General features: G+C 44.2%; 3 protein-coding genes, 1 long non-coding RNA gene and 1 pseudogene across 6 annotated transcripts; 2 read left to right on the top strand and 3 right to left on the bottom strand.

Annotated features, from left to right (window-relative positions):
• Window positions 1-6,164: 6,164 nt before the first annotated feature.
• Window positions 6,165-15,908, top strand: ASB6 (ankyrin repeat and SOCS box containing 6). Its single transcript, XM_056540985.1, has 7 exons — window positions 6,165-6,488; window positions 6,951-7,095; window positions 8,099-8,268; window positions 9,333-9,439; window positions 11,652-11,760; window positions 11,898-11,984; window positions 15,102-15,908. Exons 2-7 carry the CDS (start codon window positions 6,974-6,976, stop codon window positions 15,776-15,778), a joined length of 1,272 nt encoding a protein of 423 aa, XP_056396960.1. The 5' UTR covers window positions 6,165-6,488; window positions 6,951-6,973; the 3' UTR covers window positions 15,779-15,908.
• Window positions 15,909-24,781: 8,873 nt separating this feature from the next.
• Window positions 24,782-45,630, bottom strand: NTMT1 (N-terminal Xaa-Pro-Lys N-methyltransferase 1). 3 transcript variants are annotated; one of them, XM_056539791.1, is made up of 5 exons: window positions 45,500-45,575; window positions 38,744-38,915; window positions 36,449-36,621; window positions 30,439-30,691; window positions 24,782-28,153 (listed from the first exon to the last, which is right to left on the bottom strand). In XM_056539791.1, exons 3-5 carry the CDS (start codon window positions 36,608-36,610, stop codon window positions 27,897-27,899), a joined length of 672 nt encoding a protein of 223 aa, XP_056395766.1. In that variant the 5' UTR covers window positions 36,611-36,621; window positions 38,744-38,915; window positions 45,500-45,575; the 3' UTR covers window positions 24,782-27,896. The 3 variants fall into 3 exon arrangements, with proteins under 3 accessions (XP_056395766.1, XP_056395764.1, XP_056395763.1); XM_056539789.1 differs by lacking the exon at window positions 38,744-38,915 and having other exon boundaries at window positions 45,500-45,630; XM_056539788.1 differs by lacking the exon at window positions 38,744-38,915 and having other exon boundaries at window positions 45,504-45,579.
• A 142-nt stretch (window positions 45,631-45,772) lies between these two features.
• On the top strand, window positions 45,773-134,214 carry LOC130291884 (uncharacterized). The gene is made up of 12 exons (XM_056541317.1): window positions 45,773-45,813; window positions 55,256-56,143; window positions 61,772-62,390; window positions 63,739-63,805; window positions 72,853-72,975; window positions 73,440-74,062; window positions 76,496-76,624; window positions 77,798-77,960; window positions 81,814-81,979; window positions 85,294-85,394; window positions 86,038-86,186; window positions 130,801-134,214. Exons 2-12 carry the CDS (start codon window positions 55,319-55,321, stop codon window positions 130,992-130,994), a joined length of 3,159 nt encoding a protein of 1,052 aa, XP_056397292.1. The 5' UTR covers window positions 45,773-45,813; window positions 55,256-55,318; the 3' UTR covers window positions 130,995-134,214.
• LOC130292160 (U2 spliceosomal RNA) lies at window positions 47,286-47,377 on the bottom strand (annotated as a pseudogene).
• On the bottom strand, window positions 92,340-93,106 carry LOC130291488 (uncharacterized). The gene is made up of 3 exons (XR_008847949.1): window positions 92,970-93,106; window positions 92,678-92,818; window positions 92,340-92,457 (listed from the first exon to the last, which is right to left on the bottom strand). It is a non-coding gene; the product is annotated as an uncharacterized LOC130291488 (long non-coding RNA).
• Window positions 134,215-144,179: the final 9,965 nt, after the last annotated feature.

Below are 144,179 nucleotides of genomic sequence, written 5' to 3'. Positions count from 1 at the left end.
ATCTATCTATCTATCTATCTATCTATCTCATATCTATCTATCTCATATCTATCTATCTCATATCTATCTATCTATCTATCTATCTCTCTATCTATCTCATATCTATCTATCTATCTATCTCATATCTATCTATCTCATATCTATCCATCTATATCTATCTATCTCATATCTATCTATCTATCTCTCTCATATCTATCTATCTATCTCATATCTATCTATCTATCTCTCTCATATCTATCTATCTATCTCATATCTATCTATCTATCTATCTATCTCATATCTATCTATCCATCTCATATCTATCCATCTCATATCTATCTATCTATCTATCTATCTCATATCTATCTATCTATCTCATATATCTATCTCATATCTATCCATCTCATATCTATCTATCTATCTCATATCTATCTATCTCATATCTATCTATCCATCTCATATCAATCTATCACCTAATATTCTTGGTCTATACAGAAGTGATAATGGGTCTATGACATTTTTCATTTTGAATATTTTCGTTTCCTATTCGCGAATATCGTCACTACCTATCTACCTAATTTTAGTGATGATATTCGTGAATATTCGCTCTCCGGTCTAATACAGTAAATAGTATAGGAACCTTCTTTAGACCACAAGCTGGAGGCAGGGAGTGAGGAGATCACTGTGATGTGTTCTGTGGGGGGAAAAAAAATTACGAATATTTGTAATTGCAAATATATAGCGCTATATTCGCCATATTCGCGAATATGCGAAATTCGCAATAAATATTCAAATTGTGAATATTTGCGCTCAGCACTACTTGTTATGGCCGCCTATATCTCTTCTCTACTATTATCTGATCGCTATCAGGGTTCGGCATCTTTATTGGGTAATTTGTCAGGAAGATAACAGGCCGGCGTCCATGTTGCTTTTATTAGCACCGTCCTTCCAGCATGTGCTGCACAGCGTCCGTCCCCACCAGATGGGAGTTATTACACTAAACGCTGTATTAAGCGCGGCCCTGTTGGTGGTGCAGTTTATTGCTGGAGGATTGGATTCCGGCCAATACACAATTTTATTTTATTTTTGCTTCCATAAAGTTTCATTGGAGCAGAATATTTTTTTATTTGGAATAAGTAACGCTATTAATATTTTTGTGTTTTCCTGTTCCCCGACCCATTTACATTATGAGCAGGGCCCTTGTTTCGCCTCTGCCCGCAATAGAGTGCCCCCTCGCTCGCTCGCCGGAGGTGGTCGTTTTATGAAGGCAACATTTATGAAAATGTAATTTAAAGTAAAGCTTCACCCCCGGAGCCGCATAAACCCATATGTTTAAGGGGGATTCAGAGAATATGTAAAGCGTTACTGGTCTACATGGAAGAAACTATTCCAAGGAGACTCAAGATGCCCCCCATGTACTGTGTCAGCAGATTGCCCCCATTAACAGTGTAAAGATTTCATTGGCTGGCAAGGGCGGCGTATTATGTTGGGCCCCTGCATGGCACCCAGTACCCAGACCAGTGTACCCAACCCGGGGGTGCCTCCAGCTGTTGCAAAACTACAACTCCTAGCATGCCCGGACAGCCGTTGGCTGTCCGGGCATGCTGGGAGTTGTAGTTTTGCAACAGCTGGAGGAAACCATGGTTGGGAAGCACTGACACAGACACATGCCCCGCCAGCAGTATAAACACATAAGCAGCTATATCCCCTTACTCTCTTTTTTAGGAGACGTGGGTGCTCTGCCAATCAGATATAGTGGGTACATATGTAGTAAACCTTTCTCTTTAATACACACTGAATGGCTACTTTATTAAAGGGGGACTCCCGTGGAAAACTTTTTTTTTTTTTTTTTTTTAAATCAACGGGTGCCAGAAAGTTAAACAGATTTGTAAATTGCTTCTATTAAAAAAATCTTAGTCCTTCCAGTACTTTTTAGGGGCTGTATACTACAGAGGAAATGCTTTACTTTTTAGATTTCTCTTATGTCACGACCACAGCGCTCTCTGCTGACCTCTGCTGTCCATTTTAGGAACTGTCCAGAGCAGCATATGTTTGCTGTGGTGATTTTCTCCTGCTCTGGACAGTTCCTAAAATGGACAGCAGAGGTCAGCAGAGAGCACTGTGTTTGTGACATAAGAGAAATCTAAAAAGTGAAGCATTTCCTCTGTAGTATATAGCCACTAAAAGGTACTGGAAGGATTCATATTTTTTTAATAGAAGTGATTTACAAATCTGTTTAACTTCATGGCACCAGTTGATTTAAAAAAATAAAAAGTTTGCCACGGGAGTACCCCTTTAAAGACCCCCATCTAGTAGCATATTGAACCTCCTTTGCTCTTAAAGTGTACCTGTCGCTTTAAAAAAAAAAAAAAACTCGCTTTTGTCCTCATAAATTTGATCGGTCGGGGCCTGAGTGTTCAGACCCCGACCAATTGTTAGGGTGCATTCACACCACGTTTTTGCAATACAGTTCCTATATCAGGTTTTTGATGAAAAATGGATTCCTCAAAACCGGACTAAACTGTATCAACACGTGTGTACAAATTTTAACCCATATACGGTTTGAAAAATAATGTCCGGCTGCATCCGTTTTTTAAGAAAAAAAACATATAAGTTTTTAACTTTTCACTCCATTTTGAATAAAGTTTCACTTGTTTGATTGAAATTCCAAGAAAAAAAAACGTGCAAAGTCAAAAACTGTATGGTGAAAACCGGATGGAACTGTATGCATATACGGTTCTGTACGGTTCCCATTGACTTCCATGTTAAAAAAAAAAAAAACGTATACGGTTTAATACAGTTTTTCACTCAGACCAAAAAGCGTGGTAGACTACAGTTTTGGGTATGGGCAAAAAAACAGACAAAACCGTATAAGACGCAAAACGGACTAAACCGGATGATGCATTTGACATATGGTTTACAATGTTAAGTCAATGCATACGGTTTTCTATATGGTTCCGTACGGTTTTTAACTTGAAACCGTATACGGTAATTGTAGCGCAAAAACGTGGTGTGCATGGACCCTTAGAATGAGTGGAAAGAAAAGTGCAGCTGACCAAGAAAATCCTATAGACTGTGAGGAGAAAGAGACTACATTTTTTTTTCGAGGATAGCGCCTTGTGTAATTCTGTGGGTCCAAGTGTCTGTCTGTGAGGGTCTATGATGGGACTCTCACCTGGATAAAGCCTTGAGGTTATCCGTATCACCCCTGTAGTTGGGGTACTCTAGGAGACTTGCAAGCCGTCTGGGGTCCGACCAGTGCCAACTGCGTGGGACCGGTAGAAGAATATGCAGAGAAGAGAGGATAAAAAGGACTGTCTCCACTTGGCGCTGTCTCCAATGATGAATAAAAGATGAGGAGCTTCCTCTTTCTTCAATAAAAACATGTAAAACAAAATAAAATAACGGATTACATCAAAGCAAGATGCGTTTCAGGTGTTGTACCACACTTCCTCAGTTGCAGATGAATGGTGTTTGATGGGCATAGTGGCCCTCCTTATAGTCCTATGCTAGGGACTATAAAGAGGGCCCCTATGCCCATCATACACCATTCATCTGCAACTAAGGAAGGGTGGTACAGCACCCGAAATGTGTCTTGCTTTGATGTAATCCGTTATTTTATTTTGTTTTACACGTTTTTATTGAAGAAAGAGGAAGTTCCTCATCTTTTGTTCATCGTTGGAGACAGCGCCTAGTGGAGACAGTCCTTTTTATCCTCTCTTCTCTGCATAATCCTATAGACTTACATTGTATGTTTGTCTCGCTTAGCGCGCTCTTCTCCCAGATGGTTCTAGCTATCGGTTGTGGTGTGAACACTCAGACCCTGACTGATCACAATTGGGACTGGACACTGTCAAATTTGTTACTAAATGACAGCAACTAATTACCTAACCCCAAGGCCGTAGCCTGGGGTGCAATACACCTCTGAATAGTACCCCCTAAATCATAACTTTTATTGTATATCCAATTAAAATAAAATAATGTAAACCCAGTGAAATAAATGTTAAAAAAAGGGATGTCAGGTAGGTTAGTGCTTGTGAGATCTGAGCATCATTGCTCCACTGTAAAGGGTTCTGCAGTAACCCTGTGCGCCTACTCTAACATCAACTAAAAACACTATCTAGTGTTTTTAGTTGATGTTAGAGTAGGCGCACAGGGTTACTGCAGAACCCTTTACAGTGGAGCAATGATGCTCAGATCTCACAAGCACTAACCTACCTGACATCCCTTTTTTTAACATTTATTTCACTGGGTTTACATTATTTTATTTTAATTGGATATACAATAAAAGTTATGTTTTAGGGGGTACTATTCAGAGGTGTATTGCACCTCAGGCTACGGCCTTTGGGTTAGGTAATTAGTTGTGTTTCTTGGCCTCTATAGTCCCCTTTTGGTCTAATTGGATTTTTGTTTAAATGACAGCAACGCTTTCAATGGCCGCTGTCACTATAGGGTCGGGCCATCGGTGGATCGGCAGCATAATATATGCAGCAGATCTGTTACGTGTGTACCCTACCCTTACAAACTATGTTACTAGTGCCCATTTAAAGTGTTACTGACATTTAGTAACACCTGACATGTCGGGATACAATGTGCAGCGCGGTATGTGGAGTAAAATCAGGAGCTCTTTATTCACGGATCAATGGATACATACAGGAGCAATACACCAACGCGTTTCGGATCAAGCCGGATCCTTAATCATGCCATGATTAAGGATACAGCTTGATCTGAAATGCGTTGGCATATTGCTCCTGTATGTATCCATTGATTCGTGAATAAAGAGCTCCTGATTTTACTCCACATACCGCGCTGGACATTGTTTCCTGTTTGTATCCTTGCTGCTTGGTCCGGGAGCGCTGCTGGTCAGTCCGAGCGCAGGTAGTTGGAGTGAGCAGTGGTGAGCTGTCGCCTACTTGCCCTTACACCTGACATGTCGTCCAGTCCCGATTGTGAGTTATAGCTGGGTGAAGCGTGTGGCAGTGCGCTTCACTGCCAGCTCGCCAGCGTATAATGGAGTGCATAAGTCAGCCTGCCCGGGAGTGAAGCGCACTGCCCAGCTATAATTTACGATCAGTCCTGAGACTCGATTCGGTCTAAACTTTTGACATATCTGGACAATAGTCAAAAGTTGTACTAAATGACAGCAATGCTTTAAGAGCCGCAGCAATTTCCCATTACATAGTGACTAACCACAAGGCGCTGCTATTGTTTTGCAGGAATATTGGCTCACGCGGACGCGCAGATCTCGCTGTTGTGGCACATTAGACTGAGGTCCTGACATGAACAACTCTAAAACAGAGGTCCCCAAACTGGTCCACAAGACCCACCAGTAGTCCAGGATTTTAATTTCCCCCCATTTTATTCCAATGGAGTAACTGAAAAAATCTGGAATGTTGGTGGCCTTGAGGACTGGGATGGGGACCACTGATCTATAGGATTAGGATCTGGGGACTGTGAAGACCTGGGGATCTAGGAAAACTCGTCATGTTCCTGGAGCGGATCCATAACTCCAGTATATGATCTGTGAGCATTGTCCTTCAGCCATTCCTTCACACTATTCTCTGTATCCTGCTGTGTGACTAAACCCCAAGTAGGCCGGGACATCTTGGCCTAGTCTAGTGCCCATGGCCATGCCTCACACCAAGTCTCACTCAGTTTTCCTATTCTAGGACATGTTCACATGTAGCTAGAGATCATTGTACTATGGGATTGTTTCGATGCAATGCTAAAAGTAGCAAGCCTGGGGTAAAAAAGTAGCAAAACTCAGAAAAATAAAATAAAATCACAGTTTTTGTAAAAAAAAACAAAACGCATTTGTCACCTCACATGCTGGAAGAAAAGGCGTTTTTCTCCTCTTCTAATTAACCGGTAGCTCTGCACTGACCCCTGCAGGAGTACCTGGTGTATAACACCTCTCATCTCGGATCTCGTCACTGACATCTGGTGGTCACGTTTGGTTATTGCAGCAGCCCGCCCCGCTGCGATGATTCGGTGTATAATACCTCTAATCTCTGATCTCGCCACTGACATCTGCTGGTCACAGTAAATTATTGCAACTACCCGCTTTAATACGAGGATCCTTTGCATTATATCTCTGCTCTCTGATCTCACCACTGACATCTGGTGGTTACAGTTGATTATTGCAGCTGCCCGTCCTGTAACGAGGATTCGGTGTATTACGCCTTTCCTCTCTGATCTCGCCACTGACATCTGGTGGTCACAGTTTATTATTGCAGCTGCCCGTCCTTTAACGAGGATCCAGTGTATTCCGCCTTTTCCTCTCTAATCTCGCCACTGACATCTGGTGGTCACAGTTTATTATTGCAGCTGCCCGCCCCGTAAACGAGGATCCATTGTATTACGTCTTTCCTCTCTGATCTCGCCACTGACATCTGGTGGCCACTGTTGGTTATTGCAGCTGTCCTCCCCGCTACGCCTCCATTCCCGGGACATGTTTTTTTGTCGCAATATCCGCTTCCGCTTTACATTCTAGGCGCAGAGGGCTGCAGGTGAGAGTTGTAGTCTTATCTGTATGATGGCTGTAAAACAAAGGATTTTTTTTAAATTGATATTTAAAAAAAAAAATTCCATAATAGTTCGGGCTCTAAGGGGTTAATAAGCAAAACGGCACAAAAATGCTCCGGCTTTATGCAGGGGGGGGGGGGTTGTTTTTTTTAGGGTTTGATGTCATGCAATGACGTCATCACCACAGCTGGTTAGTTTGTATCTGTATTTTATACAAGTTGCATGTGGATATTGCGCAAATTCCAGCATTGTATGTCTTCTGTGTGAACAGGGATCTATACCTGCTGCTGTTGCAAAACTACATCTCCCAGCATGCCCTGGTGTCGCCATGTTCCCCACCTCTTCCCCTCTAGTTGCGGAGCGCTGTGTTGTGGTCGCCATATGGTATTTGCCACATTTCCTCCACTTCAGTCTTCATTTGTTGTTGTTTTGATTCTTCCCATCAGGTTGCGGCCATTTTTTTCCCAGCATGCCTTTCCTCCACGGCTTTCGGAGGATAATATTTGAATACCAACCTCTGGTAGATGAGATCCTGGGAGCGGTGGGCATCCATGACCCGGAGCAGACGGAGGTGCCGCAGACCGATGGAAGGTAAGAAGTAACCACTGCGCAAATATGACAAGGCCTCTGCTTGCTGTCAGTGAATAGGGGCATTCAGCAGACGCTGACAGGAAACTTGTACAGAAAATGCTGGCCCCCAAAGCAGCGTTTCTAAACCAAGGTGCCTTCAGCTGTTGCAAAACTACAACTCCCAGCATGCCCAGACAGCCAACGGCTGTCCGGGCATGCTGGGAGTTGTAGTTTTGCAACAGCTGGAGGCACTCTGGTTGGGAAATGCTGCAGTAGATGTTGATAGTTATTCGGTCCAAATGCGTTGAGATCCAGTGAATAGAATGCATGGAATCCACGTGAAAAACCATTCTATGGGAACATGGCTTTTTTTTTTTACTACTCACAGCTGGGGGTTTGTCACAGTAGTATCCAGTCTCGTCAATCCTCTGTGAGTTAAAGGGGTATTCCAGGAAAAACCTTTTTTTTTTATTTATTTATTTATTATTTTTTTTTATATATATCAACTGGCTCCATAAAGTCAAACAGATTTGTAAATTACTTCTATTAAAAAAATCTTAATCCTTTCAATAATTATCAGCTGCTGAAGTTGAGTTGTTGTTTTCTGTCTGGCAACAGTGCTCTCTGCTGACATCTCTGACACCTCTCGGGAACTGCACGGAGTAGAAGAGGTTTGCTATGGGGATTTGCTTCTAAACTGGGCGGTTCCCGAGACAGGTGTCATCAGAGAGCACTTAGACAGAAAAGAACAACTCAACTTCAGCAGCTCATAAGTACTGAAAAAAAGATTTTTTTTAATAGAAGTAATTTACAAATCTGTTTAACTTTCTGGAGCCAGTCGATATATATAAACATTATTTTCCTGGAATACCCCTTTAATGTTGCAATAGTAAGTACTAGGAGAAGCCTTAAAATCTGTATGACAAGGAGCTTTTCAATGATTAGATGTTGTTCAGGATACATGGGGGGGGGGGGGACACATATTTCCGGCGCACCTCACACTTCCTGTCCTGCTTTTTCGCAGCTTCCTGGCCGCCGACAAGTTCCTCGCTTTAAATGAACTGCTGGAGAGACATTCCCAGTCTGCGTTTTACCGGGAGGGAATAAGTTACTCACTTCTAAAGGTGGCGGAGCTGGGGCTGGTCCCTGCCGCTGAAATCCTCCTCCAGTACGGGGCCGACCTCAGCTTTGAGGGTAAATATATTTGTATACTTCCTTTTATATTAGGATTTTATTTTTATTATTCCAATTATTTCCTATATCTGTATAGGAAAGCTTGGCAGAATCTGACCTATAAGGGATGCCACCCAGCTTTCTCAGACATCTGAGTGGTAAATGCTGACTATGCAGCCCCTTATAGGGGTATTTCTGTTTTATGAAGTTACCAGGATAGGGGATAAGAATATGATTGGTGGGGGTCCTACTGTCGCAACCCCCCCCCCCCCCCACCCACCCCCCCCATGATCACGAGAACAAAACTGTCCCCAGAATGACTGGTGTGTGGGCAGTGTTCCCATTATTCTCTGAGGGGGCGCCATTTTGGGGGGCAATTTAGTTCCAGTTCTCGTTATCGGTGGGGATCTCAGCAGTCGGACCCCCACCCATCAGCTTATCCCATAACCAGGTGTTTCCCAATCAGTATGCCTCCAGCTGTTGCAAAACTACAACACCCAGCATGCCCAGACAGCCTTCGGCTGTCTGGGCATGCTGGGAGTTGTAGTTTCACAACAGCTGGAGGCACACTGGTTGGGAAACACTGCTCTAGCCTGTGGATAGGGGGCAACTTCATGAGATGGGGATACCACTATAACTTAAAGGGGTATTCCAGGAAAAAACTTTTTTCTTTAAATCAACCCGCTCCAGAAAGTTAAACAAATTTGTAAAATTACTTCTATTAAAAAATCTTAATCCTTTCAGTACTTATCAGCTGCTGAAGTTGAGTTGTTGTTTTCTGTCTGGCAACAGTGCTCTCTGCTGACATCTCTGCTTGTCTCGGGAACTGCACAGAGTAGAAGAGGTTTGCTATGGGGATTTGCTTCTAAACTGGGCGGTTCCCGAGAAAGGTGTCAGCAGAGAGCACTTAGACAGAAAAGAACAACTCAACTTCAGAAGCTCATAAGTACTGAAAGGATGAAGATTTTTTAATAGAAGTAATTTACAAATCTGTTTAACTTTCCGGAGCCAGTTGATATATGTAAAAAGTTTTTTCCTGGATAACCCCTTTAAATACCGTTTTCCTGATGGTAATGTCTTCCCAGATCCTGTGACATACTACACACCTCTCCATATCGCAGTCCTCCGGAACCAGCCCGACATGGTGGAGCTGCTGGTGCAGAGTGGAGCGGATATTAACAAGAGGGACCGGGTGAGACCCACACCCTACTATTAACCCATTGGTTATACGTGTCTGATGTGTAAAGATGCCCATACACCTTTAATAGCTGACAGCTGTCTCCCCTGTTCATCCCATACACATGGACATTCAGCTCAGCTAAGCATGCATGTGTTCCAAATGGGGAAAGGGGGCTAAGCCACTTTTCAATTGTGTTAAGGGGGACCTTAAAGGGGGTACTCCGGTGGAAAACTATTTTATTTTTTATTATTTAAATCAACTGGTGCCAGAAAGTTAAACAGATTTGTAAATTACTTCTATTTATAAATCTTAAAGGGGTATTCCAGGAAAAAAAAAATTCTTTCTATCAACTGGCTCCAGGAAGTTAAACAAATTTGTAAATTATGAATTTGGTTAGAAGAAAAACAGACATGGTCGCACATCTACAATCTTGTATAATGATCTAATTGCTTCTCAGCACAATATCAAAAACTAACAGGTTGTTATTATACATTTTTGATCAAAAAGTACAAGCCCACTCGCCACGTCAAGGCCACCTATGTAGAGTGGGTCCCTAACGTCCCTAGCATAAAATGGCGCAGCATCGAGCGGCTACCACCACCGCCGCGACACCAGTGCTCATGGGGGGGGGGGGGGGGGAAACGACCCACTGGCAGAGCGGCCCCAATGCCACTCAAACCCGTCTATGGGTCGCACCTCCCCACAGACAGTGCACCATGTCTGTTTTCTACTTGAGTACACAAATTTGTAAATTACTTATATTAAAAATCTTAATCCGTTCAATAATTATCAGCTGCTGAAGTTGAGTTGTTGTTTTCAGTCTGGCAACCGTGCTCTCTGCTGACATCTCTGCTTGTCTCGGGAACTGCACAGAGTAGAAGAGGTTTGCTATGGGGATTTGCTTCTAAACTGGGCAGTTCCCGAGACACGTGTCATCAGAGAGCACTTAGACAGAAAAGAACAACTCAACTTCAGAAGCTCATAAGTACTGAAAGGATGAAGATTTTTTTAATAGCAGTAATTTATAAATCTGTTTAACTTTCCGGAGCCAGTTGATATATATAAAAAAAAAAAAAAAAAAAAAAGATTTTTTCCTTGATAACCCCTTTAATCCTTCCAGTACTTAACAGCTGCTGTATACTACAGAGGAAGTTCTTTTCATTTTGAATTTCTTTGCTGTCTGACCACAGTGCTCTCTGCTGACACCTCTGTCCATGTCAGGAACTGTCCAGAGTAGGAGCAAATCCCCATAGCAAACCTCTCCTGCTCTGGACAGTTCCTGACATGGACAGAGGTGTCAGCAGAGAGCACTGTGGTCAGACAGAAAAGAAATTCAAGAAGAAAAGAACTTCCTCTGTAGTATACAGCAGCTGATAAGTACTGGAAGGATTAAGATTTTTAAATAGAAGTAATTTACAAATCTGTTTAACTTTCTGTCACCAGGTGATTTAAAATAAATTGTTTTCCACCAGAGTACCCCTTTAACACTGACCTGTCAGCAAGAAAGCATGGCTGTAAATAAGCCCGTGGCTAAGTAGAGTTAGTCATCAGGATTCTGTGCATAACTTTTTTTTCTTTTTCTTCTATCTCCATAGCCTTTTTGTTAATATGAGACTCAACTTTTTGCAAATGAGACTCAAGTGCCCAGGGGGTGTTTCCCAGCATGGCAAGAGCCAAAGGTAGCACAAATAGCGTAAGTGGATGCAAGTGGGCCAGTGATAAAGAGGGCATGGGCTGGACTTATCTGGGCTCCTGCTGTGCTGGGGGAACACCCTCTAGGCACTTGAGCCTAATTTGCATAATAAGGCTTTTATAGGAGCCTAAAAAAAATTCTGATCTCAGAGCTTTCGACTGGTTAACCCCCCCCACACACACCATTTGCGTAATGGGGCCCTGGATCTCCCCTGCATGGAGCGGTGGGGTCGGTACGCCCTTCATGCAATGTTTATGGGAGCGCCGAAGTACAAGGCTCCAACTGACGATGCATGGAGCGCGTGCCGACCCCACCGCTCAAAGCAGGGGAGAGCCAGGACCCTGTTCTAGAGATCTCAGGGCGGTCGGATCCCCCGCGATCAGACACCTATCCCTTCCTGTGGATACGTTTTTTTTTTTTGTTTGTTTTTTTAAAGTAACGGAGTACCCCTTTAATAACCAAATGTAGGTCTTATTCTTTCTGCTCGCTCTTTGTTCCTCGTACTCACGTTTATTATTTTGTACGGCCCAGATTCATGAAAGTAGTCCTCTGGACCTGGCATGTGAGGAGCTGGAGCGGCTGCCATGTTTGCAGCGACTTCTTGAACTCGGAGCGGATGTGAATGCAGCCGACAAAAATGGTCAGTGACCGGCGCAGGTAGAGTAGAGGCGACGTGGTGGGGACCTACTCAGGATGCCTCACTATTTAGTGTCTCCGTTTCCAAAAAGTGACGATTCCTTTAAAAGTGGCCTAATACTAATGCCTTGATCTTGGCAGGTAAGACGGCGCTGCTACATGCGCTGGCCAGTAGTGATGGCGTCCAGATTCACAACACTGAAAACATCCGCTTGTTGTTAGAAGGAGGTAAGTGACTCTCAAAATCTGCAAAGGGTCAAGAGATGACATTGGAGGGAGCCTTTAAAGGGGTACTCCGGTGAAAAACAAATTTTTTTTCCATATCAACTGGCTCTAGAAAGTTAAACAGTTTGACCACAGTGCTCCCTGGTCCAAGAAACCCAAATCTGTGCTTATCTGTGAACCCCAGTTTAAAGGGGTACTCCGGTGAAAAACTATTTTTTTTTTTTTTTTTTTTTTAAATCAACTGGTGCCCAGACATTAAACAGATTTATAAATTACTTCTTCTATTTAAAAATCTTAATCCTTCCAGTACTTATCAGCTGCTGAATGCTCCACAGGAATTTCTTTTCTGTCTGACCACAGTGCTCTATGCTGACACCTCTTGTCCATTTTAGGAACTTTCCAGAGTAGAAGCAAACCCCCATAGCAAATGTCTCCTGTTCTGGACAGTTCCTGAGACACAGAGGTGTCAGCAAAGAGCACTGTGGTCAGACTGGAAAGAACAACTCAACTTCAGCAGCTGAGAAATACTGGTAAGATTAAGATTTTTTTTTAAATAGAAGTCATTTACAAATCTGTTTAACTTTCTGGAGCCAGTTGATATGAAAAAAAATATATATTTTTTTTTCATGGAATACCCCTTTAAGCTAGGACACCTATTAAGTCCCAGAATTAAGAAGGTGGTATCCCTAACCTGGTGTTTCCCAAACAGTGTGTCTCCAGCTGTTGCAAAACTACAACTCTCAGCATGCCCAGACAGCCGAAGGCTGTCTGGGCATGCTGGGAGTTGTAGTTCTGCAACAGCTGGAGAAACACTGTTTTGGAAACTCTACCCCAACCCCTGTTTTAGGTGGTTTTTGTGTAAAACCTGGTTCCATTTATGGAAATTAAAGGTATCATGAAAAATTATGCTTGCTGTCTGTGAATGGAAATAATACTGATTTATATCCAGAGGCTATAACCCCTGTCCTGTCCTGATCATGTGCAGCACCTGTGAGAAAGCGTTAATGCACGAGCCATGCACCTGCTAATAAGGACAGGTCTGGATGCAAGCAAGTGTGTTTTTATTCACTGACAGCTGTCTGAAAATCTAGAAAACTGTAATGAGTTGATTCGCAACCTATATTTGAAAGTTACGGGAATCGGCACTTGTGTAAGCGGCATATAATCAGCACAGGGGGCTTTAGCCTCTGGATATAATTAATATAATTTCCATTCACTGACAGCAAGCATGATTTTAATGATTCAAGGAATACCTTTTTAACTTCCATAAATGTATGGGCAGTTTTTACACAGGAACTGACGCTTATCGACTAAATATATTAAAAAGTTACGGAATTGGCATGCGCAGTTGCCTGCTCAGCTAAAATTTGTCTTGCCTTAGCCACAGATTGGCTGAGTGGTCAACTGCGCATGCCGATCCTGGAATACTCTGTGTCAACACCAACATAAGGAAGTGCTGTGCAGGGCTGAACTCCGTGACGGCGGCGGTGGGGAAGCACAGTTGGATAGAAAAAAGTCGGAACACCACTTTAAGGGTAAGGTCACACGTAGCGCTACTGATCACCCCTAGAGTCAGCCTCTTACTTTGTCCATGTGTCCTGGTTTGTCTGCTCGTAGCAGCAACACGCCACTAAGAGCAGACAGACTGAGCTGTGAGTCGCATGGCGCGCGCGATTTGCAGCTCAGTCTGTCTGCTTGTAGTGGCGTGTTGCTCCTACGAGCAGACAAATCAGGTACACATGGGCAAAGAAGTAGTCTGACTCCAAAGAATGTCAGTAGTGCTACGTGTGACCTTACCCTTAAAGTGGTCCGATTTTTTGTTATCCTACTGAGCTCCCCCACCACCGCCGTCATGGAGTCCAGTCCTGCACTTCCTTATGTTGGTGTTGACACAGAGTATTCCAGGATCGGCATGCGCAGTTTCCCGCTCAGCCAATCTGTGGCTAAGGCAAGACAAATACACTGCGGATGCACTATGTGTGACTTTACCCTAAAGGAGTACTGTGGTGTAGGACAATTTATCCCCCCCCCCCCCGGCAATCTCCTGCTCGGCGATCCGGCTCTCTCACCATGAAAGAAGCTGTTTTTACCACAGCACGAAACAGAGGCCAACACGCCCCCTCCATGCATCTCTATGGGAGAGCCAAAGATAAAGCGTTCGTGTATCTCTGTCTCTCCCATAGAGATTCATGAAGGGGGCGTGTCAGCCACAGCTTTGTGTGGGGGCCGACAGTCTCCTTCCACAGACCGTAGTCCACTCCGTGCTCAAGGGGAGCTGGATTCCAGACCAGAGATCGCGAGGGTCTTACTACTGGGATAGGGGATAATTTGTCCCATGCCACAGCACTCTTTTAAAGAGTATCTATCATGATCTAAACTCTTCTTATACCCCCCATCTGTTCCTGACTCTCATTGATGCTATCCCTGTGTTTCTTTTCATTCAAAACCCTCTCTTTCTACCTGATCTATTGTCTTCTTGGCTGCTCATTCAGCTGTCCTAGTGTGAGGGAGGAAGGGGGTGTGGCCCAGCATAGAGGCTATGGGGGAGATTTATCAAAACCTGTGCAAAGGAAAAGTTGCCAATAGCAACCAATCAGATCGCTTCTTTCATTTTGCAGAGGCCTTGTTAAAAATGAAAGAAGCGATCTGATTGCTATGGGCAACTTTTCCTCTGGACAGGTTTTGATAAATCCCCCCCCCCCATATGAACACAGCAGCCAGCATCTCTGAATCTTCTCTGTTTACAACTGCATGCAGGGAGCAGTGCTGAGCTTGTCTGTGTCCTGGCTGCAGTCTGAGATTTAAGACTCCAGAATGAGTCTGAAATCTATAAAAAGGGCTTGCATCCAGGACTGGTAGGGAGACCCCTAGTGGTCATTTTTTTAAAGTGGAAAATTAAATAGAAAGAAGCATATTTTTGAATAACATGCAATTGGAAACTTATTCTGCATACATTAATCTATAATATATCAAAAGATTTTTTTTGATGAAAGGTACCCCTAAAGTTATGTGAAATGACAAAATGTGGACGGGAGTCTTCTTACAGGGAGTGATTGTGATAATTGAAGCATATGTACGGTATTGTGTTGGCCACCACTTACCTCCACTTGTGTCATGTAGGTGCGGACGTAAAGGCCACGACCAAGGACTGCGACACCGTATTTTCCAGCATTATCTTCCTATTGGGAGAGACGGTTGGATCTGATAAAGAGGAGGCGAGGCTGATCAACCGCTTCTGCTTCCGGGTCAGTCAGCTATTGATGGCCCACGGTGCCGACCCCAGCGAGTGCCCGTCCCACGAGTCCCTCACCCACACGTGCCTCAAGAGCTTCAAGCTCCACTTTCCGCTCCTGCGTTTCCTCCTGGAATCCGGCGCCTCGTACAATTGTTCCCAGCACGGCGCCTCCTGCTGGTCCGGCTTCCACATAGTCTTTGACAGGCTATGCACTTACCTGGGCAGCTGCGAGGACTGCGATTCTGTGGACCTGCTGAACAAAGCCGAGAGCGTCCTGGAACTGATGGTTGCCCAGTCTCAGAGGATTTCCCTGCCCAGGAACTTTGACCTAAACACCTCGAGCTGTAGCGTCCATGCAGACAAAGTGCAAGCCCTACACCAGTCCCTGAAACAGCTGGAGCAGGCGGCCCCCACCCTAAAGCATTTGTGCAGGGTCTTCATCCGCCAGAGGCTTAGGCCTTGGCCTGTGGATGTCAAAGTGAAATCGTTGCCCCTTCCAGACCGGCTGAAACTGTACCTTCTTATCCACCCCGCCGCCGCCTCCTGCGAGGACGATCTATAACGGAGGAGACTTTGTCCGGCGTCTTTGAATTCTGCAGCGCAGAGGTTCTCACCCCCTCCCATGGATGTTTCTCATGCATTCATGATCTTATAGGGCAGTGTTTCCCAACCAGGGTGCCTCCAGATGTTGCAAAACTACAACTCCCAGCATGCCTGGACAGCCTTCGGCTGTCCAGGCATGCTGGGAGTTGTAGTTTTGCAACACCTGGAGGCACCCTGGTTGGGAAACACTTATCTGGTGTAGTTATCAATGACCAATCTGTCTTGTCAGGGTATTGACCCATATTCGGGAATTTAATTTCTGCATGAATCCCGCTCCTATCATTCAGACCTGATGGGGGAAACATGATATTTATTCTAATAAACAGAGTTATGGTTGTGCAGGAAAGCAAGGAGCGGATTCTCCATTGTCATTGGTTGTAGGGCTGGTAATAATCAGAGTTAAATATAAGGTGGGGCATAAATATCCCATAATCCATCTCCTGTTTGTTTATTAAAATATCAGGAAAGTTACTATTTCTACTTGTGGAGATCAAGCAAAATGTAGGTGACTTAAAGGGGTTATCCAGGAAAAAAAAAAAAAATTTTTTTTTTTCCAGAAAGTTAAACAGATTTGTAAATTACTTCTATTAAAAAAAAATCTTAATCCTTTCAGTACTTATGAGCTGCTGAAGTTGAGTTCTTTTCTGTCTAAGTGCTCTCTGATGACACCTGTCTCGGGAACTGTCCAAAGTAGAAGCAAATCCCCATATCAAGCCACTTCTACTCTGTGCAGTTCCCGAGACAAGCAGAGATGTCAGCGGAGAGCACTGTTGCCAGACAGAAAAGAACAACTCAACTTCAGCAGCTGATTATTGGAAGGATTAAGATTTTTTTAATAGAAGTAATTTACAAGTCTGTTTAACTTTCTGGAGCCAGTTGATATAAAAAAAAAAAAAAAAAAATCCCTTTTAAAGGGGTACTTTTTCATATCAATTGGTGCCAGAAAGTTAAACTTCTATTAAAAAAATCTTAAGTACTGGAAGGATTATCAGCTGCTGTATGCTCCAGAGGGAGTTGAGTTCTTATTAGTCTGACCACAGTGCTCTCTGCTGCCACCTCTGTCTATGTCAGGAACTGTCCAGAGCTGGATAGGTTTTCTATGGGGATTTGCTCTTACTCTGGACAGTTCCTGACACAGACAGAGTTGGCACTGTGGTTAGACTGGAAAGAACTACACAACTTCCTCTCCAGTATACAGCAGCTGATAAATCCTGGAAGGATTAAGATTTTTATATAGAAGTAATTTATAAATCTGTTCAACTTTCTGGAGCCATTTGATATGAAAAAAATTGTTTTCCACCCGAGTACCCCTTTAAAGGCAATAGTCTACGATTAGAGATGAGCGAACTTACAGTAAATTCGATTCATCACGAACTTCTCGGCTCGGCAGTTGATAGCTTTTCCTGCATAAATTAGTTCAGCTTTCAGGTTCTCCCGTGGGCTGGAAAAGGTGGACACAGTCCTAGGAGACTCTTTCCTAGGACTGTATCCACCTTTTCCAGCCCACCGGAAAGCTGAACTAATTTATGCAGGAAAAGTCAGCAACCACCGAGCTGAGAAGTTTGTGACGAATCGAATTTACTGTAAGTTCGCTCATCTCTATCTACGATATATGGCTTTTGGCTGTCCTGGTCCTGCTATTCCTAGTCTTGGACGCAACTTTAGGCAATGCATCCTGGGAAAAATATGCAAAACGAAAGTCTTTCTAGTGCTATCTATAGGTGACTACCCTGTAAGTCATGATTGTAATTAAAGGGATATTCCATTGATAAATTGTTATCCCTCATCCACAGGGTTGTGACTTAACAGTGTGGGGGTTGGCAGTCGCTATTCTGACGTTCTAGTAATCGGTGGAGGTCTTAGCAGGCAGAATCTCGTCATTCACAACTTTTGACATGTCGCTTTAAGGAGCCTTGAAACGTTGGTTTGGGAGTAAATCCTAATGGTCATCTGTAAACAATAGTGTTTAGGGCAGTGTTTCCCAACTAGGGTGCCTCCAGCTGTTGCAAAACTACAACTCCCAGCATGCCCGGACAGCCAAAGGCTGTCCGGGGATGCTGGGAGTTGTAGTTTTGCAACATCTAAGGACACCCTGGTTGGTCTGGGGGGGGTCTGTCTGAGGTTTGGTTGGTAACCCGATTTACACTGACTGCCCACTTTATAAGGTACAGTTTGCTAGCACTGGGTGGGACCCCCTTTTGCCTTCATTCTTGGTGGCATGCTTTCTACAAGGTGCAGACTTTTTGATTGCTTCTTATAGCTTTTTATTTTTTTGGGGAATTTTTTTTTTTACATATAAGCCATTGACCGTACAGTTTAAATAATGTTATTTTTATAGTTCGGACATTTACGCACGTGCCGAAACCACATATGTTTATTTTTGTTTACATATGTCTTGTTTTTTTATGGGAAAAGGGGTGTGACAAACTTATTAGGGAATACATTTATTGACTTTTTATTTTTTTACACTATTTTTAAGTCCCCATAGGGGACTATTACATGCAATCTTCAATGCTATGCCATAGCATAGCATTGATCAGTGTTTTTTGTGCTCGATTGCCCTTATGTTTTCACCGAAAAGTCCTCTAAGGTGACTAATTTTATTATTTTTTTTTACACCTTAAATAAGTTTAAGACACACATTAAAGGGGTTCTCCACCATAAGGTAATTTTAGTACGTTCCTGGCAGACAGTAATGGACATGCTTAGGAAGGCTCTGCGCTTGTCTTGAGGCTAAATGGCTATGTTGTGAGACTACCATAACACTGTGCCTAGCTTTTTGTGAACTGGTATTTCCTGTTTGAGTTTCTTCTTTTGCCTACAAATTCCATTTTCCTCCCACCCATTGAAACATAAATGAGCTGCATCCATTCAAAAGACCTGTGGTTTTCAATCAGGGTGCCTCCAGCTGTTGCATTACTTGCAGATCGATCCCTCCACCCATTGAAGCAGACAGGCTCCCTGTCATCAGCTGACTAGTGATGTCAGGTCTCGGCCGCATTGCAACCTGGGAAAAATCTGAGACAACAGTCATTTTGTATGCTGGTAAAAATAAATATTGGGGTGAAAATCACATAAGAATTGTGAGAAAACCGTCACACACAGGTACAGACACTATATTATGAACTACACTAACTTTACAGCCCCTGTAGTATAGTCAAATAAAAAAAAATCCTGGAATGCCCCTTTAACCCCTTCCATATTAAAACCCCTTTTCCTATATAAAAAAATGTCAACATAATAAAAAGAAACATAACCAAATAGAAAGGAAGACGGCATTCCAGTATTGGTGTCCAAACGTGGGTAGTAGTTTATTGATACCAATACATACAGAAACATTGGGATTAATAAACTACTACCCACGTTTGGACACCAATACTGGAGTACCATCTTCCTTTCTATTTGGATTTATCTGCCTTGGTCAAGCCCTGGGACTGGCACCCAATTTCCTCACGCTTCCAAACGATTAAAATATAACATTATATCCTGTACGGTAAATTACGTAAATGTAAAAAAACAAAAAAAAAAAACACACACAGAATTGCATTTTTTTTATAGCACTTTACCATCACCCCCCCCCCCCCAAAAAAAAAAAAAAAAAGGTAAAAAGTGATTAAAAAGTCAGATCAATACCAAAATGGTACCAACACAAACAGATTACAATGCGAGAAATGAGCCAGCATACAACCTGGTAGACGAAAAATGAAAGTTACAGGGGTCAAAAATTTTGAATTAACCCCTTAAGGACGCAGGAATTTTCGGTTTTTCCTCATCACCTTCTAGAAATCTTAATGCTTTCAATTTTGCACCTACAGTGCCATATGAGGGCTTATTTTTTTGAGCCACCAATTGTACTTTTTAATGACATCAATCATTTCACCACAAAAGTTACAGCGAAACCAGAAAAAAAAATATTTGTGGGGCAAAATAAAAAAAAAACACCATTTTGTAACTATTGGGGGTTCTGATTCTATGCAGTAAAAATGACACCATATCTTTATTCTGTAGGTCCATCCGGTTACAAGGATACCTAGTTTATATAGGATTTATTTTATTTTACTACTTAAAAAAAAAATTATAACTACAGGCACCAAAATTAGTATGTGTCAAATTGTCATCTTCTCACCCCTATAACTTTATTTTTCCTTATACCGGGAGGTATGAGGGCCTTTTTTTTGTGCCATGATCTGAAGTTTTAATCTGTACCATTTTTGTTTTGATGGGACTCTTTGATCGCTTTTTATAAAAAAATTTTTTAGGGGATACAGAGTGACAAAATACGCAATTTTGGACTTTAGAATTTTTTTTTAGAGATGAGCAAAGTTACAGTGATTCGATTCGTCACAAACTTCTCGGCGGTTGCTGACTTTATTCTGCATAAGAGTTCAGCTTTCAGGTGCTCCGGTGGGCTGGAAAAGGTGGATACATTCCTAGGAAAGAGTCTCCAGCCACCGGAGCACCTGAAAGCTGAACTCATTTATGCAGAATAAAGTCATAAACTGCCAAGCCGAGAAGTTTGTGAGGAATCGAATCACTGTAACTTTGCTCCTCTCTATTGTACGCCATTGACTGTGCGGTTTAACTAACATTATATTTTTATAGTTCCGACATTTACGCACGTGGCGATACCACGTTATTTTATTAGGGAAGGGGTTAAATAACATTTATTAATTTACTTTTTTTTTTGCAATGTAATAGCCCCCATAGGGGAATATAACATGCAATACCTTGATAGCAGACACTGATCAATGCTATGCCATATCATTGCATCGATCAGTGTTATCGGTGCTCTGCTGCTCCAGCCTTGATCTCAGGCATGGAACAGCAGAGCGATGATCAGATGGCGGGAGACCAGGTAGGAAGCCTCCCGCTGTCCTCTCAGCTGTTCGGGAGGCCGTGATTTCACTGTGACTGTCCCCAACAGCCCACTGAGCTAACCGGCAACGCTTTTCTCCCATTTTAGACGCCGAGGTCAACTTTGATCACAGGGTCTAAAGGGTTAATACCGGACATCAGCCCAATCGGCGATGTCCGATATTAGCCACGGGTCCTGGCTGCTGATAGCAACTGGGACCTGCCGGGTATAAAGTGTGCTCGGGACATTAGATTTTTTTATTTTTTTAACCTTTTAAAGTTTAGATTTTTTTTTTTATTAGTAAATGTGACAAACTACAAATTTAGTATTGCTGTAATCACGCCGACCTAAAGTATTAAAATAACGTTAGTTCGACCAGAAGGAAAATGGTGTAAAAAAGAGCCAACAGATTTGCAAAATTATCTTTCTGTCACCCCAGAAGTAAGGTGGGGCGTGTCAAAGGGCGGAGTCGAGGGGGAGGCAAAATTAGCTTTTGCCTAGGGTGGCAAAAATCCTTGCACCAGCCCTGACCCTCGATCCACTGATATGACCTGGCTAAACCAGGCTACATCATTGGATCGGCAGCAGGTAAGGGGACCCTCCTCCACCATTTTAGCTCACCGAATCCCAGCGATCACATCGCAGGGGTTTGAGCTCCACTGAGCTACCGATAACTTTCATTTTCTCTTAAAGGGGTACTCCGGTGAAAAACTTTTTTTTTTTTTTAAATCAACTGGTGCCAGAAAGTTAAACAGATTTGTAAATTACTTCTATTAAAAAATCTTAATCTTTCCTGTACTTATTAGCTGCTGAATACTACAGTGGAATCACAAGCACAGTGCTCTCTGCTGACATCTCTGTGCATTTTAGGAACTGCCAACGTAAAAGGAAATCCCCATAGCAAACATATGCTGTTCTGGACAGTTCCTTAAATGGACAGAGATGTCAGCAGAGAGCACTGTGGTCATGATGTCAGCAGACAGCTCTGTTTCAAAAAGAAAATAATTTCCACTGTAGTATTCAGCAGCTGATAAGTACAGGAAGGATTAAGATTTTTTTAATAGAAGTAATTTACAAATCTGTTTAACTTTCTGGCACCAGTTGCTTTAAAAAAAAAAAAAAAAAAAATGGTTTTTCACCGGAGTACCCCTTTAAGATGCTGTAATCAGGGATAAATGTCATAAGAAGTGTCTGGCTATTGATAGTAGCTGTCACTCACTGCTCTGATGCGATCACAGCTCCTGCGCTTTCTTCAAACCCACTGAAGGCATTTGGGCGTACAGGTATGCCCTTAAAGGGGTACTCCTGTGCCCCAGCCTTATGAACATCCGGATCATAAGGCTTAGAGCAGTAGACGCGACGTCACGGCCATGCCCCCTCCAGTGATGTCTGTGGAAGGATAGACATCAATGGAGGGGGTGTGGCTGTGACATCATGACCGCTGCTCCAAACCTTCTGAACCGGATGTTCAGAAGGCTGGGGCATGGGAGTACCCCTTTAATTCTAAAGGACCAGGACACAAGGAAATACCTGTATGCCTGATATTCTGAATGGATTAACCCTTCTAACCTATCCTTTTCATAGAAATCATGGCTTATACAAAAAAAAAAAAAACACTAGGGGTCCCCATTAGAAATGAGCGAACTTACAGTAAATTCGATTCGTCACGAACTTCTCAGCTCGGCAGTTAATGATTTTTCAGCTTTCCGGTGCTCCGGTGGGCTGGAAAAGGTGGATACAGTCCTAGGAGACTCTTTCCTAGGAATGTATCCACCTTTTCCGGAGCACCTGAAAGCTGAACTAATTTATGCAGGATAAGTCATCAACTGCCGAGAAGTTCGTGACGAATCGAATTTACTGTAAGTTCGCTCATCTCTAGTCCCAATACCACCCTGAACATAATCCTATCTGGCTGCAGCAACATCTTTGTCCCAGCTTAAAGGGGTACTCCCGTGGAAAACTTTTTTTTTTTTTTTTAAATCAACTGGTGCCAGAAAGTTAAACAGATTTGTGAATTACTTATATTAAAAAAATCTAAATCCTTCTAGTACTTATTAGCTGCTGAATACTACAGAGGAAATGGTTTTCTTTTTGGAAAACAGAGCTCTCTGCTGACATCTCTGTCCATTTTAAGAACTTTCCAGAGTAGGAGAAAATCCCCATAAAAAACATATGCTGCTCTGGACAGTTCCTAAAATGGACAGAGATGTCAGCGGAGAGCACTGTGGTCATGATGTCAGCAGAGAGCTCTGTGTTCCAAAAAGAAAACCATTTCCTCTGTAGTATTCAGCAGCTAATAAGTACTGGAAGGATTAAGAATTTCTAACAAGTAATTTACAAATCTGTTTAACTTTCTGGCACCAGTTGATTTAAAAAAATTTAAATTAAAATTTCCACAGGAGCACCCCTTAAGGACTCAGCCCATTTGGACCTTAAGGACTCAGACAATTTTATTTTTACGCTTTCATTTTTTCCTCCTCGCCTTCAGAAAATCATAACTTTTATATTTTCATCCACAGACTAGTATGAGGGCTTGTTTTTTGCGCGACCAGTTGTCCGTTGTAATGCCATCACTCACTTTACCATAAAATGTATGGCGCAACCAAAAAAATACTATTTGTGTGGGGAAATTTAAAAGAAATCCGCAATTTTACAAATTTTGGAAGGTTTTGTTTTCACGCCGTACAATTTATGGTAAAAATGACGTGTGTTTTTTATTCTCTGGGTCAATACGATTAAAATGATACCCATGATTATACACTTTTCTATTACTGTTGCGCTTAAAAAAAAATCGCAAACTTTTTAACCATATTAGTATGTTTAAAATCCCCCTAATTTGAAGACCTATAACTTTTTCATTTTTCCGTATAAGCGGTGGTATGAGGGCTCATTTTTTGCGCCGTGATCTGTACTTTTTATGAATACCATATTTGCTTATACAAAACTTTCATAACATTTTTATTTTTTTGGGGGAATAAAATGTTATAAAAAAGCAGCTATTTTGGACTTTTTTTTTTTTTTACGTTCACGCCGTTCACCGTATCATTTACATTTTATTTTAATAGTACGGATATTTACGCACGCGGCGATACCAAATATGTATATAAAATATTTTTTTTTTACACTTTTTGGGGGTAAAATAGGGAAAATGGGCCAATTTACGTTTTTCTTGGGGGAGGTTTTTTTTTAAATTTTTTACTTAATTTTTTAACTTTTATTTTTACACTCTTATAGTCCCCATAGGGGACTATTTATAGCAACCATTCGATTGCTAATCCTGTTCAGTGCTATGTATAGGACACAGCACTGATCAGCATTATCGGTCATCTTCTGCTCTGGACTGCGGGAAGGCAGATCAGAACAGAAGACTCCTGGAAGACAGCGGAGCCAGGTGAGGGGACCTCCATCTGCCGTGCAGGATGATCGGATCGCCGCCGCGGCAGCGCTGCGGGCGATCCGATCATCCTGTTAAGTGATCGATGCTGCAGATGCCGTGATCTGTATTGATCACGGCATCTGAGGGGTTAATGGCGGACATCCGCGGGATCGCGGGTGTCCGCCATTACCAGCGTGTCCCTGGCTGCGATCCACAGCCGGGACCTGCCGCGCATGATGCCTGCATAGCTCCGATGCCCGCGGTTATGCTCAGGACGTAAATGTACGTCCTGGTGCGTTAAGTACCACATCACCAGGACGTACATTTATGTCCTGCGTCGTTAAGGGGTTAAGCACAGGCAGGAACAAAGTCCAGGAAGTGAGGGCGGGACTAGCACTCCTCTGTGCTCACTCCTGTCCTGTCAGACTTCTGTCTGAAAACTTAGAGAAGAGAGGGTTACAGAGCAGCCTGCAGTGATTGGACGAAGAGACCCAGCACAGCAATCTTAGGGAGGAAGTGAATGCAAGGTGAGTGAGGGCGGGCTCGGTGCTTTCTGAGCAGATGTCAAAATGAGTGAGCAGCAGAACAGAGGGATTTGGGAGCTAAATACAGAAGCTAGACACACATAAGAGACATGTAAAGCATCTGCATGACCTAGTGAGTAACATTCTGTATAGAAGTATTTTTTTTCTATGATAGAACAGGTACGCTTTAATTACACTTAAAAGTAAAATTCAGACTAAAATGATTTTCCTCCATTCTGAGCACTTTTATTAATGCAGCTGGGTAAGAAACAAGGAAACAAACACACGAAGATTTTAAATTCATTGACTAGTACCTTACTGGGTTCTTGTCATTAAAAATTTTTTTTTTTTTCACATATTGCAGGGAAATGTCAAACGTTTTGATCAGTCGGGGTCTCTGTGTCGAGAAACTGATCATTGGAACGAATGGGGCGAAGCACACTATTAGGTGCTTCACAACGATCTCCATAGACCAGTGGTCTCCAAACTGTGGACCTCCAGATGTTGCAAACTACAACTCCCAGCATGCCCGGACAGCCGACGGCTGTCCGGGCATGCTGGGAGTTGTAGTTTTACAACATCTAAAAGGTCCACGGTTTGGATACCACTGCCATGGATGGAAATTGCTTCAAGCTGGGGAGAGAAGCGCATAGCCGCATGCTTCTCCCCATTCGTTTTATTCAGCACTATGACGTGATAAGTTTTTTTTTCTTAAAATGACAGGGACACTTTAAAGTGATGGGCAACACTAATATTAATGTAGACTTGTGATGAATATTTGAAGGGACCGCACACTTCTTCAATGGTTTGTACGTTTGTCATTGTTTCCCAACCAGGGTGCCTCCAGCTGTCACAAAACTACAACTCCCACCATGCCAGGACAGCCGTTGGCTGTCCGGGCATGCTGGGAGTTGTAGTTTTGAAACAGCTGGAGGCACAGTGGTTGTCCAACTACACTGCTAAAAAAAAATAATAATAAAGGGAACACTTAAACAGCACAATGTAACTCCAAGTCAATGACACTTCAGTGAAATCACACTGTCCACTCAGGAAGCAACACTGATTGACAATCAACTTCACATGCTGTTGTGCAAATGGAACAGACAACAGGTGGAAATTATTGGCAATTAGCAAGACACCCCCAATAAAGGAGTGGTTCTGCAGGTGGTGACCACAGACCACTTCTCAGTTCCTATGCTTCGTGGCTGATGTTTTGGTTACTTTTGAATGCTGGCGGTGCTTTCACTCTAGTGGTAGCATGAGACGGGGTCTACAACCCACACAAGTGGCTCAGGTAGTGCAGCTCATCCAGGATGGCACATCAATGCGAGCTGTGGCAAGAAGGTTTGCTGTGTCTGTCAGCGTAGTGTCCAGAACATGGAGGCGCTACCAGGAGACAGGCCAGTACATCAGGAGACGTGGAGGAGGGCAACAACCCAGTAGAATGACCGCTACCTCTGCCTTTGTGCAAGGAGGAGCACTGCCAGAGCCCTGCAAAGTGACCTCCAGCAGGCCACAAATGTGCATATGTGTCCACTCAAATGGTCAGAAACCGCCTCCATGAGGGTGATCCGAGGTTTGGCATTTGCCAGAGAACACCAATATTGGCAAATTCACCACTGGTGCCCTGTGCTCTTCACAGATGAAAGCAGGTTCACACTGAGCACGTGACAGAGTCTGGAGACGCCGTGGGGAACGTTCTGCTGCCTACAACATCCTCCAGCATGACCGGTTTGGCAGTGGGTCAGTAATGGTGTGGGGTTGCATTTCTTTGGGGGCTGCACAACCCTCCAAGTGCTTGCAAGAGGTAGCCTGACTGCAATTAGGTACAGAGATGAGATCCTTAGACCCTGTGGCCCTGGGTTCCTCCTAATGCAAGACCTCATGGGGCTGGAGTGTGCCAGCAGTTTCTGCAAGAGGAAGGCATTGATGCTATGGACTGGCCCGACCATTCCCCAGACCTGAATCCGATTGAGCACATCTGGGACATCATATCTCGCTCCATTCACCAATGCCACATTGCACCACAGACTTTCCAGGAGTTGGCGGATGCTTTAGTCCAGGTCTGGGAGGACATCCCTCAGGAGACCATCCGCCACCTCATCAGGAGCATGCCCAGGCGTTGTAGGGAGGTCATACGGGCACGTGGAGGCCACACACACTACTGAGCCTCATTGTGACTTGTTTTAAGGACATTACATAAAGTTGGATCAGCCTGTAGTGTGGTTTTCCATTTTGATTTTGAGTGTGACTCCATATCCAGACCTCCATGGGTTGATAAATTTGATTTCCATTGATAATTTTTGTGTGATTTTGTTGTCAGCACATTCAACTATGTAAAGACGAAAGTATTTCCTACGATTAGTTCATCCAGATCTAGGATGTGTTATCTAAGTGTTCCCGTTATTTTTTTGAGCAGTGTACATGATATTGACCAAAGAAGTTGAGTGCATGTGCTCAGCGTCACGTCCAGAGGTTGTCTTTGGGAAAAAGACGTAAGAATGCTGTCAGCCAAAGACTGTCCAGGCATGCTGGGAGTTGTACTTTTGAAACAGCTGGAGGCAGTCAGATTGGGAAACACAGTCATAAGTCATGATGCAGTCATTCTATACACTGTGTTCCTCTTAACCATGTGCTACATGAAAGAGTAAAAAAAAAAAAAAAGTTGATCTAAAAAAAACAACAACACATTCCTCCCCCCAATATGGCTGCCTTTACAGCGCCAACAGTTGCCATCCAGCTTTCCAAGACACCTGAATGGCCAACATGAACAGGATAAGAAAAACACGGCCACTATCTCCCTTAAACAGCGCCACATCTGTCTGTAGGTCATTTCCGGTATTGCAGATCTGCTTCATTGAAGTAAATAGGGCTGGGCAGCAATACTAGACACAACCTGTGGACAGGTGAATCGTTCTTTTGGAAGACAGTCATGTTTTTCTAAGCACTAATATGGGAGAGGGGGATGCAGCATTGTATAACTGGACAGGATAGCCATTCAGGTGTTTAGGAAAGCTGGATGACAAACACTTAGGGAGCTTTAATAGCAGACACATTCTAATACACACCCTGGTCACTTGCACCACCCTATCCTGGTTAGACGGTTGCCATTTTATGGGCAAACCTTGCTGTATTCTCTTGATACTTGTGAAGTTGGCCTCCACTGCTGCGGATGGGTGATGGGCACCCCATACAGTCCTCATTTCTGTTAGCAGAGTCCCAGCGTACTGATAAAGCAGCATGCTAACAAGATCTGACTTTTTGGCAAAGCAGAACAGTGGAGAGGTCTCATTTGAAGGAACAGCGCCATCTGTGGTGGACGCTATCTCATGGCGATGGAATAAACATGGTAGATTTCCTCTGGAAAATTCTCCTGCCTCTCCTGGGCCAGCACAGCCAGGCCGGCCTGTCTGATGAGACAACGTACCAGGTCCATGTCCCTGCAGACGCTGCTGTCCACCTCATCCATGATGGTTCCTTCCTGGGTCATGTTGTCCTTGATGACGATCAGGCCATTCGGTCTCAAGCCGGCTTTACATCTCTTAAGGAAATCCACTAAGTGACTGTCGGTCAAATGTCCTGCCATAAGAGAGAGGGACATACTAAGAATGGAATAATGGGAGGCAGACTAGTCCCTAGGGATGTGCCTCATGACAACCACAGAAATACTGTGGTTGTTAGGGAGTTGTACCCTAGCAACCAGACCATTCAGGTAACACTATGCCACATTGTGCTGGGGTATTCCGGCCAAAGACATCTCATCCCCTATCCAAAGGATAGAAGATAAGATGTCTGATGGCAAGGGTCCCAGGGGCGGGCCCCCCGCGATCGCCTTGCAGTACCCGCATTCTGTGCGGGGTGCTGCTCCAGTCTCGGAAACCTCTGTGTTTCCGGGTATGGAGAAGTGACGCCACGCCACGTCCCCTCCATTTATGGTGTCCCCTCCCATAGACATAAATGGAGGGGGCGTGGCGTCATGAGGGGACCCCCTGCGATCAGACATCTTATCCCCTATCCTTTGGATAGAGGATAAGATGTCTTTGGCTTTAATACCCCTTAAAGGTGTATTCCGGCGCTAAGACATCTTATCCCCTATCCAAAGGATAGGGGATAAGATGCCTGATCGCGGGGGTCCCGCCAATGGGGACCCCCGTGATCTTCCACGCCGCACCCTGTTAGAATCAGTCCCCGGAGCGTGCCATAGGCTTGCATTGAGGGGGCAGAGCGTGACGTCACACGGGGACGGAACATAGTGACGTCACGTTCTGCCCCCTCAATGCAAGCCTATGGCACACTCCGGGGACTGATTCTAACGGGGTGCGGCGTGGAAGATCACGGGGGTCCGCGGCGGCGGGACTCCCGTGATCAGGCATCTTATCCCCTATCCTTTGGATAGGGGATAAGATGTCTTAGCGCCGGATTACACCTTTGAGGACACAGTCAATTTATATTTTAACGTTTTTGGTTTTTCCTCCTCGCCTTCTAAGAGCCATAAGTTGTTTTTTTGCACAATCAACTGCATTTTTGTAATGACCCCTTTCATTTTACCATAAAATGTTTGGCGTAACAAAAAGTTATTTTTATTTGTAGCGGGAAATTGTAAAGAAAACAGCAATTTTGCAAATGTATTTTTATTTATTTTTTACTTTGTACACTTTACGGTAAAAATGACGTTCTCTTTATTCTGTGGGTCAATACGACTAAATTGATACTCATGTATACACGCTTTTCTATTGTACTTTTTTTTTTTGCGTATATGTGACGTTATGGTCACATCTTTTCTGCGATGTGATCAGAAATTGTCCATTTTGAACTTAGGTGTTATTTTTCTTTTCTTTTTTTTTTAAACATTTACACCATTCATTGTATGGAATCGTTAACATTATATTTTAATAGTTAAGACATTTCTGCATGCGGTGATACTATATATATATATAGATATATATATATATATATATATATCTTTTTTTTTTTTGATTTTTACATTTTTTTATTTGTAAAATGGGAAAAAAGAGCAATTTTACAAATTTTTTTTTTGGGGACAGCTTATTCACTTTTAAAAAATTTGTATTCATTTTTTTTTCTATTGATTGCTGTTACTCATTAGTGCTATGCATTGGCATATCAGTGATCAATGATATCTGCGATCTGACTGTATTGTCTTACAGAAGGCAGGCCATACAAATGGATTGCAGCAGAACGAAGAGGTAAGGAGACCTCGGGCCGCCATTTTGACTCCTTAGACCCAGCAATCGCACTGCGGGTGGTTAGATGAGTGTCACAAAGCCCCCCTAATGCTTTAAATGCCATTATCAGTATTGATCACATAAAGCGTTATACATGGACCTCAGTGTTATTGTTGCTGTTTGCCATTAGCGCTGTTACCAGCAGCCATCTTGGCTCGATCACGGTGTCGGTAGACGGGGTGATCGCAAAACCCAACAACGTACATGTAGGTCGCTGTGCACTAAGCACCAGGGTCCAGCGACGTACATGTACAATGCGTGTCTTCTAGGAGTTAAAGGGATTGTCCAACTTCTGGCTCTGTGGCAGCACAGCCCAATAGCTTTCCCCGTTTTAAAGGGGCATGCCGTAGCCAATGGACGCACAATGGCGTTTTGTTTTCCCCAACATTGTGTGGCCATTGGCCATCTCCCTCGAGTGTGGTTTCACCCACATGTGGCAGTCGCAACATGGTGCCCCGTTGATCCCTCCTATAAAATCAGGGGGAAAAGCTATGAGGCTGAGCTGGCACGGAACCAGAAGTGGAGGGCCAGGGAGAAGGGTAAGTATATAACTTTCTTAGAGCCTGGAACAACCTTAAGGGCAGATCTCATGCTCTCTTATTTCAGCAGTGACCTCACCTATCACCCACTGGATCCAGATGACATCATATCGATTGGGCTCGGGAACGAATTCTTGTAAGCCGCAGCAATAGTAGTCGCCGATCCTCTTGGCGTCCTCCCCCAGGTAACTCTTTGCTTTGCTTAGAAACTTGTCTGTGACGTCGACCATGTCTACGTTTTTGAAGATCGGCAGCAGGAGGCGTTTAGTGATCCGACCAATACCGGCTCCACAATCTAAAGCGCATGAGGTGCCAGTTTTGTTGGGGCCGTCCTGTAAAACAGAAGGTAATCCTAAAATTAGAACAGTGATTTCTAACCAGTGTGCCTCCAGCTGTTGCAAAACCACAACTCCCAGCATGCCAGGACAGCCAACGGCTGTCCGGGCATGCTGGGAGTTGTAGTTTTGCAACAGCTGGGGGCACACTGGTTGGGAAACACTGGATCAGAGGAACACGTTATGTGGAGAAGACTTAGGAGGGCAAATTACTTATTAACGGGGTATTCCAGAAACGGGGTATTCAACTGGCTCCAGAAAGTTAAACAGATTTGTAAATTACTTCTATTAAAAAATCTTAATCCTTTCAGTACTTATGAGATGCTGAAGTTAAGTTGTTCTTTTCTGTCTAAGTGCTCTATGATGACACCTGTCTCGGGAACCGCCCAGTTTAGAAGCAAATCCCCATAGCAAACCTCTTCTACTCTGTACAGTTCCCGAGACAAGCAGAGATGTCAGCAGAGAGCACTGTTGCCAGACAGAAAACCACTCAACTTCAGCAGCTCATAATTATTGAAAGGATTGAGATTTTTTAATAGAAGTAATTTACAAATCTGTTTAACTTTCTGGAGCCAGTTGATATATGAAAAAAAAAGTTTTTTCCTGGAATACCCCTTTAACTCCTTAAGGACCCAGCCAATTTTCACTGTCGGACATGGCCATTTTTTGCACATCTGACCACTGTCACTTTAAGCATTAATAACTCTGGGATGCTTTTACCTTTCATTCTGATTCCGAGAATGTTTTTTCTTGACATATTCTACTTTATGTTAGTGGTAAAATGTTGTCGATACTTGCATCATTTCTGAAAAATTCCAAAATTTGATGAAAAAATTGAAAATTTTGCATTTTTTTTACTTTGAAGCTCTCAGCTTATAAGGAAAATGAATATTCCAAATAAATTATATATTGATTCACATATAAAATGTGTATACTTTATGTTTCCATCATAAAGTTGACATGTTTTTACTTTTGGAAGACACCAGAGGGCTTCAAAGTATAGCAGCAATTTCCAATTTTCACAAAATTTTCAAAATCTAAATTTTTCAGGGACCAGTTCTGTTTTGAAGTGGATTTGAAGGGCCTTCTTATTAGAAATACCCCACAAATGACCCCATTATAAAAACTGCACCCCTCAAAGTATTCAAAATGACATTCAAAAGGTTTGTTAACCCTTTAGGTGTTTCACAGGAATAGCAGCAAATTGAAGGAGAAAATTCTAAATCTTCATTTTTTACACTTGCATGTTCTTGTAGACCCAGTTATCGAATTTTTACAAGGGGTAAAAGGAGAGAAATCTTTCTAAAAAGGGAAGGAGCGACAGTGGGATTTTGGAGAGTGAGTTTTTCTGAAATGGTTTTTGGGGGGCATGTCACATTTCGGAAGCCCCTATGGTGCCAGAACAGTAAAAAAAAAAAAACCCACATGGCATACTATTTTGGAAACTACACCCCTCAAGGCACATAACAAGGGGTCCAGTGAGCCTTAACACCCCACAGGTGTTTGACGACTTTTCGTTAAATTTGGATGTGAAAATTATATATTTTTTTTTCACTAAAATGCTAGTTTTCCCTCAAATTAAAAATTTTTACAAGGGGTAATAGGACAAATGCCCCCCAAAATTTGAAACCCCATCTCTTCTGAGTATGGAAATACCCCATGTGTGGACGTCAAGTGCTCTGCTGACGAACTACAATGCTCAGAAGAGAAGGAGCACCATTGAGCTTTTGGGAAAAAAATAGTTTGGAATGGATGTCAGGGGCCATGTGCGTTTACAAAGCCTCCCGTGGTGCCAGAACAGTGGACCCCCCCCACATGTGACCCTATTTTGGAAACTACACCCCTCAAAGAATTTAATAAGGGGTGCAGTGAGTATTTACACCCCACTGGCATTTGACAGATCTTTGGAACAGTGGGCTGTGCAAATTAAAAATTACATTTTTCATTTTCACGGACCACTGTTCCAAAAATCTGCCAGACCCCTGTGGGGCGTAAATGCTCACTGTACCCCTTATTACATAACGTGAGGGGTGTCGTTTCCAAAATGGGGTCACATGTGGGTATTTTTTTGCGTTTATGCCAGAACCGCTGAAAGATCGGCCACCCCTGTGCAAATCACCAATTTAGACCTCAAATGTACATAGTGAGCTCTCACTCCTGAGCCTTGTTGTGCACCCACAGAGCATTTTACGCCCACATATGGGGTATTTCCGTACTCAGGAGAAATTGCGTAACAAGTTTTGGGGGTCTTTTTTTCCTTTTAACGCTTGTGAAAATAAAAAGTATGGGGTAACACCAGCATGTTAGTGTAATTTTTTTTTATTTTTTTACACTAACAAGCTGGTGTAGCCCCTAACTTTTCCTTTTCATAAGGGGTAAAAGGAGAAAAAGCCCCCCAAAATTTGTAGTGCAATTTCTCCCGAGTACGGAGATACCCCATATGTGGCCTTAAACTGTTTCCTTAAAATACGACAGGGCTCCGAAGTGAGACAGCTCCATCCGCATTTGAGGACTAAATTAGGGATTGCATAAGGGTGGACATAGGGGTATTCTACGCCAGTGATTCCCAAACAGGGTGCCTCCAGCTGTTGCTAAATTCCCAGCATGCCTGGACAGTCAGTGGCTGTCCGGAAATGCTGGGAGTTGTTGTTTTGCAACAGCTGGAGGCTCCGTTTTGGAAACACTGCCATACAATACGTTTTACCCTTTATTATGCGTTAGTGTAGTGTAGTGTTTTTAGGGTACATTCACACTGGCGTGTTACGGTGAGTTTCCCGCTAGGAGTTTGCACTGCGGTGAAAAATTTGCCGCAGCCCAAACTTGAAGCAGGAAACTTGCTGTAAGCCTGCCCGTGTGAATGTACCCTGTACGTTCACATGGGAGAGCAAACCTCCAGCTGTTTCAAAACTACAACTCCCAGCATGTACTGACAGACCGTGCATGCTGGGAGTTTTACTTTTGCAACAGCTGGAGATACACTGGTTGGAAAACCTTCAGTTAGGTTCTGTTACCTAACTCAGTATTTTCCAACCAGTCTGCCTCCAGCTGTTGCAAAACTACAACTCCCAGCATGTACTAATCACCGAAGGGCATGCTGGGAGATGTAGTTATGCAATAGCTGGAGGTACGCAACTATAACTCCCAGCATGCCGAGACAGCTGTTTGGACATGCTGGGATTTGCAGTTTTGCAACATCTGGAGGGCTACAGTTTTAGAGAACACTGCAAGGTGATCTCCAAACTGTGGTCCTCCAGCTGTTGCAAAACTACAAATTCCAGCATGCCCTGACAGCAAACAGTTGTTTGGGCATGCTAGGAGTTGTAGTTTTGCAAGATCTGGAGGGCTACAGTTTAGGGACCACTATATAGTGGTCTCAAACTGTAGCCCTCCAGCTGTTGCAAAACTACAACTCCCAGCATGCCCAAACAGCTGTCTGGGCATGCTGGGAGTTGTAGTTTTGCAACATCTGGAGGGCTACAGTTAGAGACCACTGTATAATGGTCTCAAACTGTACCCTCCAGATGTTGCTAGGCAACTCACCGGCTTCCGTCAGATCCAGCCGCACGTCATCACCGCCCGCCGATCTCCGTCGCCCGCCCGGATCGGTAAGTGGATCTTCGGCGCCGGTCCCCGTCGTGCCCCACCTATTGTGGGTGGGCAGGATGGGAAAACGAAAGTTAACCCCCCCCGCTCTGCTATTGGTTGCGTCTAGACCACCAATAGCAGGGATAGGAGGGGTGGCACCCCTGCCACCTCACTCCTATCCCTTCAGGGGGATCCTGGGTGTCTTAGACACCCGCGATCCCTCTTATATTCCGGGTCACTATAGACCCGTAATGACCCGGAATCGCGCAAATCGCAAGTGTGAATTCACTTGCGATTTGCCGCGATCGCCGTCATGGGGGGGGGTCTAATGACCCCCCTGGGCGTTTGCACGGGATGCCTGCTGAATGATTTCAGCAGGCATCCCGGTCTGATCCCCGCCCCGTACGCGTACTTCAAGGGTCCTTAAGGGGTTAATTTTTTTTTTTATTATTCCCACAGGTATTACTGTTCATTAATATGCATGCATAGCACTGATCAGTAAAATCGGAGATCTACTTGTATAGCCTGCCTGAAGGCAGACAAGGCAAGGAAGTCCCTGAAGCATCATGGAGCAGGTAAAGAGAGCTCCGGTCGCCATCTTAACTCATCGGACCCCTGCAATCGTGCTGCGGGTGGTCCAATGAGCCTCACAAATCCAGCAACTTCTTTTGATGCCATGATCACTATTAATTAAAGGGTTAATGGCTAGCATCAGTGTAATCGCTAATCTCCGCCATTAGTGACAAGGTGCCAACCCACCGTGCATGAAGCGAGCGCAGAGTCATAGGCACAAAATATAGGCAGTTTACTTAGAAGTTGCAAGCAAATCACATTTGGACATCACTTGCATTGATGTATTTAGCTGTGTTTCCCAACCAGGGTGCCTCCAGCTGTTGCAAAACTACAACTCCCAGCAACCCTGACTGCTGAATTCCGAGGGCGGTCAACGCCGTACTGCTTGGACATTTCAAGTCCCTATAGCCGGCAGTGCATTTTGCTCAGTATTCCGCAGAAAGAATGAAAATTCCTTAGTGTGCACTAAGAGCAGCAGAATCCCATTGACCACAAAAGGATAAAATCTGTATACTGCATGGGCCCTATTGCAGCTTCTACAGCGTGTGTGTGTGTGTATATATATATATATATATATATATATATATATATATATACACACACACACAGTGGTCCCTCAACATACGATGGTAATCCGTTCCAAACGGACCATCGTTTGTTGAAACCATCGCATGTTGAGGGATCGTAAAGTATAGGACAGTGGTCTACAACCTGCGGACCTCCAGATGTTGCAAAACTACAACACCCGGCATGCTGGATGTTGCAGTTTTGCAACATCTGGTGGTCCGCAGGTTGTAGACCACTGTTAGAGGAAGTTGTACTCGCCTGTCCCCGCCGCTCCGACCGTCACCGCTCGTCACCGCTGCCCAGGATGTCGCCACGTCCCCGAGGTGTCCCCGATGCTCCGGCAAGGCCTCTGCTTCCCCGGCATCCGCGCTCTCCGTCGCTGCCATCACGTCGCTACGCACGCCGCTCCTATTGGATGACGGGACGGCGTGCGTGATGACGACGATGGAGAGCGCCGACGATGCAGAGGATCCCAAAGAGGACGCGCTGGAGCCCCGAGGACAGGTAAGTGATCGTCAGCGGACCACACGGGGCACCGTAAACGGCTATCCGGTGGCAGCTGAAGCAGTCTGAGCTGCCGGATAGCCGTTTATGCGATGGCCCCGACATACAAAAGCATTGTATGTTGATGCTGCCTTAAACATGCGATGGCCTCTGGGAGGGGCCATCGTAGGTCGAGGGGTCACTATATATATATATATATATATATATATATATATATATATATATATATATATATATATATACACACACACACACACACACACACACACACACATCACTGCTATATAAATCCCCTATAAACGAAATAAACTCCCTAGCAGGCTAGTACATTCCTCTCCATCCCCACAGCTGATAAAACAATTAAAAGCTATGAAACGTAATCCCCCCGGAGTCCTCATGGCGCTCATCTCTGCCAGCGCCTGTCACAGCTCATCCGGATTTCCCAGCTCCACATCCAGCTGACTTATCGGCTCTAAATATAGCCCGGGCATGACAAGAATCATCAGGATCTCCAGGGATACTCACTCGCAGGAATCTCTGCAGGAACTTTTTGGAGCCATTAATATCAATACTGGATATATGACCGTATCCTCCCAGCATCCCATCCACCGTGGGGGGGACGTCTTTCCAGTATGTCTTGGCTTTACAGTAAAACTGGGACTCATCTTCTACCGGGTCAGTTGACATGATGGAAATGACTAAAAAAACAAAAAATAAGATAAATATATCTACACATATACACACACATTGTATTTACATTTTCAAGTATTTCTTTAATTAGGATATATTTATTTAAGGGAGAATATAAAATTATGAACATGGAAAAAAATAAGAAATATATAAATCTAAAAACATTAATAAAAAATTTGGTTAAATAAACCTGTTTTAAAGGAAAACTGTCAGCTTTCTCCCCGCACTAACCAGTGGTACTCGCTGGTAGTGCATGGGACGCTGATCAGTTTGATCCTTGCCGTGCCCGGATCCGCCACGCCGTTCGCCCTTAATCTTCTATTTTCGCTATATGCAAATGAGGTGCTAACTTGCCCCGGCCGGGCTAACTGGCACTCTGACGTCAGTGCCACAGCGCCGCCCAACTCATCAATATTCCTCCCTCTGCCTCTCCTTCTTCTCCCCACTCTGTAATGAAGAGAGAGGGGAGGAATATTGATGAGCTGGGCGGTGCTGTGGCACTGACGTCAGAGTGCCAGTTAGCCAATCCGGTGCAAGTTAGCACCTCATTTGCATATAGCGAAAATAGAAGATTAAGGCTGAACGGCGCAGCGGATCAGGGCACAGTAAGGATCAAACTGATCAGCGTCCCCTGCACTACCAGCCAGTACCGCTGGTTAGTGAGGGGAGAGAGAGCTGACAGTTTTCCTTTAAAGCAATGCGTACTAAATGATTTTTTTTAAATTATATATATATCTATATATATATATATATATATATATATCTATATATATATATATATATATATATATATATATATATATATATAGATCAACTGGCTCCAAAAAGTTAAACAGATTTGTATAATACTTCTATTAAAAAAATCTTAATCCTTTCAGTACTTATGAGCTGCTGAAGTTGAGTTGTTCTTTTCTGTCTTGGTGCTCTCTGATGACACCTCACCTGTCTCGGGAACTGTCCAGAGAAGAAGCAAATCCACATAGCAAACCTCTTCTACTTTGTGCAGTTCCCGAGACAAGCAGAGATGTCAGAAGAGCACTGTTGCCAGACAGAAAAGAACAACTCAACTTCAGCAGTTGATAATTATTGGAAGGATTTTTTCATAGAAGCAATTTACAAATTTACAAAAACAAAAGGAAAAATAGCCAGAACAACAACCTAATACACAGGTGCCCGCTGCTGTGGCAAATACAAAATGTACAAAAAAGAAAGTTGCAACAGCACTCTTGGTCAAAAAATGGAGGCTCTCAGCGCACTTTTTGATCGAAATGTGTCCCCCCCATCCACCACGGGGAGGTGGCCTCATATCGGATGGGACCCTAACATGATAACTCACCTCTGCTGTGCATATAGCCTCTGACTGTGTGACATGTTGGATCAACCATTGACTAAACCACCTCCAGTCTGAGAGGGGTGGGGTGCACGGCTAAAGAGGGTGACTGGAGGTGGTTTAGTCAATGGTTGATCCAACATGTCACACAGTCAGAGGCTATATGCACAGCAGAGGTGAGTTATCATGTTAGGGTCCCATCCGATATGAGGCCACCTCCCCGTGGTGGATGGGGGACACATTTTGATCAAAAAGTGCGCTGAGAGCCTCCATTTTTTGACCAAGAGTGCTGTTGCAACTTTCTTTTTTGTACATTTTTTAATTTACAAATCTGTTTAACTTTCTGGAGCCAGTCGATATAAAAAAAAATAAAATAAAAAAAAAAAGGGTTTTTTCCCCTGGAATACCCCTTTAAATCAATTAAATGCATTAAAACCGGAGGAAACAAACAACACATTTAAAAACAAAAGTTAAAAAATATAAACATAAAAATTAAGACTGTTCACATGCTGCGCTTTTTGTTGTAAATGTCTAAAACCATACTTTTGGTAACTACAGCAAAAACTAATAAAATAAAATAAATAAATAAAATTACCGATACACAACTGCAACATGTGACGGCAGCCATGATCCTACATCAAATTTAAACCGGATTCAAAATTAATATACATATAAATAATTGCTCTCCTGCCACCCTAGGTGACCCTCAGTCATTCGGCTACTGCTGCACCTTTAAATACTGAATAATAGGGGCAGCGGCTGTGATCTGCGGCAGGGCACGGTCTGTGTCTATTCCTTACCGCTGTCTGTGTAGTTTTCCGCACCAAACTTTATCACGGATTAGAGTTCCCTGCGCGGAGACTTGTATGCCTGCAATTCAGGGAATTAACTGTGACAGCTTCTTATGGAGGACATCGGCTTTGTCAGGGAACAGCACCTCTATTTTTAAGATTTGCCAGTTTAACCCATTCGCTACCGACATAAAAGAAGAAAAAAAAAATAAGTGCACGACACATGGGGGTCTGAATGAGCCGTGACCTTATTGGGGGTAGGCGGACCCCAAGGCCCCATCTGTTCAAACACCCAATGGTCTAGAAAGCTCACTAAAAATAGTCACCGCCTGGCAGTGCAGTATTCGCACATACGTGTCCAAGAATAACAGCGGGGGCCTGCCGAAAAAACAACCACTCTGGACAGAACATAAAGTGTACAGTCATCCTATGGAAGAAATCCTATTGTGTTGTATTGGGCTCCTCTTAGGTTGGGTATAAGGTCCCCTCTGTTTCCCCAGATATTATTAGTGCCCTATACATAGTGAATGCAGCGGGATGGAACACTATCACTGGAAACGCGTCAATGAGATGATGGAATGTTCCAATAATAACCTAAGGGGTGGGGAGGAATTTCTAGCTATAGATCCAGCTGCTTTTTGGAGCCCTGTAAAAGGCCAAGTGTGATCTATGAGAAGAGCCCATGATGTTCCCCCAAACCAGTAGACCTCAGACTGGTCATGGCCATACCTTCTCTAAAGGCTAGCAGTTGGACAACCACCGTGCCTCCAGCTGTTTCAAAACTACAACTCCCAGCAAGACAACCTCTGGATGTGACGCTGAGCATGTGCACTCAACTTCTTTGGTCAATATCATGTAGTTGGACAACCACCGTGCCTCCAGCTGTTTCAAAACTACAACTCCCAGCATGACAACCTCTGGATGTGACGCTGAGGATGTGCACTCAACTTCTTTGGTCAATATCATGTAGTTGGACAACCACCGTGCCTCCAGCTGTTTCAAAACTACAACTCCCAGCAAGACAACCTCTGGATGTGACGCTGAGGATGTGCACTCAACTTCTTTGGTCAATATCATGTAGTTGGACAACCACCGTGCCTCCAGCTGTTTCAAAACTACAACTCCCAGCAAGACAACCTCTGGATGTGATGCTGAGGATGTGCACTCAACTTCTTTGGTCAATATCATGTAGTTGGACAACCACCGTGCCTCCAGCTGTTTCAAAACTACAACTCCAAGCATGCTGGGAGTTGTAGTTTTGCAACAGCTGGAGGCACCCTGTTAGAAAAACACTGGGCTAGCTAGTCTTCTTGCTCCATCTCCTACTATTTGAGACTGGGTAATGCCCCCAGAAAGTGGCAAGGAAACTATGGGGCTCCTGATTGTGATCCTATATGGACAAAATTCTCTGTGTCTCCACTACAGGCGGCACTTCCCACCATGAGCTTTCTGTCTACCCAACCTTTTGGCGCTGATCAGGTGGATCTTGGCCACAACTAGGAAGCTTTGGAGCAGACTTCCTATGGAGGTGAATAGAGGACCAAATGGGCCATAGGGGTTGTCCAAGTGGGAAATGTCCTTAGTTTAGTCTAGTGATCTCCAGCCTCCGGGGTCATGGCCATACCTTCTCTAAGGGTACGTTCAGACAAGGATTTTCCACGCGTATTTCGCTGCGGATCCACCGCTGAAGGACCTCTATATGCTGCCTTTACATGTGCCTGCTCAGAGCTGCAATACGCCGCTACGAGCAGACACACTGCGATGTGCGAGTCGCCGCGTGCATGCGCAAAATACTCACATATCGCGGCAGATCTCGGCCTAGCTCAATGAGCAGGGGGATCAGCCGCTATGTGTGCGAGTACACCGCGCATGCGCGGCGACTCGTACATCGCTTCAGTGTGTCTGCACGTAGCAGCGTATTGCCACTCCGAGCAGGCACATGTAAAGTTACCATACAGAAGTCCTTCAGCGGCGGATCCACAGCGTAAAATCCGCTGTAAATCCGCTCCTCTGAATGTACCCTAACGCTAGCTAGTCATAATGGGGGAGATTTATCAAAACCTGTCCAAAGGAAACCAATCAGATCGCTTCTTTCATTTTTAACAAGGCCTCTGCAAAATGAAAGAAGCGATCTGATTGGTTGCTATGGGCAACTGGGCAACTTTTCCTCTGGACAGGTTTTGATAAATCTCCCCCAGTGCATCTATCTCCTACTACTTAAAGGGGTACTCTGGTGGAAAACATTTTTATTTTTTTTTTAAATCAACAGGTGCCAGAAAGTTAAACAGATTTGTAAATGACTTCTATTAAAAAATCTTGACCCTTCCAGTACTTTTTAGCAGCTGTATGCTCCAGAGGAAATTCATTTCTTTTTGAATTTATTTGTTGTCTTGTCCACAGTGCTCTCTGCTGACACCTGATGCCTGTATCAGGAACTGTTCAGAGCAGGAGAAAATCTCCATAGCAAACCTATCCTGCTCTGGACAGTTCCTGACAGTACCTATTAGCTGCTGTATGCTCCACAGGAAGTTATTTTCTTTTTTAATTTCTTTTCTGTCTGACCACAGTGCTCTCTGCTGACACCTCTGTCTATGTCAGGAACTGTCCAGAGCAGAAGAGGTTTGCTATCCGGGGATTTGCTGTGACAGCAGAGAGCACTGCGGTCAGACAGAAAAGAAAGGTAAATAGAAAAGAACTTCCTGTGGAGCATATAGAAGCTGATAAGTACTGGAAGGATTAAGATTTTTAAATAGAAGTCATTTACAAATCTGTTTAACTTTCTGGCACCAGTTAAAATAGTTTTTCACCCTATTAGGCTGGGTCCACACTACGTTTTGTCCCATACGGGAGCGCATACGGCAGGGGCGAGCTAAAAGCTCGCGCTCCCGTATGTGACCGTATGCGCTCCCGTATGTCATTCATTTCAATGAGCCGACCGGAGTGAAACGTTCGGTCCGGTCGGCTCATTTTTGCGCCGTATGCGCTTTTACAACCGGACCTAAAACTGTGGTCAACCATGGTTTTAGGTCCGGTTGTAAAAGCGCATACGGCGCAAAAATGAGCCGACCGGACCGAACGTTTCACTCCGGTCGGCTCATTGAAATGAATGACATACGGGAGCGCATACGGTAACATACGGGAGCGCGAGCTTTTAGCTCCCCCCTGCCGTATGCGCTCCCGTATGGGACAAAACGTAGTGTGGACCCAGCCTAAGACTGGGTGATGCCCCCAGAATAGGGTCTACAAAGTGGCAAGGAACCTAATTAAGACTTGTGATCTCCAGCCTGTGGTTCTCCAGCTGTTGAGAAACTACGGCTCCACCACAAGCTGTAAGGGCATGCTGGGAGTTGTAGATTCTCAACAGCTGGAGACACACTGATGTAATCCAAGACCAAGTACCAACAAAGAGAAGGAGCTGTGAAGACGTGACAGACTTCTCTATTTCTCCTTTCCACACAGTAAACATATGAACTTATAAATCAGTGGTCTCCATACTGTGGACCTCCAGCTGTTGCAAAACTACAACGCCCAGCATGCCCGGACAGCCTTCGGCTGTCCGGGCATGCATGGCGTTGTGGTTTTGCAACAGCTGGAGGGAGTTGTGCAACAGCTTTGCAACAGCTGCTGGGAGTTGTAGTTTTGCAACAGCTGGAGTTCCACAGTTTGAAGACCACTGCTACAAATGAATGTACAGGAAGAGGAACTCCAGATAGATCAGCTTCCCCCTATCTGTATCCTTCTCACTATAGTGTCACTGAAGGTGAGCCCGGGCTACACAGTGACCCCAGTACTGCCCCCTCCCTGCCAGAGGGTAACACCTTTCTCCGTAGACTTAGGGTCACAGTCGCACATTAGATCAGAATTGTAACTAGTGACAGCTTTGGATTTCTGCCATGAGTTGTGTAGTGGTCACATTTGGTTACAAGATCACAGCTGTCACCACTATAAATAGATACAACGTAGCGACATGACGTACTGTGATCTTAAATCTACTGGCACATGTATTATCAGGGGTAGGTGGGGTAGTTGTGCCAGTACTGGGGTAACCAGGTCAGTTAACAAGTGATAGAGCTGGTATAACAAAAGGGATGATGTGGCAGAGTATTGGGGCAGGTATAACAAGAAAGCAGCTGTGGCAGTATTGGGGCAGGTATAATCAGGGGGCAGTATTGAGGCAGGCGTAATCAGGGGGCAGTATTGAGGCAGGCGTAATCAGGGGGCAGTATTGAGGCAGGCGTAATCAGGGGGCAGTATTGAGGCAGGCGTAATCAGGGGGCAGTATTGAGGCAGGCGTAATCAGGGGGCAGTATTGAGGCAGGCGTAATCAGGGGGCAGTATTGAGGCAGGCGTAATCAGGGGGCAGTATTGAGGCAGGCGTAATCAGGGGGCAGTATTGGGGCAGGCGTAATCAGGGGGCAGTATTGAGGCAGGCGTAATCAGGGGGCAGTATTGAGGCAGGCGTAATCAGGGGGCAGTATTGAGGCAGGCGTAATCAAGGGGCAGTATTGAGGCAGGTGTAATCAGGGGGCAGTATTGAGGCAGGTGTAATCAGGGGGCAGTATTGAGGCAGGTGTAATCAGGGGGCAGTATTGAGGCAGGCGTAATCAGGGGGCAGTATTGAGGCAGGCGTAATCAGGGGGCAGGAATAATCAGGGGACAGTATTGGGTAGTTATAACAAGGGGGCAGTATTGGGGCAGGTATCATCAGAGGCAGTATTGTTTTAGGTATAACCAGGGGGCTGTATTGGGGCAGGTCTTATAAGGGGACAGATGAGGCAGTATTGGGGCAGGTATAATCAGGGGCTAGTATTGGGGCAGGTGTAATCAGGGGGAAGTGTTGGGGCAGGTATAACAAAGGGGCAGCATTGGGGCACGTATATTCAGGGAGCAGTATTGGGGCAGGTATATTCAGGGGTAGTATTGGGGCAGATATCATCAGGGGGGAGTATTTGGGGCAGGTATCATCAGGGGGCAGTAATGGAGCAGGTATCATCAGGGGGCAGTATTGGGGCAGGTATCATCAGGGGGGCAGTATTGGGGCAGGTATCATCAGGGGGGCAGTATTGGGGCAGGTATCATCAGGGGGGCAGTATTGGGGCAGGTATCATCAGGGGGGCAGTATTGGGGCAGGTATCATCAGGGGGGCAGTATTGGGGCAGGTATCATCAGGGGGGCAGTATTGGGGCAGGTATCATCAGGGGGGCAATATTGGGGCAGGTATCATCAGGGGGGGCAGGTACCATCAGGGGGGGCAGTATTGGGGCAGGTACCATCAGGGGGGCAGTATTGGGGCAGGTACCATCAGGGGGGCAGTATTGGGGCAGGTACCATCAGGGGGGCAGTATTGGGGCAGGTACCATCAGGGGGGCAGTATTGGGGAAGGTACCATCAGGGGGGCAGTATTGGGGAAGGTATCATCAGGGGGGGGCAGTATTGGGGAAGGTATCATCAGGGGGGGCAGTATTGGGGAAGGTATCATCAGGGGGGGCAGTATTGGGGAAGGTATCATCAGGGGGGCAGTATTGGGGCAGGTATCATCAGGGGGGCAGTATTGGGGCAGGTACCATCAGGGGGGCAGTATTGGGGAAGGTACCATCAGGGGGGCAGTATTGGGGCAGGTACCATCAGGGGGGCAGTATTGGGGCAGGTACCATCAGGGGGGCAGTATTGGGGCAGGTACCATCAGGGGGGCAGTATTGGGGCAGGTACCATCAGGGGGGCAGTATTGGGGCAGGTACCATCAGGGGGGCAGTATTGGGGCAGGTACCATCAGGGGGGCAGTATTGGGGCAGGTACCATCAGGGGGGCAGTATTGGGGAAGGTATCATCAGGGGGGGCAGTATTGGGGAAGGTATCATCAGGGGGGCAGTATTGGGGCAGGTATCATCAGGGGGGCAGTATTGGGGCAGGTACCATCAGGGGGGCAGTATTGGGGCAGGTACCATCAGGGGGGCAGTATTGGGGCAGGTACCATCAGGGGGGCAGTATTGGGGCAGGTACCATCAGGGGGGCAGTATTGGGGCAGGTATCATCAGGGGGGCAGTATTGGGGCAGGTATCATCAGGGGGGCAGTATTGGGGCAGGTATCATCAGGGGGCAGTATTGGGGAAGGTATCATCAGGGGGGAAGTATTGGGGCAGGTATCATCAGGGGGGAAGTATTGGGGAAGGTATCATCAGGGGGGGCAGTATTGGGGAAGGTATCATCAGGGGGGGCAGTATTGGGGCAGGTATCATCAGGGGGGGCAGTATTGGGGCAGGTATCATCAGGGGGGCAGTATTGGGGCAGGTATCATCAGGGGGGCAGTATTGGGGCAGGTATCATCAGGGGGGAAGTATTGGGGCAGGTATCATCAGGGGGGCAGTATTGGGGAAGGTATCATCAGGGGGGGCAGTATTGGGGAAGGTATCATCAGGGGGGGCAGTATTGGGGAAGGTATCATCAGGGGGGCAGTATTGGGGCAGGTATCATCAGGGGGGAAGTATTGGGGCAGGTATCATCAGGGGGGGCAGTATTGGGGCAGGTATCATCAGGGGGGGCAGTATTGGGGCAGGTATCATCAGGGGGGTAGTATTGGGGAAGGTACTGCCTATGTTCCCTTATGACTGTGCTTATGCTGTAACTGTTTACACCTGGAAGTGACGTTGGGCTCAGTGTATAGACTCAGATGCGTCTTCTCTCTGTCTGTTTCCCTGTTCACACTATAACATTCCAGCACCGGCTCCACAGCACACACGGTAACGACACACAAGCCCCGGTACTCACTCACTTCCCACCCGGACACCTCGCCGCCGACTCCAGCCACCGCTCAGTGCTAGAGGGCGCATGTGGACAAGTCCAGCACTCTTCCGGCCTGACAGCGAACTGGCCAATCAAAAGCGCTCATAGCTTGACCGTCCAATCGGCGCTCAAATGTTCACACACAATCTACCCAATCAGCGATACGATCCTGCCTGATTGACAGCTCCGATACCCAATCGTATTACCGCCGGCAACTAAATGACAGAAAAATTAAATGCACCCAGCAGATGCGTCACAGAGCGGGTGAATCCTGTCATGGAGGGTTCTCAGTGATCCCTGTAATAACTATAATATATACATTATATGGTTATTATGTCATAGTTGTATCCAAAGACTCTACAAAAAATGTTATGAGCCCTTTATTGGGGGCTATTCAGGATAATTTAAAAAAAATATATGATTTTTTTCCCCTAGAACAACACCAATCCTGTCCACAGGTTGTTTGTAGTATTGCAGTTCTGTCAGTGGAGCCAACTTGTAATACCACACACAGCCTGAGGACAGAAGGGGCGTTGTTTTCAGACATACCCTATCCACAATCAGATCTGCAGAGCTAAAGATATTTGCATTGAGACACTAGGGGTGCCATGTGGCCCTCTATGGCCCTGTTCACACATGTTGCAGGTTCTGCACCAAATCCGACAACAATGTGCATTCCATGCACATAAATAGGGTTTCTGAAACCCTGTTCACATGGAATGGAGAATTTCCGTGTAGATTCTTGGCACTACTTGGAGATATACCACAGGCCTATGTCATGGGCGCTCCTCAGTGGGGGAGCCCAGGCTGTTCACCAGTTCCCTGTCAGGGCAGTCATAACGATGCTTGACCAATGGCTGGATTCCTAAAGAAGCCAATGTATGTACGCTGGGCACCACCGATCCCTTTGCTGTGCGCACAAGATAGGCCAGGTTGGCAGTAGAGAGTGGGTGGTGATGCCATGAATAAAGTGCGTCCGATGCCATGTGCAAAACTACAACTCCATTGGCTGTCCTAGCATGCTGAGAGTTGTAGTTTTTTTAAGAGCCGAGGCAAGTGCTCTCTATCTCCCATAGTGCAAGAAAAAGTGCAAACGTGTCACACAAAAAAAAACGTGCACAAAGGATGAGGTCTATCGTTAAGCCCTCCTCCAACAGGAGAGAGGCCCCCCCAACAAACCTACCCTTCACCTCCGGGCCAGAAGGCACCTGCAAGGATCCAGGTTCGATTACCCTTTTCGCCGAAGCTACTAAGGAGCCAAAATGCTCCTGGCTTCAACCTAGGCATTAACCAAGGTATCAGCCGAGGAGCCGTATACTGATGACATCTTGACCGAAGCCAAGATGCCCAGGGGTTGCAGGGAGGTGAGGAACCTAATGGCCACACACACCTCCCCTAGACCGCCAGGAGGGACACCCAGAAGGGCTACCGCATCCTGCGAATCCTGTGTACAAATAAAGACACAAACGTGGCACAGTGACAAACAAAAAAATTATAAATAAGTGGACGAGTGCAGATATACTGCCCGATCATCCATCCGGTTCTATAAAAATTGCCCTGATCCTAGCCAGAAGGCCGTGATACCAAGGGTGAGTTACAAAGGTGAAGAGTAATGGTGCAGTGCGTTCACTCCCCGAGGCACAGAATTACCTCGGCTCTACACCCCCAACCTCATGGCGAGACCCGGAGGAAACCGGTCACATCAGGACAGCCGTCGAGCTGATTCGTCAGAACCAGCCCCGTCACGCCCCAGTACACCTGCCCCCTCCATGAAGCATCCATCCTACATCAATGGCCAAAGACTAAACCACTTGATCAGAACAGATACTACACCTGATCTTAGCCAGAAGGCCGAGAAGCTGAGAGTTGTAGTTTTACAAAAGGACAGGACCCTTGTCAAATACAAAATTCAGAGGAGACCCTATAGACAAATACTGTGGGCACAATAAGATGGCTCTATTTTACATATTAGCGAATAGCGTAGTGAGCGATCCTAATGTCATCTCAGAATGGCACCATTTACTGGTATACTGGTTACGGCATCCATATAAGGCCAGGTTCAGAGGACAGTAATTCAGGCTCCATACAAGTCACAAGTCCTGACATGACTGTGGATCTAATGGGCCAAACCAAAAGCATCATGGATCCCTATGATATATCCCTATGATAGGTCCCAGTGATATACCCAAATGATAGATCCCTTTTGTATATCCCTATGATAGATCCCTATTAAATAACTCTATGTTAGATCCCTTACATATATCTCTACGATATATCCCTATGATAGATCCCTTTTATATATCCCTATGAGAGATCCCTATATACACATAAACATACACACATTGGGGACATTTATCATTGGCTTTACACCACTTTAATGTTTTAAATGTCCCTGCCAATTTTTTGCAATTGCATTTTTTTTTTTTGCACAATTTGTTTCCGCAATTTTCGGTAGAACATCTTTAAAGTATTTATTATTTGCGCAAATTAAATGTAGAAAGGTTTTTCTGCGCAAAGCCTATTTCTTTTGGCAAACTTACACCATTTAATAGGATACGTACAGATATGTCAGAGCACAAAGCTTAAAGGGGTACTCCGGTGAAAAATGTTTTTCTTTTAAATCAACTGGTGGTTAAACATATTTGTAAATTACTTCTATTAAAAAATCTTAATCCTTCCAGTACTTATTAGCTGCTGAATGCTACAGAGGAAATTCCTTTCTTTTTGGAACACTGATGACATCATGAGCACAGTGCTCTCTGCTGACATCTCTGTCCATTTTAGCAACTGTGCATGGCAAATGTGTGCTAAGGGCAGCATGGTGGCTCAGTGGTTAGCACTGATGCCTTGCAATGCTGGGGACTTGGGTTCAAATCCCACTAAGGACAACAATAAATAAAGTGTTATTATTATTATTATTATAATAATGTCAGCAGAGAGAACTGTGCTCGTGATGTCATCAGAGAGCATTCCAAAAAGAAAAGAATTTCCTCTGTAGTATTCAGCAGCTAATAAGTACAGGAAGGATTAAGATTTTTTAATAGAAGTAATTTACAAATATGTTTAACTTTCTGCCACCAGTTGATTTAAAAGAAAAAAGGTTTTCACCGGAGTACCCCTTTAAACCTAGCTCTGCAGTTCACTAGTTTCTATAATTGCGCAAAATTTATTAAGTCTGTGCACCATTTTAATACATTTTGAGAAACTGTGTAAAAAATACACCAAGCAAACGGGGGTAAAATCTATACTACTGCACACCAACATTGATAAATGTCCCCCATTGCGTTCAGATCAGACCTCCAAAGTAGGCTGCATTTACATCACAAGTTCAAAGTCGATTTTAGGAAGTTCACAATCGGCTGCCGTAGTGTCCGTGCTGGATCGGCACAGGCCCCGTTCAATCATATTATTCAGCTTGTGACAGCTTTCAGGTCATTTTCTGAACTAAACTAACTATTGGCACAGACTAAAAAACGTGGCAGACCAGGATTTTCATTCCAAACCAAAAGTTGGATACGTTCGGGAAAAATTAGATGACTACATTCAATGATTGAACAAGGCCTGTTCTGATCGAGCGCAGAGACCCCTGCAGTGGCGATTTTCAGCCTTTGTCGATGTACCCTTTTCACAGAAGCACAATTATTATGGTTGGTGATATATAGATGTACTGCCTCCTAGTGAGGGAAATTCCAGTATGGTGTAACCTAAACCTGAAGCCAATAATACAGTTCTGGGAGTGCTGGGGTTTAAAGGAGAACTCCACAGGATAGGGGATTAGAAGCTGATCGCGAGAGCTGTACTCGGTTCTTTTCGACGCTCCCATAGAAATTAATGGAGCGTCTGCCACCTACAGCACGTGCTCCTCACTGAGCGCCGGGTCCCATCCCTGTGATTGCGGGGGGCCCCAGCGGTCAGACCCTCCGACCACCCACGCCCCCCCCCCCCCCCTTGCAATCAGCTACTTATCAATTTTATCTATCTACTCTAGAGCAAAGATGTTTTGGGGCTGTCGCTGGGCAACACAGACTTTCAACTTCCTCCAAAGGTTTCCTATGGGGTTGAGATCTGGAGACTGGCTAGACCCCTCCAGGACCTTGAAATGCTTCTTATGAAGCCACTCCTTTCTTGCCTGGGTGGTGTGTTTGGGATCATTGTCATACTGAAAGACCCAGCCATGTTTCATCTTCAATGCCCTTGCTAATGGAAGGAGGTTTTCATTCAAAATCTCACGATACATGGCCCCATTTATTCTTACATGGATCAGTTGTCCTAGTCCCTTTGCAGAAAAACAGCCCCAAAGCGTGATGTTTCCACCCCCATGATTCACAGTAGATATGGTGTTCTTTGGATGCAACTCAGCAATCTTTCTCCTCAAAACACGACGAGTTGAGTTTTTACCAAAAAGTTCTACTTTGGTTTCATCTGACCATATGACGCTCTCCCATTCCTCTTCTGGATCATCCAAATGCTCTCTAGCAAACTTCAGATGGGCCCAGACATGTACTGGCTTAAGCAGGGGGATACATCTGGCACTGCATGATTTGAGTCCCTGGCAGCATAGTGTGTTACTGATGGTAGCCTTTGCTACTTTGGTCCCAGCTCTCTGCAGGTAATTCACTCGGTCCCCCCTTGTGGTACTGGATTTTTTTCTCAAGTTCTTGTGATAATTTTAAAAACCACAGGGGCAGGGGGAGATCCTGCATGGGGCCCCAGATCGAGGGAGATTATCAGTGGTCTTGCATGTCTTCCATTTTCTAATATTTGCTCCCACAGTTGATTTCTTCACACCAAGCTGCTTGCCTATTGCAGATTCAGTCTTTCCCGCCTGGTGCAGGTCAACAATTATGTTTCTGGTGTCCTTTGACAGCTCTTTGGTCATGGCCATAGTGGAGTTTGGAGTGTGACTGTTTGAGGCTGTGGACAGGTGTCTTTTATACTGATAACGAGTGGAGGACAGAGGAGACTCATACAGAAGAAGTTACAGGTCTGTGAGAGGCAGAAATCTTGCTTGTTTGTAGGTGACCAAATACTTATTTTCCACCATAATTTACAAATAAATTCTTTAAAAATCAGACAATGTGATTTTATGGATTTTATTTTCTCATTCTGTCTCTCATAGTTGAGGTATACCTATGATGAATTACAGGCCTCTCTCATCTTTTTAAGTGGGAGAACTTGTACAATTGGTGGCTGACTAAATACTTTTTTGCCCCACTGTAGATACAGATTTTGGTGCAGATTTTTAATCCTCCAGTCTGAACTCTGACAACCAGACACAGAATTTTTTAGCGACATCGTGTTCATGACAGCAGGTAGAAAAAATTACAGCGTGGGGGTCCTGGCTCCAGAAAGATAAACAGATTTGTAAATTACTTCTATTAAAAAATCTTAATCCTTTCAGTACTTTTGAACTGCTGAAGTTGAGTTGTTCTTTTCTGTCTAAGTGCTCTCTGATGACACGTGTCTTGGGAACCACCCAGTTTAGAAGCAAATCCCCATAGCAAACCTCTTCTACTCTGTGCAGTTCCTGAGACAAGCAGAGATGTCAGCAGAGAGCACTGTTGCCAGACAGAAAAGAACAACTCAACGTCAGCAGCTGATAATTATTGAAAGGATTAAGATTTTTTAATAGAAATAATTTACAAATCTGTTTAACTTTCTTGAGCCAGTTGAGATATATATATAGTGTCCCGGTACCGCATCCTATGCGGTCCCTTTATGTGTATGGGTCCCCATAGCCAGAGTCCCTAGGACGTAGGGGTCCATGTTGTATAATCTACCCCTTTTCACCTCTATTCCATCTAGTAAACCAGTAATTTATGCAAGGTTTATGTAAATATAGTTATATAAATGTAAATGAATAGTTATTCTCTCTTGTTCCTGCGCAGCCAAGCAGTAAGCATCTCTCTTGTTCCTGGGCTGTCAACCGAGAAGGACCTGCGCAGCTATTCTCGCAGTGAGTTAGGCCTGAGCCTTGGGGCGACGGCTCATCAATACTAAATCGAGAGTGTATCAATCCCCAGACACTCTGCAGCATCACCGGACCTAATCTAACCCCTAAATCCGGACGGATCTGCAATGTCTACCCTAAATTCAGAGACTTTCTAAATACCTCAAGGTCCGCAACAACTGTCAGTCACTGAGCAATATAAGGACTGTTATATTAGACTGTTCCTGTGCCTTGGATGTACCGTAAGCACTTAAGTAAAGTTGTTCAAGTTCAAGTTAAATCTCCTTGTGGACCTTCAGTCATTTCATGCACCTATCGTTACTGGGAAGGGTGGAGATAGGCCGGAGAATTACCTCAGCATATTAGCCCCCAGCCTGGCGTCACGAACTATAGGGTTAACATTAACCCCTCATATACCGACACAACATCCCCCCTACTATACACCCCACAAGGGCTACCACACACACACATATATATATATATATACAATTGTTTTTTCCTGCAATACTCCTTTAAAGGGTAAACTACATGCCAACTGCCTAGGATGCTAGAATTAAAGGGGCACCTCTGGGAAGTCAACTTATACCCTATCCACAGTGTCTGATTATGGGGGGGTACAACCTGAACTCCAAGCCCCTACGCCCTTACAAGAGATCATAGGAGGTTCCAGCATTCGGGTCCTCCACGATCAGACGCTTATCCCCTATCCTGTTGATAGGGGATAAATTGACTTCTCTGTAGTACCCCTTTGAAAAGGTTATCCAGCATTAGAAACCAAAACATAGCTGCTTTCTTCCAGGTACAGTGCCATTCTTGTCCCCAGGTTGTGTGTGGTATTGCAGCTCAGTTCTATTGAAGTGAATGGAGCCGAGTTGTAATACCATATACAACCTGCGGGTGTGGTGTGGTGCTGTATTTGGAAGAAAGCAGCCATTTAAAAAAAAAAAAAATCCTGGATAGACCCTATGAAGGGTGTGCACCTGTAGGAGCACACATTTAGACCACTGATATAATTGAGCCTTTAAGCCAATGATCTCCAAACTGTGGACCTCTAGCTGTTGCAAAACTACAACTCCTAGCATGCCCGGACAGCCAATGGCTGTCCGGGCATGCTGGGAGTTGTAGTTTTGCAACAGCTGGAGGTCCATGGATTAGAGACCACTGTCTTAAGCCCATGTAAACATTATATTTGGGACTATGATAGACATGGGGCCAGGAATTGTAATTTAAGCAATTGCCCATTGCATGGTCCTACAGCTTTATTATTGAAGATCAATATTTGTCCCCAGGCTAATAGCAAAAGTATGGAAACCTCCAGAGGAAAGTGAGTCTTCATCATACCAGGCCATTGTCCAAAAGCTGCAACCATGACAGCAGTGTAAAACAATCACACCCCATAACTGACTAAATCACACCCACGGTCAGAGGACTCACCTGAGCTAAATGAAAACCTGGACGGTAAGTTACAAGACAGCACCTAGACCGAAAATTAGCTTGGTACAGAAAATGCAAGCCCCCACCACAATCTATCTTCTTCCACCATCACTTAGAGAGGACGCCAGGTATGTATATAAACACTTGCCTTCAATATATATATATGTATTCTGTAACAGTACTACAACTATTACCACTGGGCAGGCCATGCATATATATATATATATATATATATATATATATATATATATATATAGTGTATATATATAACCAGTTTGGCACTCTGGAACCTACTGGCTTGGTTCCGCTTAACTAAACTAACCTAGAACATATCCCAACATGCACTAAAGGGGGCACCAATGTTAAGGTTGTACTCATGCTATTACTATTGGTGACTTTTAGTCTCGAATGAGACCCACAGCATTGCATATGGGTATAGTTTATGGTGGCCTAATGGCATATTATATTATTCCACCATGGTCTCCAGCCAGTGGCTCACCAGCTGTTGCGAAACAACAACTCCCAGCATGCCCTGACAACCTTTGTTCACAAACAACTTAGGAGAAGAGCTTATCCAGGATAAGAAAAACAGCTGATTTCTTCCAGAAACAGCACCACTCTAGCCGTCAGTTGGCGTGTGGTATTGCAGTTCAGTTCCATTGTGAATGGAGTGGAGTTTTAATACCACACACAACCTGTTTTTTTTTTTTCTCTTTAAGAAAGGAAGAATCCTGGGTTAGGCTGGGTTCACACTACGTTTTGTCCCATACGGGAGCGCATACGGCAGGGGGGAGCTAAAACCTCGCGCTCCCGTATGTGACCGTATGCGCTCCCGTATGTCATTCATTTCAATGAGCCGACCGGAGTGAAACGTTCGGTCCGGTCGGCTCATTTTTGCGCCGTATGCGCTTTTACAACCGGACCTAAAACTGTGGTCAACCACGGTTTTAGGTCCGGTTGTAAAAGCGCATACGGCGCAAAAATGAGCCGACCGGACCGAACGTTTCACTCCGGTCGGCTCCTTGAAATGAATGACATACGGGAGCACATACGGTGACATACGGGAGCGCGAGGTTTTAGCTCCCCCCTGCCGTATGCGCTCCCGTATGGGACAAAACGTAGTGTGAACCCAGCCTAAGACTATAAGACTACATTCACATCATGTTTAAGGCATACGGCAGCCGTGTCATACCCCATTGATTTCAATGAGCTGGAAGGAATCAGCTAGTGACTCTGGTCGAGTAATTTTTGAACAGTATTTTGTTGTCGGACTGAAACCCGTAGTCTGCTGCGGTTTCCGGTCTGGCAGCAAATATGGATACGGTCCAAAAATTACCTGACTAGCTGACTCCATCGGGCTTATTTAAAGGAATGGGGTACGGCACGGGTGTTGGATGCCCCAAATGTGATGTGAATGCAGCATAACCCATTAAAGCTTGCCATACACACAACATAGCTGTTAGCCAAACACTCGTTAGGCCAACACCTATCTATGCTGATCCCCCTATTTACAAGCACGCTTGGCCAAGAGTACATGTGTTCTCAATGGGGAAAGGGGAGAAATCCACTGCCAGACTCCTCTGGCAGTAGCTTTCCTTTACACAAAAGAATCAGGCAATTGAAGTCCCACATGCCCAACCCTTCTTTCCCCTAACATCTGCTTTTGGGAAGTGTCAGGAGGCTTTTATACATATTAGATGGTTGGCCAGTGCCAGCTATTATTTACCTAATGTGTTCGGACAGATTTATGAGCAAGTTTTAGTGCCGATCCTTCTCCACAGGCCCTATACAGACAAAGGATAAAGCTGACCTGAGTTGGGTCCCTCTCTCCAGGGGCCCAAAGCAACTACATAGGCTACTCTATGGATCTGAAAAGGGAAAGCTATGAGGGTGAAGTGGTGCATTTTGATATAGGCTGATCTATGGACACACTACAGTATACACATAAGACCCAACGTGTGTATTATCCCCTCTACCCCTGATGGAAAACATAGTTCAGAATGCTGTTCAATGCATCCACAGATCAGCTGGGAGCGCAGTGTGAAAACCACTTTGTTCACAGCTCTGAGTGAATAAGCATGGCTATGAGATCTCTCCAAAATACATATTCCTGTAGATGTCCCTTTATAAAATGACAGGCGATTTAATGGCTGCAAATATTGTTCTGCATGATTCCACATTAGTATCTCACATGGATACATTGGGAAAGTGCCCTTGGAAATCATATTGAACGGCTGGCACGATGAGCACCATATTTAGTGAAACCTACCGGAGCTGATGTACCTGTCAATAAATGTTGCCTGTAGGTAGTAAGATAATGTAACCTTACAAATAAGACGTCTTTTTTTTTCCTGAAGGTAAAGTGTTTTGGTACCATGCCAGAACACTGTGATCTGGGTTAGGAAGACACATTGAGAAAGATGTTGATGGATGTTTCCAGCAATAACAACAAAACACTAGATGGATTTTACAATGATCTCCGCCGGAAATATCCAGATGCCTTTAGCCTTGCTACTGACCTTGGCAGAAGGAATGGATCACTGCAGAAGTTACCACGGTTGGAGAAGACACCATCCCCTGTAATTGGATTCCCACCAAACTCTCCAAATGTTGCATCTCCTCCAAAATGGTCACCGGATGGTTTCCTTTCCAAGGTGAAATATCAGAAAACGCAAAACAATCAAAGAAAGGAAGAAGAAACATCTCAGCAAAGTGGCAATGCTGTTATTATCAAGGATCAAGCCATACCTGTGCCAACGTGGGCTCGGAAAGATTACCTAGATGCTCAAAAAGGGGTTTTATTTCATCTTCCAACTCTACGAACTCAGATTGAGCAAAACAAAGTTGAGCTAAAAAACAAGTTTAACCCCCTCAAAAAGACAGAGACCAAGCAAAGCTCCCCAATCCAGACAAGTTATAGTGTTCAAGGAAAGACCTTCAGTGATTATACCACCACAAAGTCCACCAATGATTATACTACCACACAGATCACTGGAGAATACACCACCACAAAGACCTCCAGAGATTACACAACCGCAAAAAACACCAAAGATTACACTACCACACAGACCACCGGAGAATACACCACCACAAAGACTTCCAAAGATTACACAACCACAAAGACTAACAAAGATTACGCTACCACACAGACCACCGGAGAATACACCACCACAAAGACTTCCAGAGATTACACAACCACAAAGACCAACAAAGATTACGCTACCACAAAGACCAAGTGTCACGATGCCGGCTGGCAGGTGGTGGATCCTCTGTGCCAGAGAGGGATTGGCGTGGACCGTGCTAGAGGATCGGTTCTAAGTCACTACTGGTTTTCACCAGAGCCCGCCGCAAAGCGGGATGGTCTTGCTGCGGCGGTAGTGACCAGGTCGTATCCCCTAGCAACGGCTCAACCTCTCTGGCTGCTGAAGAAAGGCGCGGTACAAGGGAGTAGACAGAAGCAAGGTCGGACGTAGCAGAAGGTCGGGGCAGGCAGCAAGGATCGTAGTCAGGGGCAACGGCAGAAGGTCTGGAATCACAGGCAAGGAACACACAAGGAACGCTTTCACTGGCACTAGGGCAACAAGATCCGGCGAGGGAGTGAAGGGGAAGTGAGGTGATATAGGGAAGTGCACAGGTGTAAACACTAATTGGAACCACTGCACCAATCAGCGGTGCAGTGGCCCTTTAAATCGCAAAGACCCGGCGCGCGCGCGCCCTAGGGAGCGGGGCCGCGCGCGCCGGGACAGAACTGACGGGGAGCGAGTCAGGTACGGGAGCCGGGGTGCGCATCGCGAGCGGGCGCTACCCGCATCGCGAATCGCATCCCGGCCGGAGGTGGTAACGCAGCGCCCCGGGTCCGTGGAACCGACCGGGGCGCTGCAGTGAGGGAAGTGTAGCGAGCGCTCCGGGGAGGAGCGGGGACCCGGAGCGCTCGGCGTAACAGTACCCCCCCCCTTGGGTCTCCCCCTCTTCTTGGGGCCTGAGAACCTGAGGATCAGACTTTTGTCCAGGATATTGTCCTCAGGTTCCCAGGACCTCTCTTCTGGACCACAACCCTCCCAATCCACTAAAAAAAAAGTTTTTCCTCTGACCTTTTTTGAGGCTAAGATCTCTTTGACAGAGAAGATGTCCGAGGAGCCGGAAACAGGAGTGGGAGGAACAGATTTAGGAGAAAAACGGTTGAGGATGAGAGGTTTAAGAAGAGAGACGTGAAAGGCATTAGGGATACGAAGAGAAGGAGGAAGAAGAAGTTTGTAAGAGACAGGATTAATTTGACACAAAACTTTAAAAGGACCAAGATAGCGTGGTCCCAACTTATAGCTCGGGACACGGAAACGGACATATTTAGCGGAGAGCCATACCTTGTCTCCAGGGGAAAAAATGGGAGGAGCTCTTCTTTTCTTATCTGCGAATCTCTTCATGCGAGAAGAAGCCTGTAAGAGAGAATTTTGGGTCTCTTTCCATATGGTGGAAAGATCACGAGAAATTTCATCCACAGCGGGCAGACCAGAGGGCAAGGGGGTAGGGAGGGGGGGAAGAGGGTGACGGCCGTACACCACGAAAAACGGAGATTTGGAGGAAGATTCAGAGATTCTGAAATTATACGAGAATTCGGCCCAAGGTAGAAGATCTGCCCAGTCATCCTGGCGGGAGGAAACAAAATGTCGTAAATAGTCACCCAAGATCTGGTTAATTCTCTCTACTTGTCCATTGGATTGAGGATGGTATGCAGAAGAAAAATTTAATTTAATCTTGAGTTGTTTACAGAGAGCCCTCCAGAATTTAGACACAAATTGGACGCCTCTATCCGAGACGATCTGTGTAGGTAACCCGTGAAGACGAAAAATGTGTACAAAAAATTGTTTAGCCAACTGAGGCGCTGAAGGAAGACCAGGAAGAGGGATGAAATGTGCCATTTTGGAGAATCGATCAACGACCACCCAAATAACAGTGTTGCCATGGGATGGGGGTAAGTCAGTAATAAAATCCATACCAATCAGAGACCAAGGTTGTTCGGGGACAGGTAGAGGATGAAGAAAACCAGCGGGCTTCTGGCGAGGAGTCTTATCCCGGGCACAGATAGTGCAGGCTCGCACAAAGTCCACCACATCAGTCTCTAGAGTCGGCCACCAATAGAAGCGAGAGATGAGTTGCACAGATTTCTTAATGCCCGCATGACCTGCGAGATGGGAGGAGTGACCCCATTTGAGGATCCCAAGGCGTTGGCGTGGAGAAACAAAGGTCTTTCCTGGAGGAGTTTGCCTGATGGAGGCTGGAGAAGTGGAAATCAGGCAGTCAGGAGGAATGATGTGTTGAGGAGAGAGTTCAATTTCAGAGGCATCTGAGGAACGAGAGAGAGCATCGGCCCTAATGTTCTTATCAGCAGGCCGAAAGTGAATTTCAAAATTAAATCGGGCAAAGAACAGAGACCACCTGGCCTGACGAGGATTCAGCCGTTGGGCAGACTGGAGGTAGGAGAGGTTCTTGTGATCGGTGTAAATAATAACTGGAAATCTTGATCCCTCCAGCAGATGCCTCCATTCCTCAAGTGCTAATTTAATGGCTAGAAGCTCTCGATCCCCGATGGAGTAGTTCCTCTCCGCCGGAGAGAAGGTCCTGGAAAAAAAACCACAAGTAACAGCATGCCCGGAAGAGTTTTTTTGTAGAAGGACAGCTCCAGCTCCCACTGAGGAGGCATCAACCTCCAATAGGAAGGGTTTAGATGGGTCAGGTCTGGAGAGCACGGGAGCCGAAGAAAAGGCAGACTTGAGTCGTTTAAAGGCGTCTTCCGCTTGAGGAGGCCAAGACTTGGGATCGGCATTTTTTTTTGTTAAAGCCACAATAGGAGCCACAATGGTAGAAAAATGTGGAATAAATTGCCTGTAATAATTGGCGAACCCCAAAAAACGTTGGATGGCACGGAGTCCGGAGGGGCGTGGCCAATCTAAGACGGCAGAGAGTTTATCTGGGTCCATTTGTAGTCCCTGGCCAGAGACCAAGTATCCTAGAAAAGGAAGAGATTGGCATTCAAACAGACATTTCTCTATTTTGGCATAGAGTTGATTATCACGAAGTCTCTGAAGAACCATACGGACATGCTGGCGGTGTTCTTCAAGATTGGCAGAAAAAATCAGGATATCGTCCAGATATACAACAACACAGGAGTATAGGAGATCACGAAAAATTTCATTAACAAAGTCTTGGAAGACGGCAGGGGCGTTGCATAGACCAAAGGGCATGACCAGATACTCAAAGTGTCCATCTCTGGTGTTAAATGCCGTTTTCCATTCATCCCCCTCTCTGATGCGGATGAGATTATAAGCACCTCTTAAGTCCAGTTTGGTAAAAATATGGGCACCTTGGAGACGATCAAAGAGTTCAGAGATGAGGGGTAGGGGGTAGCGGTTCTTAACCGTGATTTTATTAAGACCGCGGTAGTCAATGCAAGGACGTAGAGAGCCATCTTTTTTGGACACAAAGAAAAATCCGGCTCCGGCAGGAGAGGAGGATTTACGGATAAAGCCCTTTTTTAAATTTTCTTGGACGTATTCAGACATGGCAAGAGTCTCTGGGACGGACAGAGGATAGATTCTGCCCCGGGGTGGAGTAGTGCCCGGGAGGAGGTCAATGGGACAATCATAAGGCCTGTGAGGAGGTAGAGTCTCAGCTTGTTTTTTGCAAAAAACGTCCGCAAAGTCCATATAGGCCTTAGGGAGACCGGTTACATGAGGAAGCACAGGGACACGGCAAGGTTTACTGGGAACCGGTTTTAAGCAGTCCTTGGAACAAGAGGGCCCCCAACTCTTGATCTCCCCAGTGGACCAATCCAGGATTGGGGAATGGAGTTGAAGCCAGGGAAGTCCAAGAAGGATTTCAGAAGTGCAATTGGGGAGGACCAACAGTTCAATCCTCTCATGATGAGATCCGATGCACATTAGAAGGGGCTCCGTGCGGAAACGTATAGTACAGTCCAATCTTTCATTGTTTACACAATTGATGTAGAGGGGTCTGGCGAGACTGGTCACCGGGATGTTGAACCTGTTGACGAGAGAGGCCAAGATAAAATTTCCTGCAGATCCAGAGTCCAAGAAGGCCACAGCAGAGAAGGAGAAGGCAGAGGCAGACATCCGCACAGGCACAGTAAGACGTGGAGAAGCAGAGTAGACATCAAGGACTGTCTCACCTTTGTGCGGAGTCAGCGGACGTCTTTCCAGGCGGGGAGGACGGATAGGACAATCCCTCAGGAAGTGTTCGGTACTAGCACAGTACAGGCAGAGATTCTCCATGCGGCGTCGTGTCCTCTCTTGGGGTGTCAGGCGAGACCGGTCGACCTGCATAGCCTCCACGGCGGGAGGCACAGGAACAGGTTGCAGGGGACCAGAGGAGAGAGGAGCCGGGGAGAAGAAACGCCTCGTGCGAACAGAGTCCATATCCTGGCGGAGCTCCTGACGCCGTTCGGAAAAACGCATGTCAATGCGAGTGGCAAGATGGATGAGTTCATGTAGGTTAGCAGGGATTTCTCGTGCGGCCAGAACATCTTTAATGTTGCTGGATAGGCCTTTTTTAAAGGTCGCGCAGAGTGCCTCATTATTCCAGGATAATTCTGAAGCAAGGGTACGGAACTGTACGGCATACTCGCCAACGGAAGAATTACCCTGGACCAGGTTCAACAGGGCAGTCTCAGCAGAAGAGGCTCGGGCAGGTTCCTCAAAGACACTTCGAATTTCCGAGAAGAAGGAGTGTACAGAGGCAGTGACGGGGTCATTGCGGTCCCAGAGCGGTGTGGCCCAAGCCAGGGCTTTTCCAGACAGCAGGCTGACTACGAAAGCCACTTTAGACCTTTCGGTGGGGAACTGGTCCGACATCATCTCCAAGTGTAATGAACATTGGGAAAGAAAGCCACGGCAAAACTTAGAGTCCCCATCAAATTTATCCGGCAAGGATAGTCGTATTCCAGAAGCGGCCACTCGCTGCGGAGGAGGTACAGGAGCTGGCGGAGGAGATGATTGCTGGAGCTGTGGTAGTAACTGTTGTAGCATAACAGTCAGTTGAGACAGCTGTTGGCCTTGTTGCGCAATCTGTTGTGACTGCTGGGCGACCACCGTGGTGAGGTCAGCGACAACTGGCAGAGGAACTTCAGCGGGATCCATGGCCGGATCTACTGTCACGATGCCGGCTGGCAGGTGGTGGATCCTCTGTGCCAGAGAGGGATTGGCGTGGACCGTGCTAGAGGATCGGTTCTAAGTCACTACTGGTTTTCACCAGAGCCCGCCGCAAAGCGGGATGGTCTTGCTGCGGCGGTAGTGACCAGGTCGTATCCCCTAGCAACGGCTCAACCTCTCTGGCTGCTGAAGAAAGGCGCGGTACAAGGGAGTAGACAGAAGCAAGGTCGGACGTAGCAGAAGGTCGGGGCAGGCAGCAAGGATCGTAGTCAGGGGCAACGGCAGAAGGTCTGGAATCACAGGCAAGGAACACACAAGGAACGCTTTCACTGGCACTAGGGCAACAAGATCCGGCGAGGGAGTGAAGGGGAAGTGAGGTGATATAGGGAAGTGCACAGGTGTAAACACTAATTGGAACCACTGCACCAATCAGCGGTGCAGTGGCCCTTTAAATCGCAAAGACCCGGCGCGCGCGCGCCCTAGGGAGCGGGGCCGCGCGCGCCGGGACAGAACTGACGGGGAGCGAGTCAGGTACGGGAGCCGGGGTGCGCATCGCGAGCGGGCGCTACCCGCATCGCGAATCGCATCCCGGCCGGAGGTGGTAACGCAGCGCCCCGGGTCCGTGGAACCGACCGGGGCGCTGCAGTGAGGGAAGTGTAGCGAGCGCTCCGGGGAGGAGCGGGGACCCGGAGCGCTCGGCGTAACACCAAGGGTGAAAACACCACCACAAAGACCTCCAGAGATTACACAACCACAAAAAACACCAAAGATTACACTACCATACAGAACTCCGGAGAATACACCACCACAAAGACCTCGAGAGATAACACAAATACAAAGACCACCAATGATTTTACCACAACACAGACCTTCAGAGATTACAAAACCACAAATACCTCCAGAGATTACATTCCCGCAAAGACTACCAATGATTATACCACCACAAAGTCCACTAATGATTATACCACCACACAGACCACTAGAGATAACATTACTACAAAGACCACAAATCACTACATCACCACACAGACAGACAGAGATTACACCAGCACAAAGCCCACCAAGGATTATATCACCACACAGATGATCAGAAATGACACCCCCACAAAACCCACCAAGGACAACAGAGATCACATTAGAGATCACACCACCGCAAATGATTTCACCATCGGAGATGACACCACTATGAAAGAAAGTTCCACATCACAAACAAATATTGCTGGAGTTAAGTCAGATCCATTAGGGACCATTATGAAAGAACTGTTGCCCAACAAGCCTAGTGGATTAATGAAAGACCTGCCCAAGACCACCAAGAGGTTTCCCAGTAATGGTAAAAATTTTGTTTATTTTAATGTGTACCCCTTAAATTAGAATGACTTACATGTAGCCATCTATAGCTTACACAAGAGAGAATTATCTTCCTTCTGTAGGGGATCTACTTTGTATACTATTCCCAGGGAACACTGCCTTTTAAGGAGTAGTCCAGTTAAAAAACGTATCCACTATCCGCAAAATAGAGGATGAGTGTCTGATTGCGGGGGGTCCAAACGCTAGGACCCTCGCAATCTCCTGCCATGGAAGCTGTGTCAACCATGGAGCCGACACTCCTCTCCATGCATCTCTATAGGAGAGCTGAAGATACAGCGCTCGTGTATCTCTGGCTCTCCCATAGAGATGAAAGGGGGCATGTCGGCCACCACTTCGTACCGTGGTCGACACACTTCATTCATGGAGAGAGCTGGGCAGGAGATCGGGGATAATTATATATATATATATATATATATATATATATATATATATATATTTTTTTTTTTTAAATGGACTACTCCTTTAAGACTCCCTCACATCCAAGATACAATATATGACAGTCTCACTCAGGGGGTAGCCACAGGGGCAATAGTGAAACAAATATATGTGTGCTTAAGGCTGGATTGGATCCATCGCAAACTACTACATATATTCACTTACACCACAATTATGTCTGTTGTGGCGTAGTAGCCTCCATTGACCTGGCTTAAAGGGAATGTCCATCAAAAAAATAATAACATAATATATTTTAAGAGCTGGGACCCCCCCGCGATCTCCTGAACGGGACCCAGCTCTGAGTGAGGAGTGCGTGTGGTAGATGGTACGCACTCCATTGAAATTAATGAAGGGTAGATGACACGCGCTCCTGACTGAACGAGATGGGGTCCCATTTAGGAGATTGCGGGTGGAGGTCCCAGCAGTCAAGCCCCCCGCGATCAGCTACTTATCCCCTATCCTGTGGATAGGGGATCAGTTAATTTTGGCCACAGTACTCCCTTAAAGGGGTTATCCACCATAAGGTTGCAGATTGATCCCTCCACCCATTGAAGCAGACAGGCTCCCTGTCATCAGCTGACTAGTGAGTCAGGTCTTGGCTGCATTGCAAGCTGGGAAAAATCTGAGACAACAGTCATTTTGTATGCTGGTAAAAATAAATAGTGGGGTGAAAATCACAGAAGAATTGTGAGAAAACCGTCACATACAGGTACAGACACTATATTGTGAACTACACTAACTTTACAGCCCCTGTAGCATAGTCAAATAAAAAAAGTTCCTGGAATATCCCTTTAATTGTGTTCATGAACCCTCTGAATATATTCCACCACAGACCCTTATGTCTCATAGGCTTTCTGCTCTCTTTCTTTTTGCAGGTACAGGTGGCTACATTTCAGACAGTGACTCTGGAGTCACCCCGTGTGTGCCCATGAAAGTATTCAGGTAATTTATAATGTACTAGCTGAGTACCCGGCGTTGCCCGGTTTTTCCATCCTAATCCTTGTTGGGGAGGAAAATAAACAAAGGAGGAAGCTTTTGACTTCATATCCCGTCCTCATATGTTGTTGTCATATCCCAACCCCACATCCCGACCTCCTATCCCATCCTCCTGTCCCGACCTCCTGTCCCGACCTCCTGTCCCGACCTCCTGTCCTGACCTCCTGTCCCGACCTCCTATCTCGACCTCCTATCCCGACCTCCTATCCCGACCTCCCATCCCGACCTCCTATCCCGACCTCCTATCCTGACCTCCTATCCCGACCTCCTATCTCAACCTCCTATCCAGACCTCCTATCCCGTCCTACTTTCCCATCCTCCTTTCCCGTCCTCATATCTCAACCTCCTATCCCAACCTCCTATCCCGACCTCCTATCCCGTCCTCCTATCCCGACCTCCTTTCCCGTGCTCTTATCTCGACCTCTTATCTTGACCTCCTATCCCGTCCTCCTATCCCGTCCTCCTATGCCGTCCTCCTATCCCGACCTCCTATCCTGACCTCCTATCCCGACCTCCTATCCCAACCTCCTATCTCGACCTCCTATCTCGACCTCCTATCCCGACCTCCCATCCCGACCCGTAATATGTGTTCCAGGTATTGAAATATCTCCAGCCGTACAGAAGTTATATGGGAACATACATTTCCCATTGATTTGCATGGGACTTTAAACAAAAACCGCGACCCTCACAAATGGGGGTAGTTAAGGGTTAAATTAACTATCATATATTTTAAGTGGACATATAAGTAACATGTAACCAAGTATTATCGAAATATCGCCAGCCGTTTAGAAGTTATGCAGTTATATTTCCCATTGACTTGCATGGGACTTTAAACATAAGGCCCACCCCTGGCAAATGGGGTGAGTAAGGGTTAAATCACCTATCCTATGTTTGTTGTTGACATATAAGTAACATGTGTTCCAAGTTTCATGTTAATATCTTTAGCCGTTTGAAAGTTTTTGTGGAACATACACACATACACACACACACACACACACGTTGAGTTTTATATATATATATATATATATATATATATATATATATATATATAGATGAAACCTGGAGGTGCTACAACACAAAGACAGTGCTCACCAATCATAATACCATTGGGAATGAACAGTGGCCTATCAAATTATAAAGTAGGTTGGAAAGAAGCCATTGTGAACCCTATGAACATGGGTTGACCCATTTCAATTCCTAAAATTACAACAAATTTCCTAATTTCCATTTTATTCTAGTTATTGTGAATGATGGGATCCAATCATCGGACCATGTAGACGGTTGCCTTCCAACCATCAGTTATGTTGGATCCGTCTTATCAGTACCGGTTAAGCGGTTTGAAGTGCAGCTGTCCCTCAAGTTACAATATTAACTGGTTCCAGGACGACCATTGTATGTTGAGATCATAACTCTATGGAAACCTGGTAATTGGTTCTGAAGCCCCCAAAATGTCATCCAAAAATAGGAAAAAGTGAGGATTAAAGAAAGATAAGTAGATAACCAATACAGATGAAGCAAATCCTTACATATAAAAGATCTGATGGGAGCTGTAAATCGCTGTCTATGTAGAGGACAGGAATTTCTTAAAGGAGTACTCCAGGATAGAAAAATTGTCCTCCATACTGCAGGCAGTAAAAAAATTAAGAGATACATACCTTCCTTCGCTCCCCTGGTGCCTCTGGTAACCCACTCTGGTATCCGCCGTGATCCTCTTCCTGGTTGCCATTGGTCGGTAAGTCATACTGCATTTAGCCAATCACCGGCCGCAGCGAAGTCCCGACTCAGCCGGCAATAGGCTGAGCGGCAGTGTGATTTTTTGGCCCCGGCACTGGAGCCGCCCTCACCTGGTGTCCAAAGGAGCAGCTAACTCTGACACATGTAAAAAGTAGTACAGAACATGTAATACCTCCCTGTACTGTAGGGGGCGCTACCAGACACCAGTCAGTGCATACACTTCAGTAATACAGGTAAAGAGTAGTACAGAACATATAATACCTCCCTGTACAGTAGGGGGCACTACCAGACACCCAGTCAGTGCATGCACTTCAGTAATACAAAGGTTTTACCAGTGAAATTCCCATTCTGATTGGTCATATTTTCCGGCCATTGACACGTTTTGCAGATCTGGACTGTCTGTACATTGTCTGGATTCAAGTTACAATGGTCTAGAAAAGACCATTGTGTGTTAAAAATATTGGGGGAGATTTATCAAAACGTGTCAGGAGGAAAAGTTGCTGAGTTGTCCATAGCAACCAATCATAGCAACCAAACAAAAATGAAAGAAGCGATCTGATTGGTTGCTATGGGCAACTCAGCAACTTTTCCTCTGGACAGGTTTTGATAAATCTCCCCTATTGTATGTTGAGGCCACTGTATAAGCAGGATTTAGATATACTTTAGACCGGGGTCTCAAACTGTAGCCCTCCAGATGATGCAAATCCTCAACTCCCAGCATGCCCGGACAGCCAGCCGTTGGCTGTCCGGACATGCTGTGAATTGAAGTTTTGCAACATCTGAAGGGTCACAGTTTGAGACCACTGCTCTGGATCTTTAACCTGTAGGAGATGTTGAAGGCCTCAAATAGGTATTTGAAGGCCACATCCACCATATTCCCTGCAATCATTTGCAATTCTCATGTGTAGAAGTCTTCCCTTCCTCAGAATTTCTACTTATCCAGCAGACAAGTTTGTGAAATCTCTTCCAGATGGCGTTGGGTGCCTTCATTGTACTTTACAATGTATCCCTCATTGTCCTCTCTCCGCTTAGCAATGCAGTTTCCCCTAAGGAAGCATTTCCCACATATGGTAGATACATGCTTTTCCGTAGTAACATACTGGAGTAAAATGGGACGCTGGAGAAATAAAGTCGGTAAATCCCATATGAGACACCGAGCTTCGTTGGTTTTCCCTGACTCAAATAGAAATTAATGCTGTTACTATCTGTGGCCAAAAACAATCATCCCTGGGTATATGCAGATGGATCTTTCTGCCAGTCTGTTCCCAAAACTGAAGCCACCTTCAGAATGTCTCAACAATACCGTAAATATTTTTGCATGCTGTCCCCTCATGGGCTCAAAATTACTCTGGACAGTTCCTAAAATGGACATAGGGGACAGCAGAGAGCCCTTTAATATGGCTGAAAAAAAAAAATGTCCATCAAGTGTCCCTCAAGTTCAACCAAGGGAGAAGAGAAGGTGGATGAAAGGGGTACTCCGGGGCTGGACATCTTATTCCCTATCCACAGGATAGGGGATAAATGACTAATCGAAGGGGGTCCGACTACTGGGACCCCAGCTCTCTTCATTACTGTCGACCACCGTACGAAGCGGTGGCTGACACGCAGCCGCCATGAGAGAGCTGGAAATACAGCATTCATGTATCTTTGGCTCTCCCGTAGAGATAAATGGAACGAGCATGTTGGCCACTGTCTTGTGCAGTTGTCAACAGTAATCTGTGCACAGAGCAGAGGTCGTTCCATTCATGGAGAGAGAAGGAGTGCCGGGCAGGAGATTTCGGGGGTACCAGCAGTCAGATCCCCGTGATCAGACACTTCTCCCCTATCCTGTGCAGGGCCAGCTCTGCCTATAGGCAAAATAGGCAGCTGCCTAGAGCAACCTATTGATGGGGGCGCCACTCTGTCTGCTGCAATAAAGATAGCCAGCATCTGAAGCACCCGCCCATCTAAAGCACCTGCCCATCAAGAAAAACCCTGCCACGCTACCCCCACCCGTACTATAATAATCAGCAATTTTCAGCCTGCTGGAGGAGCGCTGCGCCACCTCCAAGGCAGACAGGGGCGATCACTAAGGTGAGGTCCGTATAACATCCTGACATCGTGCGCGCCTCAATCGGGAGGAGCCAATTAGCTTTCGCCTAAGGTGGCAAAAATCCCTGGACCAGGTCTGATAGGGGATAAAATGCCCTGCATTGGAGTACCCCTTGAAAGAAAGGCTTATGAGCATACAAATGGGGGGGGGTTCAAGAATTCTATACTTCTACATAGGCATTTATGTTATTTTGTTCTCAGAATTCATCATCAACTTCTATTAAAAAATCTTTACCCTTCCAGTACTTTTTAGCAGCTGTGTGCTACAGAGGACATTCCTTTCTTTTTTAATTTCTTTTTTGTCTTGTCCACAGTGCTCTCTGCTGACACCTCTGTCCATGCCAGGAACTGTCCAGAGCAGCATAGGTTTGCAATGGGGATTTTCTCCTGCTCTGGACAGTTCCTGATACGGGCATCAGGTGTCAGGAGAGAGCACTGTGGACAAGATTAAAAATAAATTCAAAAAGAAAAGAATTTCCTCTGTAGCATACAGCTGCTAAAAAGTACTGGAAGGGTAAAGATTTTTTTTTATCAAAGTAATTTACAAATCTGTTTAACTTTCTGGCACCAGTTGATTTAAAAAATGTTTTCCACCGGAGTACCCCTTTAACTGTTTTTGCTGTGACCAGTTCCTGAGGTAGATTGTTCCACAAATTCACAGTTCTTATGGTAAAGAAGCCTTCGGAAACTAAACCTTATTTTCTCCAAGCAGAGGGAGGACCACCTTGTCTTTTGAGGGTGTTTTACCTCCAAAAGTCCATCATAACAAAGATGTTCCACGTGCCATTTTAATTTAGCTCTGTGCCTTTGTATGTTTTCCAGTTTCAGGGCATCCTTTCCATTCAGTCTTACCACAGTGGTCGTATCCCACAATATGCCATCATTATCTTTACCGAGACACCCCCATTTCTACGAGTAGACAGGGGTCTGGTCTACACAATAGCTGTACATGACCTCTAGAGCTATAGCACAAGTTCAAAGTCTTTACCCGAGTCAACATTTCAGGCACATCTTGCACATTTGCATGATATTGCACAGAACCGGCGCAGGGCGAATAATAAGAAGCGGAATGAGGGTTTACTCTAATGTATGGACGTAGCCAGGAAATGCTTGATGTACATTAAAAATGTGCTGACTCGTGAGATGTCTGTACAGTTCATAAATGACACAAATGTCTCATTCTATGCAATAATATTTGCACAACGTTATTAAAAAAAAAAAGTCATTTCGATGGGACCGATGCAATTATCTTATGACTAATGTATACGCTGGAGTGGAAATTGTTGGAGGACATTTTATATGTAATAGTGGTGATTATTCATGGCCGGAAAAAAAACTAAAAACAGAAAAATTACAGACTCCGACAGTGTTTCCCAACCCGGGTGACTCTGAAGGCTTTCAGGGCATGCTGGGAGTTGTAGTTTTGCAACAGCTGGAGGTACCCCAGTTGAAAAACACTGAGGTAGGACAATGTGGTTGTCCAACTTTATGATGTTTACCAAAGAAATTCAGTGCACGTGCTCAGCATCATATTCAGAGGTTGTCTTTGGGAAAAGGATTGATGTATAAGTGCTGGCAGCCGAAGGCTTTCAGGGCATGCTGGGAGTTGTAGTTTTGCAACAGCTGGAGGCACCCTGGTTGGAAAATACTGAGGTAGGACAAAGTGGTTGTCCAACTTTATGATGTTTACGAAAGAAGTTGAGTGCACGTGCTCAGCATCATGTCCAGAGGTTGTCTTTGGGAAAAGGATGTACGAGTGCTGGCAGCCGAAGGCTGTTCGGGCATGCTGGGAGTTGTTTTTTTGCAACAGCTGGAGGCACCCTGTCAGGAAATACTGGGCTAAGATCATGTTTACCTCTGTATTTGAAAAAGTAAGTCATTTCATGGTGGGCCGGTCTGGTCAGTCCAGGAGGGCTACCCTCTTGCCAGTTACTGTGGGGCACATGAGGAGGAGGGGTGAAGTAGGTCAGGGCAAAGCCTTTAGTATGGCCATGGATGGCTTTTTACCTGGTTAACTCTGTATGTGCCACTGTGGACCCTTTTGTAATTGGGTGTCTGCCCAAGATAGAAAGTCCTTGACCCTGGGGTAAACTTGAGTGGAGTGTCTAGGGGTGTGACCATGATAGTGTGTGCAAAACTTCAGTCCAGACATGGAGATAATATTTATGTAGAGGTTATTGGAAGTCCCCTGTGCCCAACCAGACAATATTATGTCCTTTACAGCACAAGGTAGCAAAGTTACAGGGGCGAATCCATCATAAGGTTTCAAACCTTTTTTTTTTGGAGAAAATAAAAGTTGCAAAAAAAAAAAAAAATTCTAGATCTGAAGTGATTTTTAGAAAAAAAGTGGCTTTCTTGAACACTTGTCTTTTTACTTAGTGGTTATTGATTAATAATGTGCGCTTTTTATTAAAAAAAAAAAAAAAAAAATTGGGGTGAATTTTTGCATAATACCCTCAAATAAACCACAAATGTAAATATGCCCAGACCTGGCTTGTAAAATTGGCTTTAGTAGGCTTTAAATTTTGCACAGCGGGTTAAAAAGTTACGGATTTTTGTGCAGTGGAGGAACCATACAAAGTGGTGTACTGAAGTGTTATTTAAAAAAAATGTGTACTATTGTCGAATTTATCCCATGCTGTGCGACCATTTCATAAATCTGGTATATGTACACATTGCCACCACACAGAAAAAAGGGGAAGAAAAAGAGTTCACCAGCACCTACATTGTTAAATTCCCCCCAAAGTTTTTTGAATAGATGCTTGAAAATTGGTCACAGTACCCGTTAGTTGTTTTGTTTGTTGTATTGTACTGTACAGTGACCCTCCGACCTACGATGGCCCCGACATACGATCATTTCAACATACGATGGCCTCTCAGAGGCAGCATCAACATACGATGCTTTTTTATGTCGGGACCATCGCATAAACGGCTATCCGGCAGCGCAGACTGCTTCAGCTGCCACTGGATAGCCGTTTATGGTGCCCCGTGTGGTCCGCTGACGATCACTTACCTGTCCTCGGGGCTCCGGCGCGTCCTCTTCGGGATCCCCTGCATCGTCGGCGCTCTCCATCGTCGTAATCACGTCGCTGGGCACGCCGTCCCGTCATCCAATAGGAGCGGCGTACATAGCGATATGATGGCGACGGAGAGCGAGGATGCCGGGGAAGCAGAGGCCTTGCCGGAGCGTCGGGGACACCCCAGGGACGTGGCGACAACGATGGAGGGCGACATCCAGGGCAGCGGTGATGAGCGGTGATGGTCCGGAGCGGCGGGGACACGTGAGTATAACCTCCAATACCAGTGGTCTTCAACCTGCGGACCTCCAGATGTTGCAAAACTACAACTCCCAGCATGCCCGGACAGCCGTTGGCTGTCCGGGCATTCTGGGTGTTGTAGTTTTGCAACATCTGGAGGTCCGCAGGTTGAAGACCACTGTCCTATACTTTACATTGCACAGATCCCTCAACATACGATGGTTTCAACAAACGATGGTCCATTTGGAACGGATTACCATCGTATGTTGAGGGACCACTGTACTTTTGTTTTGCTAGTGGAGATGTATGCAGTTCAATTAGGATATACTCTACTGATGAAGGACCCGTACTCACTGTTACTGGTATTACGATTCCCTATCGCAGGGTGTAATATAAAGATGATTTTCATGTGTAAGCTACACAGCGCTAACTCCTGGGGCAGAAGCTCCGAAAGACTTTCCATAAGAGTCCTTGCTAAGCTGGTGCCTGTACTGGCTAGACAATTCTCCCTATCGAAGTAGGAACAGGATAGTAGAGATGAATACCCCTTCAGAGTGGACTGGAGACAGTCTTTGTAAACCTCCTGAAATGCCACATGGTGCTGTGATCACCATGACTGACCCAAAGCTGACTCAGATTTGACTTTAGCAAATAAGATTAAGATTCTCTGGTAGGGCCAGGGCTTGGTTAACTTGCTTCACAGCAGGTTTTACTTGAAGGAAACACTGGACTAGACTTAAACCATCTCTCCTCTCATGGCCTTGCTCACTAGCCTGAGCTACACTAGACTGAATTGGTGTTATGATTCGGCAGGCTGGAGGTGGATCCTCTGTCTCAGAGAGGGATTGGCGTGGACAGTACCGGTGGAACGGTTCTAAGTTGCTACTGGTATTCACCAGAGCCCGCCTCAAAGCGGGATGGTCTTGCTGCGGCGGTAGCAACCAGGTCGCATCCACCGGTAACGGCTCAACCTCTCTGACTGCTGAGACAGGCGCGGTACAAAAGGACAAGGCAAGAGCAAGGTCGGACGTAGCAGAAGGTCAGGGCAGGCAGCAAGGGTCGTAGTCGGGGGCAACAGCAGAAGGTCTGGAACACAGGCTTGGGACATACACAAAACGCTTTCTCTGGCACAAGGAAACAAGATCCGGCAAGGAAGGGAAGGGGAAGTGAGGTTATATAAGCAGGGAGCAGGTGGAAGCTAATTAGACTAATTGGATTCATTGGTGCACTGGCCCTTTAAATCTTAGAGAGCTGGCGCGCGCGCCCTAGAGAGCGGAGCCGCGTGCGCCAGAACGTGACAGCCGGGGACCAGGACAGGTAAGTGACTTGGGATGCAATTCGCGAGCGAGCGCCTCCCACTATGCGAATCGCATCCTCGTCGTCAGTGTCAGTGCAGTGCTCCCGGTCAGCGGGTCTGACCGGGGCGCTGCAGAGAGGAGAACGCCGCGAGCGCTCCGGGGAGGAGCAGGGACCCGGAGCGCTCGGCGTAACAATTGGTCTGATTCCAGCCCTCTGGGGAGAGAGGGTTGGACTTGGGAGGTTCCTTTTCCAGAAGTTTACAGTAAAAACTAGTCTAAGGGAAGGTAATGTGACCAAATTTCCATGCATTCTGTACATATAATCACCAATGGTGGCAGTAAAGAGGAACATATCAACTCTTGCACTACCTAAATACCACAGTGTATGTAAAAATGACAGTGGGAAAGAAAATGACAAGTTATACATATTAAACTTACAATACCCAGATAAAAAGAAACTCCGACAACCTTATAGACATTAGCAGCTGGGGGATGGTACCAGGGCACTGCATTCCCATAGATCATTCTGCTGCTCACTTATACATTGGTAAAGCTGAAGAAATGACAGGGGCTTCATCCAGTTAACATTGTATGTTTTTCTTATTTCCGATAGGTCAAAAATGAGGAGTCCACAAGCTCCTCCAGCTTCACGTGACATCATCAAAAAATTCTCCGACAAACCCAAAAGAACTTCTGAACCCCTGAAAGCCGACCACTCCTTAGTGGGAGAGCATATGTAAGTTGGTATATGGAAAGTCATGTATTTTTTGCTGTACTGTTCAGTCTAGATGTAATACGTTTTCTTTGTATTTGGCTACGATTTTCCTGTATACTTTCTGTATCAGATCTTTGTTGTTTTCTAGATCCCTGCTTGGTATCATCCAATATGATCCTTCATAGTTTGCTCACAAGGAATATAAATCTGCCCTGGTTACATCATGGACACATAGGTGTCCAACTAGCTTTAATAAGACTGGGTTCACACTGTATTTGTAGCATACATTTAGCATGTACATCTGGAAAGCCACTTACTGCTTTTGAGCATTAGTTGGTTGTTTTTTTTACATATTATTTAATGGTATTTTATTTGTCTATTAGGCTATTACCTGCCTATGAGCTTAGACTCTTTTTAGTCAGTCTCAGTAAAACACATGCTTCATCTAGTCATTTTAACAATGTAAAATATGGCTTATTTGACAGTACACCGATTGTCCAAAGAGAAGACAACCCTGTGACTAAGTACCTGAAGAGCTCGATAAACTTCAATGAGAAGATACCAAAAGGACCGTCAAGGGCTCGAGTGCATTTTGAGGATGAATCAGCAGAAGATGCAGAGTTTCGATACCAGGAAAGACTTCTTCTGGAGAGATTACAGGCGACTAAAATGAGAACAAATATCTCACCAAGTCCTCAGATGAACTATACAGAAAGGACTGCCAAGTCCGAATCTCCCGAGAGATCTTCTTCACCATTGAAGGAAGGGGAAAAGTCAAAAATCACAGATCACCAGACCATCACCCATCCATATAGACGTCAACCATTCCCACCACATGTAGCCAAGAAAGTGTTAATTGAAATACCCAGAGGTGGTCTTCCCAGCAGGCGTGTACCTCAAATAAGGGCATCCCCTGCAATGAAGGACCTCACTAACAAACAGGTATCTCCTCGAAATGCGACTTCTCTTGATGGAATTACAATGAACTTCCCAAACACCAGCCACGAATGGAGGGAACAATCCCAAAGTGTCACAGCAATGAAAGACGAGGAAAGAGGGAACCATAGTCTATCATCACTAGAAACCCTAGGCAGTGGAACCACAGAAGGTAATTTACAGGGACTGCCTTAGGGTTGCGTGATCTGTGCAGAGCATGGCGTAAATAGTCTGCCCCTACTATAAGGGGCACCACAGATGGCCTGGATGCTAATTTGATTTGTATAGCAGTATGATTTGGACATTCCATGCTGTTATTAGATTGCATTGTATTTATGGGGCTCATATATGGTTACTGTATGCAGGGATGTGCACACATAGACTCAAAAGGGGTCTTGAGCCCCTGCCATTTTAATGAACCTGCCCTATAATGTCCTCACTTATTGGGACCTTCATGGGGTGATGCGGGTCCCGTTCAGCTGATTTTAGCTTTACCTTAGGAATTGTGTTGTGTTAACATATGTAAGGTTTTTACAAACATTTATGGACATTTATCAACGGGTTTAGTCAGGTTTTCTTTACTATAATTGTCGCAAAATATGTCGCAACTGCGACTACGCGATTTTTCGTGCGACATTTTGACTGGAAAGCGAGAAAAGCAAGTTTTCCTAAAATTTACTATGTAGTAAGAATTTTAAAATGGACTACGGGTAGTCAGGTATTTATTAACTGCGACAGTCGCAACTGCGCAAAAAAAGTCGCAACAGCGTTAAAAATTTACTAAATTTACTCCAGCTCAAACATGGAGCAGAAAAAGCTACTACCAAAGTAAAAAAGGAAAAATTGCTTACGTGAAAGAAAATTATCAACAGGCTGAAAGCAGTTGATAAATAAGTCGCACATAAGCAAAAGAAAAGTAAGGAAAAAATTACAAAAAAAAAGAATACATAAGCAAACATTGATAAATGTCCCTCATTGTTTTTAAATAAGTGCCCTTTTTCTACTTGAGCCCTGGGCCCCCAAAATGTCTGTGCACGTCCCTGACTGTATGTAATGCTAGCGACAGCTATCTCTCCCCGATTTCTTCATTCACGTGCAGGTGTATTAAAAAAAAAAAAGAAAGCAAGGGGAAGCTATTTCCAGACACCTCTGGTGCCAACTTTTCTTCCCAAGAATAAATGGATTGGGAGCGACATCGATCGGCCATCGGTGAGAGTTGGAGGTTCCTATGCACATTAGGTGATTGTCCGGTCCTGATGAAATCCCTGGGTTTGGAGGACATTTATCTTTTGTGTATGGCCAGATTAATGTTAGCAGCGAGCACTGTATGGTGGTATTTATTTTATAAGGCTCTGCTACTTCAGCACTGTACATTGTTTTTGCAGTGTATGGAGGTGGTAACACTGTATAACACTGTTATTTTGGCCACTGTATGACAGAATTATTTGGTCAATGCTATTTGGGTTCCATATAAGACAGTGTGCCACCTACAATTAGTCACCACTGGTTATTTGGGCACTGTGTGAAAGTACATCATATGGATGAATGGCAGGAAAAGGGACCTCACTGGTTTCCTATTAGCAGGGTCTTCACATTTTGAACACCTTAGGTCTGATGTTGGCTTTATTGGTCTTATTCCAATTTCATATTGACTCTGTGGGTCTTTTCTACACTCTAGTTGTAGGTTTCTCATATTTCTGTGATATCTTGGCCCCATAAAATTGACTCTTTCTCAACTTTAAGAACTCATAGGGGGAGATTTATCAATAGCTGCCCAGATTGCTTCTTTCATTGTTCAGAGGCCTTTTCAAAAGGTTGGTTGCTATGGGCAACTCAGCAAAATTTCCTCTGGACAGGTTGTGATAAATCCCCCATAATGTTAAGTTATATGGAAATGGCCCAGTGTCTTCTGGTTGGTTGGCTAAGCCTCCCTTAAAGGGATACTCCGCCCCTAGACATCTTATCCCCTATCCTTTGGATAGGGGATAAGATGTCTGATCGCAGAGGTCACGCTGCTGGGGACCCCCGCGATCTCGGCTGTGGCACCCCAGACATCCGGTGCATGGAGCTCCATGCCGGATGACTGGCGATGCGGGGCAGAGCCTGTTGACGTCACGGCCATGCTCCCTCAATGCAACTCTATCGGAGGGGGCATGACAGCCATCACGCCCCCTCCCATAGACTTGCACTGAGGGGGCGTGGCTGTGACATTACGAGCAGGCAAGGACGTGACACCATGAGCCTCAGGCGCTGCACCCGACGCTCTAAACGAATGCCGGGTGCAGCAGGGAGATATCCTATCCTTTGGGGCAACCTACCCCAACTCAGTCCACCTCCTTTTTATACTGGCAATACTGCCTTTATTTATTCAGTTCCTTCCTAATGTAAGGCCATGTTGTGGAGAAACCAGAAGTCCTGTCCACCTTCGAGAAAGCATAAAGACAAATACTAAAAGCCTAATAGGATTATACAACTTCCAAAACTGAAGGGCTTGCTGGTTTGATCCTTGAATAAAAAAAAATAAAAAAAAATAAAAAAAATAAATATATTACATATATATATATACCAATAAAATGAAATTACAGTAACAATTTTTTTTATTTAGTTTCTTCTGAAGTCACAATAATGAAACTGGAATGGGAAGACTCAAATTCCTCTATCGGCAGTGGAAATCCATCAAGATCCTCATCTGAAAACCGTGACCTCAATCTGGACCATACCTTACAGAATAAAGGTGTTTCATTCATTCATTCATTCATTCATTCATTCATTCATTCATTCATTGTGTTTGCAATTATGGTAAAAGCACTTAAATGGGCACTGTCAAATCCAAAAACTTATTTTTGTTTTTACTGATGAAAATTAAAGACCTTTTGTAATGTGGTTGTTTAAATTTTTTTAAATATTTAATAAAGAAAACAACTCCTGAAAATCCCACCACTAAGGGTCCCCACCACAAGGGAGGGACACGCTCCCTTCCCCTGAGAGAATTTCTAACACTGTGAGCTAATGAAAAGAGGGATTCTTATAATAAATATAGGTGATATAGGCCTAAAAATTTGATGTACATGGTCAGGATTAGGTACTGAGTAACATATTATTATTTATTTTTTTGACAGGTACCCTTTAAGTGTGGCAAGTACTAGCATCCAAGCCAAACATTGTCCACATTGGCCCTGATTTACTAAGAGTGGAGTGTAGTTTTCTTTGTGGGTTTTAATTCCCTATCATTTTTTTCCACGGTATTTACTAATGTTTCCCGACATTTCGCTTTTTTTTCACATGCTCTGATCTGTAGGGTTTTCCTCAGCTCAAATCCACTACATTTTTTGTGGAAACCTTAGTAAATATTTAGGGTTTTTAAAAAAATTTCAGGGACATGCCCCTTTTCAGCGGCTACACCCACTTTCCCGATGGCCACGTACCCTTTTTTGGGTATTCTCAGTAAAATGGAGAGTTAGTCGGGTTCGTTTCAATTCTGGCGCAGACAGAATTTCTGACGCAATGCGCCAGATACATGAGCGCAGCCCGACAAAACTTGTCGGGTTTACAATTGGATGGTACAAGAAATAGGAAGAGAAATATTTTGATGATGTTGGTTTATGCCTTTACATGTCTTTGTCTTCTCCTCCGAGAAGAGCTGTGAAGTCCATACTATAGGACCAAAACACCTGCACATGGTAGAGCCTATCCCTGATGAAACACCTTGGTACTGCACCTTCATTTCACAAGCAGATAAGAGAGGAAGACATAGGTTATAAGGATGTAGGGGGACAAACAGGACCCCAAAAAGTTACTGCATTATAACCCAATGAACTTCATGTCTTATCTGTTGATGTTTTTGTTCCTTCTTTGTACAGTTTGTACTGCATTATGAATATAATAGGTATTGTTTATTTTTCATAAGGTGCAAAAATCTCCTTCTACAGTAAAATGAGGAGCAGCCTTCGTATAAAGAAGAAGCTAAATTCGGAAGACAAAAGCAGCAGTCGTCATTCAGATTTCATCCCTAAGAGTCCTAAGGATATAGAACCAGACCAAAGGTCTTATAAATCTGTAGAAGCTGTCAGGTAAGACCATTACCTTCTCATCTATAAGTCAGTGGAAGGTGGGGGAAGACATAATGGCCCTCATTTACTTAGAAAATCGGGTTGTAAGTCTATCTTGCTTTCTTACCCGACTGCTTTTTTTCCCCTGGTATTTATTATTATGTCGCATCCTGTTTGTCGCACGTGGGTTTTGTTGGTTTTGGTTTCCAACTCCTCTGAGTTTTTGGGAAAAAATCCACAACAATTCAACAAATTCGGGTTGGAAACCTTTATAAGTACGTGGGAAAGCTCAGAAATGTTGGGTTACGGCCCTTTTTCGGGTTTGGGAGAATCCACATCGGGTCCGTCGGGAAAAAATGTTGCATCGTGTCGCAGACTGGCGCACGATGTCTGTGACATGTCGCAGACTAAGATGCGGCAAAAAACCCAGACAAAACAAGTCGGGTTTAGAATAGTAAATGAGGGCCAATGTGTGTCTAGTACAGGTCTTTCCAACCAGGGTGCCTCCAGCTGTTGCAAAACTACAATTCCCAGCATGTTTCAAGGGTCCTTCATCACTACTTCCTCATGGGCCCCACAGTAACTGCCAGGATGGTGGCCCTTCTGGACTAACAAGACCGGCCCACCATGAAACGGCCTAGTAGCTACTTTTTCTAATAGAGAGATGTACAACTGTAAGGGCCATGATCTTAGTCCAGTATTCCCCAACCATGGTGCCTCCAGCTGTTGCAAACTACAACTCCCAGCAATGCCCAGACAGCCTTCGGCTGGCAGAACTTATACGTCCTTTTCCCAAAGACAACTTCTGGACATGATGCTGAGCACGTGCACTCAACTTCTTTGGTAAACATCATAAAGTTGGACAACCACTTTGTCCTACCTCAGTATTTTCCAACCAGGGTGCCTCCAGCTGTTGCAAAATTAAACTCCCAAATTAAAATCCTTTTCCCAAAGACAACCTCTGGATATGATGCTGAGCACTAGCACTCAACTTCTTTGGTTAACATCATGTAGTTGGTCAACCACTTTGTCCTACCTCAGTGTTTTCCAACCAGGGTGCTTCTAGCTGTTGCAAAACTACAACTCCTAGCCGAAGGCTGTCCGGGCATGCTGGGAGTTGTAGTTTTGCAACAGCTGAAGACACACTGGTCTAATAGGTACTCTAACCTGGGGGTTGGGAAACACTGTCTTAGTCTCTAGTCTCCTGGGCATGCTGGGAGTTGTAGTTTTGCAAAAACTAGAGACACACTGTGTGGAAAACACTGGTCTAGTAGGTACTCCCAGACCCAAATTTATCAGTCTGACAGAGGCCAAAAACTGGTGTCATTTACCCATAGCGATCCTGCCCTGTCCTCACTTCTTGGACTTTGTCCCAGCCTGTGCTTCAGCTGGGACAAAGATGATGCTGCAGCCGGACAGGATTATGTTCTGGATGGTATGGGGACCTCTAGTGGTCTTCTTTTTATGAACAATGATTTCTATAAGAAGATTCTTATGAAGTATATTAGAAACGTGAATGTTTTGCCAAGATGTACAACATATAAAAAGTTTTTGATTCTGACAGCGCCCATTTAAGTCCTGTGGAGAGGGGATATTTAGTTTTTGCTGGAGTACTGCTTTAACAATTCACTGATCATTTGCTGTGTAATATATTCCACTCCTATATATATATATATATTCCATATATATCATTTGCTGTGTAATATATTCCACAGGTACCAATGTTACGAGGCAGGTAATGTTATTTAATTCACCAATTCTTAATGTTATGGCTTATCGGTGTATATTATTTTCAGACGCACAATGATTTACATTACATTGCATAACATCCCAGAGAATTTTAATGAATACCTTTATACTCAATGCTGTATGCCTGTCTTATAATCCAGAATACTTGTCTGATCTCATAGATACTGGTTTTAGGGTAGGGTCACATGTGCCGTATTTTGCTCGGTATTGACTTCATTGGATTGGAAAATACGCAGCAGCAAATACGCAGCAAAATACATCACGTGACCCTACCCTTAAATGGGCACTGTCATTAAAACTAATTTTTGCGATTGCACTCCTTATGGTAAATAAAAAATCTTTCAAATGTACTTTGGGCTTAAAAAAGCTGCCACTAGGTGTCTCCTTACTTGTCCACAGCACATTCCCCCCCCCCTCCCCCATCTCTTGCACAGACTTTGCACTCCTACTGGCCTGGCAGAAGTCCAAAACCAGGAAATGCAGTCTGGAGTGCTGAGGGGGGGTGTGTGTGCAGCCTTAGCCAATCATAGCTCATCTCAATCTGAGCTGCTCTGGGTTGTGTGTAGCAGAGTGAGGGAGGAAGTTCTCCCCTGTATGGCTTCAGATAATGTCACACCTGCTGGGGAACACCCCTTCCCAGTCTGTGAATTTGACTGAGACTGAGCAGACAATACAGAGCAAAATCAAGGTAGAAAACTAACAAATAATAAAAATAAAGACAGTGGTGGTTTATCATGATGGGGCAGTGACCTGGGAAGATTTTAAAATTTAACAAGATCATGAGATGTACTCTTTAAAGGATTTTCCTATAATGTTAGTAGCCAGTTCCCAGCACCTGGTGCAAAATCTGTAACCATACATTACTTTTCAGTGCTGTGTCCTATAATGTTACTGAGGTCATTGAGTCCTTTCATGAACCAGGACCATGAACTATTTTTCTCCAGATCCTACAAGCTAGTAGCGCACATGGAGTTGTTTTGTTGTGCGCCACGGTAGTGTGATACGAGGTGTATGGGGCAGATGTTGTAGCCCAGGGGCAGATGGAGTTTACCCCTAAATAACATTCGCGACGCCAGGGCGTGGTTATGCCAAGAACCACCTGAACGGTAGCACTGCTAGTCCTAGTTAGGCAGGGCAAATAAGAGTCCAAGGCCAGGTCAGGGTTAACGGTAGCTTTACTGAGGTAGACAGATGGTAATAATCTTTACAGCTAGGCCAGGGTCCCAGAGAGATGATCGGTAATACAGGGGACCTCGCAGCTTGCTAGGACTTGCAGTGACTTTGACAGACTTTAGGACAGCCACAATGACCATAATAGACTTGACTTGACTGAAGATAGTGACAGCAGACAGAGATGACTTGACTTACTGACTTGTGGCTGCAATTCAGGCTTGAGGCCTCCAGATGAGCTGGACACTGACCCTGAGACGTCTGGACTGGACTTGACATCAGCAGAAAGTGAATCATAAGAGAGCGATTGTAGCTCCTCCTCCTCTTATAAAGGGGGCTGTGCAAGGAGCCCATAGGCTAGCTGCGGGTCATCTGGTCACCTGGTGCTCTCTGGGTAACAAAACATGTGACTTTAACATGTGACAACCATTATCATGTGACTAACAACCATGTAACCATATCAAAGGTCCTTTACACATAATATACAACTAATTACATTATGGGGGTACACTGCAGGTGAGCCCTGGGGACGTGCAGGGACTCAAGCTGATAGGACTGTCCTGTACTGGGACATCACAATAGCAAGATGAAGGACGCTCTCCGCAGAAAACTGCAGAGTATATTCCATGACCTCATATAAGAGACATATTTGAGGTTGATTCTTCCTTCCCTCCCTCAATTCAGAGCTTTAAGAGGCTTTAAAAATGTGATTATGTGAAGTTAACCATATTCTTCCATAGCGCCAGAGAGGTCTAATAAGCTCAGTATGAGGGTTTAAGCAGCTCCCACCGAAAACACATACATTGTGTCGGTGGCTTTCTGTATCATTTTCCGCAGTGGAATATATCCCCGTAATATGATTCATGATACTGAGGGATTTGGCTGATTCTCGTACTGTTTCCCCACATAAATTCAGCATCACAGATTCAGCTCATGTCTGCTCCTTCCCTTGCAGAGGAATCCATGGAAAATCTAGTCCTCATGGCGCAGCGATTCGCAGATTCCCCAACCAGATTGCAGCAGATGACGGTGGACCCCGTTTTCTTGGCGCGAGTAGGACGAAGAAGGATTTTGGGGAGGATGTAGAGATGCAGGGTCCAGACCCAACCTCTCCATTAAAGGTGACATTGTGCAGTGAATGCTCCTTTCTCTTACACACAATCTAACCCAGTGGTCTCAAACTGTGGCCCTCCAGATGTTGCAAAACTTCAACTCCCAGCATGCCCGGACAGCCGTTGGCTGTCCGGGCATGCTGGGAGTTGAAGTTTTGCAACATCTGGAGGGCCACAGTTTGAGACCACTGATCTAACCACACTATCCCAGGACTAGAAAACCTAATACTTGTTGCCCACCCCAAGCCTTGTAGGAGATAAAGGTGGCACACCCATCTGGTCTTTTGATCTTAAAGGGGTTATCCAGGAAAAAACTTTTTTTTATATATCAACTGGCTCCAGAAAGTTAAACAGATTTGTAAATTACTTCTATTAAAAAATCTTAATCTTTTCAGTACTTATGAGCTTCTGAAGTTAAGGTTGTTCTTTTCTGTCTAAGTGCTCTCTGATGACACGTGTCTCGGGAACCGCCCAGTTTAGAAGACGTTTGCTATGGGGATTTGCTTCTAAACTGGGCGGTTCCTGAGACACGTGTCATCAGAGAGCACTTAGACAGAAAAGAAAAACCTTAACTTCAGAGGCTCATAAGTACTGAAAGGATTAAGATTTTTTAATAGAAGTAATTTACAAATCTGTTTAACTTTCTGAAGCCAGTTGATATATATAAAAAAGTTTTTCCTGGATAACCCCCTTAATTTGTTTGCTAAAACTTCTTAAAGGGGTACTCCGGTGAATTTTTTAATTTTTTAAATCAACTGGTACCAGAAAGTTAAACAGATTTGTAAATTACTTCTATTTAAAAATTTTAATCCTTCCAGTACTAATCAGATGCTGTATGGTCCACAGGAAGTTCTTTTCTTTTAAAATTTATTTTCTTTCTGACCACAGTGCTCTCTGCTGACACCTCTGTCCATATCAGGAACTGTCCAGAGCAGGGGAGGTTTGCTATGGGGATTTGCTCCTGCTCTTGACAGTTCCTGAAATTGACAGAGGTGTCAGAAGAGAGCACTGTGGTCAGACTGAAAAGAAATTCAAAAAGTAAATTACTATCCCGTGGAGCATACAGCAGCTGATAAGTACTGGAAGGGTTAAGATTTTTAAATAGAAGTAATTTACAAATCTGTTTAACGTCTGGGCACCAGTTGATTTAAAATAAATAGTTTTTCACCGGAGTACTCCTTTAAACTGGGGTTTATAGATAAGCACAGATTTGGGTTTCTTCGACCAGGAAAATGTATTTTGTGGACCACAGAACCTGTTTACTTCCACTTAAAGGGGTATTCCAGGAAAAAACTTTTTTTTATATATATCAACTGGCTCCAGAAAGTTAAACAGATTTGTAAATTACTTCTATTAAAAAATCTTAATCTTTTCAGTACTTATGAGCTTCTGAAGTTAAGGTTGTTCTTTTCTGTCCAAATCCTCTCTGATGACACCTGTCTCAGGAAACGCCCAGTTTAGAAGCAAATCCCCAGAGCAAACCTCTTCTAAACTGGGCGATTCCCGAGACACGTGTCATCAGAGAGGATTTAGACAGAAAAGAACAACCTTAACTTCAGAAGCTCATAAGTACTGAAAGGATTAAGATTTTTTAATAGAAGTATTTTACAAATCTGTTTAACTTTCTGGAGCCAGTTGATATATATATAATAAAGTTTTTTCCTGGATAACCCCTTTAATTTGCAACATCAACTTTGTTGTATTATTGTACAAAAAGATAAAACATTTAATAGGTTACGTGGGAATTATCCTACAGGAAATAGATCTTAAAGATGATTAATTGGCTCCTGAGTCACCTCCAAAAAGGGTTGTCTTCTGCTGAAGCTTTGGACCACGTTACTGTGGTATAGTTTAAAGGAGATATTGGGCAAAAATAAACTAAATAAGTAGCTGCTCGCGGGGGGTCCAAGCGCTGGGACTCCCCAGCAATCTCTGGAGCGGGACCCGGTGCTCAGTAAGGAGCACAGGCTGCAGGCGGCACGCACAACATTCATTTTTATGGGAGCGCCGAAAAGACCCGAGTAGACACGCTACTCAGTGAGAGAGCTGGGACCCGTCTCAGAGATTGCAGGGGGTTCCTTATCTTATGGATAGGGGATAAGTTACTTTGCCGGAGTTCTCCTTTAAACACCTGGGGTATCCTCTATTTCTAATATTGATATCCACAAACAAAAAGAACCAATTATGTAAAATCATATATCTTTATTAAACATATATCAAAAAAAGACATACATTATAAAAAATAGAAAGAACATTAAAATATGGGCACATTAAGTGACCAAAACAGATGACTCGAGATGGTACAGGAGATACAACACTACATGGAATGCGGAGACAAAAACAGGAATATGATACAAAATGAAAAGGTACGAGAGAATAGGACTTTAAAGAGAATCAGAGAGAAATGATCATAACATAAAAAGATATCCTGTATAAATCGAGCTGGAATGCAAAACAGACAGCAGTCACCAAAAGACTATCCGCCATGCATGCTACCTCCTACCAAGTCCAACCCCAACGTACATTTCGCGTTGTGCTTCGTCAGGGGGCTCATCTCACACTGAGCTGCTTTGGGCTGTGTGTAGCAGAGTGAGGGAGGAAGTTCTCCCCTGTATGGCTTCAGATGATGTCACGCCTGCTGGGGAACGCCCCTTCCCAGTTTGTGAATCTGACTGAGCAGAAATTACAGAGCAATATCAAGGCAGACAACTAACAAATAATAAAAATAAAGGCAGGGGGTGGTTTATCATGATAGGGCAGTGAACTGGGAGGATTATAAAATGTTACAAGATAGGTACTCTTTAAATAAGCACTGGAAATTAGCGGTAGGTCTCTGTTATGTACTATTAGTGGCTGTTGCAGAGTAATACTCGACATATTGTTTTTATGGTTTAACCTTCCATTGGTTTTCTAGGTTGTCCTTATATGTCCTTGTTAGGGAAAGATTGTGTTCCCCACGAAATAACAATTCTGGGGCATATTCCCTTTGAAATCTGTGTTGTGCTGTTTCTCTGTTATTCCTCTTCCTCTTTCTGAATACATTGGTAAATTGGTGTTACTATTCACAATGGGCCCTTTCTTTCTATTGTCCAATCAGTGTTAGTTACCTGCGTCAGACTGTGTTGGAACACACACTATTGACTAGGGGAATGGACACACCATTGTCAACTTATTCTTACATTTCCTGAAGTAATACCAGAGGAATAGCACAATGCCGAGTAAAGAGTTCCCAGAATTTACTATCTACCAAGACAGCCAACACATCCTCTTTACAGATGTAAGAAGAATCGTGAGTTATATGTCATTGAATTTTTATAATTCAGGAGCCATATTCTCCCATGAGATGGATGCATTCATTACTGAAGAAAGGACGAGCTAAGGATTACCTGGTCCGTGTACCCTCTCCACCTACAAAGGAAGCCAGGTAATTGACTTAAAAGTACTCTGGTGGAAAAATGTTTCTTTTAAATCAACTGGTGCAAAAAAGTTCAACAGATTTGAATTACTTCTATTTAAAAATCGTAATCCTTCCAGTACTTATCAGCTGCTGTATGCCACAGAGGAAGTTGTGTAGTTCTTTCCAGTCTGAGCACAGTGCTCTCTGCTGACACCTCTGTCTGTGTCAGGAACTGTCCAGAGCAGGAACCAATCCCCATAGCAAACCTCTCCTGCTCTGGACAGTTCCTGGCACAGACAGAGGTGTCAGTAGAGAGCACTGTGGTCAGAAAGAAAATAACTACACAACTTCCTCTGATTTTTATATAGAAGTAATTCAAATCTGTATAACTTTCTGGCACCAATTGATTAGAAAACAATTGTCACACACAGCCTATGGGAAATGGTGGCTCTGTTTTAGGAAGAAACCCCTTTAAAGTATGAGATTAGAAAAACACATCTTCTTTCTTCCAGAAGCAATGCAACTCTTGGCCATAGGTTGTGTCTAGTTTTACAGCTTTCCTATTTACTAATATAGGACCGAGCTGCAATACCAGATTGCCTATTGTCAAGAGTGATGATATTTCGAGAAGAAACCCCTTAAGGCCTCTAACTTCCAATGTACACTTCAGTAGATACAGAAGAGATCAGATCCCTGACCAAACATCTGGAAGAGTCCTGTCCATACAACCTGACTCCAGCCGCCTGGTGGAGCTGGAACGTCCAAAAATGGGGTTCAATGGATTATATCTGACTAAGAAGAACCAAAATGGTTACTCAGGTGAGTGGATTTAAACCAGATCCATAATAAGTCAATATCAGTCTAGATACCGGAATAGTAATAAAGGGAAACTGATCTAAAAAATCCTCCATGTTTTTGGAGTTCTCTGCTATAAACATTGTGCAGATCCAGATCACCAACCTCACCAATGTCTACATCCCATCTGGTTTGAATAGTGGAAGTTATGCAAGACGTTATTGTGGGTGGTGATTTGGATTCATACAACATCCCTAAGATAACACTGCTAGATTTCCAATTCCCTAGATATATTTGATTCTGGAATAGCTGGGTGGCTACCAATATGGTTGACCTTTGCCATATGACTGCACAACAAACAAATCCAGTATGTTTGGGGATATTATTTCAATCCTGCATAACAAAGGGCGGCTCATATGGCGACTTAGCTGTCCCAGATCAGTTTTTGTCTCTACTGTGTGAGTGGCAGGATGGTAGCCATTACTATACCTGTTCACTTAGGAGCCCTCGTCCTGGTTCCATGGAAAGCGACCTACAATGTTTAAGCCACAAACTTGGCCCAGATCAATCAATGTTTGAAGGAACTTCTATTCACACGCTCACCCCAAAGGTATTGGTGTAGAACAATCAATACATTCCCTTATCCTTCGCCTTGTTATAGCATCCCCTGGTGGTAGGTATTTAGCAAACTCATGTACACAAAGGTATAGTAGGGGGTGGAGGAGAAAACTCATGTTCTTCAAAGGGGTTGTCCAGGGAGCTAAAATGGCATTACCTTTTCTCACTCACCGGAGCTCGCCTTCATCCCTTTGCTGAGCTGACATGGTCAGTTAATTTCTCATGGCTTGAAGGGGGTGGACTTTCTTCTGCAAAATTATTTGGCGATTGGCTACTGTTTGCAGACATGGTGTGGCCTGCATGTAGCTGTCACAACATGGTACCTGGCCCAGCAACATGGCCCACCCCTTCAAGTCAGGAAAAACCCCAGCAGGCGTGATGTCACTGAAGCCTGCGAGAGCTGTGCCTCACCATGCCCCGCACCCACTTCCTGAGTTTGGTTTCCTGCAAGGCCGAGGGGAGACCAAGCTAACTGTTTGACCTGTGCAGGGAACAGAAGAGAGCCACCTAGTGGCCGTTTTTTCAATCACATTAAAAATTTATAAAGGTTGGAATTTTAACAGCAAGTAAATAGCAAAGTGTCTTATAATTACATAAGGAACAATATATTGAAATATTTAGTTTGGTGACTGGTACTTTTTAAGTACATGTGGTAGCGGGGTGTGATGAGGGAAGATGTTGTTACCCTAGGGGCAGATGGAATTAACCCCTTGTATTTGTGACACCAGGGCATGGTTTAGCCTATAACCACCCGAGGGTATACCGCTGGATCCTGGGCTAGGCACGGAGGCAATAATGATTCCAACGCCAAGTTACGGACAACGGTAGCTTTACTGGGGGTAGACAGATGGTAAAGTCTATACAGTTCAGCCAGGCCCACAGTGACCAGTGACACAGAGACCTTAAGGGCTTGCAGGGACTTGTAGTAGGACTGGACAATTGAATGCAGACCATGCTGACTTGACAGATGACAGGGACTGACTTGACTTGACTCATAAAGCTGTGACTTTATCTTACTTGACTTGATGGTGGCTGCAGGACTGGACTTTGAGGTCTCCAACACTCTGGATACACACACTAGACGACTGCACTGGACCTCAGCAGAAGAGAGAGAAGAGAGAGAAGCTCCACCCAGGGCTTATATGGGGAGACTAGCAGGGAGCCCATAGGTCACTCTTGGGATCACCTGGTCACTGGTACCTCCTGGGTAATAATCACATGACATATCACATGGTACAACTCTTAAAACAACATTACATTTTATAACACTTTACATGGTAAAACATATTTACAATGGGGAAACAAGTGCAGGGGGCCTTGGGGATACTGAAGGAGGCTGCCTGACAGGACAGCAGAAGCACCGGGTAAAACCTCCCATACCGGGCCATCACATACATGCTGCAGATCCAGTTGCACAAACCAGAGCTTGCTTTCTACTAGTTCTTTAATTATGTAGACCTGCTTGGTAGTCACAAGGCAAGTTTTACATACACTATTTTTCCTTTACATTTTTATTTGGCAATAGGATCTGGTGAGGTATGATGGGCTTTGTCGCCGCTTTCCCTTTAAAACTTTCCACCTCCAGGATGGAGGGTTCTGGTAATGCGGGCCCTAAGTTCTGGCTAGGCCCAACAGCTAACAGTCCTCCTTTTGTGGTTCTTCCATGATAAAGGATAACCTTACTATAACAAGTGGTTTCTACAAGTGACTGGCACCTATGCCCAGCAGTCATGTACACATCACTACAGAAGCCAGCTGTTTCCATTTCTAGATGTCTACTAATGTACAGGGTGCGCCATTTCTATGGATACACCTTAATATAATGGGAATGGTTGGTGATATTAACTTCCTGTTTGTGACACATTAGTATATGTGAGGGGGGGAAACTTTTCAAGATGGGTGGTGACCATGGCGGCCATTTTGAAGTCGGCCATTTTGAATCCAACTTTTGTTTTTTCAATAGGAAGAGGGTCATGTGACACATCAAACTTATTGGGAATTTCCCAAGAAAAACAATGATGTGCTTGGTTGTAACGTAACTTTATTCTTTCATGAGTTATTTACAAGTTTCTGACCACTTATAAAATGTGTTCAATGTGCTGCCCATTGTGTTGGATTGTCAATGCAACCCTCTTCTCCCACTCTACACACACTGATAGCAACACTGGCAACAAGTGGCTGTTTCAACGTAGCACTACTGCGCTGGGATGTTTTTCCTGACAACCAGCTTTCAACCAACATAGGAGGTACCTACGCTAAAATGGACGACAGGAACAGGAGTTCCCACTGCCATTGCAAAGTAGAGGACAGCAGCTCCACCAACTGCAGACTCACAACTTACGAAAAATAAAAAGTTTTTAAAACAGAAACCATGACAAAAAGGTAAATTCCAGCAATAAAACATACAGTAAAGCAAAACAGTTGTAGACTTTAGAGAAGGGGTCTCAAACTGGTGGCCCTACAGATGTTGCAAAACTCCAACTCCCAGCATGCCCGGACAGCCAACGGCTGTCCGGGCATGCTGGGAGTTGAAGTTTTGCAACATCTGGAGGGCCACCAGTTTTACACCTCTGCTTTAGAGAGTCATGTGACCCATAGAGATGAGCGAACTTACAGTAAATTCGATTCGTCACGAACTTCTCGGCTCGGCGGTTGCTGACTTTTCCTACATAAATTACTTCAGCTTTTCGGTGCTCCGATGGGCTGGAAAAGGTGGATACAGTCCTAGAAAAGAGTCTCCTAGGACTGTATCCACCTTTTCCAGCCCACGGGAGCACGTGAAAGCTGAACTAATTTATGCAGGAAAAGTCATCAACTGCCGAGCCGAGAAGTTCGTGACGAATCGAATTTACTGTAAGTTCGCTCATCTCTAGTGACCCACCTACCCCTTTAATCTGCCTCAGATTTGTTTCCTATAAATGATAATAGACCTCCAACACCGCAAGAGTTAACTATATAATATGAGTCATGGGCACAAGTGGAAACTATGCCTGTTGCCCCTTAGACCCCCTTGTCATCAGCTGAACAGATGACGTCCCCCCCCTCCCTCGTGTACTGAAGCACATGCTGCAGATACTGTGGTAGCCTATGGTTGCCTAGCAACAGCAGCGGAAACAGAGATCAGGGAACATGGAGTTGAAGGACATCGCTGTAAAGTTGTATTCTGAAAGTGGTGGAAGTTTTTACTGCGTGCACCATCAAAAGGATGGCAACTTTTTGCAGAAAGGATCTCACTGTGGTCGGAATGTGGTCGCACTTGTCAGATCCCGGTCCGATCATCATTATCAATATGGCAGAAGGACCATGTGCCCTCTGGGAATAATGTTGCAAAATTATGATGAGAGTAGTAGTTTCGGATAGGCCATGTAACTGGGCGGTGTTTACATGATGTTCCTCTGTGACCCACAAACACCTGTTTAAAAATTAAGCTGTTTAGGCATGCAAAATCCAGGAATGAGACTTCAGACGCTGGGATTCTATGAAACTTAAAGGGGTACTCCGCCTCTAGACATGTTATCCCCATATCCAAAGGATTGGGAATAACATGTCTTATGGGGGGGATTGGTCCGCTGTGACCTCCGCAATCCCGGGGGGGTACAGCGATGAGGCATTCAGGCTTCCGTGTTCATGAAGGCCACAGCACCAGCGGCCGGACCCCCGCGATCAGCCATGTTAACATGTTTAGGGGTGAAGTACCCCTTTAAACTTTACTGAACTCTTTTTTACAATTCATTTCTCTTGAATACAGTGTTGAATAGTACAGCTTAGGAGTCAGCAGACTGTAGATTTGGTCACTGTCCCTTAAAATAGTGCTTTGTTAGCAGCTAAGCTGAATGTTAGAAATCTAACACGTGTTCATGAAAATGTCTTATGAAGGAATTAAAGGGGTTTTGTGGTGTTAAACTTTTTTTTTTTTTTAAAGAAAATTCTGCTCAGCTACCGACATTAAAACAAAAAACAAAACAGATTTACCTCCCGCCGCTCTCCCAGTACCTTCGGAATCATTGCTCCATCCTCCAGCATGGTCTTCTTCCTGGTTGCCGCAGTGGTGTTCTGCCTTCATCAGTAATTGGCTGAGTGGCAGCGTGATGTATTGAATCAAGGAAGTGGTTAGAAGTAAGTTGTTTTTTTTGTTCTAATCCTAGCAGCTGGACAGGATTGTTAAAAACAAGTTTAACACCATGTAACCCCTTTAAGGCTTTGTAGCTCTAGTTCTCAAGTCTAAATTTCTGTGAAAAGGATCTTCACTAGGGGCTAACCATGGTGTAGGTTTAATATAGGACTCCACTTTACTCACTCTTTTGATGACATTCTGAACAGCGCATCCAGGGAAGCCCTCTTTGACACAGACTGGCACTGATCACACTGTAGGCCTCAAATAGACCAGGAAAACTCAGACAGGCCCTTGTTCAGCTCTATCCTTTCTGGGGAAAAAAAAAACTGTCTTCTTGAAGGCTAAGAGGTTAGGTTCCAGTTCCAGCAAGAGGCTAATTTCAAACTGGTCCAGTACAAGGACAGTATAACACCTACGGCTTACCTGTCTTCAACGCTTTCTGGCCCAGGCCTCCTCCTTTGCCCATCACCAATCTGCCTCTAGGTCTGCCCTACAGGGATGTGCCCATGCACAGGGCCAGCATGCACACTTCCAACCAGCCACTTTTCAACACCACCTATATCTGTCTGCCACTCCCACTACCCCTATATTGAGCAATAAGGTTTACTTGTGTTTAATAGGGAATGTGTTCTATTGCATTCTGTACCTGGCTCTATGTAAGACCTCTGTCCATTTTTACAACTCTGCACCTGTGTTCTGTGTTGCTTCTCCTGTGAATGACCTGGACTGCTAACCATGCACCTGAGCCTACAGCAATGACCATTCTTCCTGACATTGGCCATGCCACCATGTTGCCAGACGTCTGTCCATACCTGAACTTGCTTCTGCTTGGCCCTTTGCTGCTGTGAACCAGTATATTTTAATCTGCTGGGGCAGCCATCACCCATATCAAGATCACTCTCAGAGGTAGTGACCCGAAAATCCCTAGCAGCAAAGACCAAATCCAAATTGGAAGGGATAAAGAGTGAAAACCCAAGGGGGTCAAGAGTGCCAAAAGCCAAACTGGCATCCGTGCCGGATGATTCGCAATGCGGGGCGGAGGCTCGTGACTTCACGGTTACGCCCCACTCGTGACTTCATGGCCATGCCCCCTCAATGCAAATCTATGCATTGAGGAGGCGTGGCTGTGACGTCCCGAGCGGGGTGTGACCGTGATGTCACAAGCCTTCAGCACTGCATCCGACGCTCTAAACAAACGCCGGGTGCAGCAGGGAGATCGCGGGGTCCTTCAGGGGTCTTATTCCTTATCCTTTGGATAGGGGATATGATGTCTAGGGGCGGAGTACCCCTTTATGATGCACATATGTAAAGGGACCATACACAAAGAAAGCACCAGTTGTCATGAAGCATACTTTTTATGTAAATGTTTTTTATGATAGATATTCACGTTATGGACCATCTATGTATGTACTAGATAGTTATGGGCCAGAAGTCTGTGCTGCCAGGAAAACTTGTAAAGATCTTGAATAAAGGGTTTGACTTTGAGTGCCTGGTGAACCAAGACAAATTGCTGTCCTGGACATAGCAATAAATTACCTCCAGGGACGTCTTCTAAGGAGAAGCCTAGTTAAGAGACATTGTGTAATGAGTTTGTCAATACTCTTTCATTCCATGTATCAAATTCATTACCTGCAATTGTCAGTGGTGAAGCGTCTACATGAAGACCGCACAAGATCACTCTAAAATACTACAAGACACCAGACAAAACGCTCTGTCCCTTGTGGATTTTAGGTTATAGGGAACACCCCCCCTCTTTAGAGAACACCTCTTTAGACTATTTTACCTTAAATGAACACATAGGATTTAGACTGTAGATTTAATTTCCTCTTTTTGATGGACAGGGTTTTCTCCTGTGCCCTCTGTCATTCTGTACCGTACTGAGATAACTCAGATTATCAGTTGTGATCAGAGTCCTCCATTAAAGCTGGAAATACAAATAAGATAGATGTCGGCCAAATGCTCATTCAGCTGATCCCCTCATAAACCTGAATGCTCGACTTGGTTGTAGGGCTGAAAGCAAGTTATGCCCCCGCCCCCCCACAAAAAAAGAAAAAAGAAAAAATGATTTAACATACCTGATCTGGTGATGTCAAGGTAAAGATTAGAGACTCTCATATACATTAGATGGCCGGCCATTTCCACCTAAATCGTCAGGGTTTGGCCGACACATGTCTTAAAGGGGTACTCCGCCTCTAGACATCTTATCCCCTATCCAAAGGATAGGGGATAAAATGTCTGATCGCGGGGGTCCCACAGCTGGGACCCCCATGATCTCTGTGCAGTACCTGACGTTCATTTAGAACTCTGGGTGTGGGCGGCGGGGGTCGTGATGTCACGGGATGTCACAGGGTGTGGCATGACATCACAAGGGCGCGTGGCCGTGACATCACGACCCCCGCCGCCCACACCCAGCATTCTAAACAAACGTCAAGTGCTGCACAGAGATCATGGGGGTCCCAGCTGCGGGACCCCGCGATCAGACATCTTATCCCCTATCCTTTGGATAGGGGATAAGATGTCTAGGGGCGGAGTACTTCTTTAAGACATGTGTCGCCAAACCCTGATGTGTGACAACACTGAAGACATGATCCTCTGCTACAATATAAAGTGGTGAGTGCACAGCCTGTATAGCAGTGTTTAATGTTGTGTCTCCTAAAAAAAAACTCAACACAGCCAATCGTGTGGAAATATATAAATTGGGCCCAAAGTGACAATATTGTGTTTGGCCACCATTATTTTCCAGCACTACGTTAAGCCTCTTGGGCATGGAGTTCACCAGATCTTCATAGGTGACCACTGGAGTCTTCTTCTACTCTTCCATGACAACATCACAGAACTGGTGGGTGTTAGAGACCTTGTTCTACCCCATATTCCATTTGATGATGCACAATGACCCCAAACACATCTCCAATACGACCACTGCCTTGCTAAAGAAGCTGATTGTAAAGGTGATTGACTGGCCAAGCATGTCTCCAGATCTTTGATGCTCCATAGGGTATAGGTCTGGAGACATGCTTGGCCAGTCCACTTCTTTTGCAAGGCAGCCCAGTCTCTGAAGAGAGGGGATCATGCTCTGCTTCAGTATGTCACATTACATGTTGGTATTCATAGTTCCCTCAATGACCTGTGGCTCCCCAGTGCCAGCAGCTCTCATGCAGGCCCAGACCATGATACTCCACCACCATGCTTCACTGTAGACAAGACACACTTGTCTTTGTACTCCTCACCTCCACACGCGCTTGACACCATCTGAACCAAATAAGTTTATCTTGGTCTCATCAGACCACAGGACATGGCTCCAGTAATCCATGTCCTTAGTCTGCTTGTCTTCAGCATCTTGTGTTCACCATCTTTAGAAGAGGCTTTCTTCTGGAACGACGAGCATGCAGACCAATTTGATGCAGTGTGTAGTGTATGGTCTGAGCACTGACAGGCTGAACCCCTAACCCTTCAACCTCTGCAGCAATACTGGCAGCATTCATACATCTATTTTCTAAAGGCAACCTCTGGATATGCTGGATGTGCTGAGAATGTGCATTTGACTTCTTTGGTCATCCATGGCGAGGCCTGTCATCCATGTAACCTGTCTGGTGAAACCACTGTATGGTCTTGCTAACCATGCTGCAGCTCAGCTTCAAGGTCTCATAGCTGAGACTTTGTAACACTAAAGAGTCACATGACACTGGGAAGGGAAAATGGCTAATTGGGACCAATTTGAACATTTCCACTTAGAAATGTGAGGGATGGATTCACTTATAGGAGATACTGTTTATAATGTGAGGGGTGGACTCACTTATGGGAGATATTGTATATAATGTGAGGGGTGGATTCACTTATGGGATATACTGTATATAATGTGAGGAGTGGACTCACTTATGGGATATACTGTATATAATGTGAGGGGTGGACTCACTTATGGGAGATACTGTATATAATGTGAGGGGTGGACTCACTTATGGGAGATACTGTATATAATGTGAGGGGTGGACTCACTTATGGGATATACTGTATATATAATGTGAGGGGTGGACTCACTTATGGGATATACTGTATATATAATGTGAGGGATGGGCTCACTTATGGGAGATACTGTATATAATGTGAGGGATGGGCTCACTTATGGGAGATACTGTATATAATGTGAGGGATGGGCTCACTTATGGGATATACTATATATAATGTGAGGGGTGGACTCACTTATGGGAGATACTGTATATAATGTGAGGGGTGGACTCACTTATGGGAGATACTGTATATATATATATTTATATAATGTGAGGGGTGGACTCACTTATGGGATATACCGTATATAATGTGAGGAGTGTTCTCACTTATGGGAGATACTGTATATATAATGTGAGGGGTGGACTCACTTATGGGATATACTGTATATATAATGTGAGGGGTGGACTCACTTATGGGAGATACTGTATATATAATGTGAGGGGTGGAGTCACTTATGGGATATACTGTATATATAATGTGAGGGGTGGAGTCACTTATGGGAGATACTGTATATATAATGTGAGGGGTGGACTCACTTATGGGAGATACTATATATAATGTGAGGGGTGGAGTCACTTATGGGAGATACTGTATATATAATGTGAGAGATGGACTCATTTATGGGATATACTGTATATAAAATGTGAGGGGTGGACTCACTTATGGTATATACTGTATATATAATGTGAGGGGTGGAGTCACTTATGGGAGATACTGTATATAATGTGAGGGGTGGACTCACTTATGGGAGATACTGTATATATAATGTGAGGGGTGGACTCACTTATGGGAGATACTGTATATATAATGAGAGGGGTGGAGTCACTTATGGAAGATACTGTATATATAATGTGAGGGGTGGACTCACTTATGGGAGATACTGTATATATAATGTGAGGGGTGGACTCACTTATGGGAGATACTGTATATATAATGTGAGGGGTGGACTCACTTATGGGATATACTGTATATATAATGTGAGGGGGGGACTCACTTATGGGAGATACTGTATATAATGTGAGGGGTGGACTCACTTATGGGAGATACTGTATATAATATGAGGAGTCGACTCACTTATGGGATATACTGTATATATAATGTGAGAGATGGACTCACTTATGGGAGATACTGTATATATAATGTGAGGGGTGGACTCACTTATGGGATATACTGTATATATAATGTGAGTGGTGGACTCACTTATGGGAGATACTGTATATATAATGTGAGGGGTGGACTCATTTATGGGAGATACTGTATATATAATGTGAGGGGTGGACTCACTTATGGGATATACTGTATATATAATGTGAGGAGTGGAGTCACTTATGGGAGATACTGTATATATAATGTGAGGGGTGGACTCACTTATGGGATATACTGTATATATAATGTGAGGAGTGGAGTCACTTATGGGAGATACTGTATATATAATGTGAGGGGTGGACTCACTTATGGGAGATACTGTATATATAATGTGAGGGGTGGACTCACTTATGGGATATACTGTATATATAATGTGAGGGGTGGACTCACTTATGGGATATACTGTATATATAATGTGAGGGGGGGACTCACTTATGGGAGATACTGTATATAATGTGAGGGGTGGACTCACTTATGGGAGATACTGTATAAATAATGTGAGGGGTGGACTCACTTATGGGATATACTGTATATATAATGTGAGGGGTGGACTCACTTATGGGAGATACTGTATATATATAATGTGAGGGGTGGACTCACTTATGGGATATACTGTATATAATATGAGGAGTCGACTCACTTATGGGATATACTGTATATATAATGTGAGAGATGGACTCACTTATGGGAGATACTGTATATATAATGTGAGGGGTGGACTCACTTATGGGAGATACTGTATATATATTGTGAGGGGTGGACTCACTTATGGGAGATACTATGTATATAATGTGAGGGGTGGACTCACTTATGGGAGATACTGTATATATAATGTGAGGGGTGGACTCACTTATGGGAGATACTGTATATATATTGTGAGGGGTGGACTCACTTATGGGAGATACTATGTATATAATGTGAGGGGTGGACTCACTTATGGGAGATACTGTATATATAATGTGAGGGGTGGACTCACTTATGGGAGATACTGTATATATAATGTGAGGGGTGGACTCACTTATGGGATATACTGTATATATAATGTGAGGGGTGGACTCACTTATGGGAGATACTGTATATATAATGTGAGGGGTGGACTCACTTATGGGATATACTGTATATATAATGTGAGGGGTGGACTCACTTATGGGATATACTGTATATATAATGTGAGGGGTGGAGTCACTTATGGGAGATACTGTAAATATAATGTGAGGGATGGACTCACTTATGGGATATACTGTATATATAATGTGAGGGGTGGACTCACTTATGGGAGATACTATGTATATAATGTGAGGGGTGGACTCACTTATGGGAGATACTGTATATAATGTGAGGGGTGGACTCACTTATGGGAGATACTGTATATAATATGAGGAGTGGACTCACTTATGGGAGATACTGTATATATAATGTGAGGGGTGGACTCACTTATGGGAGATACTGTATATATAATGTGAGGGGTGGAGTCACTTATGGGATATACTGTATATAATGTGAGGGGTGGAGTCACTTATGGGATATACTGTATATAATGTGAGGGGTGGACTCACTTATGGGATATACTGTATATAATGTGAGGGGTGGAGTCACTTATGGGATATACTGTATATAATGTGAGGGGGGACTCACTTATGGGAGATACTGTATATAATGTGAGAGGTGGACTCACTTATGGGAGATACTGTATATAATGTGAGGGGTGGACTCACTTATGGGATATACTGTATATAATGTGAGGGGTGGACTCACTTATGGGAGATACTGTATATAATGTGAGGGGTGTACTCACTTATGGGAGATACTGTATATATAATGTGAGGGGTGGACTCACTTATGGGAGATACTGTATATAATGTGAGGGGTGGACCCACTTATGGGATATACTGTATATATAATGTGAGGGATGGACTCACTTATGGGAGATACTGTATATATAATGTGAGGGTGGACTCACTTATGGGAGATACTGTATATAATGTGAGGGGCGGACTCACTTATGGGAGATACTGTATATATAATGTGAGGGGTGGACTCACTTATGGGAGATACTGTATATAATGTGAGAGGTGGACTCACTTATGGGATATACTGTATATATAATGTGAGGGGTGGACTCACTTATGGGAGATTCTGTATATAATGTGATGGGTGGAGTCACTTATGGGATATACTGCATATATAATGTGAGGGGTGGACTCACTTATGGGATATACTGTATATAATGTGAGGGGTGGACTCACTTATGGGATATACTGTATATATAATGTGAGGGGTGGACTCACTTATGGGAGATACTATATATGATGTGAGGGGTGGACTCACTTATGGGAGATACTGTATATATAATGTGAGGGGTGGACTCACTTATGGGAGATACTGTATATATAATGTGAGGGGTGGACTCACTTATGGGAGATACTGTATATATAATGTGAGGGGTGGAGTCACTTATGGGATATACTGTATATAATGTGAGGGGTGGAGTCACTTATGGGATATACTGTATATATAATGTGAGGGGTGGAGTCACTTATGGGATATACTGTATATAATGTGAGGGGGGACTCACTTATGGGAGATACTGTATATAATGTGAGAGGTGGACTCACTTATGGGATATACTGTATATATAATGTGAGGGGTGGACTCACTTATGGGAGATACTGTATATATAATGTGAGGGGTGGACTCACTTATGGGAGATACTGTATATATAATGTGAGGGGTGGACTCACTTATGGGAGATACTGTATATATAATGTGAGGGGTGGAGTCACTTATGGGATATACTATATATAATGTGAGGGGTGGAGTCACTTATGGGATATACTGTATATATAATGTGAGGGGTGGACTCACTTATGGGAGATACTGTATATAATGTGAGGGGTGGAGTCACTTATGGGATATACTGTATATATAATGTGAGGGGTGGACTCACTTATGGGAGATACTGTATATATAATGTGAGGGGTGGAGTCACTTATGGGAGATACTGTATATATAATGTGAGGGATGGACTCACTTATGGGAGATACTGTATATATAATGTGAGGGGTGGACTCACTTATGGGAGATACTGTATATATAATGTGAGGGGTGGAGTCACTTATGGGATATACTGTATATATAATGTGAGGGGTGGACTCACTTATGGGATATACTGTATATATAATGTGAGGGGTGGACTCACTTATGGGATATACTGTATATATAATGTGAGGGGTGGACTCACTTATGGGATATACTGTATATATAATGTGAGGGGTGGACTCACTTATGGGAGATACTGTATATATAATGTGAGGGGTGGACTCACTTATGGGATATACTGTATATATAATGTGAGGGGTGGAGTCACTTATGGGATATACTGTATATATAATGTGAGGGGTGGACTCACTTATGGGATATACTGTATATATAATGTGAGGGGTGGAGTCACTTATGGGATATACTGTATATATAATGTGAGGGGTGGACTCACTTATGGGATATACTGTATATATAATGTGAGGGGTGGACTCACTTATGGGAGATACTGTATATATAATGTGAGGGGTGGACTCACTTATGGGATATACTGTATATATAATGTGAGGGGTGGACTCACTTATGGGATATACTGTATATATAATGTGAGGGGTGGACTCACTTATGGGAGATACTGTATATATAATGTGAGGGGTGGAGTCACTTATGGGAGATACTGTATATATAATGTGAGGGGTGGAGTCACCTATGGGAGATACTGTATATATAATGTGAGGGGTGGAGTCACTTATGGGAGATACTGTATATATAATGTGAGGGGTGGAGTCACCTATGGGAGATACTGTATATATAATGTGAGGGGTGGAGTCACTTATGGGAGATACTGTATATATAATGTGAGGGGTGGAGTCACCTATGGGAGATACTGTATATAAAATGTGAGGGGTGGACTCACTTATGGGAGATACTGTATATATAATGTGAGGGGTGGAGTCACTTATGGGAGATACTGTATATATAATGTGAGGGGTGGAGTCACCTATGGGAGATACTGTATATATAATGTGAGGGGTGGACTCACTTATGGGAGGTACTGTATATATAATGTGAGGGGTGGACTCACTTATGGGAGATACTGTATATATAATGTGAGGGGTGGACTCACTTATGGGATATACTGTATATATAATGTGAGGGGTGGAGTCACTTATGGGAGATACTGTATATATAATGTGAGGGGTGGAGTCACCTATGGGAGATACTGTATATATAATGTGAGGGGTGGGCTCACTTATGGGAGATACTGTATATATAATGTGAGGGGTGGAGTCACTTATGGGAGATACTGTATATATAATGTGAGGGGTGGACTCACTTATGGGATATACTGTATATATAATGTGAGGGGTGGAGTCACCTATGGGAGATACTGTATATATAATGTGAGGGGTGGGCTCACTTATGGGAGATACTGTATATATAATGTGAGGGGTGGAGTCACTTATGGGAGATACTGTATATATAATGTGAGGGGTGGACTCACTTATGGGATATACTGTATATATAATGTGAGGGGTGGAGTCACCTATGGGAGATACTGTATATATAATGTGAGGGGTGGGCTCACTTATGGGAGATACTGTATATATAATGTGAGGGGTGGGCTTACTAATGGGAGAAACTGTATATACAGATAGATATTAGATAGATAGATATTATGGCACTTTACAGTTTGTTCATCGTATAATTATCAACAACTGGCTTTTTACATAGATTTATTACTAGAAAAGAACAAAGAAACACCGGTTGGAGATGTCCACACTGAACAGTCCATGGTTACATGCTAAGTACTAGTAGCCATTAGTACCCATAATACCCCTGTCCTGTCATTGCCTGAATCCTAAGAATTCCCAATTTGCATCATTTATTGTTTCATTCAAACTTAGCTTGTTCTGCTCACTCATTCTTAAAATACATACATTTTCTGAGCCGTACAATGCAGGTTCCCCAGGCGTAATACCTATGTAGTGCACTTGGTGGCACTGTTGTATTTCCTATTTTCCTATGGAAGTCTCTAGCCAGAACAACTCTTTCTCGCTTTGCTATCAGCAATACTTCTTCTTGTCTAGTTGGACCTATAGAATGGTCATATAGGGTAGTAAATCCTAGGACCTTCCTAAAGTTACTTTGATTATTGCAGTAAATTGTACTGATTTCCCTACCAGTTCTATATTACTGGATTTATCGGAGAATTCCATGCATCTTAAAGAGACTGATATCGCAGTTTTGCATACAAGGAGCCCTGGATATATGATTTCTGTAGGGTATATTCACCCAGACTTACAGTAAGAGATACATTGACCCAGTCTTTGCAAACAATCCCCCAAGAAGGCTACAGAACTTAGTGAAGAACACTTTCCTGGTCCTAGGGTACCACAATGTTTACTTATATGAAGGATACAAGGACTGTAGAACGTTTTCTTGCTCCTAGGGTACAACAATGTTTACTAAGGCCCCTTTGACACTATACATTCATCCTTTTTAAAGACCCGTTATAATGTTCCATTAATAAAACCATTAAAAATGGACGTTATACAGCCGTTACAAAATTTTTACATTATCCGTTTTAACCCGTCATAGCCCGTTATTAATAACAGACATTATTTTGTGACGGGAGAAAGTAACGGGGGAAATAGTGCATGCATTATTTCTTCCGTTCTTTCTCCCGTCACAAAATAATGTCCGTTATTAATAACGGGCTATGACGGGTTAAAACGGATAATATAAAAATCCCATAGACTATAATGGGATTTTGTAACAGCCGTTTAATGTCCATTTTTAGGGGTTTTGTTAACGGAACATTATAACAGGTCTTTAGAGGAGATGTCCGGTGCGGACTTTTCCATCCTGCCCGGGCTGCAAAAAAAGCAAAAACAAACTTTCACTTACCTTCCTACATTACCCTGGAGCTCCGCAACAGCTGATCAGTCAGCCGGGCTGTTTACTTCCTACTTCCCTTAGCCCGGTACGTCACACGGTGCCTCAGCCTATCACCGGCCGAGGTGGGACATCGCTGCGGCCGGTGATAGGCTGAGGCGCCGTGTGACGTACCGGGCTAAGGGAAGTAGGAATCAGACAGCCCGGCCGACTGAACAGCTGTTGCGGAGCTCTGGGGGAACGTAGGAAGGTAAGTGAAAGTTTGTTTTCTCTTTTTTTGCAGCCCGGGCAGGATGGAATAGGAAAAGTCCGCACCGGACATCTCCTTTAAAACGGATGAATTTATAGTGTGAAAGGGGCCTTATATGAAGGATACAATGAGTGTACAACTCTTTCCTGGTTCTATGGTACCACAATGTTTACTTATATAAAGGATACAATGACTGTAGAACGAAAAAACAAAACAACGTAGTCTCAAGGTGATAACAGGTGCTCAACCCCAAGTGCAATTGTGCACACATACAATGGGGCCGAGGACCTGCACCTATGGACAAGAGTGGGGTTTCAATCCTGTGGTAAATATATACAATGACATTAGCTAATCCTCAAAACTGATGTAAAAATGAGACATTAGCCAGTATATCCTTATATGAAGGACATACCTGAGCCCGCACACCACGCCAAGGTTTCTCATGTGATGCGGGACCTAACCACTAACCTTTTTTCCTGGCCAGATACATAGAACCAGGAACCAGATATACAGCAGCCTAAGGTCCAACTTGCAGACTGCTCCCCAGTCGCCTCCAGTGTGAACTAGGCACACATACAATGGGAGGGGGGAGACAGGTTACAAGCCCCACCCTTGCTGGTCTATATATAGCAGGCCTCACAGGTGAAACCCCCAACGCTACCCAATAAGATAAAAGGGCGCATTGGTATAAGCCTTAAAAGACGCTTGCCGGCTTATATTTGCATGGACATGGCTATAGCAGGAAACTCAACCCCAAGTGCAATTGTGCACCTTCGCTGGGGTGGAGGCCCTGCACTTGTCAACCGTTGCTAAGGGCGATATCCCCAGCAAAAAATGCATACAATGCAGGATGCCTGCAGACGGTCACAAGTACCACAATCACATCCTGACACCTGATAAACGTATATGTGGATGCGTACAACATGACTAACTTTAAACAAAAAAACAAAACAACGTAGTCTCAAGGTGATGTTTACTTATATAAAGGATACAATGACTGTAGAACGCTTTACTGGTTCTATGGTACCACATTGTTTACTTACATAAAGGACACAATGTTGTATTAGCTGTGTCATTGCAGTAAGTAGTACTTCTAACATGAGGTCCAAGCTCTCAGCACCAGACTGAAAAGTCTTCATGTTAAGCATTATGGGGTCTACTTCTATAAATGGGAGATCAGGTCCCAAAAAAGTCAAGGAGCACTGCAGTGTTGTTTCTTATCAGTGAAGCTGCACTTATTGGTCCCATTGGGCTTATACAATTGTTACAGGGTTGATAGGTTGTATATTAGCAAAGCGGCCCACACTACTACTTGCTATCTGCATGGCCCTACAAATGTTATTAAAAGGTGCTTGTTAACCCTTTCTATTCGTGACGCCAGGGTGAGGGCTCCTCAGTAATGCTTGTCCTACCGCCACCCTTCCCAAGAGCGATAGGGAGGTAGATAATAATAGATTGTCCACAACCGGAGAGTTTTCTGAAACAGTATTAACTTTTAGTGAAGGTTTTCTGCAAGCTTCAATAACATAACAGTCTCTAGCATAACAACGGCTTTCCTTGGAGACTGACAAAGGTTGGGACTTTAGCATTTAGAGTCTTTTAGTACTGTGCGTTGTTCCACTGGATTTAGGGGTTTAGTTGCGGTCCAGTAGTCACGCTAGCATTAGCGGGAATTTAGATTTGAACTCACGGTTTTGGTTCAGCTGAGGCCGGCAGGTTTTTGAGGCCTAGCGTGTCTTTGAAAGTTGCATAGCACCATCCTGTTGGTCCGGCATCCACGAGATCAGCAACCCAAGAGAGTGATAATTGGACGCAGCTCCCTTATATGGGCAGGGGCTGGACTAATGCTAATTGGTCCAATCTGATGTCAATCACCATTACAAAGATTTGTGGGTAACACGTGACCCAAGGACCTCCAAAGGTCCTCCAACATACCATAGAGGTTATTAGCATGGTCACATGACCGAAGGTCCTGCGACACTGAACAAGGTAAGCACTATACATTTCTATAAAATATATACTATTATTAAATATATACATATATATTATGATTAGAGATAGACTTGAGGAAAGGCGACTAGGGGCTGTCCCACCTGAGGAACCCTACCTGAACGTAGTTACTCTGACTTTGGGGACCTCTACACTATGTATGGTATGCAATACTGCAATATAGAAGCATTGCTCAGCTCACCCCGAATGCCTGGAGGGCACGGACCAGGTGCGGACCACACCAACTAGTTACCTGTCTGACCTGTTCCTGCGATTTTATAAGTAATAAAAGCATACTGTTCCTGAGAGCGGAGTGGCTGGACCTTACCTTTGTTTCGGTATGCAGTACTGTACCGGGACACCACAAACCCCCTTACTTAAGATAAGTCGGCCTCGACGTCAGTCCCCTAAGACAGAGGGACGAAGTGAAGGTCGGGTACAACACTATAAAGCTACTTAACATTTTCTTTGATGTACATACATTGGTTTGGGTAAACTCACGAAACAGGATTGGTTCATGAATTTAGTAACAGGATGTTATTATTCATATGAGATACATCCTACTTAACATTTTTCCTAAGCTCACTAGACAATTTAAATCTCACTATATATTTTTGCCATGTTAGCTACCTGTTTAGTACACTGAGGGTATATTGGCTTGCCTGAGGATTTCTACCAATAAGACTGGCTACTAGGGTCCATTGGCTATGCGCTCATATCCCTACAAAACAACAGATAAACCCTAACTAGGTTACCTTTAATTACGTGTATTACTTTTAGCTCGCAAGAGTACCTACTGGCCAGGCAGGACATCTCGCACACGTATAAGAAAAGAGAGAATTAGTGTACATAACAGTGGCAGGAATTGGAAAATGACATTAGCTACAATTCCCAAAGCATTTACTTTAATGTGAGACATTTTTGTTTGTTTGTTTTTGGGTGTACTAAGTGAGGTAAGTACACTTAAGTGATTGTTTTGGAGGTACTATGTGCATAGTGCTATGTGCAAAGTCAGTCTTGATACCTTAGGGGTAGTTTCCCTTGAGTGGACCTTTGAGAAGGTGTAAGTGATGGGTGACAAAATTGTTATTCCTCAGAGGAGCCGAGGAAGCCACCTACTAGCAACTACTACAACACCTATTATTTACACTTTTTTATGTACACATGTACAAGGCTAATTTTTCTGTGTACAAGAACCATTTACATTTAGTTACTCTAGCACAAATATTTATTAAACACTCCAACAGGGTTCAGGTGCATTCCCCTGATAAGTGCAACTTTCACGAAGAATGTCATATTACTATTGAGGTATATACACGTAAACAAGCGTGCAAGGATCAGCAGTCCACCTGCACTAAGAGTCTAAACTTCACGGCTACCAGCTCTAGCTGGGCACACACTTACGAATCTCCTACCGCTAGGAGTCTCTTGGTCTGAGGAACAGGCACAAAAGCTTGATGGTTACATTACAACTTGAACAGTCTTAGAATAGTCCTGCTAGGCACACTTCTTGAACTGTTGCAAAAAAGTCTGTGAAGACAACAAAAAAACTTTAAAGCAATAAGGATGTCACAGCTCAGATTAAACTCTTACGATGTCGTCCTGCTCCTCGCCTAGAGCCTCTACCCCTCTCAGAATCACGAGCAGGCAAAGAGTTAATGTGGCTCTCCCACACCCCATTAGTAAGGGAAGAGTGTGACACTGAAAGATTGAGGTTAACAGTTGGTGCTTGTTGATTCGGCCCCATCTCCTTGTCGGGAGTGGGTCGCAGCACTTTTGTTGGTACCTGGTGGGTAGACCAAACCTCCTTGTCGGGAGTAGGCCCAGGTACTTCGGTTGGTACCCACGGTCGAGACCAAACCTCCTGGATAGGAGTAGGCCAAGGTACTTTGTTGAAGACAGAAGTAAGTCTGCTGCTGTAGAGACTCCTCCTCCTTGGGTATGTTGGTGGAGGCATCAGGAGCAGGCCATTTCGGCCTCAGCTGGAAGGGGTCCACTTTCCAATCATCAGAGGGAAAATACTTGAAGGGCAACTGGGTTGGAGCGGCTGGCCTGGTGACTGCGGCCGTCCACTCTCCTCGCAGGCCCTGGACAGGGGTGTATTCCACCATCTCACCCACGTCCAGGGAATGGAGCTTTTCATGAAGATATGACCTCTTTACAGCTCGCCGGTTTATGAGGATGGTATAGCCGGTGTGGCAATCAATGAGGGTACCATAACCTCTGACCTTGTCAAACTTGGCCACTGTTGCTCTGCGACGTTCCAAGGGCTTCTCCCCTTGTCGGGGATGATCCCACTTGCGAATGAAGAGTGCCTCCATCTCTTTGGTGTTTTCTTGGTAGCGGATCCTTTCCTCAAGAGGCAGATGTACATGCTTGGGGGCTTGAAGTTCTCAGTGTCGGGCCTTTAGCTTGTCCATCAAGTCGGCTATTTCGGCCTCCTGGCGGGCCCTTTCTTGCTGTGCCTTAGGAACCGATGGAAGGGGCTTCCCAGGCGGGGGTTGAAGCACATCATGCATGTATTGAATGAAGTCAGGTTCATCCCCAAAGAACCATTGGACAATTTTGGTGAGCACGGTCGTGCATTCTGCCGGGCGGACAGGGGTATCTCTGGCTCAGGGCTGGTGGAGGAAGAGAAAGATGCCTCTGATGGGATGCTTACAGAGGATTCCTCCATCGGTATCTCAGCCCACGAACCCCAAGTCCGGTGATGAGGGGACAGTCTCACCGGTGAAGGAGTTCCAGGTGTCCCTGCAGTGTCCCCTGGAGGGGTATCCTGCCAGTTGTCATCATCATCGGGCAGTGGGGGAAGATTGCAGGCCCCCTCTTTATCCAATGACAACCGCTGCAAACGGTCGGCAAGATCGTGGAACAGTTGGGCTGCGACCGCCGCAACTTTCCTTTGTTCTGGTGCCATCTTAGTGCGCATGCCACGTGGAACGCTGCTCTCCGCCATGTCTGTACCTTCCGGCTCTCCTTTGTGCAGACTATAGAGGTCGCTGTGCAGGGTTCCCTTTATACTGAGCTTCACCAAAATGGCTGCTGGCCGGAAGAACGTCATCGGTGCAGCCCCGACTTCCTGTCCCCCCGGAAACAACAACTGTGATTTTAAGTTCCCTTTTGGCTGTGATACGCTCACTTGATAGCCACGCCCAGGGGCGGGTCGTGGCGCAGCACGGGCTTTCTTTGCGCGCTTTTCTGGCAGCGGGTTAACTCTTGCATTGTTGACTGGACCAGAGGATCATAGCATACATTCACTCCTTACTTTACACATTCCTGCAGCAATAACATTTTCGCCTACCCCCTTACTTTTCGTGTGTGCTCTCTGCACGCGGCACCATATACAATCTTCCGTACAATTATATGGTGCTCTGTAACACATTGGTACAGTCTTTTATACAGGGGTGTACACTTTACTTGGTGGCAACAGCTGGAGGCACACACCCGTATGCTGTTCGTAAGACACCAAAAAGCTATGTGATAGCCTGGGGGATGTAGGGTATGGGGAGTGTAGCTGTGCGGTTATTAAAGGGTGCTTGTTAACCCTTTCTATTCGTGACGCCAGGGGGAGGGCTCCTTAGTAATGCTTGTCCTACCGCCACCCTTCCCAAGAGCGATAGAGAGGTAGATAATAATAGATTGTCCACAACCGGAGAGTTTTCTGAAACAGTATTAACTTTTACTGAAGGTTTTCTGCAAGCTTCAATAACATAACAGTCTCTAGCATAACAACGGCTTTCCTTGGAGACTGACAAAGGTTGGGACTTTAGCATTTAGAGTCTTTTAGTACTGTGCTGGATTTAGGGGTTTAGTTGCTGCCACTTTGGGTGTGGTATTACAACTTGGCTCCATTCACTTCAATGGAACTGAGCTGCAGAACCACACCCAACCTGGAGACAGACAGGGAGCTGTCTGTGAAAGAAATTGGCCCTGATTGACTATTGTAAACCCGACATGTTTTGTCGGGCTGAACGCCAGAAATTCTGTCTGCGCTAGAATGTGCGCCAGAATCTGCACCAGAATTGAAAAAACCCGACTAGATCTCCAATTTACTCTGATAACCCGAAAAAGGGATGTGGACACTGGGAAATGTGGGCGTGGCCTCCGAAAAGGTGCGTGTCCCCGACATTTTCACAAAAACACAACATATTTACTAAGGTTTCCACATAAAATGTGATGGATTTGTGCTGAGGGAAAAACCTACAGATTAGAGCATGTGTAAAGAAAGCATAATGTAGGGAAAAGTGCAAAATGTAGGGAAACCTTAGTAAATACTGTGGAAAAAAACTGTAGGGAATTAAAACCCACAAGGAAAAGTACACTCCACTTTTAGTAAATCAGGGCCATTATCTCTGTTTTTTTATTCCTGGATAACCCCTTTAATGTTTTGCCAAAATAGCAACCAGGTGTCAGCTCACTAGAGGCATTTTGCCAAAATGTACAACATATAAAAAGTTTTTAGATTCTGACAGTGCCCATTTAATTGATAGATTGGAGGGTGGGGGTGGGGGGATGGATGCACGATGGATCAATATAGTATGATAGGTTGAATTTGATTAAATGTTTGGGCATGATAGTGAAGTAGTATTATGAAACTGTGTCATTGATGGTTAAACTATTGTGGGTTCTTATTACTCCAGAACCAATTGAGGAAGGGGCTGAGGGCCAGATGAAAAGGACATTTGGGTGCAGCATAACCCATCAGCCAAGGTGGATGCTATACTCAAGTGTTAATTTACTTCCTAGGCTTGTCCACATTTAAGGTATCTAAACGCATCACATGACCCAACAAATACAAATTCAAAAACATTTAGTATGTGAGATGTTTTATACTTGTCTTAAAGGGGTTCTCCAGGAGTATAACACGAATGAAGGCCATGCATTCCTTTTTATATACATTCTCCTCACAGAGTTGCTGGTTTCACCAGGGGTCCATTGATGGTGAGGCCAAAACATGAAGGTTCCAAAATGACTTAAAGCTCCATCTGCTTCCAAAAATACCCTGGAATGTTAATATATTCCAAATGCTGAGCACTGAGGCCTCAGCTCTGAACTGAGAGAGCGAGCTAGAATGTTCTAAGACGCCTGGACAGGCTTTAGCTAAAGAAAAGTGTCTATGCAGGAACATTGGGGGGCTTGGATGTCTATAATTTTTAACTTAAAACTCAAGTGATGTCTTGTGACATCACCAGGATGATGTAATGAAGGGAATCACGTAGGTAAGAGGCTAACTCTACTAGATGTATGCTTACTTGTTATGTAGTATGGAAGGTCCGCCCCTTGTCAACTCCATTACGGCATAGGTATCGGCTGGGGTGCGTGCCGGGACCAGTGGGCGGGGCTCCGTGCCTCCTCACACGCCTGCTGGTCACGTGCGTCGGCATACAGACGCTGTCAGCGCAGGCAGCCTGCGCTTGTTTCTGAAGAATACATGGTACGGCTCCGGTAACAATGCGTAGCAGTAAACAGTGATGCTAATGGGCAGCTATTATATTTAAAGCACTAGTCATTCTATTCAGCACATTGTCTGGCAGTGAGTTTCCTTGCTGCTCGTGCGATAAACGGAGCGCAGGGTATCAATATCACTGTCAGGTGGTGGGGTCAGCAGCTGCAGGGAGGGAGGGGGGTGGTGCTTGTTAAACCAAAGGAACATAACGTTGGCGAAACCGGGCGGGCGGGAGGCAAGGTACATATACATGCATACCCATATAAACAGGCACCTGGTTATTCGCAATGGGCATTTTTCAGCAGGTTAGTGGGGGTAATTTGGGGATGGCTGGAGCTGCAGGTAGCATTTTCCCTGTACAATTAGGGGGTAGCAGAGGGGTAGCTTGTCATAAAGTGCAGGTGTAACTGCATATTGACACATACATATTGACACATACATTCATAGATTAATCAGGTACAAGGTAATTATAGTAGTTCCTGCTTGCGGGTATCAGTTACAGGTCAAGTGGTATGCATCAGTCAATTCTCATATAATCACACCACACACGGCTGTCGGTACGTTTCAGCACGCAGTCCGTTCCACTTTCAGGTTTAACAGGTCCGGCCATAATCGGTATATATCCTCATGTAGTATAAAAAAGGGGGGGGTTTCAAGTTGGGGGGGTTTCTCCCCCTTGCCCATCACAATCATCTCATTCACGTACCTGACGCACATTCAGGTGGCATTCATTTACATTGTTACTGACATGTTTTCAGAGTAATACCGCTCACTTATGTCCAGTACAGCTGACTTGCCAGCATACCTGACAAACTTTCAGGTGGAAGTCACTCACGTCATTTGTTACTGACACGCTTTCAGAACAACTACGGCACAAAGTTTGTAGGATAAGTGACTTGCCCATCATACCTGACATGTTTTCAGGTGGAAGTTACTTGCATCATATTGCTACTGACACACCTTCAGAGCAATACCGTTTTGCAACCATAGAATAAGTGACTTGCCCATCATACCTGACACGTCTTCAGGTGGAGGTTACTTGCATCATATAGCTACTGACATGTCTTCAGAGCAATACCATTACGTAGTTATAGTATAAGTAACTTGGGCCAGTATACCTGAATCACATTCAGGTGGAAGTTACTTGCTGCATTATTAACTGACACGCTTCAGAACAATATGGTATTCATAAGCACAATATGTTTATAACATAATAGTGATAAGAACAATAACTATAATTAAAATTAAATGAATAACAAAAAAAATAGATAAATAAAAAAAATAAAAATAAATTCATAGCATGGATATTCTCAGCCAACACGTTTCGATGGCATACGTTATATCCTCTTCCATACATTCCTAGTACGCATTGGATGACAAGCACATTGTCGCGGTTACCCTGTTGCAGCATAGTATCATTACAATCAACTTCAGTACGACTTACCAAGACGTCATAGTTCGTAATGCCAGTCCATTTATTATTTTCTTTTTAGGGCATAGCTCTTGGTGACATTACTTTTTGTGTTTCTACAGTCAGTAGCAGGTGTGTGAAAAAAAAATATTAATAATAATTTTGTATGTATCATGGTGGTTTAAAGCCAGTTTTTCATTTACAAATTTTGTTTGTCTACCGGCACCTGTTACTGGACAGAACAGGTTGTCGGTCAGCATGTCGCATGCTTCCGATATTGATGAGCGACTCCGTCAAGGGCTTTGGACAGACACAGTGTCTCGTCGTATCACATGTGGACATTTCCCAAGATTATGAAGTTGCACAGAAGGGGGAGTGCTTTTTGTGGCAACTGCTAGAAAGGCCGAATTGTATAAACTACTGACTAATAATCCCCTGACAGGTCCCAGTAGGGGTTCCGAGTCCGGGGATGGGGGAAGTACTTAGCTTGGCCAGATCCATCAGATGATGAGCTCCATGTTGTCGTCAATGGCTGGTTTCCAGAGCAGACTGGAGTCTCTGGAAAAGGATAGGGCTGTGACTATTACTGTTCCCATGATACCTGTGGTCACTTCGGGGCCAACAGTCCAGCAAGTTGCGAGTCCACCCTATGCGCCTGTGGCTTCCACTTCAAATGCCCCGACCACAGGTATGCTGGCAATAGATCTAAACGTTGCACCCACTTTCTTTGTATCTTCCAACTTAAGGAAGGGAATCATAGAAGGAAAGGATGTCAATTTAGCCGCTTTGTTGATTGCAGCTCATGATATCTCATATACGAAGACAGTAACCTGTGGGGAGGTTGCAGTGATGTTTAGATGTATATGTATATTCTAGCAAGGATGCTAGACTAAATAGGAAGCTGAGTGTTTCCGAATTTTTGGTTGCCTTTAGCATGTTCTGTGACGTAGTGTGTTCGGTGAAACCAGAAAGGCGTCAGGAGTTGGATACTTACCTATTCAACGTAGCGGATCTAAGCATGAAATATGGCGGAAATACATTTTATGATTACCACAAATCATTTCCTTTCAAAGCAGCGGCAGCTTTGGTGCAGCATAACAGGGAGCTAGACTGGGCAATCACTGATACTGGCCTGTTCTGCAGGCACTTTGCTGGATTGAAAGCCCCAGTGTGTGGGTATTGCCAATTCATTTCGCATGCGACAGCATGGTGTCAGGTGGCAAAGGAGGAAGTTGATAGCTCCAGAGGTCCAGCTGTGGTGGTCCCATCAAGCCAAAGAGCTGCTGGCACAGTGAATAGGCTGGGTAGGCCAATCAGATTCCTAGGTCGCAACCAGATATTCGATAACTTCAACCTATCCAACTGCGCTTACAGTCAGTGCAGGCTGCTGCACATCTGTTTCAACTGCTTCAAAGCACATCCTCGGTCAGCCTGTATACATAGAAATACACAGCCCTGACTAGGCGTGGTGGAGGTCCATGTGCTGGGGTGCTTATTGAGCTCCGATCCTGAGCCTGAGTGGGTTCAATGGTCACTGGAGGGTTTCACCAGTGGCTTTCACACAGGCCTAGTAGCACTACCACAAAGCACTTACGAGTGCAAGAACCTTCTATCCGCAGTCAATGATCTGGTCACAGTAGCAACATTGCTAAACAACAAAGTCGAGAAGGGTTTCATGATTGGTCCATTTACCACATCACCATTCTCCTCCTGGAGGGTCAGTCCAATAGGTATAGTCTCTGGAAAATTTTATAAAAAGAAGAGATTAATCTATGACTTGTCAGTGCCTCATTCCTCCATTATTCCCAGTTTAAATTTGCTGATTCCCTCAGAAGAGTTCAGCATGAGGTATGCTTTGAATGATGAAGCAATGCAGATGGTCTTAGAACTAGATCAAGGGGCCTGGTTGTCAAAAACGGACATTGCTGACGCTTTTAAATTGTTACTGGTAAAAAGGGAGTTGTGGAAACAGTATGGGGTCAAGTTGGAGGAGTCATATTATTTTGTGGTCAAGTTGACCTTTGGATCCAAGAGCAGCCGGTGGTTGTTCAACCAACTTGCCATAGCCTTTCAATGGATCCTGTAGAATGTATTGGGGTGTACACATGTCATTCACTATCTAGATGACTTCTTGTTACTAGAAGTGTCAGGATCAGTTCCTCATCAATTGTCTGATTTACTCAGTTTGCTCTAGCAGCTAAGGGTCCTGGTCTCACCAACAAAGATAGAGGGCCTTCAACCGATTTAACTTTCCTGGGCATAGTTTAGACACGGTGAGGCTGGAGGCCAGAATCAGAGAGACCATAGTGAATTTCAACAGATCTCAGGTAGGTAACAAGGCAGAACTGCAGTCTCTCTTAGGGATGCTAGTGTTCGCAATGAGGATCATACCGCAAGGGAGGTCATTCATCTCCAGGCTGCTCGAATTATTGTCCTCAGCGCCAAATCAGGATAGTTTAATTTCCCTTGGGGCACCGGCTAGGTCAGACTTAGCAATGTGGCAACGCTTCCTCAATGACTGGAACGGCATCTAATTTTTTCCACCAGCAGTATCAGACTTCTCTTCGAAGGTCTTTACTGACGCTTCATCAGGCACAGGGTTTTGTAGCAATATACAACAGCCAATGGGTAGCTGATGTCTGTCCAGAGCAGGTGAAGTATTTTCCTGGTTTTGGAAAGTCCTCGGCTGCTTTTGAAATATTCCCAGTGGTGGCAGCTGCAGTAGTATGGGGTCAGACTTGGACTCACAAAACTGTCATGTTCTTTTGTGATAATCAAGCCATGGTAGAAATTTTAAACAAAGGGCGGTCCAAGTCAGAGTTGGTCATGAAGTTTCTAAGGAGGTTGGTGTGGTTAGCCTTGTGTAATAATTTTCACGTCATGGCAGTGCATATTCAGAGGTCTAAGGATGTCGCAGCTGATGCTCTATTTAGGATGAAATTTTCAATTTTCTTTCAGGTAATACCAGGAGCAAACTTGGTGGGTTAAGAGTGTACAAAAAATTAACAGAGGGTCTTATCAGGAATTCTTTGGCTGCCAACACCAAGAGGTCATATCTAGGCTGGGATAGTTACCAGAACTTAATCAAGATAACCCAGAATCCCCTACCTCGGGGCATGTGTTGCGTTTGTGCACCCACCCCTCCCCTTTTCTCTTAATTTCTACATAGGGTATGCCCTCTATAGGCATGTCCTTGATCCCGTTTATGGCACACCTCAGCCAGTTATTATGTACCGTATTTTTCGCCCTATAGGACGCACCGGCATATAAGACGCACCCAATTTATAGGTGCAAAATCAAAAAAAAATTAAGATTTTGAACCCAATAGTGGTCTTCAACCTGCGGACCTCCAGATGTTGCAAAACTACAACCCCCAGCATGCCCGGACAGCCGTTGGCTGTCCGGGCAAGCTGGGAGTTGTAGTTTTGCAACATCTGGAGGTCCACAGATTGAAGACCACTGCATAGGAGGTAATACTCACGTGTCCCCGCCGCTCCGGACCCGTCACCGCTGCCCTGGTTGTCGCTCCATCGCTGTCGCCGCGTCCCCATTGCTCCGGAACGTCTCTGCTGCCGGCCGGGTATCCTCGCTCTCCGTCGCCGCCATCACGTCGTTACGCACGCCGACGCACATACGCGACGACGTGATGACGAGGAAGGAGAGCGTTGGCCATACAGGGGATCCCTGAACGGAAAAGACACCGAGGAGGCAGGTAAGGTCCCTCCCGGTGTCCTGTAAGCACTAACCCGCCTATTCAGTCGGGCTGTTCGGGACCGCCGCGGTGAAATCGCGGCGGTCCCGAACAGCCTGACTAAACAGCCGGGTTAGTGTCACTTTCCCTTCAGACGCGGCGGAAGGGTTAATACAGGGCATCACCGCGATCGGTGATGTCCTGTATTAGCCGCGGGTCCCGGCCGTTGATGGCCGCAGGGACTGCCGCGATAGGGGTGTATTCGCCGTATAAGACGCACCGACTTTTTCCCCCCAGTTATGGGGAAGAAAAAGTGCGTCTTATACGGCGAAAAATACGGTATATGGTATTGATGTATTGTTGTAAGTTGTTTTAGGTAAGTACTCACGGTTTAAGCCCAGAGCACAAATATTACATATATATACAGCAGACCATAAATGTATGCTAAGTATAGACTTTTAATGGGGTTGTCCATTTTAAACACTTTTTGTAAAAATGGTCGTCCGGTGATATTCTGGTGTAATCTTTAGCAAAATGTGGCAGCAAGTGTCTTATTTCCCAGCAGCGCCTCTACAGGGAAAGTGGGCATGGAATGCACACAAGGTGGGTCCTCCAGTCTCTTCTATAGCCTATAGATGAGGGTCCTAAATGGGAGATCCTCCTGCATTAAGAAAAATAATTGTAAATTTTGTAAACCAGAATATCCAGAAACATCCAGAAAATGTTAACATTTTTTTAAACCAGAAAATCCTTCATATTATTAGATTGGGAAAAATTAAATTAAACATTTTTTTTTATACATCTTAGTAAATAAGACTAATAGACAATGATACTGTGGGAAGGTGAGGACAGATTGGATGTGCCATGGATCTAGAAGAATTCTATTGACTTGTAATTGGTCAATATATCAGGATAGAAGACCACAGCAGATAACATGAGGTCACATTTTCTATCCTTCTCCTATGGTCTACACAGTAGAGGACTGCAGCAGTCCTCTACTGTATAGTCCATAGGAGAAGGCACCTACAGATTAATGGTTATGTTCAGCGTTATGGAGCATGGCAGAACTTTGTCTAAAGGTTGAATATATAGGTCAGACAAGACTGATATTTTCAATCCATTCCTCTTCTGGGATATGACATCTGCCTATCTCTTCTGCTGTAATATAATAACATGGGGGCATGCCTAAATATGTTTGTTCAAAAAGTGTCCTAAATTTTGGGCTGTTTAATAATATGTCTATATGAAGGCTTACATTCCATTTTCAGGAGGAGCTTACGGAAGACAATTCATTCAGCTCCAGTTGAATTGATAAATCTTTCTTCAGTAAGCTCTTGAGCTCCCCCTAGAGGTGGCTATAGGTAAGTAGAATTTTATCATATTATGCTAGGGGATTTAGAACTTTGTAAGAGGTAAAAGGAAAATGAAAGTTTATCTTTAACATTATGAGGTTATTTAGTACAAAAATGTTGTGAAAATGAAACTAAGTTATGGTAAAAATAATGTTTTTTAAGTGTTCTCCCAGTGCCTCCTTTCCTTATTATAGACAGAACTGAACTTCTCCAAGAAGCAGTGACATCAGCTGAGAGCCATTGTCTGTGAGTCATGAAGTGACTCTCGGGAATACTTATCACTAGTGATTGCACCATCCAGGAACCTTTCACTGCTGTTTAGTTTAGGATTTGGAAAGACACTCAGGTGTATAAGGATATTGCAAACAGTAAAGGTTACATCGGGATTCGTCATACCTTCCATTGTCCATTTAAAGGAAGCGAGAACTAAATTATATCTGATCTCCATGGGCTGTGCAACAAATCAATTTAGCTACGCGGAGAACATGTCTTATTATATCTGTGTATGCTCTCTTGCTCTATATGCCAGCTAGTTACAGTAGATGCTTTCTCTTATTTCTGTGTTCAGGAAGCAACATAGAGCGGCCATTTTTATCCTCTGTGGAACACTTATGAAGTCATGGAGTCACTTAGGCTTCATATAACTGCATAGAACCTGCACTGAGGTTTCACACTGCCCCCTGAACATGTACGGTGGTCCCTCATCTTACAATGGCCTCAGGTTACAATATTTTTGGCATTTTCTGGACCATTGTAACTTGAAACCATACACAACATACAATGTTACGGACAGTCCAGATCTGTGAAATGTGTCAATGGCTGGAAGATCTGACCAATTAGAATGGGCATTTCACTGCAAAATCCCCTGTATTACTGAAGTGACTGGCTGTCTGGTAGTGCCCCCTATAGTACAGGGAGGTATTACATGTTCTGTACTCTTTACCTGTACCAGGGTTAGCTGCTCCTTTGGACACCAGGTGAGGGCGGCTCCATTTTACATTTCTAGGACACTGTGTACTGTACAGGACCCTGAAGAAGCTCCTGTCCTCTACATAGACAGTGATTTACAGCTTCCAGCAGCTCTCTCTTAGGCCTCGTTCACATTGCTGTTGGACTTCGCTATTCGGAGTTCTGTCGGCAATTCCGTCTGTACGATGAGAGTTTTGCAGAGATAAAAATTGTTCATGTCCTATTTTTTTTCTCCGCTAAACTACCGTATTCCTAACAGACCCCATTTAATTGAATTGGTCCGTCGGAACCCGGCAGTGTACATTGTGTTTAGACTCATTTCAGGGTCCGTTCGGCTCAAGAAAAAAAAAAAAAGAGCCAAACGGACCCTAAACAGGACAGATGCAAATGGCAATATAAACCTAGCTTTATATATGTGTATATATATATATATATATATATATATATATATATATGGACTTGCTTTATCTGTATTAGTTATCTACTTATTTTTCTTTAATCCTCACCATTTCCTCTTTTTGGATAACATTTTGGGGATTCAGAACCAATTACCAGACTTATATTCTCAACAAAAAATTGTTTCAACATACATTGGTCGTCCTGGAACCAATTCATATTGTATCTTGAGGGACCACTGTAGACTGTATGTATTTTAGTAGTAGTAGTAAATTGTAATAGCATTGCTCAACAATTGTGGAATCACTCCAAATTGTTAATCCACACGTCTTTTTGGGAAGTATATCTCTAGTGTATCTCTCATGTGCTATAGTGAAGAATTCAGCTCGCCCCGTTCCCAACTCCTCCACAGCACGGCAGGTGCAGGGTTACACCATAGCGTAGAGAAAAGTGCACAAAAAGTGCCTCCTTGTGCGGGATCACCACAGGACGATTGAAATAAATTTCAGAAGGTTACGTACTCACCTGGGTAGGTTGTGCAAAATCCAGGCACAATGCTTACAAAGGTATATCATTGAAGAAAGGTCTGCTGCTGCGGCTTCCTACGCCAGGAGCATTGGCGTGTTGCCTAAGGATGAGAGGAGACAGGACAAGGAAACTAGGATCGCGCTGCTAAAGGACGCCAATCCGGATCAACGAAGATGGCAAACCAAAAGATTTATGGGATATACTTTATTCTTTTTACACAACGCATTTCTGGGAGTGAAACCTTTCATCAGGTGTAATACACAAGAACTGAGATACAGAGGTTATATACATATGCAGACAAGGGAAATGTGACATCATACCCGGAAGTGATCTATCGGAACAGGTATAGTAGCGCCACATTACTACATCAAAAAATGGAAACATGTAAATAGCATATAAATAGTTATTCATAGGTAAGAACTCATTTAGTCTATAAATAGGATAGTGATACCTGATAAATTTGTAAAAATAAATATTAAAACTGTTTAAAGAAGGGGCGGGGGACAACTCGGAAAAAAATCAGGAACCTGTTCTCTCTATGCATTCATTAAGGCCTTCTGGCCAGAGCGTGTTAAAGAGGAAAATCCAAAAGGATTCCCTCCGCAACCACTTAGCCCCGAGTAGGCTTAATAAACCAAGAGAAATACTCACTATGAGGGACATTTATCAATGTTTGCCTATGTATTCCTTTTTTAGTACTTTTTTCTTTCCTTTTTTTTTGCTTATGTGTGACTCATTTATCAACTGGTTTCAGCCTGTTGATAATTTTCTTTCACGTAAGCAATTTTTTCTTTTTTTACTTTGGTAGTAGCTTTTTCTGCTCCATGTTTGAGCTGGAGTAAATTTAGTCAATTTTTAACCCTGTTGCGACTTTTTTTTGCGCAGTTGTGACTATCGCAGTTAAAAAATACCAGACTACCCGTAATCCATTTTAAAATTATTACTACGTAGTTAAGTTTTGGAAAATTTGCTTTTCTCGCTTTCCAGTCAAAATGTCGCACGAAAAATCGCGTAGTCGCAGGTGCAACATTTGTGCGACATTTTTAGTAAAAAAAAAATGTAACTAAATCGCTTGATAAATGCCTGTCTATGTCTTCTAAAAACTCTCAGAACGGCACTTTTTGATGTAGGACACAGAAATGTCTGCTGAGAATGGATACCGGTTGGTGGCATTTCTAATATTATCTCCCATTTCACTGGTGAATTAGTAACAGCAAAAGAATCTTATAACTGTTCCTCTTCCTATGTAATTTACCTTCTGTCCTGTAAATGTGGAATCCAAGACATAAGCAGGATTCTACAATCTCTGCGGACAAGAATGAATAAGCACCGGCACAATATTAATACCAGTTTTATGCAGCAAAGTGTTTCCCGGCACATTGCATTAAACCATGCCGGTGAAACAGACTGCATTAGTACCTGTGTTATGGAATCAATTGGCACTGATGTGCCGAATCGCTTCCAACATTTGATCAGGGAATCCTTTTGGATTTTCCGCTTTAACACGTTCTGGCCAGAAGGCCTTAATGAATGCATAGAGAGAACAGATTCCTGATTTTTTTCCGAGTTGTCCGCCCCCCCCTCTCTTTAAACTGACTGTTTTAATATTTATTTTTTACTAATTTATCAGGTATCACTATCCTATTTATAGACTAAATGAGTTCTTAGTATAAAAATAGTTATTCATAGGCTATTTAAAATCTTTCCATATATTTTATGTAGTAATGTGACGCTACTATACCTGTTCCGATACATCACTTCCAGGTATGATGTCCCATTTCCCTTGTCTGCATATGTATATAACCTCTGTATTTCAGTTCTTGTGCATCACGCCTGATGAAAGGGTTCACTCCCAGAAACGCGTTGTGTGAAAAAGAATAAAGTATATCCCATAATCCTTTTGGTTTGCCATTTTCGTTGATCCGGATTGACGTCCTTCAGCAGCGCGATCCTAGCTTCCTTCTCCTGTCTCCTCTCATCTTTACACCATAGCATAGGAACGAAGAGAAAAATGCCAGCGTAGAATGCAGAACTTCCAATTTATTTGTTAAAAATCAGAGACACGACTTGGTCATGACTAAGGTTGTGAAACTTGTGAAAAATAGTAACGCGTTTCAGTTGTTGCCAACCTTAGTCATGACCAAGTTGTGTCTCTGATTTTTAATGAATAATAAATAGTAAATATAGTAAATAATGGCCCACCCCTTCAGCTCTTGGTACTATTCTGGCAATAAACAAATCATGGTATCTTTCATATCATACCCTTATCTATACTGGATGGTTATTTCATCAGGTTTAAATGGTTATCTTGATTGGAAAGCCCATCTTAAAATAGTCTATTAGGTCAAGTTAAGTCAATATCAAAACAACGTGTCTACAAAGAGTCTCTCTCCCCTTGGAGGACTCAACATATCTGTTCATTACATAGCCAGTCTATTGATTTAAAGGGGTAAATTACTTCTATTTTAAAATCTTAATCCTTCCAGTACTTATCAGCTGCTGTGTGCTCCAGAGGAAGTTGTGTAGTTCTTTCCAGGCTGACCACAGTGCTCCCTACTGCCGCCTCTGTCCGTGTCAGGAACTGTCCAGAGCAGGAGAAGTTTGCTGTGAAGACTTTCAGTATTTGCTTCTCCCAAGACTTTATCATTGTTTGGTAAAGCACTTATCAATAAACCATTGTTTTGACTCGTTTACATGTCTATATACATGTCTCTTTGAAGGGATGACACCTTTTGTAGAGATATTCTTTCAATGAACTCCTCTTAAACCTTCTGAGAATTCAGACAAAATGGTGGATCATATTGCCATGTTATTAAACGTAGTGATTCATATTTGGGGCCTACGATAAGCATGACATGACACAGACAGAGATGTCAGCAGAGAGCACTGTGGTCAGACTGGAAAGAACCACACAACTTCCTCTATAGCATACAGCAGCTGATAAGTACTGGAAGGATTAAAGGGTACCTCTCATCAAATAAACTTTTGATATATTTTAGATTAATGAATGTTGAATAACTTTCCAATAGCATGTTAATGAAAAATATGCTTCTTTCTATTGTATTTTTCCCGATCAGTCCTGTCAGCAAGCATTTCTGACTCATGCTGGAGTCCTAAACACTCAGAGCTGCCAGTCTGCTTTGTTCACAGCCAAACAGGCTGTGAACAAAGCAGGCTGGCAGCTCTGAGTGTTCTCCTTTGTGAACAAAGCAGGCTGGCAGCTCATAGTGTTTAGGACTCCAGCATGAGTCTGAAATGCTTGCTGCCAGGACTGGTAGGGAGACCCCTAGTGGTCATTTCTGCAAAGTGGAAAATTAAATAGAAAGAAGCATATTTTTTAATAACATGCAATTGTAAAGTTATTCTGCATACATTAATCTATAATATATCAAAAGTTTTTTTTGATGAGAGGTACCAAATAGAAGTAATTTACAAATCTATGTAACTTTTTGGCACCAGTTGATTAAATCGATTAGATATTTACCACTGGTTTTACGTTTGAAATGCCCATTTAGGGCTAGGTAATCACTTTTGAAGTCAGAATCTAAATTTAGTCAGTGTATAATTCATGTCCCTAGCTACAATTTTTAAGTCGAATAGTCATGGTATAGCTATAAGAGCAGAGTTTCCCAACCAGTGTACCTCCAGCTGTTGCAAAATTACAACAGCTGGAGGCACACTGGTTTTTGAAACACTGTTATAGAGGGTGCTGGAATAGAATTGCAGGTTCGAGTTACACCTCTGTTCCCATTGAAATGTACCCAATGCTCCTCCGTATTGTCGTACCCCAGTTCTGCATTCAGAGCAGGTTATAATGGAGAGCAAGACAAAATGCTGAGCCTCTTTCCGGGAACAGTGCATTTCCATATCTAATGGCTGGACGGCTGCCAGCAGGCTTTCAGAAGGCTTCATGGGGAATGGATCCTGTACATCTCTTCCATGCACTATGATCATTGCTATAGTCTGCTGAGCCAGTCTAGAATTGGAATGCAGATGAGCACAGCCTTTGGAAATTAAGCTTCACCTCTATCAGGAGACTAAAGCCTCAGCTTGGCTGAAACACCTCACACATCATCCAGGGCCTGCGCCATGAAACGCGTCACATCAAGAATATCTTTAATATTTTAGATTTAAACCCGCTGGAGACATGTTACCTTATTATCAATAGGATAGCGCACAAATATCTGTTGTGGTGTGAATAGGGTTACCCTGTCCCCTGGCGTTTGCACATGCCAGAAGTAAGCATGCCCTTCTGTTTCTGTATGCGCCATATACTTTAGTGGTAAGTAAATATGACCCTTTTCTCTGCCAGGTATCAGGGAATGGGCACTCCTCCTCTGTATGATCTTTTGGATCCCATTAGTTGGGCAACATATACGGTAAAATGTCCTTAGAGAGAATCTGACAGCTAGTTTACCCGCACTAAATCCAGTTTGCCGGGTTATACGGATGAACAGCTGGAAAATGAGGGGTTACTTACTAAAATCCATTGGTTAGATGCTGTGTTTTTCTTGTAAAAAGTTTTATTCCTAATGTGCCCCAGCCCGCATTGGAGATGGGGAGCCGGCTGGCCAAGCTCCCCTGTCTCCTCCATATTCCCCCTGCTGTCCCCAAGGGTGAGTGCACAGAGAGCAGAACACTCACCATGGCCTTTATTGGCATATGGAATATGGAGGAGACAGGGGAGCTCGGCCATCCGGCTCCCCGCCTCCAAAGCGCTCTGGGGCGCATTAGGAATAAAACTGTTTAAAAGAAGAATGCAGCACCTAACCAACGGATTTGAGTCAGTAATCCCTCATTTTACAGCTGTTCACCCACACTATATTAGTGCAGGTAAACTAGCTGTCAGATTCTCTTTAAGGACATTTTACCATATATGTTGCCCGACTAATGGGATCCAAAAGGACTGGCATAAAAGTCCCAATCTGTCTTTTTTAGACCAGACTTTTTTAGACCGGTCCTATCGCTGAATGATTTTGTCTGTGGCTCCCTAGGCGGAATCTCCGACCCGGAATATCTCCGGGCAGAAATTCCACAATGTGAACATACCCTAACAGAGGACCCGGTAGGAAAATGTGTAGTGACTAAGACCTACCACAAAGATACTGCAGGTAATTCCATTCTGCCTCACGCCATCTTCGTCACATGGTGCGCAACATAGCACGGGGGTGAGTTGGCCAGAGCACGTTGCTGTTCTACTATACTCTATAGTTTTGTACGAGAATCATCTGATATTAGAAATAGCCTTGTTAGACAGGGGTATTGTTGAGACCTCTCAGATAGAACAGCCTTGATGGTAAGTCAGATATATTATACATCTCTACTGTTTTCCAAACAGCAAGTTTAAGTTAACATGGAGGTCAATGTAATTTGCTGCAAAAGAAACACCCGCTGCTCCTCAGTCTGCAGCGGGAAACTTATACATCGGTCGGTGTGAACGCACCCTTTCAGGGGTTTTCCAAGATTTTTTTTCTTTAGCCTTTGAGTCTATAATGCCAAGTTATAATACAGTGTAATATCCTTCTATTACCTCCGTGCTCTGCTTTGTCCCATTTTCATGCACAGGACCCACACCCGGAAGTGCTGGAGTGCAAGTCTTTTCATTTTGCTGTTGTCTTTCACCTTTCCCAGTATTCCATATGTGGCCAGCATGGGGTTAGGCAGCGCATCATAAATGAAGGCTAGCAGGAAACATATTCATGGCTTTCATATCATACCTTTACCTACTTCTCCCAGTAGTATAACTGAATGTCCGAAATGTTCCTTACCTTTCACTAATCTTTAGCATGGTGTATGGACCTGCCCCTCTACAGTGATTTATTGGTGTCAAGTTTTGGCCTAGGTCCCAAGTCATTGGAGTTTGACAATTCAGTTTACTCAACAGGCAGTTCTGCGTTGGGTTCTTCAAGGTCATATGCCATAAATTTTTGAACATAGAAACATTTTGGATTTTTTTTCTTGGTTCTAGAGTTCTTAATGGGCTTAATAAAAGGATTTCCCCTATCATTATGATTAGACGTTCTTTGTATTAGCCCAATTTTCGGTTACTGCCTTTTATACCGTGCACTTGTGGGATAAGCATAGATACATAGCATTCAGAAAGTTTTCAAAACCTTTCACTTTTTTCACATTTTGTTGGGTTGCAGTGCTAAAATAAAAAAATAAAAAAATTACGTCCCTTTGGGACCTAGTGGCCCTACTACAAACCTCATATGCCTCTTTACCAGCCACGGTGAGACACTCTGACCTCTTGAGATACCGTCATTATGTGAAAGAAGATCCAAATGGTTCCTCCAGTCTGAGCATATGCCTCTGAGGGGTCACACAAATCTCCCTCAAGATGGCTCAGTGAGCCATAACAGCATTTGGCTCGATAAAGTCCTAACTACAGCAAAGGATCTTATGGGCATACCCAGGAAAAAATGGTCCTCCTCTCAGGATATTATGTCCCACTTTATATTTCCTCCCTCCCACATGCTTGTGCTTAACCAAGTTCTTTCTTCTATAGTTTGAGATTGCACAATCTAGATAAGAAGCCTTTATACATGAGTTAGAGGACATTATTGGCGCACCCCCCCGTAAGACTTCCATTTTATTGTTGTATAATGCCCTCCAAGATTCCTTCTTGAAGGTTACCTCAGACAAATTGGCCCTCATTTACTATTCTAAACCCGACTTGTTTTGTCAGGTTTTTTTGGCGCATCTTTGTCTGCGACATGTCGCAGACATCGTGCGCCAGTCTGCGACACGATGCAAAAATTTTTCCTGACGGACCCGATGTGGATTCTCCCAAACTCGAAAAAGGGGCGTAACCCGACATTTCTGAGCTTTCCCACGTATTTATAAAGGTTTCCAACCCGAATATGTTGAATTGCTGTGGATTTTTTCCCGACAACAGAGGACAACAGAGGAGTTGGAAACCAAAACCAACAAAACCCACGTGCGACAAAAAGAATGCGACATAATAATAAATACCAGGGGAAAACAGCAGTCGGGTAAGAAAGCAACATAGACTTACAACCCGATTTTCTAAGTAAATGAGGGCCATTATCTTTCTCTTGGAATACCTTGATTCTAGATGAGTGAAGGCTAGCGGGAAACATATTCATGGCTTTAATATCCTACCTTTACATACTTCTCCCGGTAGTATAACTAAATGTCCGAAATGTTCCTTACCTTTGACTAAGCTGTAGCATGGTGTGTAGACCTGCCCCTCTACAGTGATTTATTGGTGTCAAGATTTAGCCTATGTTCCAATTCATTGGGGTTTGACAATGCTGTTTACTCCACAGGCCGTTATGTTTCACTGATGCTCCCCGAAGACTGAGTCGGGCTCCCTAAGGTCTCCCAAGGTGCCTAAATGGTCCATATAGTTCTTCATGTAGCCCTGCCCTTTTCATTCTTGGATTTCTAGTGCCCTGATATCTCTATATTGATCTCCCAATTGAAACTGTATTGTGGGATTGACGAACTAGACACTAAATGGCACAAAAACACTGGCACAAAAAAGTTTTTTGATAAGTGGAAAACCTTTATTGTTGCTCATTACACAGAGGAAGAGATTGACGATATAGTTCGGCCATTTAGCTTGATGGAGTGGTATAGATTTAAGGAGCATCACGTACCTGGGGAAAAGATGGCATCAGGATAACTATGAGAAGAAGACAAACCATCAGTGGCACTGAGATTCCCTAAGCTGTAAACCTTGGGTCCTGGCATCAAGTGGATGATATGATTGAATATCTGTGGGATGGGCTGTAAAAACAAGTCTGATCCATGGAGACCTCACAACCTACAGGATCTCTTGCTCATGTCTTGGTGACAGATACCACAGGACACCTTCAGACGTTTTTTGGAGTCAATAACTCAGCAGGTGAGAGCTGTTTTGGTGGCAGGAGGAGTTGTGGGGGCTGCATAATGCAAGGCAGGTGGTTTTAATTTTATGGCCGATCGGTGTCCTTACAAGAGGAGTGTGACTTTATCTGTTCTAGAATGCTCCATTATCCTGAAAAACCCAACATCTTCAAAACATTAATAATAAGATGAATAATAATTAAAATCAATAAGAACATTGTAATGAACAATTCATATTAATTACTCAGCATCAATAGCGGTGGAGCGTAATACATCAGTAAAGGTTAGATAATAATGGGCAGATAAGTACTTCACAATGGCCTTTTCATTTATAATTCACATATTTATTAATTACATTCATCCGTGTCTTATTGTTACTTAAACAGAATTAAAGTGTAACTACTATGTTAATGTGGCTGCAGGATACAACTCCCTCCCCCCATCCTTACTAATGCAAGTGATCTATGGATTTGCCAGAATCTACTAAGTCTATGGGACTTCTGGTAATTTCATAGATTGCCCCCTTTAGCTACGGGGTTTCCCAGGAGTATAAAACGTGTACCCTGCTGCCGCAACAACAAACGTAGTTACCCTTTGATTTTCCATCAGGATAACATTTTTGGAGAAGGATCAGACTGGGTCCCACTGAGAATTATACAACTGTGGTAGAAGGTGTGATGCAAAGGGCAGATGTTGTTACCCTAGGGGCAGATGGCATTAACCCCTTGTATTCGTGACGCCAGAATATGGTTTATCCTCCATACCACCCGAAGGTATACCGCTGGATCATTGTAACTTGTAAGCTCCACCCAGGGCTTATATGGGGGAGACTAGGAGGGAGCCCATAGATCACCACTGGGATCACCTGGTCACTGTTACCTCCTGGGTAACAATCAGATGACAAGTCACATGGTAAACAGTCTTAAAGTGACAACGTTTTCTAAACAAATTACATGGTATAATACATTAGAAACATATTTACATGGGGGGGGGGGCAGATGCAAGGGGGCCCAGGGGACACTGTAGGTAGGCTGCCTGACAGGACAGCAAGGGTACGGGGTAACACCTCCCGTACTGGGCCAGCACACAACTATCAATAAAAAAAGACAATGGGTGCCTATAGCATGCATAGGAACACACCCTAACAACCGTAATGGTGCAATTGCTCTTGAATTGTAAAATATAGGGGATACTAGTATTTACTTAAATAAGAGATATGTGGAGAGCTGAGTACTGTATGAGCCTGTTGACTATGGATAAAGTATAGACCCAGCGAAAAAATATGGGCCCATAGACTTTGAAGGGGTACTCCGGTAAAAAACTATTTTCTTCATATGAACTGGCTCCAGAAAGTTAAACAGATTTGTAAATTACATCTATTAAAAAATCCTTAATCCTACTAGTACTTATCAGCTGCTGAAGTTGAGTGGTTCTTTTCTGTTTGGCATCAGTGCTCTCTGCTGACACCTCTGTCTGTCTCAGGAACTGTTCAGAGTAGGAGCAAATCCCCATAGCAAACCTCTCCTGCTCTGGACAGTTCCTGAGACAGACAGAGGTGTCAGTAGAGAGCACTTTTCAGACAGAAAAGAACAACTCAACTTATTTCACTGATAAGTACTGGTAGGATTAAGATTTTTTTAATAGAAGTAATTTACAAATCTGTTTAACTTTCTGAAGACAGTTGATATGAAAAAAATTGTTTTTCACGGGAATACCCCTTTAAATGGGCACTCTCATTAAAACTAATTTGTGCTATTGCTTAAAAAAGCTCAAGAGCACATTTTCCCCATCTTATACACAGACTTAGGACTGAAGCCCAAACACAGAAAGTACAGCCTGGAGTGCTGAGGGGGGTGTGTCCAACCAACAGCATATGGCAGTTAAGTGTGGGAGGAGCTATGATTGGATGAGGCTGGACACCCCCCCCCTCAGTACTCCAGGCTGCACTTCCTGTGTTTGGACTTCGGTCCTAAGTCTGTGTGTAAGATGGGGGAAATGTGGTCTTGAGCTTTTTTAAGCACAAATAAAACATAGAAAACTTCATTTTTTTTAAACAAAATATATTAGAAATATTTTTTCATTACAATAAGGAGTACAATACCAAAAATTAGTTTTAACGAGAGTTACCCTTTAATGGGTGCCATATTAGCAAACAGAACAGCATGCATCCCTGATAGGGTTCTGTACAAAGTAAAAATAAAAGGGTAAAAATAAAGTTCTATTGTTCAAAAATGAAGCATCATGGGAAGTGTAGTTCTCCTGAATTTGCAATCTCCTCGCTTCAGAAGATGTTGGCCCCGTTGTGTTAACAGTGGTTCATTCTTTAACCTGTCATGGCAACTTGAGAAAATGTCTTTCCTTTTTCCTTGAACAATACCTTTGCTGTGCCTGTGACTTCTCCATCTGCACATAGAGCATAAAATGAGCTATAAGCTATAGTGTAAGAGGCAGGTAATGCTCAGACAAGTTAGGACAGCTCTTTCATGTGCGGTGGCCAGTGATCCCTGGCTTTCTGAGGCATTGCTTCAGTTCATCAAGGCCCCTGGGAATGCTTTGCACGTCAAAGAGTTCCGGGATGAAAGGAGATTTGCAGGAACTTGCAGCTTTTCTCCAGCCCAACAAGGCGCCTTTCAACCAGGCAGGTTTGAGTTTTGATGTCAGGTATAGGACCCTCTCTGTTTACTCCATCAGATTTGATGTGACAATCATCAGAAAGACGAGGAAGCTTTTTTTTTTTTTTAGAGGGAACCGTAAACAAATAAGCGTGCCGTGCGGTAATGGAGGTGTAAGGGGTTTACATTAAACATCATTTATGCCTCAGAATGTGAGAGAAGATCATCTACAGCCCTGGATGCAAGAATGATGTCGGGAAAGAACGTAGCGGAAGAGGAGAAACCTTTACGTATGGAATACCCAAGGGCATGAAGAACATTAAAGGGGTACTCCCCTGGAAAACATTTTTTTCTTTTAATCAACTGGTGCCAGAAATGTAAACAGATTTGTAAATTAATGAATTAAGAAATACGTAGGTGCACTCACCACTCGGCAGAGACAGCTGCGTGGCGGGGTCTGGTTCTCAGGGAGCTGGATCTCAGCATCGCCGCAGAAAGTGTGGCGCTCGGAGGCGACGTGCAAAACTGCCAGCGTAGCCTCCGAGCGTCACACTTCCTGCGCCGATGCTGAGATCCAGCTCCCCGTGAACCGGACCCCGCCACGCAGCTGTCTTCGCCAAGCGGTGAGTGCACCTACGTATTTCTTAATTCATTATCGTTGATACTTCATACTTGTGTGTGTGCACCCCGCAGGAGAAACACAGTTAGGTACCGAGATCAAGCCGCATTCCAGTCCAGGTGAAGTCTGCCTCTAGTGTGCTCTCCCTCTTCTCGCCTTATTATTGTTTAGATTTGTAAATGACTTCTATTTAAAAAATCTAATCCATTCCAGTACTTATACTACAGAGGAAGTTCTTTTCTTTTTGAATTTCCTTTCTCTCTGACCACAGTGCTCTCTGCTGACACCTCTGTCCATTTCAGGAACTGTCCAGAGTAAGAGCAAATCCCTTAGAAAACCTCTCCTGCTATGGACAGTTCTTGAAATGGAAGGGTTAACATTTTTAAATAGAAGTAATTTACAAATCTGTTTAACTTTCTGGCACCAGTTGATTTAAAAATAAATAAATAATGTTTTCCAGCGGAGTACATTTCCTGATTTTGGACTTCTGCCAGACCAGCAGGAGTCCAAAGTCTCTGCAAGAGATGGGGGGAAATGTCCCCTGGACAAGAAGGGAGACACCTAGTGGCAGCTTTTTTTAAACACAAATAAAACATAGAAAACTTCATTTTTTTAAAAAGAAAGTACATTAGAGAGATTTTTTTTTTTTATCATAAGGAGTGCAATAGCAAAAATTAGATTTAATGACAGTGTCCATTTAAGGAAGCCAATCTGAACAAGCTGAGCTGCAGTGCAGCAGAAGATGGGACGGAGCAGCGGCCTTAGCTGAGACACCATGGATTTCAGACTACTTCACACTCCTAATAGACAAAATTAGCTGTACCATAGGCATGCGCACGGGGTGTGCCTGGTGTGCTTGGGCACACCCTAATCAATCCTCAAACTTGAGGCTCTATCACCTCCGTGCTGTACTGCCTTGCTGTGCATTTGTTTCCCTGCCGATCCAATCCTCCTACACTATGCGAGCGATATCGCCGCACAGTGTCGGACGGACATGCTCCTCCTCCAGACCTCCCCTGTAGCATGCGCGGCGCCGCGCATGCTACAGGGGAGGTCTGGAGGAGGAGCATGTCCGTCCTGTCTGTCCTACACTGTGCGGCGATATCACTCGCATAGTGTAGGAGGATTGGATCGGCAGGGAAACAAATGCACAGCAAGGCAGTACAGCACGGAGGTGATAGAGCCTCAAGTACAACACTGTGCCTATGGTGACGTCATTTTGTTTGTATTGATATTTATATGAATGCAGGTCTGTTTATGTATGAGTGCATGCAAGCAAGAGTGTATTTGTGTGTGTGTGTATATGTATATATACATACGCACGCGCGCGGCGTGAGTTTGTGCTTTAGGGTGCCCACCCTAATGAAATAGGCTGCGTACGCCTATGAGCTGTACCCCAGTGGAGCAGAACTAATACATAGCCGTTGTACTAAGAACGACTTGCACAGGGGCATTGCTTACACACTGTCACGTTGTCCAATGTTCTTGAAGAAATAATGTGGTGGAACATCTGTGATAATAATATAGTTAACCAGGAGATGCATCATATCCAAGCATGAGATGTTCTATAAGTATCAGTGGATGTCTCCCTCACATCTCCTGCCCTATTCCCTCCGCCCATTACTGTCTAACCTGCTGACCTTGTCCATGACATCTGATTGTCCATTCCTAATGCTGACCCTTTCCTTCCCCTCCTGTCAGGGTTGTACGTGGTTCAGCTGAGCGGAGCCTTCACCTCATCATTTCCACAGGGAATCTTAGAAGTGGGAGATGAAATCTTGGAGATAAATCGGCTACAAGCGAAGGACCTACGTTTGGATGAAATCTATACTCTCCTTGAAGAAAGCAGCTGTGTTCTCCTCAGAGTGTCCCAGAACGTCTCCTTGGCTTCATAGTCTTTAGATAATGTAATGTCTACTTCGTGTCATATTTTACATGGATTTAATATGAAATAAAAAATAACATTTGTAATATAAAGTATAAATATATTGTAAAATGGAAATGCTTATCAGTGTTTGAGATATTTAATCAATGAGAAAGTACTGCTCTGATCAGAACCACAACAGTGTCCCCCATCACCGCTACAATGGCCCCATCATAGATACAGTGCCCATTACAGTAATATAAGTGCCTCCAATACTTCAGATGCTTTAATTACAGTCACAATACCTTATTACAACACATTGCACCATTATACAACAGTGTCCAACTAAATCACAGCACACCAACGCAGCCACAGTGCCCACTACAGTGCCCCATCACAGCCACAGCGTCCTGTCAAATCACAGTGCACAAACACAGCCACAGAGCAACATCAAATCACAGTGCACAAACACAGTACACCATCACAAACACAGTACAACATCACAAACACAGTACACCATCACAAACACAGTATAACATCACAAACACAGTACACCATCACAAACACAGTACACCATCACAAACACAGTACACCATCACAAACACAGTACACCATCACAAACACAGTGCACCATCACAAACACAGTGCACCATCACAAACACAGTGCACCATCACAAACACAGCGCACCATCACAGCTACATTATACCAGAGTGCACCATAACAAACACAGTACAACATCACAAACACAGTACACCATCACAGCTACATTATACCACAGTGCACCATCACAAACACAGTACAACATCACAAACACAGTACACCATCACAGCTACATTATACCACAGTGCACCATCACAGCCACAGAGCAACATCAAATCACAGTGCACAAATACAGTACAACATAACAGCTACATTATACCACAGTGCACCATCACAAACACAGTTCACAATCACAGTTCACCATCACAGCTAACAGTGCTCATTATACCATAGTGCACCATTATAGCTACAGTGTCCAGTCACATCACATTGCTCCATCACAGCCACCGTGCACGTTATACCACAGTACTTTATCACAACAACACTACACTATTACACCACAATGCCCCCATTTTATCACTGCCCAATCAAAGGCATAGTGTCCCATCAAACAGTTACAGTTCCCCCCCATATTTCCACTGTACCCCACACCCAATAGTGCTCTTGCATCACACAGTCCTCCCTTTGTAGTTACAGTTCCTCTATCACAGGCTCAGTGCCCCATGACATTCACAGTGTTGTATCACATCCATAATGCCCTTATCACGCCATAGTGCCATTTTTATATCATAGTGCCCCATCACTGCCATAGTGTCCTATCACAGTTATTTGCCCTCATACTTTGCAGCTATTCTGTTTTCAGGAAATTATATGTGAGTGCTAACTGGTGGCCACCTACATGTCCCATCCTAGGGATCAGTACCGGAACACAGTTGTTTGTCTACATATTTAGGGAAAGAGGACCAGTCTAGTCTTCTATTCAAATTTTTGCAATTTGTGGTATAAAAAGGGTGTATATTTTTCAATTTTCAGTGTCAGTACAATAATATGGAATTAGCCCTTTAGGGGATTAGTTCATTCTGATATTAGCTCTGCCCCCATTTTTTAACCCTTTGTCATTCCAGTAGCAGTAAAGATTGGCTTTGTATTTTTTCTTTTACCTGATTGAAGTTTTTATGTATATTTTTGATATATATCAGTGTGCTATTTATATAAATGTTTAATAAATAAAATGTACAAGCTATTACACTTATAGGTCTGCAACATATGTTAAAGGGGTTTGCACAGCTTTAAAGAGAATCTGACAGCTAGTTCACCCATACTAAACCTAGTACACTGGGTTATAGTGCGGGTGATGAGCTGTAAAATGAGAGGTTACTCACTGAAATCCGTTGGTTAGGTTCAGAGTTATCCTTGTAGATAGTTTTATTCCTAATGCTCCTAAGGGCGCATTGCAGGCAGCTCACCCAGCTCTCCTGTCTTATCCGTATTCAGGGCTGGTGCAAGGACTTTTGCCACCCTAGGCAAAAGCTAATTTTGCCGCCCCTTGACTCCACCCATTGGCCCACCCCCTGAGACGCCCCACTTACTACTGGGGTGAAACACTTTAACAAGCCCCCTCCTCATGTAATTAGCTTACTACTGGGTTGAGACTGTAACAAACCTCCTCCTCATACTGCTGGCTGAGCAAGTGGTTCAGATGCTGGTTGTCTAACTTTCTTGCGGCAGGCAGATCGGCGCTCTAGGTGGCCCTGTCCATATTCCCCCATCAACCCCGCCCCCTTAATTATTATGATAATAAAGGCTTCGGGTGAGTGCACAGAGGGCCAAGCGCTCAACCGCTGCCTTTATTAGCATTATAATAAAGGGGGCAGGGCCGACTGGGGAATACGGAGGAGATGGGGGAGCTCGGTCAGTTATTTTTGTAGTTATTCTTGTAAATAATTTTATTCCTAATGCGCCCCAGCGCAGATTGGAGGCTGGGAACCGGCTGGCCGAGCTCCCCTGCCTCCTGCATATTCCCCCATTGCCCCATGGGTGAGCGCACAGAGAGCAGAGTGCTCACCGACGGTTTTAATATGGAGGAGACAGGGGAGGTCGGCCAGCCGCCTCCCCGCCTCCAATGCGCACGGGATAACTCTGAACTTTACCAATGGATTTCAGTGAGTAACCCCTCATTTTACAGCTCTTTACCCACATTTTAATCAAGTATATATTATCCATATATACTGGTTTATATGAACTAGCTGTAAGATTCTCTTTAAATATATTCATTGTATAGGTCAGAAAAAAAGAAATGTTTGCCACTTACATGCTGTCAAAAAATTATCCAGTAAAGAGTCAGTGTATTGATTTACATAGTACAGCGCCAACTGGTGGCCAAAGTGTATATGAATGTGCAGGACCACCTACTGAACTGAGTGTTGGGACACACATGCTCAGTCACTCACTCCACAGCAGAGCCACCAATAGAAATAGTTCTCTGCTTGTCAGGGAAGGAGCAGAACCTCTGCAGTAGCAGTAAAGCTAAGAAAAGACTCCTTATATTATATTGTTAGGTGCCAGAGGGGGAAGAAGACAGCTGCAGGGCAAAACCATCTTCCCTCTACAGCAAAGATCAGCAGCATCACCAATATGGAATGATGAATGGGATAAACCCTTTAATGATATATATATATATTGTACTGGCCACATATGCTTAATAAAAAAAAAAATGTTCCACAACACAAATTGTTAGTTTTTAATGTGTTCTATTTAACCTATTATTTATTTATTTTTTTCATTTTTATTTTTGCATTTACTGTTTAGTTTTTTAAACTGCTTAGGGTGCCTACATATGGCATGTTTAGTTCTGCTCCAAAAGACTTCTGAAGGTGTCTGGAACACCTGTGCTCCGGCCGGACACGCCGGCCGTGAGCGCTCTCTGCTTATGTCCCCGCTGCCGGCGGGGCTGGGATTCGCATCACGGGACGCGCCCAGCCCGTCTCTCACCTCCCTCATCTTCCACCTCTCCGTGTCCTCGCAGCCACGGAGCGCATGCCCCTGCCTCCTAGGGGAGCTCTTGCTCTTAAAGGGCCAATGCTCATTTAATCAAGTGTCTACACCTGCATGCTGTCCTTAAATATCACCACCTTAATCTCTTTGTCATGTTCCTCATTGCCAAACTATTTTTGCATGGTGGCCAAGGCATTATCCTGCTCAAAGAGGCCACTGCCATTAGGGGATCCTGCTGCCATGAAGGGGGTGTACAATTCTTAGGTCGGTGATACATGTCCCCCTAACATCCACATGATGCCAGCCAGAGACGTAACTTGTAGCTACTGGGTCCCGATGCAAAATCTGCAACAGGGCCCCATGTTCCAATTATGTGGAGTCCCGGTACTGTACCTTGTACCGTACCTTGTGTGCTAAGTCCCCAAAGTCAGAGTTCCTGCGTACCAGTAGAATCCTCCTAGTGGGATAACCCCTTGTTGCATCTTCCTTCTTTAAAGGTGTACTCCAGGCAAAACCTTTTTTTTTTTAGATATATCAACTGGCTCCGGAAAGTTAAACAGATTTGTAAATGACTTCTATTAAAAAATCTTAATCCTTCCAATAGTTATTAGCTTCTGAAATTTTCTGTCTAACTGCTCAATGATGATGTCACGTCCCGGGAGCTGTGCATGATGGGAGAATATCCCCATAGGAACTGCACAGCTCTCGGGACGTGAGTCATCAGAGAGCAGTTAGACAGAAAACAACAACTCAACTTCAGAAGCTAATAACTATTGGAAGGATTAAGATTTTTTAATAGAAGTAATTTACAAATCTGTTTAACTTTCCGGAGCCAGTTGATATATAAAAAAAAGTTTTGGCCTGGAATACCCCTTTAATTTTAGGTGTTTGATGTATATAATTTATATAATTAATATGTATGTATAGTACTTCCAGGACCTTAGGTCACATGACTACGAAGCCTACTGTTAGGTTAAGCTTAAGGACCTTTCAGGTCACGTGAGTGGGTCACATGATGTACCACAATGCTTTGTGAATGGACTGACAGTTGGTGGAACCAATAAGCTATGAGTCTGCCCTCTTGCCATATAAGGGCGCAGTATCCAATGATCGCTCTCTTGTATCCTGGATCTAAAAGCGAGCAGACCTGCTAATACAGCTACAAGACAAATGTAGACCTGAAGCCTGCTAACTTCGGCCGAATACAAAACCGTGAGTTCAACTAAACTCAATCCTAAATCTCCGTGACTACTGAACCTAAAACCAAACCCTAAATTCAGTGGAACAGCATAACGCAAGCCTCAGAGCTTATTTCCCTACAAGGTCCCAACCAACTGTGAGGAACTTAAAGTCTGGTCCTCTGTAAAGACTGTTACTACTGTTAACCTGCATAAAAGTTACAGTAAAGTTATTTCCAGTTTACTAAACCTCCGGTTGTGGACAATCCTTTATTCCTCCCTATCGTTCCTGGGACATGTGGTGGTAGGATATATACATATAGAGGAAGAACCCGTACCCTGATGTCATGACAGTTAAGGGTTAATCCACACCCTTTCATCACTGCACAGCTACACCCTACCTACCTTACATCCCCACAAACTCACCACAATTATCAAACTGGTCTCCTATGGGGGACATGGGCTTTGGGGCACCTTTAGACCCCAGGGCCCTGGTGCAACTGCTACCTCTGCACCCCCTATAGCTATGTCCTTGATGCCAGCACCCAAGGTTTGTCGAATGAACATTGTCCAGAGCCTCTGCAGATTTGTCTTCTTTCCATGGTCCATCCTGGTACCATCTACTTTTAACTATCCTAGTCCACTTTTTCAGCTTTATTTGGTTCAGGCATTGATGACGCTTATCTCGAGCCTATTCCGCGATCCTTTGCAGCTCAAGACAGCAGCTGGTGTCAGGGGGCTTGGCTTCTTCTTGTCTTACCAGACAAGCCAGCCCCCTGATGACGTTTGCGGTCCATCTGCACGTTACGATGTGACGGAGTCTGCAGAACGCAGAGAACGCCGGCATGTCGGGATGTACAGATGGACCGCAAACATCATCAGGGGGCTGGCTTATCAGGAAAGACAAGAAGAAGCTAAGCCCCCTGGCACCAGCTGCTGTCTCAAGCCGCAAAGGATCGCGGAATAGGCTCGAGATAAGCGTGATCAATACCTGAACGGAACGCTGAACCATATAAAGCTGAAAAATTGGACGATACGCGGCAGAGCCGTACAGCAAGTAAATGTAGAACAAACAGAACTTTTTATAATGGGCAGGATAGTTAAAAGTTAGTTTACCCCGAATACCCATTTTAACCCTTGACAGGTGCCAGTGTCACCAAAAAATCCCTGTTTTTTGTCTGATTTAAATGTTCTATCTGTGTATATAAATATGTATAATATGAGTATATATGTGTGAAAACACTATATCCCATTCCCCTTCAACACAAGAAGCCATGTCTAAAAGATAAAACTATTTCGTCATTATAGAAATAAAAATGTTACACCTTTCAGAAATAAAAATAAATAAATAAATCAATGAAAGATTCATGGATATCGCCACAAATTATCTACCAGCGTCAAATCTCTAGTAAGTAACTCGACTGCCTTCAAATCTACAGATCTGTCATAGGAATTCACACGTGGTAATGATCAGGGGCCTAGCGTTTCCAGGCTAGTATAGAGAAATGTGTGTCTCGAATGTTAATGAAGTCCACATTATAAAGCAAGACACTTTAGGATGGATTCAGAAGAACTTAAATGTAAGAGAAAAATAGTGGTATGGCCCATAGGAGCCAATCAAAATAAATCAAATTACAACTACCATTCTATTGATCTGATGCCAATGACCTGTACCCACCTCAAAATGGTGGTTACCCTCCCTTACGGTCTATTGTAGATATGGAAAAAGCCAGGTATGCTCATGTAACTGTATCTATATTTTCCTTTAGTCATTAATGGTGAACAACAGAACATTTGTGACCACTTCTTCTCTACTGGGCTACCCATGTCTTTGGGATTTGTTAAGTTCTGATGTGCATTTGAAAAGAGTATAAACAAGAATAAAACAGAGAGCAGAACTAAGGCTTTTCATCATTGTTTTTTTATTTATTTTCAAATCTATATACAAAACATGTGCACAATACACTACGTATAACAATCCTTATACGTACATACATACATTTTACTACAATCAACAAATAGAGGCTTATGATCTTAATTGCTTCGCCCACCTATTAATATATACCCGCGTGACCACACAGAAGGGAAAATAAATAAATAAATAAAAAGGGCAGCTCAACTTAGTGTGCCCTGTCCGGTAGATGGTGCCTCCGGTGTCTGCTTCAGCCCACAGCTCCAGGGAACTTGTTATTTAATATTTTGTTTATTGTTCCATGTTTTATGCCATTGTATATTGTTCATCTTGGATAAAGTGCACTAGACAGGGAGAAGTTAGTTCTAGTTCGGGTCCAGAAGGAGGAGGAGTTAGGTCTGGTCCTGGGCTAGGAGAGGAAAGTCAGTGTAGTGTGGTGTGTAGAAGAGATCAGTGCAATGATCAAGTCAGAGGAGTCTATGGAGTCTGGGGAGAAGTCAAGTGTCAAGCAACTACATCAAAACGCAAGCATCCTGCCGTCCAGGTCAAGTCAGTCAAAGTCTTTTCAATTACCATCAAATTTATTTTAGGACTTTTCTAAGATTCCCCACTAATGGTAATAATGGATACCCTCATAATCACATTGGACTACAATCTTCTGAAGGATTATCTGTGCTGTATAAAAGCTCCTGCTGATGCACTAAGGAGCTGGTCAATTCCCTGGTGGGCCACAGTGATGGCGGGACGATGGAGTGTAGCGGTGTAGGCGGATGGGGCAAGATGGTATTAACCCCAAGGCAAGGTGCTATTAAACCCTAATGTTTGTGACGCCAGAGTGGTTTTTGGGTACCAGAACCACCCAAACGGTATCTCTGCTATTCCAATAGCTAGGCAGTGAAAATGAGAGTCCACAACTAGTTATGGTTTAACGGAGGCTTTACTGAGGTCAGATAGGTGTTAATGTCTTCACAGCTAGGCCAGAATCCCAGAGAGGTGGCCAGGAACACAGAAGGACCTCGCAGCTTGCTATGACCAATTATACTTGAAATAGACTTTAGATAATTGACTTGAGGCTTGACTAGACTGTAGATAGTAGTGACAGCAGACATAGACTTGACTTACTGGAATGACTGTGGATTTGAGGCCTTCTAGGTACTGGACAATAGCACTGAGATCTCTGGTGTTTGCTGGTCTCAGTAAAGTGATGGAAGAGAGAGAATTGTAATGGCCGCCCCCTTATATAGAGGGGGGCTGAGCCAAAGCCCATTGGTCAAGCTGCGATTCATGTGTTAAACTGGTGATAACATAAACATAACATGTGACATTTCACAGGTCCTTTAGACATTTACTGGAGTCCTCCAAAGGTCCTTTATACTAACTATACATTGACATACTTACTATAATCCTATTACATTAGATTACCCTATATAAACAGTAGGGGAGACACTGCAGGAGAGCCCCCAGGTCACCAAGGAACTCAACTGGAAAGGACCTAAGTGTAGTACAGGACCATGTCCTGTACTGGGAAATCACACAAGCACTATGGCCACCAGGGCAGGAGCAAGGTGCAAAGACTGCCATGCCTTTTACAGGCAACTCGCCTATCCCCATCAAGAGGACAGCAGACAGACCAATGGTAACTTATGGTAGGTGGCAAAATATCAGCGATGAAGAATTAAAGGGGCATAAAAGACATAACTTTTTGTAAGTAGAGAACCTGTGAGTCACCCAATGGCAGCTAAAAGAGGACTTGTAGCCAATCCCCCAAATCAAATTATGAGGTAATGGGTTTGATTATACAGTCAGGGTGTGTGTGTGTTCTATATTGAGGGTCATATATATCTAATACACACCCCCTGACTGTATAATCCCACCCATCACTTGATATTTACTCCTATTATTAAAATTAAGTCCCCACCTATCTAAACCATTCTCTTAATTGTCAGACAAACTATAAACCCTCATATCTCAGGAACCGAAGGGCGTATCAAGAAACTGTAAAAACATCTGTGATCAGGGCATGATTCAGTGATGGCAACCACAACATTCACAACCAATCCAAAGGGAAACTTCCCCATCGATTTGCTTCTACTAGAACATGAAAAGGCTCAGCATACAAAGAGAAGTCACCATTGGTCATAATTTGGGATTGATGGTAAGGCAGATGCCCTGGGTGCCAATTGTTATGCCAACACTGTGCCTTTCTATTCCAGGCAATTTAAATACAGGTCTAGGGCTGCAAACCTAATCTTTTTGTGAAACGCTTCTCGTCTTTCAGCAGCCAGGCAAGGCAGAGTTAACCGTAGTCCCAGAACAGGCTGTTTACGGCTCAGAGTCCTCATGTGATGCTGGCGTGCATGTGATCGTGTTCCACAGAATGATGTCTAACCCACTTCCTGCTATGACTTGTAGGGAAGTCACATGCCGCTGCTCGCTGTACACAAGCTGCTCTGGGAACATTTCACATTTCCTCCCTGGCTCGTCTTTTCTTTATATATCATCGCAGGGTTATGTTACTGACTGTAGCAGCAGCATGTGTGGCCCTCTGTAGTCTAATCACTAAGAAGACAGCATGAATAGCAATTCCCTCATACAGTCCTATAGCAACCTATACAGCAGACAACCCAGGAACAGACATGTCAATTCCCTTATACAGTCCTATAGCAACTTGTGGTGTTCCAGCACCAATAGCTGTCCTGTGGCTTTGGACTGTCTCAGGCAGCTTGGCAGCATATGGTGTTGGGCCCACCAAAGGACTTACTGTTATATTAATTCTATTGCAAAGTAATATATCTATTGCAATGTTCATTTACTCCCCATGTCTGGCCCAGAAGAAGCTGTCCCCAACCTCGGACCATGCATAGGATGACGGTGCCCTGGCATCACACAGTGATCAGGTATTCTTACTAATAGTGTTGAGCGGCATAGGCCATATTCGAATTCGCGAATATTCGCGAATATATGGACGAATATTCGTATATATTCGCGAATATTCGCATATTCGTTATATCCTCGCTTTATTTTCGCATACGCGAAGATTCGCGAATGCGAAAATTAACATATATGAAAATTCGCATATGCAAAATTAGCACGTGCGAAAATTCGCATATGCGAAAATTAGCATATGCTAATTTTCGCATATTTGAATTTTTCGCACGCCAGTCTCACACAGTAGTATTACAGCCTTCTTTACACCACACAAGCTGGAAGCAGAGAGGGTTGATCACTGTGATGTGTACTGTGAAGAAAAAAAACAAAAAAAAAAAACACGAATATTCGTAATTACGAATATATTGCGCTATATTCGCGAAATTCGCGAATTCGCGAATATGCGATATTCGCGAATAATATTCGAATTGCGAATATTCGCGAGCAACACTACTTACTAACACCCAATGGCTACCACAAAACTTGGCATCCATGAACAGGATACGGGTGTGTGCCTACAAAAGCCCCCAGTCTGAACTGTATGCAACTTTTTATGCGCCAGAAGTACTGTATGGGACTTTGCTTTTATGCCAACCGTGCTAAGGAAATAGAGCGCTTTATTCATGGCTATACAGTGTGTGAAGATTGTAGACTGTGAAATTCAAGTTTTCCAGTATTTGCAGGTAGCCCAACGAATCCAGTCCGCCCCAGCTGGGGCTAATCCAGAGCGCAAAGCGCGCGGACAATTCCCGCCAGACGAAACGCCCGCCCCTGGACATGGGAACCAATTTGCTGTGCCAATGTTTAAGTGGAACTCAAAGGGCCACCCCTTTGTTGCACAGGGGACGGTTGAAGAGGCTGCATGGAAGATGGTTTTCCAGCTGGCAGCCATTTTGAGGGACCTTCTATAAAGTCTGCAGCAGGATTCCACACATCAGATTTGTCTTGTGAGAGAAGGAGAGAGCATCAAGAAGGAGAGCCCACGTAAGCAATTGAGAATAACAAGTCCGCAGCAAGTGGTGGCGGCGGTCACTGAAGTGTTTGCGGCCCTTGCCATCGGCCTGAAGGACCGCATCGGTGACGCCAGTAACTCACCGGGGACACCAACGGCCGGCAAAAGTCCGAGTGCGCTGTCTCCTGCATCCTCCCGGGCGCCATCACCAGTGAGGCTCTTGCCCCACTACACCTCATTGGGATCCTGGGTGGAGCTCTAAAGTGAATCCTCTGAGGTTCTGCTCTAGTCCAGAACCGGCGTCTGCTGCTGTACCAGATCCTGAACCGGAGCCACCCGTGAGGCCCAAGTCACCTTCACTACCGCGGTGGGTCTTGGGGGCCCCAACTACTGAAGTACATGCGGAAAGTCTTAGTTCCTCTGCTGGAGGAGAAAACATCAGTCCACAACTGGGTCTCCCAATTGCCCGCGTCGGCAATGGTTCAACAGGATACCGCTATTCCAAGGGAGAAGCTATTCCTCCCAACCACAGTGCCACGGCCCCCTTGCACTAAGGTTTGGCTGGAAGAGCCGGTGCCAACTGTTTCTTTCGCAGCCCCTGCAGTGGGTGCTGCTTCTATCCAAGTGGTGGTGACCGGGAGCCCCCACATATCTGGGTCTTATCTGTCAAGGGTCTCCTGGATCCAGAATATTACAATGCCCTCTGAGAACCCTCGTCCACCTTGTCATCTTGTGGCAAAATAAGAAAGAGGCTGTCCACCTGGGTGAGAACCACAGCTTCCACCTTACTAAAGTCTGCAATGGCGGAGCAGGTGAGCCAAAATAATGCTTACCCCTTCATGTACCACTACTGTTTTGTTCATCACTCTGTTTTTGGCGTCAAAGCCTAAGTTCCTGATATTGTTACCCTGCTCCACCAGCCTGTGCAGGACATTCATCATTATGCCCAGGGACTGATACTTGTTCTCTACCCTTCACCAGCCTGTGCTGGACATTTGTAAAAATGCCCCAGGACTGTTAAATGTTCCAGTTCTACGTTATGCAACAGTTTAAGAAATGTGCCTGGCATTGGGGCAAGAAGTAACCAAAATGCTTGTGTGCCCGACTCTGTCGAGAACTTTATACATATTCTTCTGCCTTCCTAGTTGGTTGCCATAATGCTAACTGTGCCTTTAAAATGTTTTGCCTAGTTAGGGTTATCTAGTGCAGTAAAATGTATATCTTAAAATATACTTATGTCATATATTGTCTTAACTTGCTTTCTTCAAATTACCGTCGTGATTAATGCATATAGCCAGACAGTAGGGAAAAAAAATGTCTTATCAAATCCAGTTAGGATGTATATATTCTATGTTTCCTGTCGTATGTCTTAAGTGTCTCCTGAAGAGCATGAGAGCCCCGAAATTCAAGGAGGTACCATGGTGGTAAATTAGTCATGGAAGGAGGTGTCTGTCTGTGTCCTTGTCTGGCCAAGAAGGAGGACTCAAGTTCATTGTGGTGAGAAGTTGCTAGAAGCCAAAGGGCCCCGTGGCATATGGAATGGTTGCCATGGGGCCCGCTTCCAGAGTTCCCTCAGAAGTGTCCGCTGCAACCCACAGTGTACATCAAGGAGTGTTCAAGGTATGTATCATCTAATATGTTTGTATGTCCATTGTCCATATGCAGTTATAAGGGTAAATAATCTCCCATCCCACTTCTTAACTGGCACAAAACACCACACAAAGCATTTGGTTCAACCATAGGCACCAACTTTAACTCTAACCAGGAAGACACACTCTTTCGCACTACTCCACATTTACCTTCTACCTCAAAGGACAGCCCTTTACCACTCCTCAGCCACCAGGACTGGGCGCCAAGGTCGGCTGCTTTTTAGAGTTGGAGTTTTTGGTGTGCCAACACCAATTGCTGTCCTGTGACTTTGGACTGTCTCGGGCAGCTTGGCAGCATAAGGTGTTGGGCCCACAAAAGGACTTACTGCTATATTAATTCTATTGCAAAGAAATATATATTTTTCTAAATCAATTGCGGTGTCCCGGTACCGTATTAAATACGTTACCTTTGTAGAGGTCCCCATAGCCAGAGTCCCTAGGAATGTAGGGGTCCCTCTTCTATAGTTATCCCCTTGTCACCACTCAGTTAGTCTATGACTGTATAGAAGTTCTTATAAATATAAGTATAAATGTGTATATATTTAATTGCCTACCTGTTCAGCGTAGCAGGACCTGCGGGTCACGTGATTAGGTTAGAACTCTATGGTTTTGCTACAGGACCTTTGGAGGTTCCCATGACGTGTTCACCCAAAATGCAATGTAACGGTGAGTGACAGTTGTTATGGACCAATCCAAAACGGCCAGCCCCTGTCCATATAAGGAAGCTACACCATCTTGATCGCTCTCTTGGGTTGCTGATTCTGGAAGAGGTAGGACCTCCGCAGCTTACAAGACGATTTACTAGGCCAAAGCCAGCGGCCTCGGCCTTTAACATAGCGGATATACTAAGCAATTCCCCGCTACTCACCGCAAGATCACTGGACCTAAACGCACCCTTAAATCCAGCGGATCTATGCTACAAAATCTCTAAGAAGCTAAATTGAGCTTATCTGATCCCAACCAACTGTCAATCGCTGCTCAGCTGTATCTATAGAGACTCTGTTATCTGGACTGTTACTATTGCTGCATGTACAGAAATTCTTCAGTAAAAGTTCCTGCAAG

Source organism: Hyla sarda, chromosome 9, assembly GCF_029499605.1.
Source record: "Hyla sarda isolate aHylSar1 chromosome 9, aHylSar1.hap1, whole genome shotgun sequence".
In the NCBI taxonomy this organism is placed as follows: domain Eukaryota; kingdom Metazoa; phylum Chordata; class Amphibia; order Anura; family Hylidae; genus Hyla; species Hyla sarda.
Note: the sequence above shows the minus strand (reverse complement) of the source record. Positions and strands in the feature narration are given on the sequence as shown.

What these genes read in the sequence shown, in the direction of transcription:
- NTMT1 (XM_056539788.1), bottom strand. Translation starts at nt 45,561, where the DNA reads ATGCGCCCTCTAGCACTGAGCGGTGGCTGGAGTCGGCGGCGAGGTGTC. An exon ending in TCCTGCAGAGATTCCTGCGA is followed by an intron (nt 30,692 to 36,448) that starts GTGAGTATCCCT and finishes TCTGTTTTACAG; the next exon opens with GACGGCCCCAACAAAACTGG. An exon ending in CTGGATCCAGTGGGTGATAG is followed by an intron (nt 28,154 to 30,438) that starts GTGAGGTCACTG and finishes CTCTTATGGCAG; the next exon opens with GACATTTGACCGACAGTCAC.
- LOC130291884 (XM_056541317.1), top strand. Translation starts at nt 55,319, where the DNA reads ATGTTGATGGATGTTTCCAGCAATAACAACAAAACACTAGATGGATTT. An exon ending in TCCTTAGTGGGAGAGCATAT is followed by an intron (nt 72,976 to 73,439) that starts GTAAGTTGGTAT and finishes CTTATTTGACAG; the next exon opens with TACACCGATTGTCCAAAGAG. An exon ending in GAACCAAAATGGTTACTCAG is followed by an intron (nt 86,187 to 130,800) that starts GTGAGTGGATTT and finishes CCCTCCTGTCAG; the next exon opens with GGTTGTACGTGGTTCAGCTG.
- ASB6 (XM_056540985.1), top strand. Translation starts at nt 6,974, where the DNA reads ATGCCTTTCCTCCACGGCTTTCGGAGGATAATATTTGAATACCAACCT. An exon ending in GGCCGACCTCAGCTTTGAGG is followed by an intron (nt 8,269 to 9,332) that starts GTAAATATATTT and finishes ATGTCTTCCCAG; the next exon opens with ATCCTGTGACATACTACACA. An exon ending in CCGCTTGTTGTTAGAAGGAG is followed by an intron (nt 11,985 to 15,101) that starts GTAAGTGACTCT and finishes TGTGTCATGTAG; the next exon opens with GTGCGGACGTAAAGGCCACG.